The following is a 117,500-nucleotide window of genomic DNA, read 5'->3' as shown; positions in this document are numbered from 1 at the left end:
GTTCTTTTTTAAAATGTTTTATAAATGTCTAATGAAAATGTCAGTGAGGGATTTTTAATCACTGCTATGCTGAAATTATGACTAATGTTGATACTGTTGTTGATAATATTCATTTTTGTTTCATTACTTTGTGTTTGTTCTGTGTCGTGTTTGTGTCTTCTCAATTGCTCTGTTTATTGCAGTTCTAAATGTGTTGCTGGGTCAGGTTTGGTTTGGGAATTGGATTGCATGGTTATGGTATTGCGGTGTAGTGGTTTGTTGGATTGATTAAAAAAATTAAAAAAAACATTTTACATTAAAAAAAATAAAAAAATTTTTTTTTTTTAATGAGAATCGATTCTGAATAGCACAACGTAAACGATTCGATTCGTATTCGAATTGATTTTTTCCCACACCCCTAATATATATATATATATATATATATATATATATATATATATATATATATATATATATATATATATATATATATATATACACGCATGGATCTACATCACACACACACATACAGACGCATGGTGTGTTGTCGCCATGCGTCTATATGTATGTATGTATATACAGGTACATACTATATATACATACATATAGACGCATGGCGACAACACACACACTAATTATTAATTACTGGTCGACTTAAAAAGTGCTGCACTTTCCGGTACAATTTCTTAAATTTTGATTCGCGGAAAGTATTATCGATCACAAATACTGCAATTTCCGATATCAGGACTCCCGGGTGTTATAGTTTTGGTCATGGCGAGCAATAAACCCAAGAAGCGAAGCTTCATTGGAAGGTGGCTTTAAGAGCCACTTTTCAGCAAATATCTCACTTATAAAGATGGAAAGATGTTTTGCTCGCCATGTAAACGGACTAAGAAAAAAAACACCTTTACGACCGGGTGCACGGATTTTCAAAGATCCAGCCTCAACAGGCACCAATAAACACCCTCCAATTTGGGTCCCTAAAGTTCCGATCTATGACGAGGCCTTTCATTTGTTACAACTCATTTTTTGTTTTGCACAAAGCCAAGCAGACATCCACCATGCTAGTAACACCCCTTAACATGATAGCACCTCACTCACCCCACATTCCGCCATTCTTAAAGGGGAACACACAGCTTATGGCCAATGGCAAAACAAAGATGAAGTGCAAAAGGCATTGAGTGCCACTCTATTAAATGACATTGAAACTAACTTGCCAAAGTTTACGTTTGTTGGCATTATTTGCCATGAAAGTGGAGATGTGGCGTTTTTTAGACAACTGATGATCCACATACAAGTGAGAATAATCAATTAAATTTGTCATATGCATGTATACCCTGGCACACCCTCATTCCATCCATTTTCTACTGCTTGTCCCCATTATCATCATTTCATGATGAAGCAAAAAAATCTACACTTTTATGCTGAAATAAATACTTATTTACATCCATCTAAAGTGTTCGTGAGCCCATGTGGTGATATCCTCTAAAGATTGATGTCGGTTTTTAATATAGTGCCGTCTGAGGGATCGAATGTCACGGTCACATAGAGTGATTTCTCCAGATTCTCTGAACCTTTTGATGATATTATGGACCGCAGATGTTGAAATCCCTAATTTTCTTGCAGTTGCACTTTGAGACACGTTTTTCTTAAACTGTTTGACTATTTGCTCACGCAGTTGTGGACAAAGGGGTGTACCTCGCTTCATCCTTTCTTGTGAAAAACTGAGCCTTCTATGGGAAGCTGTTTTTATACCCGATCATGGCACCCACCTGTTCCCAATTAGCCTGCACACCTGTGGGATGTTCCAAATAAGTGTTTGATGAGCAATCCTCAACTTTATCAGTATTTATTGCCACCTTTCCCAACTTCTTTGTCACGTGTTGCTGGCATCAAATTCTAAAGTTAATGATTAAATTTGCAAAAGAAAAAGTTTATCAGTTTGAACATCAAATATGTTGTCTATATAGCATATTCAACTGAATATGGGTTGAAAATGATTTGCAAATCATTGTATTCCATTTATATTTATATCTAAGACAATTTCCCAACTCATTTGTAAACAGGGTTTGTATATATATATATATATATACATATATATATATATATATATATATAGACACATGGGGACTAGACACACACACACACATATATATATATATATATATATATATATATATATATATATATATATATATAGACACATGGGACAACACACACATATACGTTCATATAAAAACACACACACATATACATACATATAGGCACATAGGGACAACATACATACATACACACACACACACACACACACACACACACACACACATATATATATATATATATATATATATATATATATATATATAGACTCAAGGGGACAAAATACACATGTATATACACATTCATATTGACACATGGGGATAACACACACACACACACATATAGATACATACATACATACACATTATATATATATATATATATATATATATATATATACATATATATACATACATACATACATACATACATACATATATATATATAGACACATGGGGACTAGACACACACACACACACACATATACATATATATATATATATATATATATATATATATATATATATATATATATAGACACATGGGACAACACACACATATACGTTCATATAAAAACACACACACATATACATACATATAGGCACATAGGGACAACATACATACATACACACACACACACACACACACACATATATATATATATATATATATATATAGACTCAAGGGGACACAATACACATGTATATACACATTCATATTGACACATGGGGATAACACACACACACACACATATAGATACATACATACATACACATTATATATATATATATATATATATATATATATATATATATATATATATATATATATATATATACATACATACATACATACATACATACATACATACATACATACATACATACATACATACATACATACATATATATATATATATATACATACATACATACATACATACATATAAACACATGGGGAAAACACACACACATATAAACACATATAAACACATGGGGACAACCCACACACACACATGTATACATATGGACACATGGGGACAACATACACACATATATACATACATATAAACACATTAGGACAACAACACATATACATACATACATACAGACACATGGGGACAACACACACATATATACATACATACATAGACGCATGGATGTACATCACACATATATACATACATATAGACACATGGCAAAAACACACATACACACATGTACATACACAAAAGCATGGCTGTACATCTCACACACACACACATATATATACATACATATAGACACATAACACACACACACACACACACACACACACACACACACACACACACACACACACATCACACACTGCGGCGGAGATCTAAGTAATTCAGCAGAGAGTGACACTTTCACGGTCTAATTAGCCCCACTGCTGCAGTCAACACGTCCCAATGACCCTCCAGTCCTACTTGCTCGTTAAGTATGGATGATGCCTGTGGCCGGGCGCCGCTCCTGCATCAGGACCCAACTCGTCACAGGAGAAAGTCTCCCGAAATGTTACGAGTGGTCGCCACAGTTCGAAGAAAACAAACCTCTCTCCCCTTGGGGACGACCTGGGACCCTTTTGGGTCTTTTTATTGCCTCTGAGGATGACATCATACAAAATAATTTTCCTCTCAAAATGTGCACTGTGCGTTCTTTGCCACGTTATTTTTAGCCTGAGCTATTGAGTAAGTATACACTGGAGTTCCCTGGGACCCTTTTGTCCCCCATTGACTCCCTTTTACAATGGCCATGTTTCCATGTGCTGTAAACATGTTATTTTATAATACTTTTTCTATGAAAACCAAATGAATACAAGAATTTCCCTTTGAAATATGTGCAAATCCTATTAGAGGTGTAATCTGACCCTTCAACGCCTGGCACTGTAAAGTACCATACATTCATATTAGACCAGAGTCCCCAAATGGTTCCCACTGAGGGCCACAGACTGATAAATAAAAGGATGTGGTGGCCATTTTGGTAGTTTTCCTCTCAAAAACAGTACAATATTTAGAATTTGTTTTCCAAAGAACTGGACAATGCAATTTCGGTAGAAATAGTCTGTGTAGAGCCAAAGCCAAAGGAAAATCCTAACAGTTAGAATGCTGGGCAGGTAGTAACAGAGTAACAAAAAATATGACTCATAGGCTCCAGCATCCCCCACCATGTCAAAAAGGGACAAACAGTAGAAAAAGGATGGATGCATGTGTTTACTTGCTCACACAGGGTTTCTGCAAGTATCAGCAAATCTAGTTTAATGATTTTCTAATGCCGTTTTAACGCTGTTCAAGCCAAGACGGCATTTCTTAATAGTGGTAGCAGCAGCTGTCATCAGAAGTTGCATTGTTGTCAAATAAATTTGCCACCATTAGCTGTAGCCTGCCTTTAATGGCCAAATTGTGATTAGCTAATAGCAAGTGAGAAATAACATTGCATTGTTTTTGTAGTGCATTTGGACATCAAATGTAAGGGTTTTTGATGCAAGTTAAGTATGACTCAGGTGAGCACCTACAAATTTTGCTAAAAAAAACAAAAAAACAGCTTACTGATGTTAGCATGCTAACAGGTAACATTTATCAAGTAACAAAATATTTAATGCTAATGACTGTGATCGTGCCGCATGAAGCACCAAAATATATTTGTATTTACTAAATTTGTAAAAAAAAAAAAAGCCAGGCTAATAACATTAGCATGCTAACAAGTAGCATTAGCCAAGTAACAAAATAGTTGACGCTGAGGTGTGCAACAGCAAAATTTGTAAAAAAAAATAAAATAAAAACAAAAAGCTAGCATGCTATTACAATGCTAATGATTGTACCGCATCAAGCACCAAAATATATTTACATTTACAAAATTTGTGGAAAAAGCCAGCCTAATAACACTAGCATGCTAACAGGTGACATTCGTCAGGTTACAAAATAATTGACACTGAAGTGCGGCACTGCAAAATTTGTGAAAAAAAAAAAAAAAAAAAAAAGCTTGCATTCTAATAATAGAATGCTAATTATTGTGTTGCATCAAGTACCAAAATATATTTATATTTACAAAATTGGTGAAAAAAAACAGCCTAATTACATTAGCATGCTAACAGGTAATATTTGTCAAGTTACAAAATAGTTGACGCTGAGGAGTGGAACTGCAAAATTTGTAAAAAAAAATTAATACAATTAATAAAAGCTAGGATGCTAATATTAGAATGCTAATGATTGTCGCACCAAGCACCAAAAAATATTTCTATTTACAAAATTCATGAGAAAAGCCAGCCTAATGACATAAACATGCTAACAGGTAACATTCGCAAAGTAGCAAATAGTTGACACTGAGGTGTGTCACTGCAAAATTATATTTTAAAAAAATGCTAGCGTGCTATTATTACAATGCTAATGATCGTACCGCATCAAGCACCAAAAATATTTAGATTTACAAAATAAAATATAAAAAAGCCAGTCTAATAGCATAGCATGCTAACAAGTAACATTCGCCAGGTAACAAAATAGTTGACGCGTAGATGTGTAACTGCAAAATTTGTAGAAAAAAATAAAATACAAAAAATAATAAGCTAACAAGTAACATTCGCAAAGTAACAAATAGCTGACACTGAGCTGTGTCACTGCAAAATTTGATTTAAAAAAAATGCTAGCGTGCTATTATTACAATGCTAATGATTGTACCGCATCAAGCACCAAAAATATTTCCATCCATCCATTTTCTACCGCTTATTCCCTTTTGGGGTCGCGGGGGGCGCTGGCGGCTATCTCAGCTACAATCGGGCGGAATGCGGGGTACACCCTGGACAAGTCGCCACCTCATCGCAAAATATTTATATTTACAAAATTAAAAAAAATAAAAAGTCGGCATAATACCATTAGCATGCTAACAAGTAACATTTGCCAGGTAACAAAATAGTTGACGCGTAGGTGTGTAATTTGTAGAAAAAATAAATAAAAAATAAGCTAGCATGCTAATATTACAATGCTAATGATTGTACCGCATCAAGCACCAAAATATATTTATATTCACAAAATTCATGAAAAAAGCCATTCTTTTAACATTAGCATGCTAACAAGTAACATTCGTCGAGTTACAAAACAGTTGACGCTGAGGTGTGTAACTGAAAAATGTGTTTAAAAAAAATAAAAGCTAGCATGCTAATATTACAATGCTAATGCTGGTGCCGCAGTCCGTTAAAAAAATGAGCGAAGGGCCGCACATTGGACATCCATTTTAGACGATTAATTGCTTTGAATCTGCCAACAACTTAAAATAAAAACGACGTTGGTAATGACATAAGATTTCAAAATATTGTGCGTGGATGCAGGAATATGGCATAGTTAGTTTTTGGCGTAAAAAAAAAGGCTTTCTTTGACAAAAAGGGCAGAAAACAAAGAAAAAAAACGTCATATCGGCAGATAAATCTGAAGGTAATCTAGAGATTTAAGCCATGAAATAAAAAAAAAAAAATGACATATGACTAACTTTTAAGACTTTCAGGTCCCCGCGACATTTACCACAACCAAAGGGTTAAGGTGTTTTTTGAAGGCGATAAAGACTGAAGGAATGCTGTGAAGAGATGCTGCATAGCTGGGGAAGAGAAGGCAGCCTTTGATGGCTTGATGGAGACTTTCCTCTCCCTCTCTCCTGCAGCAAGCTGTGATCAAGCCAGGCCTTCAATCCCTCCCTTCTCTCTCTCTCAGCAGCTGGAAGGCTCCCACAGCAGGGTGCCCCAGATTCAAAGGCCACCTACCCGCTCCCATTGCTTGCAGCATCTCCACGCTGGAGCTCTGCCGACATCTTGTGGACACAAGTTGTACTGCAGCAAAAGTAGCCTACAGTGAGGCACTGGCTATGGATGTGGATTTATGTCTTTATTACACGTTTTTTTTTTGTTGAAAAATGCATTTATCTAACTGTTTTTTTTCCATAACAAATTATGTTGAGAATGTTATTAAATAAAACGTATTGTATATAAATTTAGTGCAGAAATATTTGTTGCTTCTAAACTCAAGACCCACTTCCAGAAAATTAAGACGGAAGCAATCCATCTTGAGTAAAAACCAGCCAATAAGGGGAGTTTCAAAGCAACAAATATTTCTGCACAATTTTTTTACACCACATTTTTACACATTATTCTTTTCTGCACTGAATTTTTTTTTTTAGTTTTTTTATACACTTAATTTTTTACAAACATTTGTGCATTAAATTTTGTACACTGTATTTTAATTTATACACTAACTTTTTTGCACTTAGTATTTTTGTTATGGATTTTATTTTACACTGAATTTTCAATCGACTACATGTTTTAACATTTTTTATACACAAAAATGTTTGCACACAATTTTTGGCAGTGCATTTTTATACACTGAATATTTCTGCACTGAATTTGTTTGTTTTTAATACACCAAACTTTTTGCACTTTTTTTTTCTGCACTGAATTTTTTTTTAGTTTTTTGTATACCAATTTTTTACACTTTTTTTTGCACGGAATTTTTTACACTTTTTTACACTTTTTCTGAACTGATTATTTTTTATTTTTTTCATACACTTAATTTTTACACAGTTATACCCTGATTTTTTTTACAATGTATATTTATGCATACACTAGCTTTTTTGCACAGAATATTTCGCAATGTTTTGTTTTTTTTACACCGCATTTTCAATCGACTGCGATGAGGTATCGATTTGTCCAGGGTGTAAACTGCCTTCCGCCCGATTGTAGCTGAGATAGGCACCAGCGCCCTCCGCGACCCTAAAGGGAATAAGCGGTAGAAATGGATGGATGGATGGATTTTCAATCGACTACACGATTTAACAATTTTTATATACAACAATTTGTGCACTGAATTCTTTTGCATGGCATTTTATACACAGAATATTTCTGCACAGAATTATTTTACAATGTTTTTTATACACCAAATTTTTACACACTTTTTTTTCTGCATTGAATTTATTTTTAGTTTTTTTATCCACTTAATTTTTACACATATTTCTGCACAGATTTTTTTTACACTGTATTTTTTTTTTATACACTAACTTTTATACACTGAATATTTCTGCACAGAATTATTTTACAATGTTTTTTATACCCCAAATTTTTACACTATTATTTTTCTGCACTGAATTTTTTTTTTTACAGTTCTTTTATACACTTAATTTTTACAAACATTTCTGCACTGAATTTGTTTATGTTTTTAATACACCAAATTATACAAACTATTTATTTTTGCACAGATTTTTTTCCAATGTTTTTTATACAACAAATTTTTACAAACTATTTTTCTTATGCTCTGATTTTTTTTTCTCACATTTTTTTTATACACATTTCTACACTTAATTTTTTACACTGTATATTTATTCATACACTGACTTTTTTGCACTGAATATTTCTGCAATGGATTATTTTCACACTGAATTTTTAATCGGACACATTTTAACACTTTTTATATACAAACATTTTTCCAATGATTTTTTTTGCATTGCACTTTTATACACTGAATATTTCTGCACTGAAGTTATTTTTTATACACCAAATTTTTACACACTATTTTTTTCTGCAGTCATTTTTTTTACAGTTCAATACACTTAATTCTTACACACATTTCTGCAGTGTATATTTATTTATACAGTAACTTTTTTTCCACTGAATATTTCTGCAATGGATTTCTTATAATGAAATTTCAATCGACAACATGTTTTAACACTTTTTGTACACAAACATTTTTCACTGAATTATTCTGCAATTATTTATTTACTCTTTTGCACTGAATTTTTAAACTATTTTTCATAAACTGAATATTTCTGCAGTGATTTTTTTTATATGGAATATTTCCGCACTAAATTAAAAAATGTACATTAGCAAACTAATTTTCTAAACATATTTTGCTCCTTGCACATTTTTTCAATGAAATTGTCAGCATAATTTAATGTATAAAAATTATGTTACATAAAATCAAATGTAAAAAAAAAAAAAAAAGAAGTTAGCGCCCCCCCCCCCCCAAAAAAAAGGGAATAAGCGGTAGTAAATGGATGGATGGATTTTTTACACTGAATTTTCAATCGACAACATGTTCTAACACTTTTTGTACACAAACATTTTTCACTGAATTTTCCTGCAATAATTTTTTTAGTCTTTTGCATTGAATTTTTAAACTATTTTTCATAAACTGAATATTTCTGCAGTGATTTTTTTTATATGGAATATTTCCGCACTAAATTAAAAAATGTACATTAGCAAACTAATTTTCTAAACATATTTTGCTCCTTGCACATTTTTTCAATGAAATTGTCAGCATAATTTAATGTATAAAAATTATGTTACATAAAATCAAATGTAAAAAAAAAAAAAAAAGAAGTTAGCGCCCCCCCCCCCCAAAAAAAAGGGAATAAGCGGTAGTAAATGGATGGATGGATTTTTTACACTGAATTTTCAATCGACAACATGTTCTAACACTTTTTGTACACAAACATTTTTCACTGAATTTTCCTGCAATAATTTTTTTAGTCTTTTGCATTGAATTTTTAAACTATTTTTCATAAACTGAATATTTCTGCAGTGATTTTTATATTGAATATTTCCGCACTGAATTAAAAAATGTACATTAGCAAACAAATTTTCTAAACATATTTTGCTCCTTGCACATTTTTTCAATGAAATTGTCAGCATAATTTAATGTATAAAAATTATGTTACATAAAATCAAATGTAAAAAAAAAAAAAGGAAGTTAGCAGCAACCCCCCCTCCCAAAAGGGAATAAGCGGTAGAAAATGGATGGATGGACGGATTAATTTTTTACATGGGCGGCATAGCTCGGTTGGTAGAGTGGCCGTGCCAGCAACTTGAGGGTTGCGGGTTCGATTCCCGCTTGTGCCATCGTAGTTACTGCCGTTGTGTCCTTGGGCAAGACACTTGACCCACCTGCTCCCAGTGCCACCCACACTGGTTTAAATGCAACTTAGATATAGGGTGTCACTATGTAAAGCGCTTTGAGTCACTTGAGAAAAGCGCTATATAAATATAATTCACTTCACTTCACACTGAATTTTCATTCGACAACATATTTTAACACTTTTTGTACACAAACATTTTTCACTGAATTTTTCTGCAATTATTTTTTTTTGTCTTTTGCACTGAATTTTTAAACTATTTTTCATAAACTGAATATTTCTGCAGTGATTCTTTTTATATTGAATATTTCCGCACTAAATTAAAAAATGTAGATTAGCAAACTAATTTTCTAAACATATTTTGCTCTTTGCACATTTTTTCAATGAAATTGTCAGCATAATTTAATCTATAAAAATTATGTTACATAAAATCAAATGTAAAAAAAAAAAATAAAGTTAGAACCAGCCCCCCCCCCCCCCCATTTTAGGGGGCTAAAATGGAATAAGCGGTAGAAATGGATGGAGGGATGGATTAATTTTTTACACTGAATTTTCAATCGACAACATGTTTTAACACTTTTTGTACACAAACATTTTTCTGCAATTATTTTTCTAGTCTTTTGCACTGAATTTTTAAACTATTTTTAAACTGAATATTTCTGCAGTGATTTTTTTTTATATTGAATATTTCCGCACTAAATTAAAAAATGTAGTTTAGCAAACTAATTTTCTAAACATATTTTGCTCTTTGCACATTTTTTCAATGAAATTGTCAGCATAATTTAATGTATAAAAATTATAATACATAAAATCAAATGTAAAAAAAAAAAGGAAGTTAGCACCAGTGTGTGAATGTTGTCTATCTGTGTTGGCCCTGCGATGAGATGGCGACTTGTCCAGCGCCCTCCGCGAACCCAAAAGGGAATAAGCGGTTGATAAATGGATGGATGGATATATAATATATATTTGAAGCGAAATAACGAGAACTACAACACGGCTCAGTTTCATTTTATATTTTACAAACAAAATTGAAAATCATCAGTTCACAGAAATAAAAAGATTTATCATAAACACACGTTTTTCATATTCTGACACCGGAACCGGAAGTTGACATCTCAAGACTAAACCGCGGGCTGAATTGCATTTATGTTACGTTAATATAAAAGTTTTTGTGTCAAACTTTAATGTTGTTTATATAGGTGTTCGACACCAAAAAAAAACAACGCGTTGTTTTCCTATTTTATTGTGTTTTAAAAAATAAAATAAAATAAATCAATCGGTTGTTTTAATTCAATGATCAAAACATACATTGACCCAGACTTAACACTACGGTTACTTTTCACAAAAACAAAATAAGAGCTATTGGTGCATATTATCAGAAAAATATCATGAATTTAACTAAATAACATCATTTAAATAAGTAGCTAATTGCTATTGGGATACAATGTCACTTCAGTCTCGCCATGGCGACTTTAAAGCCAAGAGCTCGACTTCCGGAGCTTTTTTTGTATTAACATGTTTTTAAATTAGGATATTCGACACTTGTTGACACATTAGAATTGTAAAATTGATTCAAACATTGCCTTCAGTGACGAAAATGAAAAGAGCTAACTTACCTGACACGCCGCCTGTGGGGAGGCCATATCCTGGGCAAGTCACGTGACTCACGACAACCAATCGTCTTAGTCACGTGGTTTATGACAGCCGGTCCAAAATGTTTGATGTGCCGCCTTCATTTGAAATGACTTAATTAGTACGCATAAAGTTCCATTTTTACCCAAACTTTTTCCACTGAGGGCCGCCTACTGAAAAAGTAAAACATTCCGGGGCCATTTTGATATTAAAAGCTTTTATAACTTCGACAACATAATAGATTATTTTCCTTGAGGGCTCCCCTTACAATTGGTGGCAATGAGTGGGAAAGGTCTCGATCTTAAAAATGTTAAAAATAATTCTTATTTATTTAGTTGTATTATTAATATTATTTAATGCTTACATCTCTGGATTAATTTCAGGTATATCAGTCAATATGACTTAACAAAAACTATTTTATGCCCTTTTTGTAAAAAAAAACAACAAAAAACATGACAAAAACACGAAATATGGAATATTTTACCCCCAAAACAATTTGAAAATAGAATATTTGATGTGAAGTAACTAGAGCCTTAAAAACACCAGTGATTTCCATCCATCCATCCATCTTCTTCCGCTTATCCGAGGTCGGGTCGCGGGGGCAGCAGCCTAAACAGGGAAGCCCAGACTTCCCTCTTCTCAGCCACTTCGTCTAGCTCTTCCCGGGGGATCCCGAGACATTCCCAGGCCAGCCGGGAGACATAGTCTTCCCAATATGTTCTGGGTCTTCCTCGATGTGGAGGAGCAGCGGCTTTACTTTGAGTTCCTCCCGGATGGCAGAGCTTCTCACTCTATCTCTAAGGGAGAGCCCCGCCACACGGCGGAGGAAACTCATTTCGGCAGCTTGTATGTGATCTTAACCTTTCGGTCATGACCCGAAGCTCATGACCATAGGTGAAGATGGGGACGTAGATCGACCGGTAAGTTGAGAGCTTTGCCCTCCGGCTCAGCTCCTTCTTTACCACAACGGATCGGTACAACGTCCGCATTACTGAAGACGCCGCACCGATCCGCCTGTCGATCTCACGATCCACTCTTCCCTCACTCGTGAACAAGACTCCTAGGTACTTGAACTCCTCCACTTGGGGCAGGGTCTCTTCCCCAACCCGGAGATGGCACTCCACCCTTTTCCGGGTGAAAACCATGGACTCGAACTTGGAGGTGCTGATTCTCATTCCGGTCGCTTCACACTCGGCTGCGAACCGATCCAGTGAGAGCCGAGGATCCCGGCCAGATGAAGCCATCAGGACCACATCATCTGCAAAAAGCAGAGACATGATCCCGCGGACACCAAACCGGAACCCCTCAACGCCTTGATTGCGCCTAGAAATTCTGTCCATAAAAGTTATGAACAGAATCAGTGACAAAGGACAGCCTTGGTGGAGTCCAACCCTCACTGGAAATGTGTCCGACTTACTGCCGGTAATGCGGACCAAGCTCTGACACTGATCATACAGGGAGCGGACTGCCACAATAAGACAGTCCGATACCCCGTACTCTCTGAGCATTCCCCACAGGACTTCCCGAGGGACACGGTCGAATGCCTTCTCCAAATCCACAAAGCACATGTAGACTGGTTAGAGAAACTCCCATGCACCCTCAAGAACCATTGCCGAGAGTACAGAGCTGGTCCACAGTTCCACGACCAGGACGAAAACCACACTGTTCCTCCTGATTTGTATTTCATTATTATTATTTGAGCAATGTGTTAAAAAAAAAAAAAAAAACACAAAATCATTGGGGACCCACTCATACAAAGTGTTAAAAATAAGTTTTACATTTAATTTTTTTTACTCTCAATGCTAAAAATCTCCAGGTAAGTTATTCTTAAAAAAATCACCTAATTAAATATTTAAACACAGTCTTACTGTTCAAACTGTGTGTAATGTTACAGTGGCCAAAAAAAAAAAAGATATATTCCTGTTAAATAAAACCTCTGCCTTGTTTTTAATGAATACTTAGGCCTCTACGTTACTGTATTTTAGTGTTGGTCATCAATGTGGTACTTGAATAGCCAAGTTGTATCTGAGGTTTCGCTTAGTGAAAAAAGTTTGAGGACCACTGCTCGAGATCAACTTCAGATCTATCCGTTGATGTTTTTAAAAAAATATTTTTTATGGCCTTTTTGTCAAAGAAAACTTTCATTTTGTATAACACAACCACACTAAATATGCAATAGTCCCCCCTAAAAATTGTTCACTGTGGCATATTTGATGTGACATAATTGGAGCGTTGAATAGGTCAAAAATGTGTAACAATGATTTTGATTACATATTTTCGATTGATGCCTGTTTAAAAAAACAACAACCTGCATGGCAGCTGTGTTATAAGAGTTTACGTATCATTTTTTTCTTGTTACATTACACCCGTTTGATCTTATATACCACAATTTATAATTTTTATTATTTTTCAAAGTATTTTTAGAATGTGCCGCGAGTCGTTAAGAAATTACTTGCGGGCCGCAGATGGCCTTCCGGCCACACATTTGGGCACCTCTGGTTTAAATCATGCTTCACATTTCTGCTTTTATTAGACATGCTTTGATGTTTGTAATGTTATACATTGGTTAACTTATAGAGTTGAGACTCAACCATACTGTACACATTTTTTTTAATGTTTGCACTAGAGTCACTAATCACACAAAATCACATGATAGCTAGAAACATGTTTTATTGGCTGTACATGTCACGTTTTTCTTTTGACCTGTAATGTAGAAAATGATTTAGTATATATATATATATAGTTTTAATTTTCCTGAAGGAACTCTCCTGAAGGAATCAATAAAGTACTATCTATCTATATATAGTAAATATATATGTATATACAGTGTATATATATATATATATATATATATATATATATACACACACACACATATACATACATAAAATGTTTTCACAAGTGTATGTAATTATATATATTATATACATATAAACACACATATACACACACATTTATACACATGTATGTGTATGTATATATATATATATATATATATATATATATATACACACACATTTACACTATGTATAACTTTATATGTCCATCCATCCATCCATTTTCTACTGCTTATTCCCTTTGGAGTCGCGGGGTGCGCTGGTGCCAAGCTCAGCTACAATTAGGCAGAAGGCGGGGTACACCCTGGACAAGTCGCCACCTCATCAAAGGGCAGAATATATATGTGTGTATACTAATGTATACAGGTATAAACATTGTATATACAGTATATATATATACATATTATAATACATAACATACATATATATGTATGTAAATATATATTATATACACACGTATATATAGACAATGTATAAATTGATATACATATAAAGACGTGCATGTGTATATATATATATATATATATATATACACATATGTATGCACACATTTAATGGGAAATATGTGTATATTTGTATGTATGTATATATATATATATACATATAAAAACGTATGTATATATATATATAAACTTATGTGTATATATATATATATGTATATATATATCCACACACATTATATATTTATATACATACACACAATATATATATATCCATCCATCCATCCATTACCTACCGCTTATTCCCTGTCGGGGTCGCGGGGGGCGCTGGCGCCTATCTCATCCATCCATCCATCCATTTTCTACCGCTTATTCCCTTTCGGGGTCGCGGGGGGCGCTGGCGCCTATCTCAGCTACAATCGGGCGGAAGGCAGGGTACACCCTGGACAAGTCGCCACCTCATCGCAGGGCCAACACAGATAGACAGACAACATTCATATATATATATATATATATATACACACACACACAGATATATATGTATATGTATACTTATATATACACACACATATATATATATATATATATATATATATATATACACACACATATTAGTATTAAAATGATTTGGCAAAAAGATGTGAATTTTCTGCATCAGAATCGCTGGTTTGTTTGCTCTTGTTACGTTGCAAGCACATTCATGGGTAATATTTGTGGAGACAAAGCAAAAAGAAAGAATATGTTTTACAAGACAGCAGGATCAGGACAATTCATTCCGTATTTGTTTGCATCTCAGGTCTATTTGTAGCGACAGAAAGGAGGTCAACAAACATATACATGGACACAATTCATTTAACGCCGCCCACCAGTTGAAGCCTCGATGTCGCCACAGATGTTCCACCTTGGACAGCATCAGGCACACCAACACAAAACACAAAATCTTCTTTCTCCAGGGAGCATCCCAAAACGTCATGCCCAGTGCTGGCATTTAAAATTCAGTGCTGTAAAAAAACAGGTCAAGACTACTCGAGATCCTTTAGTGGCTCCCCTAATCAAAACCTCCTGTCTTATGACATTAAGGTTCTTCACTTTAATCTTAATTCAGGGGTGTCCAAAGTGCGGCACGGGGGCCATTTGTGGCTCACGGCCCATTTTAAAAATACTACTACAAAAAACAAAACAAAACAAAAAACATAAAAAATGGAATTAAAGAGCATAACAGTCTAACGTACCGATAAAATGTTGCTATATTGAAAATAATAACACCATATTGTTTACTTTAAAACTGCCATTACTTAATAAACAAAGACTTATTGTTGAAAGTAAAAAAATATATATATTAATTTATGAGTTATTTTAATACATTTATGAGTGGTGGCTGTTTGGATTCCAGACATCTTTGGTGTGTTTTTTTTAACGGTCATTGTTCAAAAAAGAAAAATGAACCAAAAGCAATATTGTTATATATTACTTACCAATTTAAAGCTCCAATTACTTCACCTAAATATTAAATTTTTAACAAATGGTTTTGAGAAAAATATTGCATACATTTGTGTTTTTGAAATAAATGGGTTACAATAAATAAATGGGTTGTACTTGTATAGCGCTTTTCTACCTTCAAGGTACTCAAAGCGCTTTGACACTACATGAAATGAAATTTTTCTTTGAAAAATAGGGCACACAACAGAAATAAATAAAAAATACTGAAATAAAGAAATAATAAATTATATATGTATTATGTATGTTATGACAACGGCTATATCTGAAGTTGATCTAAAGCTATTTAAGAGTTGAAAGTAAAATAATATTACAGAACTTTTTTAAAAACACTTTTAATGACTGAGACCCTTTGGTACTCTTTGGGTACCCGGGACCTTTAACGCTCACCAAAATTGAGGTGGAGGCATAATGATTTTGAAAATAAAAAATATCAAAATGGCACCCGCCCGTTTTAAAATATATTATGACAAAAAAAAGTACAATTAAAAAGCAAACAGGTGAAATGTAACAATGGACGGATAGATCTGAAGTTGATCTAGAGATGTAAGCATTGAAAGTAAGATATATGACATATTTTTATATTTTTGAATGGGGCTCCTTTTGGATCCCTGAGACCTTTAGTCAGATTGTTGTTTAAAAAAATTTAATCAAAAGCAATGGTGTTACAAATATTGACCTATTTCGGCTCAAATTGCTTCACATTAAATATTTTACTTTGAAAAATATTTTGGGGAAAATATTGCACATTTAGTTTTCTCCCCCCCAAAAAAAACACAAACAAAAAAACGTTTTTTTTTTTTAAGGCAAACACAGGGTTTGCTGGGGGAGAGGAGGGAAAGACTTAATGGCAATTGATGTATGAATATTTAAGTGTTAAAAGTAAAACAAATATTGATAAACAACTTTGTTGACTGAGACCATTTAGGGTCCCCGGGACCTTTAACGTTCACCAAAATTGTTCAATGAAAATATCAAAATGGCAGTTGCCCTTTTTTTTAAATACATTTACAAAAAACAAAATATAAAAGTGGAATAAAATATCATACACGTGAACTGTAAAGTACAAAATCTTGCAATATTGCAACAAACAAAAAAATTGCCATGCAGGCTGGTTTTCACTTTAATAACACTGTTGCTAATGAAAATATAATGAAACCTTATAGTAGACGGATATATCTGAAGTTGATCTACATATGTAAGCCTTGAAAGTAAAAATGATATACATTGATATAGCCTTTTTTTTTAACACATTCATGAGGATTTTTTGAGACGAGATAATGATTTTTTGTTCAAACAATAACGAATCAAAAGCAATGATTCTATGAATTATTCATCTATTGCAGGCTTCAATTACTTCACATCAAACATTCCATTATGGAAATTGCTCGGGGGAAAACATTGCATATTTTGTGTTTTTCTGAAGTTGATCTTTACATATCTAAATGTTGAAAGTAAAAAAAAAACACACACACATATATACATATATATGTATACATATATATCTATATATATATATATATATATATAAAAATACTTATACACACATATATATGTGTGTGTATGTAATAAAGTAAATAAAGTACTATCTCTGTATGTACACATATATACATATATATACACACACACATATATATATTATATATATATACATATATACACACATACATACATATGTACATACATATACATATACACATATATATATGTGTGTGTGTGTGTGTGTATATATATATACACACATATATGTGTGTGTATGTAACAAATATATATATATATGTATGTAATAAAGTACATATATACACATATTTATATTTATATATATATATATATTTATATATACACACACATATGTGTGTGTATGTAACAAATATATATATATATATATATATATATATATATATATATATATATATGTGTGTATGTAATAAAGTAAATCAAGTACTATCTATGTATGTATCCATACACACATACACATATAAATATACAGTTCTGATCAATATTATTCAACCCCCACACAATTTTGGTGTTTTAGCAAGTTGGACATTTATTCCATATTTTGTTTATAGTCATATGAAATAAAGATGTGTCAAATAGACAAATGCAACTTAAATTCTAACACTGTATTTTACAAAAAAACAAAAAAGGACATTTTTCTTAATCTCATCGAAAAAATGATTCAACCCCCTAGTTCCATGCATCTTTAGTATTTAGTAGAACACCCTATGGCAGTAATTACATCCTTCAAACATGATACATAACCGGACACAAGCTTCTTGCAACCATCTACAGGTATTTTAGCCCATTCCTCTTGGGCAAAAGCCTCCAGTTCATTCATATTCTTGGGCTTTCGTGCTGCAACTGCCTTCTTCAAGTCCCACCACAGGTTTTCTATAGGATTTAGGTCTGGCGACTGTGAAGGCCACTCCAGAGTCTTCCAGCCCTTCTTCTGCAACCACGCTGATGTTGATTTGGAGGTATGCTTGGGATCGCTGTCCTGTTGGAAGGTCCAAGGTCTCCCAAGCCTCAGCTTCGTCACGGACTTCATGACATTTGCAGCTAATATATCCTGCTAGGAAATAGAATTCATAATGCCTTGAACGCGCTGGAGATTCCCGCTACCTGAGGCAGAGAAACAGCCCCAGAGCATGATTGAGCCCCCACTATGCTTAACAGTAGGCAAGATGTTCTTCTCTTTGTAAACTTAATTTTTTCTCCTCCAGACATAACGTTGATTCATAGGCCCAAAGAGTTCCAGTTTTGTCTCATCACTCCATAAAACAGTTTCCCAAAACCTTTGGGGTTTGTCCAGATGATTTTTGGCATACTGGAGTCTATTTTTCTTGTGCCTGGTAGTCAGAAGTGGGGTGCGCCTGGGAGTTCTGGCATGGAGGCCTTCATCTCGTAGTGCGCACCTTATTGTCTGGGACGAAACCTGCGTTCCCCCCTCTGCAATGTCCTGTTGTAGTTCCTCAGCTGTTACCCAGGGGTTTTTCACCACTGTACGCTTCAAATACCGGACAGCAGTTGCACACAGCATCCTCTTTCTACCACGCCCAGGTAGTGTTTCCACTGTGCCTTTAGCTTTAAACTTGCGAATTATGCTCGCAACTGTGTCTCTTGGAATGTGTAATGTCTTTGCTATTTTCTTATATCCATATCCTTTCTTATGAAGAGAAATTACCTCCTCTCTTGACTTATGTGACCACTCCCTGGACTTCACAATGTTCTACAAGAAGCTGAGCGTCACAGTCTTTTTCAATCAGTTTAATTGTTGCTCGTTATGGTTCTAATCACATCTACAGGTGTTTTCAACAGCTGATTGAAAAGACCTTATTCAAATTCTGTTCTTAAGAGTTATGATCTTCAAGGGGTTGAATAATTTTGTCAATGAGATATTAAGAGAAATGACACTGTTTGGTATGTTACAAAATATAATGTTGTAATTTAAGTTGCATTTGTCTATTTAATGCATCTTTATTTGATCTGACTATAAACAAAATACGGAATAAATGTCCAACTTGCTAAAACACCAAAATTGTGTGGGGGTTGAATAATTTTGATCATAACTATATATATATATATATATATATACAGACACACATATATACATATAAATATATATATATACATATATATATAAACATATATATGTGTCATGTGTTTAATATAACACATGACTTATTTTTAACACTTTAATGACTAAGACACTTTTGGGTCTGCGGGACCTTTAGTGTTCTGTGAAATTGAAGGGAGCCGTAACGGTTTTAAAAATGAAAAACGTCTAAATGGCCCCTGGGTGCTGTCAATAGAAAAAGTTTGGACACCCCTGTCTTAATTGATCTACAATCTCCCCTCCTCATCTTGTGCAATATTTGACCCCACACACACACACACACACACGCACACACACACACACACACCCACACACTCGTATCAGGCAGGATTGTAGGGAGCAGCAAAAACGAACTGACCCGTTTGAACCCACTCGCAGTCTTTTGATTGCTTTCTGCACAGGTGTTGTAATTCAGCCAAGGTCTGGTCTCAGAAAGGCACAGGACTAAGCTCCAGGGATCATTGCGCCGCTTTATCGCCCTCCGTCTTAGCAGCAATCTTGACTTAGTGCAGACGTGACACTTTGTGACTTTGCCCTATCAACATAAATACATATGTACAGAGGACCACATCCCTCGATGGTGAACAGGTGGTCCCATTGCGTGCAAATAAAGGTGAGGTGCATGGTGCGATGGCGCACACCACACTTTGGCTGTTTCAAGAGTGTTTGATGGTGTATTTGCCTTTCTGCAGCTGGGAGATGTACAGCTTGGACTTGGTGCCGTCCAGTCGTTTGAACCACACCTCGTCATTGTTGATGGTGGTGATGACGGCGCTGTGAAAGAAGACACCATGGTGATGAGGCAAACATGGCCGCACCATCCCTCCTCTCATCCATGGAAACTGCACCCTTAGACGGGTCCACATCTAGTCCAAGGTCTAGCACACAGGTGTCAAACTCAAGGCCCGGGGGCCAGACTTGCCATGTCATTTCATGTGGCCCGCCAAGTCAATTCATGTGTTCCGCCATACTAAAGTCATTTAAGGCTGCCCACCACATCATTTAAAATGGTCTACCACATCATTTTATGTGGTCCGCCAAGTATTTTAAAGTGGTTCACCACATCACTTTTAAGTGTCCCGCCACATCACTTTTAAATGGCCTGCCACATCATTTTTAATTGGCCTGCCTCATTTTTCCCGATACTTCATCTTATGCAGACAGCCACATTATTTTACAGTATGTGGTTTGCTACATCATTTTATGCGGTCCGCCATGTGATTTTATGTGGCCCGTCACTTCATTGTATGTGGCCTGTTATATTATTTAATGTGACACGCTACTTCATTTGATGCAAAAGGCCACGATTTTACAGTATACGGTTTGTTACATTATTTTTTGCGGCCCGCCACGTTAATTAATGTGACCCCGCCACTTCATTTTATGTGAAAGACCACATCATTTTACGATATGTGGTTCGCTACATTATTTTATGTGGCCCTCCACATTATCTAATGTTACCCACAACATTTATTTTTGTGGCTCGGAACTTAATTTTATGCGAAAGGCCACTTCATTTTACAGTATATGGTTTGCTACATTATTTCATGTGACCCATCACTTCATTTTATGTGAAGACCACATCATTTTGCAGGATGTGGTTCGCTACATTATTTTAGGTGGCTTGCCACATTATCTAATATGGCCAACCACATTTATTTTTCGTGGCCCAGAACTTAATTTTATGCGGAAGGCCACTTCATTTTACAGTATGTGATTTGCTACATTATTTTATGTGGCCCGCCACATTATCTAATGTGTCCCGGAACTTATAACTTTATGCGAAAGGCCACCTCATTTTACAGTATATGGTTTGCTACATTTTTTTACGCGGCCTGCCATGTGATTTTACGTGGCCCCCGACATTATTTAACGTGACCCGCCACTTCATTTTATGTGGAAGGCCACATCATTTTACAGTATGTGGTTCACCACATGGCCCTGTGATGTGGTGGCAACTTGTCCAGGGTGTACCCTGTTTTCCGCCCGAATGCAGCTGAGATAGGCTCCAGCACCCCCCGCAAACCGAAAAAAGGGACAAGCGGTAGAACATGGATGGATGGAACGGTTCGCCATATTATTTTATGTGGCCCAAAACTTAATTTTATGCGAAAGACCAAATCATTTTACAGTATACGGTTTGCTACATTATTGTATGCCGCCCGCCATCTGATTTTATGTGGCCCCGCTCACATCATTGTATGTGGCCCGCTACATTATTTAATGTGACCCGCTACTTTATCTTATGCGTAAGGCCACGTCTTTTTACAGTAGGTGGTTTGCTACATTATTTGATATGGGCCGCCACATTATCTAATGTTACCCGCCACATTAATTTTTTCGTGGCCCGACACATTTAATTCGACACTTCATTTTATGTGGAAGACCACATAATTTTACAGTATGTGGCTCGATACATTATTTTATGCAGCCCTTGTGATTTTATGTGGCCGCCACATTATTTAATGTGACACGCCACATCATTTTATGTGGAAGGCCACATCATTTCACAGCATGTGGTTTGACACATAATTTATGTGGACCGTGTGATTTTATATGGCCCGCCACATTATTTAATGTGACTGCCACTTGATGCTGCATGATTTTACAGTATGTGGTTTGCCACATTATTTTTGTGAGAATCTGTTTGAGTGGAGAATCGATTCTGAATCGAATCGTCACCCCAGGAATCGTATTGAATTGTCAGGTGTGCTAAGATTTCCAACACTTTTCCTTTCCTTTTGGACCAATCAACATTTTGTTTGGCCTTTTCATGAGAACTTTGGACATTATCTGCCCTATATAGCCCGGAGCGCGTTAAACGGGTATAATCAAGATCCAAATGGGGCCACAAACAAGATCTTGTTTGGGGCCACAAGAAGCCTAGCTAGGTTAAAAAGGTGAGGTCCATAGCCACGAGAGCCGTGATTCTTAAAGGCCTACTGAAACCCACTACTACCCTCCACACAGTCTGATAGTTTATATATCAATGATGAAATATTAACATTGCAACACGTGCCAATATGGCCTTTTTAGTTTACTAAATTGCAATTTTAAATTTCCCGGGAGTTTCTTCTTGAAAACGTCGCGTAATGATGACGTGTACGCAAGACGTCACAGGTTTTTAGGAAATATGAGCGCTGCTGCCCACACACACAGCTAAAAATCGGCTTCTTTAACCGCAGAATTACACAGTATTTTGGAGATCTGTGTTGCTGAATCTTTTGCAATTTGTTCAATTAATATTGGAGAAGTCAAAGTAAAAAGATGGAGTTGGGAAGCTTTAGCCTTTAGCCACACAAACACACGGTGATTCCTTGTTTAAAATTCACGGGGGTGAAACTTTACTATGGATCACAGCGAACATGGATCCCGACCGAATGTCAACCAGCAGGTTTCGGTGAGAAAATTGTGGTAAAAAGTCTCTTCTTACCGGAGATCAGCTGAGCTTGTGCCGCCTATACAGCTGCCGTCGACTTCCCTGAGACACTGCGCGTCAACACACCCGTGGACACACCCCTCCGACTATCAGGTACTGTTAAACACACTAAAACACTAGCAACACAATAGAAAGATAAGGGATTTCCCAGAATTATCCTAGCAAATGTGTCTAAAAACATCTGAATCCGTCCCAATGCAATCGCGTTTTTTTTTTTTTTTTTCCTAGTCTGTCGCTATCAATATACTCAAACACGAATCTTTCATCCTCGCTCAAATTAATGGGGAAATTGTCGTTTTCTCGGTCCGAATAGCAGTTTTTGTTGGAGGCTCCCATTAAAAACAATGTGAAGATGTGAGGAGCCATCAACGTGTGATGTCATCATCTGCGACTTCCTATAGAGGCAGGGCTTTTCTGTTAGCAAGCAAAAGTTGCAAACTTTATCGTGGATGTTCTCTACTAAATCCTTTCAGCAAAAATATGGCAATATCGCAAAATGATCAAGTATGACACATAGAATGGACCTGCTATCCCCGTTTGAATAAGAAAATCTAATTTCAGTAGGCCTTTAAACCGTATTGGTACGTGGGCTACAAAATCCCTTGGTTACAGTACAGTGTTTTATGTTCCTATATTCAAACACATTGTTATTGTTCCAACTGTGTGTAATATTACAATGGCCAAAAATGTTAAATATATTTTTTTAATGAATACTTGGGCCTAGTACGCTACTGTATTTTAATGGCGGTGGTGTTTTCTGAGGTGGTACTTGGTGACAAAAGTGTAAGAAGCACTGTGCTAAGGCAAGTATAGATTCAAGGACTTGCATTGAAAACCGTATGATTGTTGAGCCCAGTTGATGTGACGCAAGTGCAGTTTTGGCAGGTTACTGCCATGATATAGTTGCTGGAGCTGTGATCCTGTCATGTTCTGACACTTGGTGGTAACAAGGACAGGCTGTGACCGATGTTAACACATTCTCATGTGACACACACTGTAAATAACCAGAGGCCAGCATGAAGCAGTCTCTTTATTTTGTAAACCTGTCGTTGGCCTCAAGTTGACCACGGTTCGATCCAGTGATCCCTGGTGCAGATTAAAGACTTCACTGTGCTTTGAAGTCCTCACCTATTGCTCCAATGATATGTGTCCAGTTATCCAATGTGGGTGAAACAGTAGGCCATGCACGTGAAGAAGATCATGTTATTCAAATACACATTTAGGTATACAGACAAGAAGAGAAGAGTTATATTTAATGTGGCCCACTATGCCATTTAGAATTGCCCGTCACGTAATACATCATTAGTCGGATATGTTTTTTAAAGTGGCCTGCCACTTCATTTTGTGTATTTTTATGTATTTTACCCTCCACATTATTTTATTTGGCCCACCACTTTATTTTAAGTGCCCCGATACATCTTTTCATGTTACCCATCACGCCACTTAATTTAACGTGGCTCGCTACGTTATGTGTCCAGACGCAATTGATAATGGCCCACTATGCCATTTAGAATGGCCCGTCACATACTTTAAGTGGCCATAAATCATTAGTCGGATCTGCTACATCATTTAAGTGACCGCCACATCATTTTGTGCATTTCAATGTGGCCTGCCACTTCATTTTGTGCATTTTTATATGGCCTGCTCCACCATCCACATTGTTTTATGTGGCCTGCAACTTTATTTTAAGTGCCACGCTACATCTTTTTATGTTACCCATCACACCACACAATTTGATGTGGCCCGCCACATTGTGTGTCCAGACGCCATTTAATGTGGCCCACTATGCCATTGAGAATTGCCCGTCACGTAAATTAAATGTGGCCATGCATCATTAATCGGCTCTGCTACATCATTAATGTGGCCCACCACGTCATTTTATGTGACCTGCCACTTCATTTTGTGTTTTTTTACGTGGCCTGCTTCACCCTCCACATTACTTTATGTGGCCTGCCAAATATTTTGAGTGCCTCGCTACATATTTTTATGTCACCCATCACGCCAAGTTATGTGTCCAGACTCCGTTTAATGGTGGCCAACTATGCCATTGAGAATTGCCCGTCACGTAGTTTAATGTGGCCATACATCATTAGTAAGATCTGCTACATCATTAAATGTGGCCCACCACGTCATTTTATGTGACCTGCCACATAATTTTGTGTATTTTTTCGTGGCCTGCTCCACCCTCCACATTATTTTATGTGGCCCGCCACTTATTTTGAGTGCCTCGCTACATCTTTTTATGTCACCCATCCCGCCACGTTATGTGTCCAGACTCCGTTTAATGTGGCCCACTATGCCATTGAGACTGGCCCGTCACGTAGTTTAATGTGGCCATACATCATTAGTCAGATCTGCTACATCATTAAATGTGGCCCACCACATCATTTTACGTGGCCTGAAACTTAATTATGTGTATTTTTACGTGGCCTGCTCCACCCTCCACATTATTTTATGTGGCCCGCCAATTATTTTGAGTGCCTCGCTACATCTTTTTATGTCACCCATCACACCACGTAATTAAATGTAGCCCGCCACGTTATGTGTCCAGACTCCGTTTAATGTGGCTAACTATGCCATTGAGAATTGCCCGTCACGTAGTTTAATGTAGCCATATATCATTAGTAAGATCTGCTACATCATTAAATGTGGCCCACCACATCATTTTATGTGACCTGCCACATAATTTTGTGTATTTTTTCGTGGCCTGCTCCACCCTCCACATTATTTTATGTGGCCCGCCAATTATTTTGAGTGCCTCGCTACATCTTTTTATGTCACCCATCACACCACGTAATTAAATGTAGCCCGCCACGTTATGTGTCCAGACTCCGTTTAATGTGGCTAACTATGCCATTGAGAATGGCCCGTCACGTAGTTTAATGTGGCCATACCTCATTAGTCGGATCTGCTACTTCATTAAATGTGGCCCACCACATCATTTTATGTGGCCTGTCACTTCATTTTGTGTATTTTTATATGGCCTACCACGTCATTTTGTGTATTTTCATGTGGCCTGCTCCACCCTCCACATTATTTTACGTGGCCCGCCACATTATTTTAAGTGCCCCACTACATCTTTTTATGTTACCAATCCCGCCACATAATTTAAAGGGTCCTGCCACTTTATGTGTCCAGACGCCAATTAATGTGAGCCGCCACATCAATTTATGTGGCACACCACATATTGTTTTGTGATCTGGTATGTCATTTAGGAAGGACCGCCGCGTCATTTAATGAAGTCCGCCACATTATTGTAAGTGCCCTGCTACATCTTTTTATGTTACCCATCAAGCCACATAATTTGAAATGGCCCGCCCTGCCACATTATGTGTCCAGACGCCATTTATTGCGGTGCATCACATTATTTAGAATGGACCAATATATGTGTCCCCCTCGGCCGCATTATTCTATGTGTTCTGCAGTCTGCCACATCATTTCATGTGTCTGGAAGCCATTTATTGTGAATTGCCACATCAAACTGTGCTTCACTACATCATTTTAAGTGGCATGCCACATCATTTTGTATGGGCTGGCATGTCATTTCATGTGGCCCACCTTATCATTTCATGTATCCAGACAGCATTTAATGTGATCTGCCACATCAATTTATGTGGTCCACTACATTATTTTATGCAGCATGTCACATTATTTTGTGTGGTCTGGCAAGTCATTTGGAACGGACCGTCACATTATCTTATGTGGCCCGCTTCACCCGCCACTTCATTTCATGTTGCCCGCCACCTCATGTCATGTGTCCAGACATCATTTAATGTAAACCGCCATATTATTCTAAGTGGCCATTATTGTGTGCGGTCTTGCACGTCATTTCGAACGCCCCGCCACAATAATTTGCGTGGCCCACTACGCCACGTCATTTTATGTGGCCCATCCTGCCACATTATTATAGGTGGTCCGTGACATCATTTTACATGGTCTGCCACATTTTAAGTGGCACGCCACATCATTTTAAGTGGTCAGCTACATTTTAAGTGCCACGCCACATTATTGAGTGTCCAATCCAATCCCCTTTATTTATATAGCACATTTGACAACAAACCGTCTCCAGAGTGCTGCACATAAAAAACAATAAAAGTAATCAAATTACAAGAATATAAAATAATTAGACATCAATAAAATTGAATAAAACAATAAAAGACAGAGGACTAAAAGACTCACGATTTAAAAGCCAGAGAATAAAAGTGGGTTTTAAAGGCCTACTGAAACCCACTACTACCGACCACGCAGTCTGATAGTTTATATATCAATGATGAAATATTAACCATTGCAACACATGCCAATACGGCCGGTTTAGTTGACTAAATTGCAATTTTAAAATGTGTCTAACTCTGAAATGCTCACACTGCCGCCGCCCGGAGTCGTCGCTTTTTATTTAATTTTGTTATTTTTATTTTTTTCTAGTCCTTCGCTATCAATGTCATCATCCACGAATCTTTCATCCTCGCTCAAATTAATTGGGAAATTGTCGTTTTCTCGGTCCGAATAGCTCTTGCTGCTGGAGGCTCCCATTAAAAACAATGCGAGGACGTGAGGAGCCCTCACCCTTGTGACGTCATCGTCTGCGACTTCCGGTAAAGGCGATGCTTTTTTATCAGCACCAAAAGTTGTAAACTTTATCGTCGATGATCTCTACAAAATCCTTCCAGCAAAAATATGGCAATATCGCAAAATGATCAAGGATGACACATACAATGGACATGCTATCCCAGTTTAAATAAGAAAATCTCATTTCAATAGGCCTTTAAGACGAGACTTAAAACATTCAAAAGTGGGGGCCATTCTGACATGATAGGGCAGAACATTTCAAAGTTTAGGGCCAACAACAGAAAAGGCCCAGTCCCCTCTAGTTTTAAGCCTCGTTTGACTCTGACCCTCTACATCATTTTTATGTGGCCACATGTAGTTCGGTCTGCCACGTTATTTTATGTACAATACCATACCAACTTTATTTATAAAGCCCTTTAAAAACAACTCCAGTTGAAAAACAAAGGGCTGTACACCACAAAGAAATAGAGGCAAAGGACAGACTAAAAAATAAATGTTTAAACAAAAGTAAAATACACATTGAAAAAGCAAATACAAATTACCCGAAGAACAATGTGATGGTTGTGTCTTTTATGGACACACTCTTGTAGCTGAATCTACCTCTGGTCACCAAGAGAGCTTGGCCGTGGTAGTTAAATGTCCGCCAAGAAGGAATTATGAATTATATATTGAATATTTTCATAGCAAGAGCACCGGTTCTTTTTTTCACCAAGTACCACCTCGGAAAACACTTGGCTCTCTAAGTACCACCATAATGACTAACATTAGAATACAGTAACGTAGTTGGGCTAAGTATTCATTAATAGCTAGGTTTTGTTTAACAAGTATATCTAATATTTTTGGCCACTGTAACAGTACACAGTTTGAAAAACTAACACAGTGATGGAATATAGGAAAATAAAACACTGTACTTTAATCAAGTGATTCTTTGGCGTACCACTAGATGAATCCCGTGTACAACAGTTTTGAGAATCACTGCGCTAGAGCAGGGGTCGGGAACCTTTTTGGCTGAGACAGCCATACAAGCCAAATATTTTAAAAAGTATTTCCGTGAGAGCCATATAATTTTTTTTTTTTACACTGAATTCAACTATATGCGTGCATTTTTAAGAAAGACCAACATTTTTAGAGTACAATAAGTCTCTTATTATTTTTGATAACATTGTTATTCTGAGGCTAGCCAACAATAAATAAAACACTTCTTACCATTAATGCGACTTCTTGAACAGGTGCGGTACAAACCGGATGGATGGATGAAAATGCATGAGAATGTTTATATTTTGAACGTTATTTTTGACACTGTGATTACCGGCGGAATTATTCATTACTTATCGTGTTAAGCAATATCAGCTAAGATTTATCTGAGAGCCAGATGCAGTCATCAAAAGAGCCACATCTGGCTCTAGAGCCATAGGTTCCCTACCCCTGCGCTAGAGCATAAAAATCTATATATTTTAGAAAATATATACATATTTATATATAGAGTTACTTTACATGCAGTCAGACACATTTTTTATATCTCAAAGTGACCCCCAAGTCAAAAGGTTTGGACACGCCTGCACTAGTGCGTACTATAAATGCAAAAATAAGGGGAAATCATGGAAGAACCCTAATTTCCCGCACACAAACCTTGCGGGGCACTCGTCCTTCCTGTTGATACAGATGGCCTGGCCCCTGCAGTACCACTGGTTGTCATAGAACAGTCTTCCGTCTTCAGAGCGGGCCACGTGGTGCTGTCGCTCCGTTTTGGCTGATACAACTAAGAGGGGAAAGACATGGAAAGAACGGAGCACTTAAAAACTGCACCTCCTCTAAGGCCATCCATCTTTGTATTCCGGGCTAATATTGATAGCAGCCGAGAAGAAGTGAGATTCTTACCATCAACTTTCGCCCTGGCCGGTCCTAGAGATGCCATGGCCTGAGAAGACGACACAGGTAAACAATCACGCCCTATCATTACTCGCTTCCCTAAAATGTTACCTTGCGTATCGCGGTCCAGTCTTCAAGAATATCCAGATCTTGCAGCATGTAAACAATATAAGGCCGTGCGAGAGCGGTCAAAGAAGACAGTCGGACATGGTTGTAGGAAACTAGGCGGCGGTGCTTGGATAGAGAAGGATATCAGAAACCACGACTGGCTTCTTCTTCTTAATTGGACAGAATGGATCCTTCTTCTTATTTTTCCTGGCATGCATTCCATCATTCCACAGCTCTGGGAAGTCAGAAAGGACGGATTAGAAAGGAAAATCCATGAGAGACTATCAAAAAAAACAACGTAATGTTGATGCAGTCATTATGGACTACATTCTTTCCGAGATACAAAACTATGGACATAACTGGAAATAATCCTCAACACTCATACCACTTCATTTTTTACACTACGGCCTTTTTGCCAAGACTTTATATTTATTTTGTCAAGACCACAATATGGTATCATGAAATTTTAGTATCGTTACGTGCCTTTGGATTTCAATCATTCATCTTCCCAAGAAATGTGTTTGCTTCCAACTTTTTGAAAACAACACATGACCTCATTAAGCCACTTTTGATCTGCCGCAATAATGTCATGAATTTCAATGAAAATACACTTTACTTTTACAGCATATTTTTGGTCAAATTGAAGAAAAAATTAGTAAGATTAATTCATCCATCCATTTTCTACCGCTTATTCCCATTAAAGATCGTAATTAAGGATGGGTACAGTTCACATTTGAACCGATATGTTAACAACTCCTGATATCTGGGAATCGACATTGGTACGTCATCCTTTTTTTTACCACTTGTCCCTTTGTTTTGATACTAAAATGTCATTATTTATTGCAATATCTAAAAATGTACCAATTATTATATTAAAACTGCTGTCCAGTTGTTATATATTGTTTATTATTACATTTTTGAGCCTTAATTACAAGTGGAAGTCCAAGACGTTACACCAGGGGTGTCCAAAGTACCGCCCGCCCGCTGACTGTCTTCAATTGGGCCCCCAGGCAATCTGGCCAGGCACAGTGTTTACATATTAAATTTAGATAGCTGGCGGATTAATAGGTGCTTATTTGTCACCATCTTGTGGACGACATGAGTAACACGAGTCAGTGACCATGGAGTGTACCTTCGAGATATAACATGCACAGCATTTACTTTTTACATGCAATCCAAACAACCTTCCCTAGTCATGGCGCAGGAAAAACTCAATTCAACCAGCCCAAAAAGTCAACACACATGCCACACTTAATAAACATGCTCACTGAACTTATAAAAAACAGCCAACCACCATAAACATTTTTAAATTACACCTATCCATTTGAAAACATGGTAAAAATGCTAAAAAAAAACAAAAAACTCCACATTATTCCATGTTTGGCACATTTTAGTTGCTTGGTATTTTTTGATTCATTACAAAACTTTAAGGAAGCCCTCACTAAGGTAAGAGTTAAACTTTCACATGGTCTTAATATTAAATTCTAATATATACCTATGTACATACATATGTATGTACATATATACACACACGTATATACATACACATGTACATAGATACATACACATGTATATACAGACATGTGTATACATACACATGTATATACATATATACATAAACATGTACAGTATATACATGCACATGTACTGTATATACATATGTAAACACATACTATATATGTATACATATGTGTATATGTATATGCATACATATAATAAAACATAAGTATATACATATATGTATATACACATAAGTATATACATATATGTATATACACATATGTATACACATATACACATACACATGTATACACATACACATGTATATACATATACACATACACATGTATATACATATATACATAAACATGTATATACATATATACATAAACATGTATATACATATGTACATAAACATGTATATACATATATACATAAACATGTATATACATATATACATAAACATGTATATACATATGTATACACACACTATATATGTATACATATGTGTATATGTATATGCATACATATAATACATAAGTATATACACACATGTATATACATACATATGTATATACTTATATACATATGTATACATATACAATTACACAAATAAGTACACACACATACGTATCTATATATATATATATATATATATACACATACGATATATACACATATGTTATATGTATAGTTCTGTCTAGTCTGTTGTTGTGCCCTAGAAAGTGTTAATACTGTAAGTATTGTACTTATTACAAACCAGCTGTTTGATTGCAACGTGCATCGCAGTCGTAGTTTTCATTAACACATTTTGAGGCGTTGAAATTGCCATGTAAAATCGTTAATGCTAATCAGTAGCATGTCAATAGCAAAGCCAAAGTATATTAGCATCAAGCATAGCGCATTGTTGGAAACATTTTTGAGTCTATTGCTTTATTGGCATTGAAAATTGCAACATTACCTAGAGGTAGTTTGGCGGAGTCCGCTCTTAGTGCTGCTGGAGAGACAATAAATGACTTTATAAAGCCACTTTTTATCTGCCAAAACAATGTCATAAATTCAAACAAAAATACCTCAGATTCTTGATCATGTTTTTAGGTCAGATTTAAAAATAAGATGAATTACATTAATTCATTCAAGACCATACTTAATTGATCTCTCAATTTTCATACTGACTATAGAGCACTGATATTATTTTGACAATAAAGTGGATATAAGTGAAAAATAATGACCACTGCCCACAACTATAGACTAGGACAAGATACAAACAGGGGCATATCTTCTTGGTACCTGAGGTGATGTCGATGCTGTGTCTATCTTCCTCCAGCCGTCTTATCTTCTCCTCCAGCTCACTTTGCACAGTGTCAAAAAGCAGCAGCTTCTCACTCTGAGAAAACATGCGTGGGTCAAACACGTGTGGGGGAGCATATCCTCTATCGCGTCATCAGACACTCAATCCGGAATTGTGAAGTGACAGAAACACTGCTAGGTCTCCATTTTCTTTTTTAAGCGATCACCTCCCAGTGCTGGCAGGCCGCCTGGATCTCGCAGTCGTACTTGTTCTTCACCGACTCCAAGCACAACTCCTTGTAGATGCCTGCAACACATCAAAGAAAACGTAATTTTTCACATCCATGACAAGTAGCAGGAAGCCTGAAGTCTAATGTAGATTTATTGAGGTTGTGCTTACCGGCTTCGAAGCAATTTTATTTGCTACATTGTGTAATAAGTGTGACCAGTAGATAGCAGTCACACATAAGGATACGTGTGGACTGCAGGTTGATGCGCCATGTTTGATAAATGACACTAGCAAGTACCTGTAAGCAAGCAACACCAAAACTTTGGTGTTTCATTGAGAATATAAAACATTACACACGGCGGTCAAAAATCTGTCAAAATGTTTTAGTACGACTTTGGTACCACGAAGCCGCACCGCTTGATAGAACACGGAGCATTACGGCTAACGTAGTCAGACGTACTGAGCTTCAACATGCAGGTATTATTATAGTGTGTGTATAAGGACCGCACAATGGCACCAACTAGGAGACATTGTCTGGCGTTTTGTTTCGCAGTATTATGCAAAACCAACTTTTCTTGCCTTCTGGTACCTGCTGATGTGCATTTGGGATTTGCATTAGTCCTAAAAATTTGGCCTTATCCGTCATTGTAGCCAATAAGCTCCTTATTTTTCTCTATGTTCTTGTTGTGGGGCATTCAACCTCCGCTGTTGCCATTTCAAATATAAAGTACGCTATGGAAGCGCTATAAAATACCGGTACAGCAAAGATGGCGGGGAGAAGCGGCTGTCAAAGTGGAGGCACGTAAACAAGACTGCCCACAAAATGGCGCATCCCGAAAACACGGTCAGAAAGCGTCTTGAAAACGGTAAAACTTAATATATTCAACATTTTGACCAAAGAACCACCATGACATGTTATGTAGACCAGTGGTCTCCAACCACTGGATTGGTACTTGGCCGCAGAATATTTTATAACTGTTTTTTTTTTTTTTTTTTTTTTTGAATTTTTTTTATTAAATCAACATAAAAAACACAAGATACACTTACAATTAGTGAACAAACCCAAAAAAATCCCTTTTTCATAACAAAAAATAAAAATCCCCACCCCAGGGACAAATTATCAAGCGTTGAATGGTCCGCAGCTACAAAAAGGTTGGGGAACACTGATGTAGACCACAAGTCTTTTAAATGTAGAACAAAAAAAATATGACCCCTTTCATGCGCCTTATAATCCAATGCGCCCTATGGTCCGAAAAACACGGCATGTTTTTAGACTTTTATATGCTCTTAGAATACAGAGAGATCCGAGGTGATACCTGCCACTTTGGTTCTGATTTGCATGTTCTCCTGCAGGTTGGCTAAAGGTTCCAGGTACTCCTGGGCACATCCGGCCATCACCTCCTGTAGCTTGACGTCTACCTGGCTCAGACGTTCTTTATACAATCTGTGGAAGAAACAAAATATATGATAATTCTAGACGACAAGATGGAGAAAGTGACAGTTTCAACCAAGCAGTTGAAAAGCAGTGTCAGCACACACGTGGTAAAATATGTCATCAGAATGAGCTTTCTTGGCCAGGTGTGTCTAACACACAAGGAATTTGAATTGGTAGACTATGTTTTCTTGTCTATATAATAAATGAATATTTATACAAACAATAGATATTAACGATTACTTGTAAATATAAACAAGTACTTAAATAACTAATATGTGGAAGGCTGATAAATAATAGTGCAGTGGTAAATAGAGTAAAAAAGATGACGACGTGAACATGAGTCAGTACTTTCAGATTAGTTCCGTGCATGAGAGTAACATATTTTTCTAAACATAAGGCGCACTTAAAATCCTTTCATTTTCTCAAAAAGCAACAGTGCACTTTATAACCCGGTGCGCCTAAAGTACTGAATAATTCTGGAGGGCTTACCGACCTTGAAGCTATTTTATTTTGTACATGTGTAATGATAAGTGTGACCAGTAGATGGCAGTCACACATAAGAGATACGTGAAGACTGCAAGATGACGCCAAGAAGCAACACCTCAACTTAAAATGTTCCCTTGAGAATATAGAATATTACACACGGCACTCAAAAATCTGTCAAAATATTTTAGTACAACTTTGGTTAGCTATAAAGACGCACCGCTTGTTGGATTCTTGGAGCATTACAGCTAACGTAGTCAGACGTACTGTGCTTCAACATTCATACATCCATCTTCTACCGCTTGTCCCTTTTTGGGGTTGCTGGAGCCTATCTCAGCTGCATTCGGGCAGAAGGTGTTGTACACCCTGGACAAGTCGCCACCTCATCACAGGGCCAACACAGATAGACGGACAACATTCACACTCACATTCACACACCAGGGACCATTTAGTGTTGCCAATCAACCTATCCCCAGGTGCATGTCTTTGGAGGTGGGAGGAAGCCGGAGTACCCGGAGGGAACCCACGCATTCACGGGGAGAACATGCAAACTCCACACAGAAAGAGCCCGAGCCTGGAATTAAACACAGGACCACTCAGGACCTTTGTATTGTGAGTATTATTTTTGTGTGTGTAGAAGGATCCCAAAATGGTACCTATTAGCAGTCATATTATCTGGCATTTTGTTTCGCAGTATTATGCAAAAAACAATTTTTCTTACCTTCTGGTACCTGCTGATGTATATTTAGGATCCGCATAAGTCCCGAAAATATGTGCGCATCCGCCATTGTAGCCAATAAGCTCCTTCTTTTCTCTATCTTCTTGTTGTGGGGTATTCATCCTCCGCTGTAACCATTTCTAATATAGAGGAGTGTAAACTTCATACACATACAGTGGGGCAAAAAAGTATTTAGTCAGCCACCGATTGTGCAAGTTCTCCCTCTTAAAATGATGACAGAGGTCTGTAATTTTCATCATAGGTACACTTCAACTGTGAGAGACAGAATGTGAAAAGAAAAATCCAGGAATTCACATTGTAGGAATTTTAAAGAATTTATTTGTAAATTATGGTGGAAAATAAGTATTTGGTCAACCATTCAAAGCTCTCACTGATGGAAGGTGGTTTTGGCTCAAAATCTCACAAAACATGGCCCCATTCATTCTTTACTTAACACGGATCAATCGTCCTGTCCTCTTAGCAGAAAAACAGCCCCAAAGCATGATGTTTCCACCCCCATGCTTCACAGGTATAGTGTTCTTGGGATGCAACTCAGTATTCTTCTTCCTCCAAACACGACGAGTTGAGTTTATAACAAAACGGATACATGGATGATACAGCAAAAGATTGGGAGAATGTCATGTGGTCAGATGAAACCAAAATAGAACTTTTTGGTATAAACTCAACTCGTCGCAGACCTGTAACTTCTTTAAGAAGCTCTTCCGTCCTCCACTCGTTACCTGTATTAATGGAACCTGTTTGAACTCGTTATCTGTATAAAAGACACCTGTCCACAGCCTCAAACAGTCAGACTCCAAACTCCACTATGGCCAAGACCAAAGAGCTGTCGAAGGACACCAGGAAAAAAATTGTAGACCTGCACCAGACTGGGAAGAGTGAATCTACAAAAGGCAAGCAGCTTGGTGTGAAAAAAAATCAACTGTGGGAGCAATTATCGGAAAATGGAAGACATACAAGACCACTGATATTCTCTCTCGATCTGGGGCTCCACGCAAGATCTCATCCCGTGGGGTCAAAATGATCATGAGAACGGTGAGTAAAAATTCCAGAACCACACGGGGGTACCTGGTGAATGACCTGCAGAGAGCTGGGACCAAAATAACAAAGGTTACCATCAGTAACACATTACGCTGACAGGGAATAAAATCCTGGAGTGCCAGACGTGTCCCCCTGCTTAAGCCAGTGCATGTCCAGGCCCGTCTGAAGTTTGCCAAAGAGCACATGGGAGAATATCATGTGGTCAGATGAAACCAAAATAGAACTTTTTGGTATAAACTCAACTCGTCGTGTTTGGAGGAAGAAGAATACTGAGTTGCCTCCCAAGAACACCATACCTACTGTGAAGCATGGGAGTGGAAACATCATGCTTTGGGGCTGTTTTTCTGCTAAGGGGATAGGACGATTGATTCGTGTTAAGGAAAGAATGAATGGGGCCATGTATCGTGAGATTATGAGCCAAAACCTCCTTCCATCAGTGAGAGCGTTGAATGGTTGACCAAATACTTATTTTCCACCATAATTTACAACTAAATTCTTAAAAATTTGTACAATGTGAATTCCTGGATTTGTTTTTCACATTCTGTCTCTCACAGTTGAAGTGTACCTATGATGAAAATTACAGACCTCTGTCATCATTTTAAGTGGGAGAACTTGCACAATCGGTGGCTGACTAAATACTTTTTTGCCCCACTACTGCCAGTAGACTCGCTATGGAAGCGCTACAAACTACCGGTGTAGTGGGTTTACAATATTCACCACAGAAAATTAGTTATCAGAGCGTTTCGGTCGGACGCTTTTCATGGGACACATTTCCGGCGTTGCAGTTGCACTAGTCTGAATGTCATTAAAACAGTTCGCTCCATCTTTTGGCAGTTCTTCAACTCCCGTAATTGCACGCTACACCGGTACAACAAAGATGGCGGGGAGAAGGCGCTGTTGAAGTGGAGTTATGTAAATTTGACCGCCTACAAAACGGCGCATCCTGAAGTGATGGTCAGAAAGCGACTTGAAAATGGTCTGTAAAACATAATTTATGCAACATTTTGACCAAAGAACCACCGTTACATGTTATGTAGACCAAAAGGAAGTGTTTTAAATTTAGAAACTAATCATAATATGACCCCTTTAATGCACCTTACAATCCGGTGTGCCCTATGGTCCAAAAATAGGGGATGTTGTCATTTCTGTCATGTAAACGGGGGACTTACTGCTCCTTCAGGTCTGTGAATTGTTTCTCCAGCGTGGTCATCTCGTCCAAACACTCCATCCTCCTCCTCTCGCAGTCTTCGTCATCCATATCTGTTCACAAGTTATAATAGCTTTGTTATTGTCGTACGAACTTACACGGTCAAAATATACCTGTATGTACCTTGTCAAAATATCCCAAAACTAGTACCAAAACATTTTTTGCTTCATTTTTTTGTTTTGACTATTACAGTTTTCATGTTGTAAACGTTTTATTATTCATAACCATCCTCCCACACCTTGTCAAAATCTCCCCAACTTGTACCAAACGCTGCAAAAAAATGTTGTCGAACTGTAATAGTTGTGATGCTATTAACGTTTTGTGATTTATTACCAGCCCTGTAAAACGGTAAAAACATAAAAACTACAACAGAACAAATGTAGCAAACGTATGATTCATAAATAGCCCCATAATCAGCACAAACTGTTTTTTTTATTGTTTTTTTTTTTGACAAGGTGGTTATGAATGGTTATGAATAATAACATAAAAACTACAAAACGTTAACTATAAAAGTTAGACAAAAAATGTTTGCAACACAAACCAGCACATACGCAGCACAAATGTTTGGGACAAGTTTGGGGAGATTTTGACAAATGGTTATAAATTAAAAAAAAAAAACATTCATTACATAAAAACTGTAATTAATTACGTAAAAACTATAATAGACAAATTGCATAATTGGAACACATTTGGGGAGGTTTTGATAAGGAGGGGCGGGGTGGGATATGTATAATAACATTTTAATAACATTAAAACTAAAAAAAATTGCAACACAAACATAGCACTATTTTTTTGAACAAGGTGGGTTGGTTTGTTATGATTAATAAAACAAAGTAATAACTTTAAAACTATGATAAACAAAACAATTTAATCACAAACGTAGCACATTTTTTACATAAAAAGGTGGGGGCTGCTTATGAAAAATCAAACTATAATATACAAAAACAATGCACAATTTGTACAAGTTTGGGGAGGATTTGACAAGGAGGAGCGGGCAGATTATGACAATTTTAATAACATCCATCCATCCATTTTATACCGCTTGTCCCTTTCATAAAAACTAAAATCAAGGTTTCTCATTGTATTCCTATGGGTCGAGTTTTTTCTTGCCCTGATGTGGAATCTGAGGGATGTCGTTGTGGCCTGTGCAGCCCTTTTAGACACTTGTAATTAATGAACTTTAATTGATTGAGAAAAAAAAATGCAGCACAAACTTTTTTTTTTGACAATGTGGGGTCTGGTCAGGGGTGGTTCTAGGCATGCTTTTATGAGGGGGCAGTCAGAAATAAGAAGGGGGCATCATGTGTACACATCATGCTCCAGCACTTTTTTTTCTGTGCTTATAGTAACGATGCTTTCTTCATTGAAATGGGTCTTTAGCTATGTGTCCAACCCCAACCTGGAGTAGTGGATTGCACTTTGTCAGGCCTCTACCTTCAGACCTGTCCAACTTGGGTGTCCCACCTGAAGACTAAGCTCCTGCTGGTATAGCTCTTACGGTCACTGAGGCACGCAAACCCCCTGACCACAATAAGGTGGCAATCCCTCAGGGGGGGAAACATTAACAGCGCTGCCATATTTCCGACAGGGGAAACAGAAGCAGGCGTCTCGCACCACAGAATACTCTAGACATGGTCGTGTGCAGTACCAGGCAGGATTGAATAATCTTAATGTTGTACCAAATGCACGCTTTGGGTAGCCACCCAGTATTGGCTGAGATGGTGCGTTGCCATTTAAGTCACTGGGTAGCTGGGCAGGCTGCTTTGGGGGAGCGCTTGTTGGGGGGACGGAGGGAGCTGGTGCAGGAGAAACAGTGCTTGCTGGTGCTAAAGGTGCAGTATTGCAAGCTGCTGTCCCTGATGTACTAGCAGTAGCATCATTGCTACTACTACATGCAGGAGCAGGACTAGACTTTTTAAATGCTCTGAAAAATGGATGCATTACAGAGCATTAACTTTCTCTTTGTGAGCTGCTGGAAGCTGGAGCAGAAAATAAGTAGGCTTGAACAACAACAGAAAAAACCTGCTGTGATTACATGAAAAAAAACAACAGTACAGGACTACAGCCTGGGGCGGGGCTTTATGTAGGGGTCTGGCAGACACAGGTCACGTGTCTTCAGTTTGTCACATGCAGTGGACGTGGGCACAAAATTAATTCACTCCAATGTATGTGTGTTGCCCACTTGCTTGTAAATTGATTAAAATGGCAGTGTTTTTGTTTTTATGTGTCTTGGTCATATCAAATGAAACTTATAATTTGTTTATTACAAAATGTAGATCGAAACATTAAATGTTGACTATGTAGAATTACAAGAAAAACAACAGAAAAAGAATTCCAGCAGTCGATTGCCAGACCGTTGCAAAGCAAAACGGGCCGTTGCTAGGGACTCCGCTCTGAACAGAGGACAGCAGAGGAGGACTGCTAAGCAGGATATATACCTTATGTTTCATTTTTACCCTCATTAACAGCATCATAAATGACTTGTAGCTTTTTACAGGGACAGTGGAGGCTCTCTGCCTTCCAAACCACTGCTGCTCAGAGCCTCCGCTGTCACTGCTCTCATCAAGTTGTAAAAAAAAAAAAAAAAAAAAAAAGGAACTCCGTAGCACCGAAAGTCCGCGACGATAAACGTGTTTATGATAGATAAGACTACACAAATACACCCATCCTAACAAGTATATGATAAATGTAGACAACTTTTCCTTTTCTTTTACTTTCATACTGCAACAGTGATTGTATGTTGAGGGGTGTGTGCGGGTGTGTGTCTGCTGCGCAGCCTGTGGAATGATGAATACACGCACAGCAGAGGGGGGGAGGAGAGGGAAGCCGACACTACTATATCGTGTGTGTCCCTTTTTCTGCGGATTTTTCCGCTATTGCAGATAATTTTGTCAACTTGTAATGTAGTAATTTTGTGAGTTTATTAAAATTTGCTTTCTCAAATTTTGATTTGAGGGGGCAAGACATTTATTTAAGGGGGCTCTGCCCCCTCTTGCCCCTGCGTAGAGCCGGCCATGGGTCTGGTTATGAATAATAACACAAAATCACTTTAAAACTATGATAAACAAAACAATTTCATCTAGTTAACATAAAAACTATAGTAATTAATGACATAGAATCTATTACACCCCAAAAAAAATTTGCACAATTGTTACAAGTTATCTGGGGTTTTGACAAGGACGGACAGGCAGGTTATGTATAATAAAATTTGAATAACATAAAAACCAAAAAAAAAATGCAATACAAACATAGCACTGTTTTTTAACAAGGTGGGTTGGCTTGTTATGAATAATAACACAATAATAACATACAATTTATAATAAACAAAAACATTTCATCACAAAACATAACACTTTTTTTGACAAGGTGGAAATGGGGAGCTGGTTATAAATATTAACACAAATATCATAAAGAACAAAAAAAATATTTTTTCACATAAAAACAGCAAAAACATTTGGGACAATATTGGGGAGGTTTTGGCAAGGTAAGGCAACTGGTTATGAATCACAAAACATTGCAAACATTTTATGATTCATAACCAGCCTCATTAAATGAAAAATAACATACAAACTAAAATAGTTAGACAAAAAAAAAAATTACAGCACAAACAAAAAAGTTTGGTGAAGTTTTGACAATGTGGGGGATTAGTTATTAATAATAAAATGTGGATAACATAAAAACTATAATAGACAAACATTTGAAGCACAAACAGGTCTGGGTTGGTTTTGGTCCACGTATTGTCTTTTAGTCGTCCATGTTCCTCGTCCTGTAGTTTCCATCATAGAAAACGCATGTCGGTTATTAGCACACCCACTTACTTGTAGCATTTTTGTCAAAATCAATGGTCAAAAGGCATTATCAGTAAGCGTGGCAGAGTGTCATGTGATTCTGCAGGGCTTTGTGATTTTAGGATATAAACTCATGCTATACATTGTGTTTATGGAGTCATCAATGGACTTTTGCTGATTAGGGATCAATATGTGCATGTTAAAGTCACCTATGTATACACAGCTATCAATACACATTGGTTTTAATGACATCATGTAGCAGCCTAGTTTTGAATGGAAGAAAATATAACATTTACATAATAAAAATCAACTAAAGGCTTCCCAAATGCTGTAATAAATTAGGCATGATGAGTTGAAAATATGTCAGCATGTGGCCCCACTTTTAACTCTTTTTTTCAAACGCTTATTTACAGTAATTCATTAATTTGCCAGTCATCATTTTGACTTAGTAAATATTGACTTACTAAGACAAAATAATGACTATGTCAAATTAATGAATATTTTTCCGTAAGGTAAAAACAAAACACAAAACAGTCCTATTTACCTGAGATAGTATGTATGTCATTATTTGGACTTAGTAAATACTGACTTAGTAAGACAAAATAATGACATACATAGTATCTCAGGTAAATAGGACTGTTTTTTGTTTTGTTTTTACCTTATGGAAAATATATCGATATATATATATCGTATATCGCCATTCAGCATCCGGAGCGGAAAACACAAAACACCAAAAATTGTAGGCTTCTTCACGCGACGAAGCCGGCCTACTTCACCACAGTGTATAGTCTATTGCTCCGCCGGTCAGTGATGAGATGGAGACGTGATGGTGGCGACAGGCCAAATAACACTGTTCCTTACACCCACCCAGCCTCATCCCCGTCCGTCCGCCTGTCCCGGGCGATGACACCCCTCCCCCCTGGAGAGACACCACTTTAACTAACAAATATTCTGGGGTAAACACTGACCAGGTGACATGTTTTTACCACTTTGTAGTTCAGGTTCTTCATTACGTGCACCACTACTCCTCCTCCGTTCTTCTTGGTTCTGTCAATGCAATTGAGTTCCTATTCTTCCAGATCCTAATCTATTCCTTTTTTATCATCAATCCGTGTTTCTGGGACAGTGTATTTTGTATACAAGCTTTTTGCTGTTTAAATGAATGATTGACAATTATAATATTTGTCTGTATAATAAAAATTATTATTACTGATATAGGAGTGGGGGGATTTCTGAATCTATGTCATTCTCCAAATGCTGGCTTTTGTGGTCTTTGTTGCACAAGTTTTTTTAGTTTCATATTTTCTTGTACCCCGCCTTCCGCCCGAATGTAGCTGAGATAGGCTCCAGCACCTCCCGCAACCCCAAAAGGGACGAGTGGTAGAAAATGGATGGATTGTTCAACAATCTTATTTGTTGTTTCAGTAATATCTCTGAGTTGGATGATGTGCTCTTGAATCCAGCTCTTCTTGGTCAGTTGTCCCTTAGAACAATGGTCCCCAACCACCGGGCCCGATTGGTCCCGGGCCGCAGAATCATTTTTTATTCATTTTTATTTGAAAAAATAAATAAATAAATTTAAAAAAATAATATATTTTTTTAAAATCAACATAAAAAACAATATACAATTACAATTAGTGCACCGACCACAAAAACCTCCCTTTTTCATTACAGAAACGTCCCTTTTTCATAAGGAAAAAAAAAAAAAAAAAAATCTTTTGGAAAATCTTTTTATTTTTTTATTTTTATTAAATCAACATAAAAAACAATATACACTTACAATTAGTGCACCGACCACAAAAACCTCCCTTTTTCATTACAAAAACGTCCCTTTTTCATGACGAAGAAAAAAAAAAAAAAAAAAAAAAGGATCCCAACCCCCCACCCTGGGCCACGGGACAAATTATTAAGCGTTGACTGGTCCGCGGATACAAAAAGGTTGGGGACCACTGCCTTAGAACAATGGTCCCCAACCACCGGTCCGGGCACCAGTACCGGTCCGTGATGGATTTGCTACCCGGCCGCATGAAAACATGAAATAATTTGGTAACACTTTAGTATGGGGAATATATTCTTTGTAAGAAAGACTTAATTAAGAGTTATTTGGACACTGCGGGAACATATTTTAAGTAACAAAGACTTAACTTAGTTATTTGTTTAGGGGTAGGGGTAGAGGTTAGGGATAGGGGGTTACTGGTTGTACAATAAGGCCATGCAGAATATGGCATTAATAAGTACTTAATAATTACTAATCAAGGGGCCAATATGTTACTAATTTACATGTTAATAAGCAACAAATTAATGGTGAATATGTCCCCCATACTAAAGTGTTATCAATAATTTATAAACGAATGCATTGTCTTCGACTTAACTTTGGCCCGTCCCACTAGACACAGCAATAATCTTGTTTATAAATGTACAATAAAACTCCTCTTTGGAAGTTGCTATTTGTTATAACTTTGTGCACATTAACGAACACAGAAAATATAAATGTCACAGATTGTAGCCAAAGACTGATTTCCATCTGCATCTCATTGCAAAGAAACAAGTCCAATCAATCAATCAATCAATCAATGTTTATTTATATAGCCCCAAATCACAAATGTCTCAAAGGACTGCACAAATCATTACGACTACGACATCCTCGGAAGAACCGACAAAAGGGCAAGGAAAACTCACACCCAGTGGGCAGGGAGAATTCCCATCCAGTGGGACGCCAGTGACAATGCTGACTATGAGAAACCTTGGAGAGGACCTCAGATGTGGGCAACCCCTCCCCCCCTCTAGGGGACCGAAAGCAATGGATGTCGAGCGGGTCTAACATGATACTGTGAAAGTTCAATCCATAGTGGCTCCAACACAGCCGCGAGAGTCCACAGAGCTCTCACTAATTCAGCGTTATAGTAAGTTGGTGAGTTGTATTTTTCACACACTTATCTTTACTGTATTCATCTGGCACAAGTGGAAAGTCGGTCCATGAAACAAATGCCTTTACTAAAACGGTCCGTGGTGCAAAAAAGGTTGGGAACCACTGCCTTAGGACATAGTCGTTTTGGTGTTGAATGAAGATGTTTGTTTTCTGTCAAGACGCCATTGTCATTGTCGAACAATGTCAACGTTACTATTTGTCCAGGTTCTGGATGTCTTTTGACAACAAGTACTCCTGCTTCTGGACCTCCATTCAGCATGATATAGATTTTACAGTTGGCGCACAGAGTTCCCTGTATTTTTCCCTGCTTTTTCAAGTCGTGTGCTTTCTTGGCGATTCCTGCATTACGTTTGGTAAAGGTGATCATTCATGTACACCTTTGTACCCTTCAGCTTATTTTCCTGTTTCAGCAGGGCTATTTTCAGGGCTCGAATTTAACCACGGCAACCGCGGAAAAATGCTGCGACCGCCCTCGTCATTCGCTGTAATGAATTGACCAGAATTGGCGACAAGAACAAGCCATGACCGCCTTTGACTTTTTACTTGTTAATGGACTAGGAGTGCAACGGTAAACGGTATCATGATAATTTGCGATAAAATTCCAGATGGTTGGTAATACTCAGGGTTTCCCACACATTCATTTATTTGTGGCGGCCCGCCACGAAAGAATTACGGCCGCAACAAATAAAAAAAAATAAAATAAAAATTTGTTTAAAAAAATTTTTTTTTTTTTTTTTTTTCCAAGGCTTTTGACTCGCTCGATCGCTCATAAAAGCAATATGACTCTGTCTGTGAATGGAGCTTGTAGTTACATATTATATAAATATGTAAATATTATATAAATATGTATATAAATATGTACATAAAGTGTTGTAATTATATTCCAACTCCGCGTTCTTCCTGGTCATCGCCGCCGCCCAACCCACCAAACACCCCCCCCCCCCCCGACCACACCACCACAAATAAATGCCTGACCTGTGGGAAACACTGTAATACCGACTAATATTTCAACTACCAAAAAACCGGCATGTTAGGAAACACGAAGTCAGGTGCATGAGCACTAGCGTCGTTGGGCCTGATAATCATGGCGGACTAACTACACGGACTTTGCTCCGGAGATTTCCCCTTGGAGTAAAAGGAGCCAAGCGCTTGGTTTAACGTCATTTCCCTCGCTTCCCGGTGGGCGCTTAAGAGCGCACTGCGGGAGGGAGACAGGTGTGGACAATATTGGAGACGGACGCACTTGTCCCCACACTTAAAAGTATACAGCAAAGGAGAAAAAACTATTTTATGTTGCTTTTATTGTCTCAATACAGCGTTCATCAGCTGCTGTGAGTGAGAGTTAATGAGGTGAGGAAACATCCATCCATCCATCCATCCATCTTCTTCCGCTTATCCGAGGCCGGGTCGCGGGGGCAGCAGCCTAAGCAGGGAAGCCCAGACTTCCCTCTCCCCAGCCACTTCATCGAGCTCTTTCCGGGGGATCCCGAGGCGTTCCCAGGCCAGCTGGGAGACATAGTCTTTCCAACGTGTCCTGGGTCTTCCCCGTGTCCTCCTACCGGTTGGACGTGCCCTAAACACCTCCCTAGGGAGGCGTTCGGGTAGCATCCTGACCAGACGCTCGAACCACCTCATCTGGCTCCTCTCGATGTGGAGGAGCAGCGGCTTTACTTTGAGTTTCTCCCGGATGACAGAGCTTCTCACCCTATCTCTAAGGGAGAGCCCCGCCACACGGCGGAGGAAACTCATTTCGGCCGCCGAGGAAACATGCAGCAGGTTTTCACAACTTGTTTATAAAGTATTTAGTTTTTTTACTAGGATGATCACTTGTTCTTTATTTAACTGCAAACTGTATCAGTGTTCCAAAAACATCAATAGTAGCTCAAATGTTTTGTTATCTCATAGACCTGAAAGAAGAAGATTGTGTATTCGATGTGAGAGGTATCACTGCTCTTTATTTTTGTTGGTCAAACTGTTGTACTGAACCACAATGAGGCGTTGGAGAAGAACAAAGCTTGTTTATTAGACTTCATCTTCATTAGCCAAACTGCTTTGTGTCTTATTTTACTATCAAAAAGTAAACACTGTTTTTTCATGTCACAAAGGTAATGCTTCAAAAACCATTCGTGTGACACATCATTTTGTTAATGTCTTATTGTGTGTAGTTATATTCTATGACATATTTTTGTTTAAACTCTAAATGGATCCGTCCCGATACAGCATCTACATGTACATACAAATGTACATAACTTTGAAAAAAATTAATAATAATTAAAAAAACCCTCTTCTATCAGAATGTAAAAATGGAAATAGAGGCATCATGTAATGACAAAAAGCTGACAATTTTATATTATTAAAGAATTTAAAAAAAATAATATTTGTCCATATATATGGATAACGTTTATTTTTAGCCTTTTTATTAGATATTACAAATTACATCGTGGACTGTACCTCTGGATTGGCAGACCGGGGTGGTGGTTCCTCTCTTTAAGAAGGGGAACCGGAGTATGTGTTCCAACTATCGTGGGATCACACTCCTCAGCCTTCCCGGTAAGGTCTATTCAGGTGTACTGGAGAGGAGGCTACGACGGATAGTTGAACCTCGGATTCAGGAGGAACAGTGTGGTTTTCGTCCTGGTCGTGGAACTGTGGACCAGCTCTATACTCTCGGCAGGGTCCTTCAGGGTGCATGGGAGTTTGCCCAACCAGTCTACATGTGCTTTGTGGACTTGGAGAAGGCATTCAACCATGTCCCTCGGGAAGTCCTGTGGGGAGTGCTCAGAGAGTAGGCGGTATCGGACTGTCTGATTGTGGCGGTCCGCTCCCTGTACGATCAGCATCAGAGCTTGGTCCACATTTCCACCAGTAAGTCAGACGCGTTTCCAGTGAGGGTTGAACTCCGCCAAGGCTCCCCTTTGTCACCGATTCTGCTCATAACTTTTATGGTCAACATTTCCAGACGCAGTCAAGGCGTTGAAGGGATCTGGTTTGGTGGCTGCAGAATTAGGTCTCTGCTTTTTGCAGATGATGTGGTCCTGATGGCTTCATGTGGCCAGGGTCTTCAGCTCTCACTGGATCGGTTCGCAGTAGAGTGTGAAGCGACTGGGATGAGAATCAGCACCTCCAAGTCCGAGTGCATGGTTTTCACCCGGAAAAGGGTGGAGTGCCATCTCCGGGTTGGGGAGGAGACCCTTCCCCAAGTGGAGGAGTTCAAGTACCTAGGAGTCTTGTTCACGAGGGAGGGAGGAGTGGATCGTGAGATCGACAGGGGGGTCGGTGCGGAGTCTTCAGTAATGCGGACGCTGTTATCGATCTGTTGTGGTGAAGAAGGAGCTGAGCCGGAAGGCAAAGCTCTCAATTTACCGGTCAATCTACGTTCCCATCCTCACCTAGGGTCATGAGCTTTGGGTCATGACCGAAAGGACAAGATCACGGATACAAGCTGCGGAAATGAGTTTCCTCCGCCGGGTGGCAGGGCTCTCCCTTAGAGATAAGGTGAGAAGCTCTGCCATCCGGGAGGAGCTCAAAGTAAAGCCGCTGATCCTCCACATCAACAGGAGCCAGATGAGGTGGTTGGGGCATCTGGTCAGGATGCCACCCGAACGCCTCCCTAGGGAGGTGTTTAGGGCACGTCCGACCGGTAAGAGGCCACGGGGAAGACCCAGGACAAGTTGGGTAGACTATGTCTTCCGGCTGGCCTGGAAACGCCTTGGGATTCCCCGGGAAGAGCTGGACGAAGTGGCTGGGGAGAGAGAAGTCTGGGCTTCCCTGCTTAGGCTGCTGCCCCCACGACCCAATCTCAGATAAGAAGAAGATGGATGGATGGATATATCGAGATACATATCAAATATTGAGTTTAAGTAAGGATATATCGGAATATACTTTTTGTTCATAACGCCCCACCCAAAACCCACAATGCAAAGCGTAAACACGTGTGTTTATCGAGCTTTACGTTTGAACAAGTTCGTACCTTGCGCCATGCAGGGTTCAACCGGAGGGATTCAGTTGAGATCCCTCGGTGTGATCAGAAAAACCACTGAACTCTCGCGGTGCAATCTCAGTGTCGCTTCTGGTCGCTTGGCAACCGCTTTGAATCATAGTGGGGCTTGAGGCTAACTAACGGGTCCTCCAATTCTCTTTTTCTTTGGCGAATCTGCGCCTCGGTTTGAAGACGGCAACAGTCTTTACCGGAGCTGTGATCCCGAACCAGTGGTCAAAAAAAATTCTAAATTATCACAAAAATAAAAAAAAATTTAAAAAATTAAAAAGCCTTTTTTGTTGTTCTATGCGTCATTTCCTGTTTGACAGGAAAGCTCCGGAAGTGACGCAATAGACAATAAATTGTCCAGTAAAAACGTAACAAACGTTTAGTGTTTCATAAGCAGCCCCAAACAAACGTGATAAACATCAAAAACTATAAAAGCTGGACAACAAATGACGTCATTAGTCCAAAAATATATTTTAAGAAAACCTTAATGTAAGGGCACAAATGTAGCACAAATGGGGACAAGTTTGGGGAGATTCTGACAAGGTGGGGGGGTGTAACCTCACACTGGTACAAATAAAAGTCCCCGCAGTTTTTGAATATATTTCGAATAACATATAATTTTGCACGTCCTAATGAGTAAATAAGTGGCATAAAAGTAAGATTTGTCCCACCTGAGCTGTCTCCATCTTCAGACACGGACGTGCTAACCGTGTCCTCCTCGTCCGTGCTGCTAGCGTCTTGCTCCGGGAAATCCACCTCCATTTCTTCGTGGTTGTTTTCCTTCTTCTCCCGGGAATGGACCGGCATCACGACTGGCGAGCCACGCACCGTTAATGCCGCCGTCGATGTGTACCGTGAGTGTAAACGACGTTGTCGCTGAGGCGGATAACCGGTTAGCGACACCGCGTCAAGACAGCTGGGGACGCAAAACATGGCCCCGCTGGACCAATCAGGAAAGGTTTTACTCAGGCGGCCCAATCAAATAAGAGTGTGTAGAAGTGGCGCTGACGTGCGGGATTGTGGGATTTGTAGTTATATTCATTCAAGGAAGTTCGTGTTGTTTTCTGAAATGATTTACTTTGTGTAATCGATATTCAGTATTACATTCCAAAATAATCAATAATAAACATAAAATATGGCAAATATTTGGGATCAGGAATGCAACTTTTTCTTTCTTTTGTCTTATTTCTGTCAGTACTTTTCCAAAATTACAGCATCACCACACATACTGTGTCGACTAATGTGATTGTTGTATATTATATATAAAATATATATATATAATCTCATAATTTGGATTATTTAACTCTGATTTGCCATTTTCTTATTTTCATAATTTCGATTCTCAATTATATAATTTAGATTTTTTAAATCTCACAATTTAGAATTTAAAAAAAAATACATAAGCATTTTTATTTCATAATGTTGACTGTAGAATCGCATCTAATAATTTCAACTTGTTTTATCTCAGTTTGATTTTGGACCTCGTAATTCACTTGTTATCTAATAATTTCGACTTTTTATCTCATAGTTAGTGCTTTTCATCTCATATTGTTTATCTACATTTTTCTTTTTATCTCATATTTCGATTCCGATTTTTTTTATTTCATTATCCCACCCTCTTAATTTCGGCCTTTTTATATAATTGACTTTTTATCAAATCATTTACACTTTCTAATCTTTTATCTCAAAGTTATTACTCCTCCCCACAATAAGTTTTTTATAACAATTTCTTCATCACATTGTTTTGACAGAATTGTGTCTTTTTATCTCATTAATAATCAAATTGTGAATGTTTTCATGTCATACATCTGACTTTATTTTCAAACAAAATCTATTTGAGTTTTTTTTCACAGCTATGGCATTTAATCTCATCATTTCTATTTTTGACCTCATCATTTCAACATTTTTATGTCATAATTTAATCTTATCATTTTGACTTTGTTACCTCATAATTTCGACTCTCAAAATTAAGATTTTTTTATCTCATAATTTTCATCTTTTATCTCATCATTTTGACTTTTTATCTTAAAAAATTGACTTTACGATTTTTAAAACAATTTTTTAAAATCTAATAAATGTGACTTTTACCTCATAATTAAATTTTGTTCCAAGCCCGCATGCAGCTGAGATAGCTCCCCCGCGACATCAAAAGGGACAATCGGTAGAAAATGGATGGATGGATGGATGGATGGATGGATAAATCAAAGTATTTAAAAAAAATTCTGACTTTCTAATCTTTTATCAAATAAGTAACTTTACAGGCTTTCATACACACATTTGCTTAGTTGAAGGTAAATCATTAATTAGCATGACTTTGGAATTTGACATCAAAGGTAACAAAAAAGGGTAATGTTTGCTTAGACATAAACACAAAATAAATACCACAAACGGACGATTATCAGTAAGTATGAATTGTGGTATGCCGATTAAAAACATTAAATAAATGACAGGAACAGACCCAACAAAGCAACCAAGAGAGCTGACTCCGTCCTAGGCTGCCCACTAGCTCTCGGCCAATGTTAAACCCACGGGCATGAGCAATAATACGTCCAGGGAGACCGAAGGGAGACCATCCTGTCGCTCAATGTTAGCTCCGGTCTCTCCACGCAGTCCAAATAGTCATGGCCAAAAAACTTCCCCAGGCAGATCAAACGTTTAAGCAAAACGCACCAAAAAGCAGTTTAGAAGTCAGGGAAGTGCCACCCCTTGTTGAATAGTCTTGAAGGGGCCCGAACAAAAAGGCAAAAAACACACCAAAGCAAAAATCAAGAATACAAAGTAGGACAGCGGCGCCATCTTGAAGAAAAAAGTAATACAAAATAAGTTGGAACAGATGAATATAATATCCATTATTATTTACTATGTTTGTTTTAATTTAAAGCAGAATTGTAGGTCAACCAAAATGAGTAAAAAAAAAACTTGAGTTCATGAGTCACCGAAAAAACTGAATGGATATTGGACAACTATGATGTCATCAATAATTATAATTAGAAAGCATACTCATGCTGAACTCAATGACATCAAATCTTGAAAAAGAATAATGTAATAAAAGTGATAACGATTACTCAGATTGATCCAGATGATACACACACATATATGTATATGTATATATATATATATATATATATATATATATATATATATATATACACACACATATATATATATATATATATATACACACACACACATATATACATATACATAAATACACATATATAATGTATGTATGTATATACATATGGATATACATATATATACATATACATAATATATATATACATACATACATATGCACATACATACATATACACACACACATATATATATATATATATATATATATATATATATATATGACTGAATACTTTTTTGTCCCACTGTGTGTCTGTGTGTGTGTGTATATATATATATATATATATATATACATTTATAGTATTGTCAGCCATCAATTGTGCAATTTCTCCAACCTAAAATGATGACAGAGGTCTGTAATTTTCATCATAGGTACACTTCAACTGTGAGAGACAGAATGTGAAAAAAAAAATCCAGGAATTCACATTGTAGGAATTTTAAAGAATTTATTTGTAGATTATGGTGGAAAATAAGTATTTGGTCACTTCAAACAACGAAGATATCTGGCTCTCACAGACCTGTAACGTCTTCTTTAAGAAGCTCTTCTGTCCTCCACTCATTACCTGTATCAATGGCAACTGCTTGTACTCGTTATCTGTATAAAAGACACCTGTCCACAGCCTCAAACAGTCAGACTCCAAACTCCACTATGGCCAAGACCAAAGAGCTGTCGAAGGACACCAGGAAAATAATTGTAGACCTGCACCAGACTGGTGTGAAATAATCAGCTGTGGGAGCAATTATCAGAAAATGGAAGACATACAAGACCACTGATAATCTCCCTCTATCTGGGGCTCCACGCAAGATCTCATCCCGTGGGGTCAAAATGATCATGAGAACGGTGAGCAAAAATCTCAGAACCACACGGGGGGACCTGGTGAATGACCTGCAGAGAGCTGGGACCAAAGTAACAAAGGTTACCATCAGTAACACACTACGCCGACAGGGAATGAAATCCTGCAGTGGCAGACGTGTCCCCCTGCTTAAGCCAGTGCATGTCCAGGCCCGTCTGAAGTTTGTCAGAGAGCACATGGATGATACAGCAGAGGATTGGGAGAATGTCATGTGGTCAGATGAAACCAAAATAGAACTTTTTGGTATAAACTCAACTCGTCGTGTTTGGAGGAAGAAGAATACTGAGTTGCATCCCAAGAACACCACACCTACTGTGAAGCATGGGGGTGGAAACATCATGCTTTGGGGCTGTTTTTCTGTTAAGGGGACAGGACGATTGATCAATGTTAAGGAAAGAATGAATGGGGCCATGTATCGTGAGATTTTGAGCCATAACCTCCTTCCATCAGTGAGAGCTTTGAAGATGAAACCTGGCTGGGTCTTCCAGCATGACAATGATCCCTAACACACCACCCGGGCGACAAAGGAGTGGCTCCGTAAGAAGCATTTGAAAGTCCTGGAGTGGCCGAACCAGTCTCCAGACCTCAACCCCATAGAAAATCTGTGGAAGGAGTTGAAAGTCGTGTCGCTCGGCGACAGCCCCAAAAAACATCACTGCTCTCGAGTAGATCTGCATAGAGGAATGGGCCAAAATACCAGCTACTGTGTGTGCAAACCTGGTAAAGACCTATAGTAATTGTTTGACCTCTGTTATTGCCAACAAAGGTTATATTACAAAGTATTGAGTTGAATTTTTGTTATTTACCAAACACTTATTTTCCACCATAATTTAAAAATACATTTTTTAAAATCCCTAAAATGTGAATTCCTAGATTTTTTTTCACATTCTGTCTCTCACAGTTGAAGTGTACCTGTGATGAAAATTACAGACCTCTGTCATCATTTTAAGTGGGAGAACTTGCACAATCGGTGGCTGACTAAATACTTTTTTGCCCCACTGTATATATATATATATATATATATATATATAAAAATAAGATTACATAATATACATATAATTAATATAATTAGATATTAAGTGTTTTGAAGGTTTGCCTCCTACCCTTTTGACTTCCGTGACAACCTCCTTAAAGTTTTTAGTAATCAATCAGAAATATATGCAGTGTTTCCCTGCATGTACAGTTAATGGTTGAGGTACTATCGTTGGCCATCAGATGGCGACAAAATGGGAGCTATCAGTCCACTGGTGCTTTTAAATTAAATGAATACATTATATATACACACACACACACACACACACACACACACACAGATATATATATATATATATACACATACATATATATGTAAATACATATATACATACATATATACACATTATGTATATACATACATATATATATATATACATACATATATATGTATACATACATACATATGTATACATACATACATATATATGTATACATACATACATATACATGCATACATACATACATATACATGTATACATACATATATATACATGTATACATACATATATATGTGTATATATATATACATACATACATATATATGTATATATATACATACATATATATGTATATATATATATATACATACATATATGTATATATATATATACATACATATATATGTATATATATATACATATTATATATATATATATACATATACATACATACATACATATATATATGTACAAACCCTGTTTCCATATGAGTTAGGATATATATATAAACGGAATAAGATGATTTGCCAATCCTTTTCAACCCATATTCAATTGAATGCACTACAAAGACAAGACATTTGATGTTCAAACTCGTACATTTTTAAAAAATTCTTTTGCAAATAATAATTAACTTAGAATTTAATGGCTGCAACACGTGCTAAAGTAGTTGGGAAAGGGCATGTTCACCACTGTGTTACGTCACCTTTTCTTTTAACAACACTCAATAAACGTTTGGGAACTGAGGAAACTAATTGTTGAAGCTTTGAAAGTGGAATTCCTTCCCATTCTTTTTTTATGTAGAGTTTCAGTCACTCAACAGTCCGGGGTCTCCGCTGTCATATTTTACGCCTCATTTTCGATGGGAGACAGGTCTGGACTCCAGGCGGGCCAGGAACGTACCCGCACTATTTTTTTTACAAAGCCACGCTGTTGTAACACGTGCTGAATGTGGCTTGGCATTGTCTTGCTGAAATAAGCAAGGGCGTCCATGAAAAAGACGGCGCTTTGATGGCTGCATATGTTGTTCCAAAACTTGTATGTACCTTTCAGCATTAATGGTGCCTTCACAGATGTGTAAGTTACCCATGCTTTGGGCACTAATTCACCCACATACCATCACAGATGCTGGTTTTTGAACTTTGCGTCGATAACAGTCTAGATGTTTCGCTTCCCCTTTGGTCCGGATGACACAATGTCAAATATTTCCAAAACAATTTGAAATGTGGACTCGTCCGACCACAGAACACTTTTCCACTTTGCATCAGTCCATCTTAGATGATCTTGGGCGGCGTTTCTGGATGTTGTTGATAAATGGCTTTCGCTTTGCAAAATAGAGCTTTAACTTGCACATACAGATGTAGCGACAAACTGTATTTAGTGACAGTGGTTTTCTGAAATGTTCCTGAGCCCATGTGGTGAAATCCTTTAGAGATTGATGTCGGTTTTTGATACCGGGATCGAAGGTCACGGTCATTCAATGTTGGTTTCTGGCCATGCCGCTTACGTGGAGTGGTTTCTCCAGATTCTCCGAACCTTTTGATGATATTATGGACCGTAGATGTTGAAATCCCTAAATTTCTTCCAATTGCACTTTGAGAAACGTTGTTCTTAAACTGTTTGACTATTTGCTCATACAGTTGTGGACAAAGGGGTGTACCTCACCCCATCCTTTCTTGTCAAAGAAAACTGTGTTTGTATATGACAAAAACACAAATTATGCAATATTTTCCTCTAAAAAAAAATTATAGATGTAATATTTAATGTGAAATAATCTGTGCCAAAAATAGGTTAATTATTCAAAGCAACATTCATTTTGATGTATGAATGATTTTTGAGTAATGGTGTTTAGAATTTTTTATTTTTTTTTAAATGCTTAGGGATGCAAATGGGTCCCACTCATAAAAGTGTAAAACATATGTTTTACATTTTTTTCCCACTTTCAACTCTTAAATCTCTAGATCAACTTCAGATCTGTCTATCAATTATAAGTTTTTTTTATTTAAAAAAATATTGTATGCACTTTTTGTCGTAAAAACAGATTTTGTTAACGGCAAACACACATACTATGCATTATTTTTCCCAGCAAAAATTTGAAAGTGGAATATTTCATGAGCCAAAAAATAGGTTAATAGCAACATTAATTTTGATATAGTATTATAAACATTTTTTTTTATCAGAGATCGAAAAGGGCCCCACTCATAGAAGTGTTAAAAGTAAGTCATGCATTATTATTTTTTTATTTTAACTTTCAACGCTTAAATCTCTAGATCAGGGGTGTAAAACTCATTTTAGATGGGGGGCCACATGGAGAAAAATCTACCCCTAAGTGGGCTGGACTGGTGAAATCACGGCATGATAACTTAAAAATAAAAAAAAATCAGATTGTTTTCTTTGTTTAAAAATAGAACAAGCACATTTCTGAAATTGTACAAATCATTGTTTTTTTTGTACAAATAACTGTTGCAATTAATAGTACATACACTCCAGTTTTCGTTATTTATATTTTCTGAATAGATGATGTGATAATGTTCATCAATATAAAAATATATCAAAATCAAATTACAGTATGTTATTTGAATTGGGTTAAAATCACCAAAAATTATTCCCGGGCGCAGCCACCGCTGCTGCTCACTGCTCCCCTCACCTCTCGGGGTGTGATCAACGGGGATGGCTGAAATGCAGAGAATAATTTTGCCACACTTAGTGTGTGTGTGACAATCATTGGTACTTTAACTTTTTAATGTAGTTTGTTCATTTTCCTTGGTATGAACATCATGCGGTTTATTTTCTACATATGTTGCATAATCTACAAAGATACAAATAATTGTTATTGTGACATTTAGTGGATTCCTTTTAGAACATCAGTTTCCGTCATTCAAAAATTTTAGGTTAATTTTTATACTTAGCAAACTCATCCAGCGGGCCGGATAAAACTTGCTCGCGGGCTTGATCCGGCCCGAGGGCCGTACATTTGACACCCCTGCTCTAGATCAACTTCCGAACTGTTGATTGTGAATTTTTTTAACATTTTTTTTGTTTGTTTAATGCCTTACTTGACATGGAAAACCTTTTTTTTAAAATGGCAAACACACAAAATATGCAACAAAACCCCAAGTGGAATATTTAAGTAACTGCAATCCAGCTATCCATCCATTTTCTACAACTTATTCCCTTTAAGTAACTGCAATAAAACTGTCAATAATCCATAACAACATTGATGCTGATTCATTATTATTTTTTGGGCAATGAAAGTTTTAAAGGAAAAAACCTTGCCTACATTAAAGTTCATTTGACTTAATAGCTGGTGAAATTTCTTGCGAGTATATTTAAGCGAATGTTGAACTCAACTCTTCCATGACGTCAACAGCAAGCTAGGTAATGTTTGCTGTGGTCCGGAACAAGATGGCACACAAACAACTATCTGAAATGCAGCCAATATTACACACAGATTATCAATCAATCAATCAATCAATTAATGTTTATCTATATAGCTCTAAATCACAAGTGTCTCAAAGGGCTGCACAAACCACAACCACATCCTTGGTAAAGAGCCCACGTAAGGGCAAGGAAAAACTCACACCCAGTGAGACGTCGGTGACAGTGACAATGATGAGTATGAGAAACCTTGGAGAGGACTGCATATGTGGGCAACCCACACCTACGGCAGTGGTTCTCAACCTTTTTTCAGTGATGGACCATCCATTCATTTTCTACCGCTTATTCCCTTTGGGGTCGCTGGTGCCTATCTCAGCTACAATCGGGCGGAAGGCAGGATACACCCTGGACAATTCGCCACCTCATCGCAGCATTTTTTAAAGGTTATTTTTAACTTTACCTCGACAAATAGACCTTCAGTTGATCTAAATATTTACAGTAAGCGTTGAATTAGAGAATAAAATGTCTCATTTAAACATTTTTATGACATCAAACTTAAAGGCCTACTGAACTGAGATTTTCTTATTTAAACGGGTATAGCAGGTCCATTCTATGTGTCATACTTGATCATTTCGCGATGTTGCCATTTTTTTGCTGAAAGGATTTAGTAAAGAACATCCACGATAAAGTTCGCAACTTTTGGTCGCTGATAAAAAAGCCCTGCCTTTACCGTAAGTCGCAGACAATGACGTCACCCGTGTGAGGGCTCCTCACGTCCTCACATTGTTTGTAATGTGAGCCTCCAGCAACAAGAGCTATTCGGACCGAGAAAGCGACAAATTTCCCCATTAATTTGAGTGAGGATGAAAGATTCGTGGATGAGGAAATTTAGAGTGAAGGACTAGGGAAAAAAAAAAAAAAAAGTTACGAAACAAAAAAGGCGATTGTATTGGGAGCGATTCAGCTGTTTTTAGACACATTTACTAGGATAATTCTGGGAAATCACTTATCTTTCTATTGTGTTGCTAGTGTTTCAGTGAGTTAAATAGTACCTGATAGTCAGAGGGGTGGGGCCAAGGGTGTGTTGACGCCAGTCTCTGAGAGAAATCAGTAAGCAGCAGCAGGACAATGATGAGTATGAGAAACCTTGGAGAGGACTGCATATGTGGGCGACCCCCACCTACGGCAGTGGTTCTCAACCTTTTCTCAGTGATGTACCCCCTGTGAACATTTTTTAAATTCATCCATCCATCCATCCATTTTCTAACGCTTATTCCCTTTCGGGGTCGCGGGGGGCGCTGGCGCCTCTCTCAGCTACAATCGGGCGGAAGGTACCCCCTAATCAGAGCAAAGCATTTTTGGTTGAAAAAAAAGAGATAAAGAAGTAAAATACAGCACTATGTCATCAGTTTCTGATTTATTAAATTGTATAACAGTGCAAAATATTGCTCATTTGTAGTGGTCTTTCTTGAACTATTTGGAAAAAAAGATATAAAAATAACTAAAAACTTGTCGAAAAATAAACAAGAGATTCAGTTATACATAAAGTTTTCTACACATAGAAGTAATCATCAACTTAAAGTGCCCTCTTTGGGGATTGTACTAGAGATCCATCTGGATTCATCAACTTAATTCTATAAAATTTCTTCACAAAGAAAGAAATCTTTAACATCAATATTTATGGAACATGTCCACAAAAAATCTAGCTGTCAACACTGACTATTGCATTGTTGCATTTCTTTTTCACAGTTTATGAACTTACATTCATATTTTGTTGAAGTATTATTCAATAAATATATTTATAAAGGATTTTTGAATTTTTGCTATTTTTAGAATATTTTTGAAAAATCTCACGTGCCCCTTGGCATACCTTCGAGTACCCCCAGGGGTACGCGTACCCCCATTTGAGAACCACTGCCCTACGGGACTGAAAGCAATGGATGTCCAGTGAAAGTCCAGTCCATAGTGGATCCAACACATAATGTGTCATGAGACATGAAAAACTGAATTATATACAAAGGATAAAAGTAAAGGATATTAAAATGAGATCAAATATACCTACAAAGGAGGTAGCTTACCACCACCAGGTGTGAATGAATGTTGACTCCCACTTCTCTGTGAGCGCTTTAAGTGTTTAGAAAAGCGCGATAAAAATCTAAGTTTTTATTTTTATATGTATGGTCACATTTTTTTTGTTTGTCTAATGCCTTACTTGTCATTGAAAATTGTTTTTTAAATGGCAAACACACAAAAATATGCAACATTTCCCCTCACCCCCCAAAAAACCAAGAGGAATATTTAAGTAACTGGAGCCTTAAATATGTCAATAATTCATAACAAAATTGATGTTGATTCATTATTATATTTTGAGCAATGACAGTTTTAAAGGAAAAAAAAAGTTGATTTGACTTAAAAGCTGGTGAAATTTCTTGCATGAATTTTAAGAAAATGTTGCATTTTTTTTTCTTCTACAAAACCCTGAACTCAACTCTAAGCTAGGTAATGTTTGCTGTGGTCTGGAACAAGATGGCACACAAACAACTATCTGAAATGCAGCCAATATTACATACAGATAATGTGTTATGAGACATGCAAAACTGAATTAATATTATTAGGATATTAAAATGAGATCAAATATACCTACAAAGGAGGCATAATGATGCAATTTGTACGGTCAAGTTTTTTGTTTGTTTGTTTAATGCCTTACTTGTCATGGAAAACTGTTTTTTAAATGGCAAACACACAAAAATATGCAACATTTTCCCCCAACCAAAAAAACCCAAGTGGAATATTTAAGTAACTGGAGCCTTAAATATGTCAATAATTCATAACAACATTGATGTCCATTCATTATTATATTTTGAGCAATGACAGTTTTAAAGGACAAAAAAAAAGTTGATTTGACTTAAAAGCTGGTGAAATTTCTTGCAAGAATTTTAAGAAAATGTTGCATTTTTTTTTTTCTACAAAACCCTGAACTCAACTCTAAGCTAGGTAATGTTTGCTGTGGTCCGGAACAAGATGGCACACAAACAACTATCTGAAATGCAGCCAATATTACATACAGATAATGTGTTATGAGACATGCAAAACTGAATTAATATTATTAGGATATTAAAATGAGATGAAATATACCTACAAAGGAGGCATAATGATGCAATTTGTACGGTCAAGTTTTTTGTTTGTTTGTTTAATGCCTTACTTGTCATGGAAAACTGTTTTTTAAATGGCAAATACACAAAAATATGCAACATTTCCCCCCAACCAAAAAAACTAGGAGGAATATTTAAGTAACTGGAGCCTTAAATATGTCAATAATTCATAAGAATAATGTTGATTCGTTATTATTTTTTGAGCAATGACAGTTTTAAAGGACAAAAAAAAAGTTGATTTGACTTAAAAGCTGGTGAAATTTCTTGCATGAATTTTAAGAAAATGTTGCATTTTTTTTTCTTCTACAAAACCCTGAACTCAACTCTAAGCTAGGTAATGTTTGCTGTGGTCCGGAACAAGATGGCACACAAACAACTATCTGAAATGCAGCCAATATTACATACAGATAATGTGTTATGAGACATGCAAAACTGAATTAATATTATTAGGATATTAAAATGAGATGAAATATACCTACAAAGGAGGCATAATGATGCAATTTGTACGGTCAAGTTTTTTGTTTGTTTGTTTAATGCCTTACTTGTCATGGAAAACTGTTTTTTAAATGGCAAATACACAAAAATATGCAACATTTCCCCCCAACCAAAAAAACTAGGAGGAATATTTAAGTAACTGGAGCCTTAAATATGTCAATAATTCATAAGAATAATGTTGATTCGTTATTATTTTTTGAGCAATGACAGTTTTAAATGGAAAAAAAAGTTGATTTGACTTAAAAGCTGGTGAAATTTCTTGCAAGAATTTTAAGAAAATGTTGCATTTTTTTCCCCTACAAAACCCTGAACTCAACTCCAAGCTAGGTAATGTTTGCTGTGGTCCGGATCAAGATGGCACACAAACAAACATCTGAAAAGCAGCCAATATTACATACAGATAATGTGTCATGAGACATGCAAAACTGAATTAATATTATTAGGATATTAAACTGAGATGAAATATACCTACAAAGGAGGCATAAAGATGCAATTTGTATGGTCAAGTTTTTTGTATGTTTAATGCCTTATTTGTCATGGAAAACTGTTTTTTAAATGGCAAACACAAAAATATGCAACATTTCCCCTCACCCCAAAAAACCCAAGTGGAATATTTAAGTAACTGGAGCCTTAAATATGTCAATTATTCATAACAACATTGATATTGATTTATTATTATATTTTGAGCAATGACAGTTTTAGAGGAAAAAAAAGTATATTTGACGTAAAAGCCGGTGAAATTTTTTGCAAGAATTTTAAGAAAATGTTGCATTTTTTTTTTTCTACAAAGCCCTGAACTCAACTCTAAGCTAGGTAATGTTTACTGTGGTCTGGAACAAAATGGCACACAAACAAACATCTGAAAAGCAGCCAATATTACATACAGATAATGTGTCATGAGACATGCAAAACTGAATAAATATTATTAGGATATTAAAATGAGATGAAATATACCTACAAAGGAGGCATAATGATGCAATTTGTATGGTTAAGTTTTTTGTTTGTTTGTTTAATGCCTTATTTGTCATGGAAAACTGTTTTTTAAATGGCAAACAAACAAAAATAGGCAACATTTCCCCTCACCCCCAAAAAAACAAGAGGAATATTTAAGTAACTGGAGCCTTAAATATGTCAATAATTCATAAGAATAATGTTGTTTCGTTATTATTTTTTGAGCAATGACAGTTTTAAAAGGAAAAAAAACAGCCTACGTTAAAGTTAATTTCACTTAAAAGCCGGTGAAATTTCTAAGCAACTGTTGCATCCATCCATTTTCTACCGCTTGTCCTTTTCAGGGTAGCGGGGGTTGCTGGAGCCTATCTCAGTTGCACACGGGCGGAAGGCGGCGTACACCCTGGACAAGTCGCCACTTCCTCGGAGGGTCAACACAAATAGACAGACAACATTCGCACTCACATTATTGTTTTTTTTTTCTTCACACAAAACCCTGAACTAAACTCTTCCATGACGTCAACAGAAGGTGAACGGAACGCTCATCAATACCCGTCTGACGTGCAGACACCAAGTGTTGCACCTGATATTCAACAGCCCGGCGCCGGTCTCCATAGCAACCAGATACAAACACAAACCACAAGTCGCTGCTCTGCGGCAAATAAAGACGGTAGACAGTCTTTATTTCGCACACGACCTTGAGAACAAAGGGAAGGACACCGCGCCCTCGTTCTTTAAATCGCTGCACTTTGTTGAAATGAACGCGGCGCCACTCAAAAGACATCCGGGTGGCGGGTTTTGGCGCCGTTTGTGTTGTGTGCTGTTGCTAGGCGCTCTGACAGACGGGCTCGCATGGGAGTGCCCGAGCAGCAGGCCCGCCGTCCGTGTTGCGCAACTTCATATTTGTGTCCCCGGGGAAACGTGGAAATGAAAACATTCCAGCACGCAAAGGTGTCGAAAACCACTTCTTGAGTTGTGGTGACTCTTTTTTTTTTTTTTTGCAAGAGCGGCAAGTACACAACATCCTCTTTAGCGCGTTGTTGTGAAACACGTGATTTTCATAAGTGGCCTTCAAAATATCCACTCTTGTAGCTCAAGACAGACATATGTTTGCTTATTTTTCCCACGAGCATGCCTGCGAAAAAAATTAATGTTGAGAAGTGGATGATATTCAAGGAATTAAGGAAAGAAATCATCCTAAACAAACTTATTTAATGACGCAGTTACACCAGCCAAGAATGTTAAAGTAATATCCACACGTTAGGGACATTTATCCATGACAATACAGGGAAGCTGCCTAGAACTCCACTGTCTAAGGCAGGGGTCGGGAACCTTTTTGGCTGAGAGAGCCAAGAAGCCCAATATTTTAAAATGTATTTACGTAAGAGCCATACCATATACACTGAAAACAACTAAACACGTGCATTTTTAAGTAGGACCAACATTTTTAGAGTATCTTACTCTTTGTAATAACACTGTTATTCTGAAGCGAACTGTGGAGGGGGCGTGGCCTGCGGACCTGCAGCGAAGTAGGGTGTTGCCAGGATCTGCCTCGAAATCAGCGACAGGTGCGTAGATGGCCCACCTGGGCCTTGTTATCTAATCACCTGTCGCTTTGTTATAAGCAGCAGCCAGGAGGAGAGACGGCGTTGGGGCTGGAGCCAGAGCGGCAGCGAGAACGAAAGAGAAAAAGACAATCGCTGGAAAGCAACTGAAGGACTTATTGAAAAATAAAACAATATTCTAACCTTGAAACAGGCTCTCATGTCGGTGCTTGGTGGTCTGAAGAACCCCCAGGAGGGCAAGCCCCACACTAACCAAAAATAAATAAATAACTTCTTACCATTAACGCGACTTCTTGAACAGGTGCAGTAGAAAAACGGACGGATGGATTAAAAATGCGTGAAAATGTTTTATATTTTGAACGTTATTTTTAACACTGTGATTACAAGTGGAATTATTCATTACTTATTGTGTCAAGCAATGTCAGCTCAGATTTATCCGAGAGCCAGATGCAGTCATCAAAAGAGCCACATCTGGCTCCCGAGCCATAGGTTCCCTACCCCTGGTCTAAGGTGAAAACTGTACATCGGCATACTTGCCAACTTGGAGACCTCCGAATTCGGGAAATGGGGTGTTGAGGTGGGGTAACGGGGGGTGTAAATACAGATGCACAATAAGGAGGCGCTTGAAGAAAAATGGGCTGCATGGTCGAGTCGCCAGAAGAAAGCCATTTCTGCGCAAATGTCACAAAGTATCCCGCCTACATTGCGCCAAACAGCACGGAAACAAGCCTCGAAACTTCTGGAACAAAGTAATTTGGAGTGATGAGACACAGATTAAACTCTTTGGCCACTCGACCATGCAGCCTATTTTTCTTCAAGTGCCTCCTTTATTGTGAATCTGATCTCAAGAAAGTGAAAAAAAAAAAGGATGTATGACTTATTTTAAAACATGAATATGATGAATTTCAGTGGAGGTGTTTAAAAGGCATTGCACAAAATATAATTATAAATAATTGTTATAAATTATTGATCTATTGAGGCCTCCAATTATTTCACAATAAATATTCCACTTTGAAATGATTTTAGAGGAAAATATTGCCTGATTTGTGTGTTTGCCATAAAAAAGATTTTTATGACAAAAAGGCATACAAAAACATTAAAAAAATAACACAAATGAATGGATGGATACATTTGTAGTTGATTTCGAGAAAGTAAAAAAAATTAAAAGAATGTATGACTTATTTTTAACACCTAAATATGATGAAGTTTAGTGTTTTTTTTTAAAAAGTAATTTCTCAAAAATGTATTAAAAATTTGTTATTGAACTATTCAAGCCTCAAATTACAAACATTATACTTAGAAATTATTTTAGGGGAAAATATTGCCAAGTTTGTGTTTGCCATAAAAAGTTTTATTATGACAAAAAAGCATAAAAAAATAATACAAATGTATAGATGGATACATCTGAATTTGATCGTAAGTTCCATCCATCCATCCATTTTTTACCGCTTGTCCCTTCTGGGGTCGCGGGGGGGGGGGGGGGGGACAAGTCGCCAAAAAATAAAAAAAAGAATGTTTGACTTATTTTTACCACATAGATATAATCAATTTTAGTGGGCGGGGTTTCAAAAGTCATTGCTCAAAAAGTAATTAAAAATAATTGTTATAAATTATTGACCAATTCACGCCTCCTATTGCCTCACATCAAATATTCCACTTTAAAATATTTTGCATATTTTGTCTTTTTGCCAATAAAAACATGGTTGTCTTTCACAATAAGGGCTTAAAACATTTTTTTAAATGTTTTTTTTTACTTTACATCGACAAATAGACCTTAAGTTGATCTAAATATTTACAGTAAGCGTTGAATAAAAAATAATAATATATGATTAAAGGCAGCAGGGCGGAACAGGGGTTATGTGCGTGTGCCTCACAATACGAAGGTTCTGGGTTCGACCGCGGGGTCGTAATTTTTCTGTGTGGAGTTTGCATGTTCTCCCCGTGACTGCGTGAGTTCCCTCCGGGTACTCCGGCTTCCTCCCACTTCCAAAGACATGCACCTGGGGATAGGTTGATTGGCAACACTAAATTGGCCCTAGTGTGTGAATGTGAGTGTGAATGTTGTCTGTCTATCTGTGTTGGCCCTGCAATGAGGTGGCGACTTGTCCAGAGTGTACCGCGCCTTCCGCCCGTATGCAGCACCCCCTGCAACCCGAAAAGGGACAAGCAGTAGAAATTGGATGGATGCATATATTTACCGCATATATACCACATAATTATGATGAATTTTAGTGTTTTTCTTTTTTTAAGTCATTGTTCAAAAATTCATTGAAAATAATTGTTGTAAATTATTGACCAATTCTCGCCTCCTATTACCTCACATCAAATATTCCACTTTGAAATAGTTTGCATATTTTGTGTTTTTGCCCAAAAAAAAAACGTGCTTGTCTTTCACAATAAGGGCTAAAAACATTTTTTTAATCCATCCATTTTCTACCGCTTATTCCCTTTGGGGTCGCTGGTGCCTATCTCAGCTATGATCGGGCGGAAGGCGGGATACACCCTGGACAATTTGCCACCTCATCGCAGCATTTTTTTAAAGGTTATTTTTTAACTTTACCTCGACAAATAGACCTTCAGTTGATCTAAATATTTACAGTAAGCGTTGAATTAGAGAATAAAATGTCACATTTAAACATTTTTATGACATCAAACTTAAAGGCCTACTGAACTGAGATTTTCTTATTTAAACAGGGATAGCAGGTCCATTCTATGTGTCATACTTGATCATTTCGCGATATTGCCATATTTTTGCTGAAAGGATTTAGTAAAGAACATCCACGATAAAGTTTGCAACTTTTGGTCGCTAATAAAAAAGCCCTGCCTTTACCGTAAGTCGCAGACAATGACGTCACCCGTGTGAGGGCTCCTCACGTCCTCACATTGTTTGTAATGTGAGTCTCCAGCAACAAGAGCTATTCGGACCGAGAAAGCGACAAATTTCCCCATTAATTTGAGTGAGGATGAAAAATTTGTGGATGAGGAAATTTAGAGTGAAGGACTAGAAAAAAAAATAAAAATAAATAAAGTTACAAAACAAAAAAGGCGATTCCATTGGGAGCGATTCAGATGTTTTTAGACACATTTACTAGGATAATTCTGGGAAATCCCTTATCTTTCTATTGAGTTGCTAGTGTTTTAGTGAGTTAAATAGTACCTGATAGTCAGAGGGGTGGGGCCACGGGTGTGTTGACACCAGTCTCTCTGATGGATTGATTGATTGATTTATACTTTTATTAGTAGATTGCACAGTTCAGTACATATTCCGTACAATTGACCACTAAATGGTAACACCCGAATAGGTTTTTCAACTTGTTTCAACTTGTTTTCAACTTGTTTAAGTCGGTGTCCACGTTAATCAATTCATGGTTTCTCTGAGAGAAATCACTACGCAGCAGCAGGACAGAAGCTCCGCTGATCCCCGGTAAGAGGCGACTTTTTACCACAATTCCCTCACCGAAACCTGCCGGTTGACAAGTAATCGGGAAAAATGTACGTTTGACCACTCTAAACCATAGTAAAGCTTCACCTCCGGGAATTTAAAACAAGGAAACACCGTGCGTTTGTGTGGCTAAAGGATTTAGTAAAGAACATCCACGATAAAGTTCGCAACTTTTGGTCGCTAATAAAAAAGCCCTGCCTTTACCGTAAGTCGCAGACAACGACGTCACCCGTGTGAGGGCTCCTCACGTCCTCACATTGTTTGTAATGTGAGTCTCCAGCAACAAGAGCTATTCGGACCGAGAAAGCGACAAATTTCCCCATTAATTTGAGTGAGGATGAAAGATTCGTGGATGAGGAAATTTAGAGTGAAGGACTAGGAAAAAAAATAAAAAATTAAGTTACGAAACAAAAAAAGGCGATTGCATTGGGAGCGATTCAGATGTTTTTAGACACATTTACTAGGATAATTCTGGGAAATCCCTTATCTTTCTATTGTGTTGCTAGTGTTTTAGTGAGTTAAATAGTACCTGATAGTCAGAGGGGTGGGGCCACGGGTGTGTTGACACCAGTCTCTTTGATGGATTGATTGATTGATTGAAACTTTTATTAGTAGATTGCACAGTTCAGTACATATTCCGTACAATTGACCACTAAATGGTAACACCCGAATAAGTTTTTCAACTTGTTTCAACTTGTTTTCAACTTGTTTAAGTCGGTGTCCACGTTAATCAATTCATGGTTTCTCTGAGAGAAATCACTACGCAGCAGCAGGAAAGAAGCTCCGCTGATCCCCGGTAAGAGGCGACTTTTTACCACAATTCCCTCACCGAAACCTGCCGGTTGACAAGTAATCGGGAAAAATGTTCGCTTGACCACTCTAAACCATAGTAAAGCTTCACCTCCGGGAATTTAAAACAAGGAAACACCGTGCGTTTGTGTGGCTAAAGGATTTAGTAAAGAACATCCACGATAAAGTTCGCAACTTTTGGTCGCTAATAAAAAAGCCCTGCCTTTACCGTAAGTCGCAGACAATGACGTCACCCGTGTGAGGGCTCCTCACGTCCTCACATTGTTTGTAATGTGAGTCTCCAGCAACAAGAGCTATTCGGACCGAGAAAGCGACAAATTTCCCCATTAATTTGAGTGAGGATGAAAGATTCGTGGATGAGGAAATTTAGAGTGAAGGACTAGGAAAAAAAATAAAAAATTAAGTTACGAAACAAAAAAGGCGATTGCATTGGGAGCGATTCAGATGTTTTTAGACACATTTACTAGGATAATTCTGGGAAATCCCTTATCTTTCTATTGTGTTGCTAGTGTTTTAGTGAGTTAAATAGTACCTGATAGTCAGAGGGGTGGGGCCACGGGTGTGTTGACACCAGTCTCTTTGATGGATTGATTGATTGATTGAAACTTTTATTAGTAGATTGCACAGTTCAGTACATATTCCGTACAATTGACCACTAAATGGTAACACCCAAATAAGTTTTTCAACTTGTTTCAACTCGTTTTCAACTTGTTTAAGTCGGTGTCCACGTTAATCAATTCATGGTTTCTCTGAGAGAAATCCCTACGCACTAGCAGGACAGAAGCTCCGCTGATCCCCGGTAAGAGGCGACTTTTTACCACAATTCTCTCACCGAAACCTGCCGGTTGACAAGTAATCGGGAAAAATGTTCGCTTGACCACTCTAAACCATAGTAAAGCTTCAACTGCGGGAATTTTAAACAAGGAATCACCGTGTGTTTGTGTGGCTAAAGGCTAAAGCTTCCCACCTCCATCTTTCTACTTTGACTTCTCCGTTTTTAATTGAACAAATTGCAAAAGATTCAGCAACACAGATGTCCAGAATATTGTGTAATTGCGCGATGAAAAGAGACGACATATGTCCCCTCCAACATATAAAGTCACAAACACGCGTCACCATTCCGCGACGTTTTCAACAGTAAACTCCGCGGGAAATTTTAAATTGTGATTTAGTAAACTAAAAAGGCCATATTGGCATGTGTTGCAATGTTAATATTTCATCATTGATATACAAACTATCAGACTGCATGGTGGGTAGTAGTGGGTTTCAGTAGGCCTTTAAGGGGAGCCCCAAAGAATCCTAAAAATGTTGGTTTTAAAAGCCCCCCCACGTGCTTGGCCCTCAGTGGAAATGTTCCTAAAATAGTTATTTTTCAGTGTAAATGTCACATTAATTGTCAAACATCCCCCTCCCGAGACAGAAGTAAGTGCACGGAAAAGTGGTCATTGTTTCAGGATGTCCCCTCCAGTCATGGCTGCCATGCTCAAACATTCCCTGAGGGCGTCACGCAGGAAACTACAAGTTTTCACGTTGACTTGTCCTTAAAGCAAAAGGGAGTTTTTTTTCTCTCTCTCTCTCTCTCTGCAGTGCGTGTGGTTTCCCTGCTCCTCCCGTCCACAGATAAGTCAAGTGGAAATCCCCAGTCAGGCTCCTCCCAGCCGGGCGCACAAAACCCAGGCGCGCTCCCTCCCGTGTGCTATCGACCCCTCGAACCCCCGCGTGTGTGTATGTGTGCACGCGTAACACTGGCCGACATGGACTTTCGCGGAGTGTTCCGACACCACTTGGAGGATTACAGCGACCGCCTCGACGGTGGCGACGCGGAGCCCGAGCCGGGCAAGGCGCCGTCGGCGTGCCCGGACGAGCGCTTCGACAGCGGCTTGGGGTCGCTGAAGGAAGACGAGCTTGTCCAGGACCTGGAGCTGCTGGCCGTGCACGACGGCGAGGCGCGCGTTCTCGACTACGAGCCGTGGAGGAGCGTCGTGACCGAGGAAGGTGACACGTAAGTGTTTTATTTTTCCAAAGTGTTGCACGTGGAAAAAACGCATGCAAAAAAAACATTTAAATATGCACAAGCTTTTATTTTGGGATACTTTTGAATCCGACTTGAATGTAATGTGATGTATTTTTGTGCAAAAATGGGGAAATAATGTGTGCAATCATTTTTTAAAACGCATTTGCACGCCTAAAGCTTGGCAGGGTTCGATCCCTGGGGGTCTGCAAGCCAACTGCCGCCTTACCACAATAAGAATAACTTGGGACTTTTGCCCTGCTATTTGTATCCGTGACTGAGCAGGAAGGGGTAGGACACAAAAAAAACCCCAGTAAAAATGCTAAAAATATAATACATTTTTAAAAGACTCATTAAGCAGGAGATATTTTCACGTTTTAAAAATGTGACCAATATATCAAAACTTATTGATAGCCATTTTTTAAAAGTGACTTGGTGAGTAGTATCAAAATGTCAGCTGTTTCTCATTACATTACATCTTTTTTCTTGTATTTTCCCCGACAATATACTTTGGACACCCCTGAAATAACTAATAACGGTACATTTTGTGACACCAAATTTTGTCTTTTAACATTTGTAACGTCTGTTCTTAGCATTTTTTTAACAAATAAATTAAAATGTACAAATATATGAATTAAATAAATTATAACCTAGAACATAAATTTGACATTTGTCTGTTTTCAGCCTTTCTTTTTACAAAATATTTTTTTAAATGCAAATTTAACATTGATTATTTTTAATTAATTCAATTTTAACACCAAGCTGACATTTGTAACATCTGTTTTTTATTAAAATGTATTGTTTTAATCAATTAATTCAATAATAACCTATAACATAAAGCTGACATTTGTCTGTTTAGCATTTTTTTTGTATTTCTTTTTTTTTAAAACTTTAATTCAATTATAACCTGTAACACACAGTATTGTCTGTTTTCAGCATTTTTTTTTTACAAAACATATATATCTTTAAGTACAATTGTAACATTTATTATTTTATTAATTCAATTATAACACAAAGCTGACATTTGTAACGTCTGTTTTAGCATTTTTTCAAATTAAAATGTATTGTTTTATTAATTCAATTTTAACACCAAGCTGACATTTGTAACATATATTTTAGCATTTTTTTATTATTTTTTTTATTAAAATGTATTGTTTTGATTAATTAATTCAATAATAACCTATAACATAAAGCTGACATTTGTCTGTTTAGCATTTTTTTTGTATTTTTTTTTAAAACTTTAATTCAATTATAACCTGTAACACACAGCTGACATTTGTATTGTCTGTTTTCAGCATTTTTTTTTACAAAATATATATATTTTTAAATAAAATTGTAACATTTATTATTTTATTAATTCCATTATAACACAAAGCTGACATTTGTAACGTCTGTTTTAGCATTTTTTTTAAAATTTTTTAAATTGAAATGTATTGTTTTATTTAATTCAATTTTAAAACCAAGCTGACATTTGCAACATCTGTTTTAAATTTTTTTTTTATTAAAATGTATTGTTTTAATTAATTCAATAACCTATGACATAAAGCAGAAACGTGTCTGTTTAGCATTTTATTTTTTTAAAACTTTAATCATTTGTAATATCTGTTTTAAGCATTTTTTTTTTACAAAAAAAAAAAAAAAAATTAATTCATTTATCAAATCAAAAATATTAAATTAATTAATCAAATGTTTGTAACCTGGTATTCATAATTGACATGTTGCATGTGCTTTTTCCACATAAAGCTGCATATGAGGCATGAAATATGTTTGTATAAAGTTGGCCTGTCGGGGGCGGAGCGTAGGAAAGTCCCTGGCGCTGTGCCAGGAACTGATAAAGCATCCGATGTGTCAACTGGTGCAAAAAAAAAAAAAAAAACAATACAAAAAAAAAAACTCCACTCTTGCGCAACACTGCGAGCCAGGCGTTTGCTAACTTCTCTCCGGTTCTCGACAGGCTTCTGCACTTGGCTGCCATCCATGAGGCCAGTGAACAGGCCCAGCAGATGATCAAACTGTCCCACGATCACCCCTTCCTCAACGTCCAGAACCACCAAAGACAGGCACGACAAAAAAACGCCCCCTTTTTTTAATCTTACTAACAATGGCGGCTTGATGGCGTATTTAAACAAACAATCTCCCCCGCAGACGGCGCTGCATTTGGCCGTGATCACGGAGCAGCCCCAGCTGGTGGAAAGGCTCCTGAAGGCGGGATGTGACCCGCGACTGGCCGACGATGGCGGCAACACGGCGCTGCACATCGCCTGCAAGCAAGGCTCCCTGGCCTGCTTCGGCGTCATCACGCAACACTGCCAACGTCACCTGGGCTACTTGCTGTCCTTCCCAAACTACGCAGGTAAAATCAGGGGAAAGTCCGACCCCCGCCCCCCAGCCCAAAACACGCACAGCAGCGCATTGAATCGATATTTCTTCTCTTTTCAGGACATTACTGTCTACACCTGGCGTCCATTTACGGCTACATCTCATTGGTGGAGAGTCTCGTTAGGCTGGGAGCGGACATCAACGCACAGGTAGGGGCAGTGTTACAGTCAAATATGTCCCCATTTATGCATGGTTTTATTGTTGATGTTTGTCAAGAATGCAGGGGGGTTAAAATGTTTTTCACAGAGGGGCCACAAAGCATGCAGGGTCTATTTTGATATTTTTCATTATTTATCAATTTATTTATTTTTTTACCATTAGGGCTTCCCTCAAGTTAGGAACCCGGTCATAAACATAATGCTTACATTTGCAGATCAAATTCAGATATATCTGTCCGTATAAAATTTAATTGTTTTGCCCTTTTTATCAATTAGAACTTTTTTTTTTTTTTTTTTACATCAAACACAAAATATGGAACATTTTCCCCCCAAAAATATTTCAAACCAGAATATTTGATGGGTCAATAATAACCTTTGAACAATGGCACCTTTAAAAACAATATCACACTAAAGATCTCAGGGACCTAAAAGGGTCCCACTTATAAAAATGTTAAAAAAACAAGTGATATATTATTACTATTAGCAACGCTTAAATCTCTATATCAACTTCAGATCTATAAGTCAATTATAAATTTAGAATTTATATATATATATACATATGTCTTGATTGGATTATCCAGAGAATAGTGCTCGATACCGTGGTAGAGCGCAATATGTAGGTGTGGGAAAAATCACAAGACTACTTCATCTCTACAGAACTGTTTCATGAGGGGTTCCCTCAATCATCAGGAGATCTCCTGATGATTGAGGGAACCCCTCATGAAACAGTTCTGTAGAGATGAAGTAGTCTTGTAATTTTTCCGACACCTACATATACATATACATATATATATATACACACACACAAACACGTGTTTTTGTGTAGTCATACGCGTGTATGTGTATTTATACACACATTATATATATATACACACACATTATATATGTATATATATATATATATATATAGAAATGTGTATATATATACACACACATCATACGTGTGTATTGTGTATAGTCATACATGTGTATGTGTATATACAAACACACATACTGTATATATACACATATACATACATGCATATATACACACATACAGTGGGGCCAAAAAGTATTTAGTCAGTCACCGATTGTGCAAGTTCTCCCACTTAAAATGATGACAGAGGTCTGTAATTTTCATCATAGGTACACTTCAACTGTGAGAGACAGAATGTGAAAAAAAATTCAAGAATTCACATTGTAGGAATTTTAAAGAATTTATTTGTAAATTATGGTGGAAAATAAGTATTTGGTCAACCAGTCAAAGCTCTCACTGATGGAAGGAGGTTTTGGCTCAAAATCTCACGATACATGGCCCCATTCATTCTTTCCTTAACACGGATAAACCGTCCTGTCCCCTTAGCAGAAAAACAGCCCCAAAGCATGATGTTTCCACCCCCATGCTTCACAGTAGGTATGGTGTTCTTGGGATGCAGCTCAGTATTCTTCTTCCTCCAAACACGACAAGTTGAGTTTATACCAAAATGGATACATGGAGGATACAGCAGAGGATTGGGAGAATGTCATGTGGTCAGATGAAACCAAAATAGAACTTTTTGGTATAAACTCAACTCGTCGTGTTTGGAGGAAGAAGAATACTGAGTTGCATCCCAAGAACACCACACCTACTGTGAAGCATGGGGGTGGAAAAATCATGCTTTTACATTCTGTCTCACAGTTTTAAGTGTACCTATGATGAAAATTACAGACCCCTGTCATAATTTTAAGTGGGAGAACTTGCACAATCGGTGGCTGACTACATACTTTTTTGCCCCACTGTACGTACGTACATACATACATATATATATATATATATATATATATATATATATATATATACACACATACATATATATGAAAACTGTGTATGTTAAATTTATGCCCATTTTGGTAGAGAAAATGTTACCTAAAAATAAGCCATGAAATATTTTTATTTTATTACTTTCTAAATGTATATCTCTCGACAAACTTTTGATCTATTCGTCAGTTATAAGATTGTATTATTTAATTGTGTTTATTTTATGTCTTTTTTTGTCACAGAAAACCTTTTTTTTTAATAGTAAACTCACAAATTTGCAACACATTCCCCCCGCCCAAATAATTGAAAGTGGAATATTTGACGTGAAGTAACGGGTTATGTGTTTGTAGGAACAATGCAGCGGCAGGACGGCGTTACATTTGGCGGTGGACTTCCAGAACCCTGCGCTGGTCCGTCGTCTCCTGGACCTCGGCGCCGACGTCAACTGCTTAAATTACGGCGGCTTCACGCCCTACCACCTCACGTACGGGCGCCAGGATGAGGACATACGCTGCCAGCTGCACGAGAAGACGGCGCTGGAGATGAGGGCTTTGCCCGACTACGAATCGGAGAACAGCGAATCGGACGACAGCGACATGGAGGTGCGTTTACTGAGGGTGTGAATCTTTGGGCACCTAAGCATTCCATCCGATTCGATTCAGAATAGATTCTTGATTGAAACCGATTCTCACAATTTCGTATAATTAATTATATTATAATATAACTTTTTCAAAACAGGTTACAGTTTAAAATAGCTCTTTCTGGTTTATTGAAGATGGTTTACAACAAGTATTTTTTTAAATTGATTCTTAAAAAAAAAGGTTAAACATTTTTTCAACAACATTTTTTGAAAATTATGAATTTGTTTAAAATCAAAATGAATAAAAATGCCAATTCAGATGTGAATAGATTTTTTTAAACGCCTTTTTAAAAAAATCAATTATCGTTAAATAAAACATACAAAAATGTCTTTGAAATAAAAGTTTTTAATTAGTTTATGCATCAATTTAGAATCATAATCAATTAGAATACAGATTTAGATGACCACAGAACTAAAAAAAAGAAGAAAAAAATAATCGATTTCTGAAAATTATGAATAGATTTAGAATCGGGATCAATTAGAATTAAGAGGTGGATGTCAACAGAATTGTTTTAAAATGTCTTTAAACTGTTAAACTTTTTTTTTATTATTGTTTTTAAAACATCTTTAAAAAATTGGTTCTTAAAAAATCATGTTAAAGCTAATTTTTTAATGGATTGTTGAAAATTATGAATCGATTTATAACCAAGTTGAATAAGAATCGCAATTTAGATATAAACACATGATTTAATAAAAAAATATACTTTTAAAAATAGATTTTTGTAAAAAAAAAAATTGAAAAATATTAGAATCGATTTAAAAAAAAATAAATCATGAATAGATTTACAATCAAGATGTGGAATATTTTTTTTATTTTTTAAAATATGTCTTTAAAAACTGATTCTTGTAGAAACATGTTTAAACAAATGTTTTTAGTTGAAAACATTTTTGGAAAATCATTTTAGAATCCAGATGAATACAAATTGCGATTTGAATGTTTTAGTTTTTTAAATAAAAACATTGAAAAATGTATTTTTATAGAATTTTTTGAATATTTTTAGAATTAAAAAAAAAAAATTCTTAAAAAGTATAATTCAATTTAGAATAGAGGTGAATAAAATGATGATTCGGATGTGAATCAAGTTTTTGTGCACCATTAGCATTTACACTAGTGTTGGCATCATGACCGTGGTTTTTAACCCCCTTTCTTCCCCGCAGACGTACGACGACATAAAGTTCGGGCAGTAAAATCTACCGCTTTTGCTGTCGAGAGAGAGAGAGAGATAGAGAGATATCAAAGACCCGCCTGGAAGGTCCAAGCAGTGCTGGCCCTGGCAGTCCCAAGAGGGAAGACGGTGTCCGGTCCGGTCCAGAAGACCCCCAGTTGTCTCGGAAGCCGTATAAGGACGTGAATGGCGTGTATAAAAGTGTAAATACAGAGATATTATTTTTGTACGTGTACATATGTTCAATCAAACACTACCAACTTGCTTCATGATTAAAAAGAAGCCTATAAGAATGAATCACTGGTCTGTGTGAGGCTTTTTTCTCCCTCGACTGGAACACAACCACAATTAGTCACGACACGTCGACTGACAGCATGTCAGAGTTACGAGCCGCACTTGAAATACACGCGGGCCCAAAACGGTTCCTTTGAGACCTCCCGGGATTTCCTGGTGTTGGGCGAGGTCGCCGAGAGGTGAGTCACGGGCGTAAAAAGTCCCGAACTACACCAAACATTCAAGTCATACCTCCGGTCTGGCAAGGAACTTTTTGCTTTGTCACAGTAAGCAGGAAGCTTATATGCAAAGTATATACAAATACTGGAAAATGTTTAAAAGCCTAACTGAAATGCTATCAGTTAGCATGCTGATAGCCCGAGTTACAAAAAATATGACTTAAAATTATTTAAAAAATACTAAAACTATCACGTCAACACCAGCATGCTAGCAAATTGGTATTAGTGAAGTACTAAAAGCTAGATTTTGAGGTGCAGAGCCAATGAATTAGCTTTTAAAAAACTGGCATGTTAATGTTAGTATGCTAAAACGTTAAATTTAGCATGCTAACAGTTAACATGTCAAGTATCAATATATATGACTCATATGTATACCTGTAAAATGAGTGAAATAAAACTAGCATGCTCATGCCTTTAGGTAGCATTAGTGAAGTACAAAAACTGAGATGTATAGCTACTAGATTTCTTAAGAAAAATGCAAGCATGCTGATGTTAACATGTTGAATTACTAGCGCTGGTATGCTAACAGTATAAAAGTACCAAAATGTATGACTGTGGTGTATAGCTGCTAAATTAGCTACATGCTAATGTTTGTATGCTAGAATGCTTAAGTTAACATGTGTCAAGTACCAAAATATATGACTCGTATATATGTACATGCCTGTAAAACAAAGTGAATAAAACTAGCATGCTAACAGTAGCAATAGTGAAATACCAAAACATATGACTCTGAGGTGTATAGCTACTAAATTTTGGATAAAAAAAATGCAATATGCTAATGTTAGCATGTTAAAATGCAAACAGTTACCATGCGTCAAGTCACAAAATGTATGACTGAGGTGTATAGCTGCTAAATTAGCTACATGCTAATGTTTGTATGCTAGAATGCTAAAGTTAACATGTGTCAAGTACCAAAATATATGACTCGTATGTATGTACGTGCCTGTAAAACAAAATGAATAAAACTAGCATGGTAACAGTAGCAATAGTGAAATACCAAAACATATGACTCTGAGGTGTATAGCTACTAAATTTTGGATAAAAAAAAAATGCAATATGCTAATGTTAGCATGTTAAAATGCAAACAGTTACCATGCGTCAAGTCACAAAATGTATGACTGAGGTGTATAGCTGCTAAATTAGCTACATGCTAATGTTTGTATGCTAGAATGCTAAAGTTAACATGTGTCAAGTACCAAAATATATGACTCATATATATGTACATGCCTGTAAAATAAAGTGAATAAAAATAGCATGCTAACAGTTGCAATAGTGAAATACCAAAACATATGACTCTGAGGTGTATAGCTACTAAATTTTGGATAAAAAAAATGCAATCATGCTAATGTAAACATGTTAAAATGCAAACAGTTACCATAAGTCAAGTCACAAAATGTATGACTGAGGTGTATAGCTGCTAAATTAGCTACATGCTAATGTTTTTATGCTAGAATGCTAAAGTTAACATGTGTCAAGTACCAAAATATATGACTCGTATGTATGTACGTGCCTGTAAAATAAAGTGAATAAAACTAGCATGCTAACAGTAGCAAAAGTGAAATACCAAAACATATGACTCTGAGGTGTATAGCTACTACATTTTGGATAAGAAAAATGCAACCATGCTAATGTAAACATGTCAAAATGCAAACAGTTACCATAAGTCAAGTCACAAAATGTATGACTGAGGTGTATAGCTGCTAAATTAGCTACATGCTAATGTTTGTATGCTAGAATGCTAAAGTTAACATGTGTCAAGTACCAAAATATATGACTTGTATGTATGTACATGCCTGTAAAATAAAGTGAATAAAACTAGCATGCTAACAGTAGCAAAAGTGAAATACCAAAACATATGACTCTGAGGTGTATAGCTACTAAATTTTGGATAAAAAAAATGCAATCATGCTAATGTAAACATGTTAAAATGCAAACAGTTACCATGCGTCAAGTCACAAAAATGTATGACTGAGGTGTATAGTTGCTAAATTAGCTACATGCTAATGTTTTTATGCTAGAATGCTAAAGTTGACATGTGTCAAGTACCAAAATATATGACTCGTATATACGTACATGCCTGTAAAACAAAGTGAATAAAACTAGCATGCTAACAGTAGCAATAGTGAAATACCAAAACATATGACTCTGAGGTGTATAGCTACTACATTTTGGATAAAAAAATGCAATATGCTAATGTTAGCATGTTAAAATGCAAACAGTTACCATGCGTCAAGTCGCAAAATGTATGACTAAAGTGTATAGCTGCTAAATTAGCTACATGGTAATGTTTGTATGCTAGAACGCTAAAGTTAACATGTGTCAAGTACCAAAATATATGACTCGTATATATGTACATGCCAGTAAAATAAAGTGAATAAAACTGGCATGCTAACAGTAGCAAAAGTGAAATACCAAAACATATGACTCTGAGGTGTATAGCTACTAAATTTTGGATAAAAAAATGCAATCATGCTAATGTTATCATGTAAAAATGCAAACAGTTACCATGCATCAAGTCACAAAATGTATGACTGAGGTGCATAGCTGCCAAATTAGCTTAAAACAAGCTCGCATGCTAATGTCAACATGTTAAAATACTAGTGCCATGAATTGATTTATGTGGACCCCGACTTAAACAAGTTGAAAAACTTATTCGGGTGTTACCATTTAGTGGTCAATTGTACAGAATATGTACTGTACTGTGCAATCTACTAATAAAAGTTTCAATCAATCAATCAATCAATGCTGGTATGCTAACAGTTACCATGCATCAAGTACCAAAATGTATTACTTAAGTGCATGGCTGCTAAATTAGCTAAAAATAAAAAGCTGGCATGCTACTTTTAGTATGGTAAAATGTTTAATTTAGCATGCTAATAGTTAACATGTGCCAAGTATCAACATATGACTCACATGTACCTGTAAAATGAGTTAAATAAAACTAGCATGCTAACAGCAGCATGGTAGTAATTGCATGCTAACAGTAGTATTAGTGAAGTACCAAAATATATGACTATGAGATGTACAGCTACTAAATTTGGTCAGAAAAATGCTAGGATGCTAATGTTTACATGTTAAAATACTCTAGCGCTGGTATGCTAACAGATATCATGCGTCAAGTACCATCTGACTGAGATGCATAGCTACTAAATTAGCTAAAAAAAAATAAAGCTGGGATGCTAGTGTTTGTATGCTAAAACATTAAATTTAGCATGCTAACATTTAACGTGTCAAGTACCAAAATATGAATCTTATATAGATAGTACCTTATTGATTACTTCAGGAGAGTTCCCTCAGGACAATTTTAATTCCAGTAGCAGTGTACAGAACTGAGATATAATTTAACAAGTAAATAATTAATAATGGGGATTTATGTGTATATGTATAAATGTATGTATATACCTTCAAAATGAGTTGAATAAAACTATCATGCTAACAGCAGCATACTAGGTTTTTGTATCAAAATAAAGGAATATAATGTAGCATATAATATGAATGTTTTGTAATGCATGTATTCGTTTTATTTTAATTTTGTATGCACCTATATGGACCCCAGGAAGAGTAGCAGTCGCTTTGGCGTCAGCTAATGGGGATCCATTTAATAAACAATAAACAATATAAAAACCCATCAGTGCGCTGAACCACAGTGATAAAACATTGTTCTGAAGTCAGATGTGTCATGTGATCAGACCGTGTGCTACAACAGGAAGTTCACGCTCCCAATTTGACACATGAAAGCAGCTGTGATGAAACCGGATGTGCGCGACACGGCCACTTCTTTCGACATAAAACCCGTCGAGTGCTGTAAAAAACCCTTGCAAGCGTGCCGATAAAACACCGTGAAAGATATTTTACTTCAAAATGTGTGTTTTTAATTGTTATTATTGAATTAAACAGTGTGTGTAATGTACAGCAAACCAACATGTGACCTCTCTCCCTGCTGGCTCAGTCCCGCTCTGCCAGGGACATCAGGTGAGTGTCCACTTCTGTCTCCGTCAGAATCCTGGAGAGAGGACACAGGTGAGTGAGTGCGACGATGGAGGACAGGTCTACCCCAACGCTGCTCTTTTTAATGAGCACTGATAGTGGAGTGGTTCAGTCAGCTGACTGTCAATGCCCTGTGATTGGCCGAGGACCAGGCCGGCCATGGTGTTGCAGGACAGGCTCCAGCTCACTTGGGACTTTACAGGGTATAGGCAAGATGGATCACGCATACCCTAAATTACAGAATACAAGTTGGTACTTTTTTCTCACGCATTGAACCCCGCGGCTAATATGCTAATTTGTGGATTTTTCTTCTTCCAAATAATTTCCCCTAAAAAACATGCAAACACACTGAAAATAATTGTTTTTTTGCACTGTAGCGCCGGCTTTCGGATGGGTTTGCTCACTCCAGGTGCTGCTGAGCAAATGTGAATTTCTCCCGTTTAAACCGGAAGAAGAGGTGTTGTTCAGTCTTCTAGTCCAGGGGTGTCAAACTCAAATACAGAGTGGGCCAAAATTTTAAACGGAACAAAGCCGCGGGCCAAGGTTGAATAAATTAACCTTTTAATAGGGACCCAAACAAGTTTTGCATTAAATATTGAACAAGCAAGGCTTATATAACTTTATAGTGACATGCAAAATCCAGTTTCAAATAATAATAATAATAATTAAAAAAATATCAATGGTACATCAAATACAATTTAAACAAAAATGTTATGCCTTTTTTTCTATTTGCAATCTTCTAAGGTAAATATCAATTTATTTCCACAGGCTAATAATACATTTGAAAATAAAATAACAATAATGAATGAACCAAACATTCAAGCCTTGAAGTAGCAAGAGAAAATGCATGAATAAAACGTTAATTATTGCTCAGTTTGCTGGAAGTTTCCCGGAAGAGTTAGTGCTGCAAGGGATTCTGGGTATTTGTTCTGTTGTGTTACGGTGCGGATGTTCACCCGAAATGTGTTTGTCATTCTTGTTTGGTGTGGGTTCACAGTGTGGTGCATATTTGTAACAGTGCTAAAGTTGTTTATACGACCACCCTCAGTGTGACCTGTATGGCTGTTGACCAAGTATGCCTTGCATTCACTTGTGCGTGTGTGTGTAAAAGCCACAAATATTATGTGACATCCTGTTAGTATGGAGGAAAAGCGGACGTGACGACAGGTTGTAGAGAACGCTAAAGGCAGTGCCTTAAATGCACGCCCCCAATATAGTTGTCCAGGTGGAAATCGGTAGAAATTCGGGAGAATGTTTGCCCCGGGAGATTTTCGGGAGGGGCACTGAACTTCGGGAGTCTACCGGGAAAATTAGGAGGGTTGGCAAGTATGAGTATTAGTGGTGAATTCGGTGTTACAGCGGCATCGACGCTGTATAACACCGGCGGGCCAGCTCTAATGCTAAATTGATATTGTCTCAAGGGCCATATTAAATTACATGGCGGGCCCGATTTGGCCCGCGGGCCAGAGTTTGACACCCATGTTCTAGTCGTTCATAGCGTTTTTCCTCTATTGCATTCTTCATTCATCACTCCAAGCAACGTTTGTAAGTTTTCCAATATAACTAAAACAATTCTTACTTATTAAACCGTCCCATGTGAGATGTCTGTAGGAGTATTTTCATGCCAGATTTGTACGTACTATTGTCATCTAATCAAGCTGTCAGGTTCAAACACTGATGACATCTATTAAACAAGACAAGAAGCAAGGAATCAAACAGAGACTAAATTCAATTTGGCTCAATTGAGGAGAAACAAGTAGACATCGTCCTACGTTCTGACGAAAAATTGTACGCCTCCTCTTTTATTTGGATTTTCCCTGATTACAAGGCAACAGCTGTTTCTAAGAGAGGGGGGTCGTAAACAGCCATCGCCTTTGGTTACAAAACAGTTCAAAGAAAAAGTTGTAAAACATTTCAAAGAAAAGGTCAGTAGAGTTTTACAAGCCTTCTGTTTGGTAGGATGAAAGACAGCTTTTGGCTGCTCGCCGGGAACTCATTGAAACACAATGTTTTGTGATAACTTAGATACAATTATTCTGACAAAAGCTAGCGTCGTTAGTATTAGCTAATATGCTAACCCGTTTACAAGTGTCTGTGTTAGGATTTTTAACTTACAATGGCATTCGTTTTTTGTTGTTTCACTTTCACCAATTCCTCATTAAATTCACCAAAAGGTCACCGTGGAGTTAGTTTCTGTTTAGCTGATTGGCGTGGTAGCTTGCGCAGCGAGTGGGTCCATGATGATGACTTGTGTTTTGTTTGATCAGCTGTTTTACTGCCGTGTTACAGACACCGTTTGGAAACAATTATGGTATGTAAATAAACATTTACAAAATATTTGTCTAAATAACTCATTTCATAACTTATATATTTGCAGTTTACAGTCTAGTGCTGCTGATATATGGCTAATTATTATTACAGGGTTTCCCACACATTCATTTATTTGTGGCGGCCCGCCACGAAAGAATTACGGCCGCCACAAATAAAACCCCCCAAAAAAATTTTTATTTTATTTTTTGGGGCTTTTGACTCGCTCGACCGCTTATAAAAGCAATGGGACTCTGTTTGTGAATGGAGCTTGTAGTTACATATTATATAAATATGTAAATATTATATAAATATGTATATAAATATGTACATAAAGTGTTGTAATTATATTCCAACTCCGTGTTCTTCTTGGTCATCGCCACCGCCGCTGCCCCCCCCCCACCCGAACCCTACCCCCCCGCCGCCCGACCACACCACCACAAATAGATGCCTGACCTGTGATAAACACTAATATATATATATATTTTAATTTTGTGGGAGTGGCTTACACACCGTGCGTTCTATTGTCCGCACAATACGGAAAGTACGATTTTTCACACTTTGTTTTTGTGAAACCATTTGTGGGTTATACTTATACTTGTAGAGCGCTTTTCTACCTAATTTTAAAAGGAACTCAAAGCGCTTTGACTCTATTTCCACATTCACCCATTCACACACACATTCACACACTAATGGCAGGAGCTGCCATGCAAGGCGCTAACCAGGACCCATCAGGAGCAAGGGTGAAGAGTCTTGCTCAAGGACACAACGGACGTGACTAGGATGGTAGAAGGTGGGGATTGAACCAGGAACCCTCAGGTTGCTGGCACAGCCATTTTCTCAACTGCACCACACCTTTTTGGACTTTCTTAAATCGGTTTCAATTGAATTTGATAAATTTTTTGTTCTAAAAATACATTTAAATTGAAACAAACTTGTAAACTTTGATGCAGTACTAGTGCTGTAACAACACCAGCCCTAATGCTTCACGCCACGGGGGTCAATGGCAAGATTATGGGAAATTTGCCATGATGCTCTTATCGGTGAAAGAGCAGGAAACGACTCTGAATATGCTTTAATAATATTTTAATAATACATTTCATATATTTAACATGCACTTCTTCATGCAAAAGGAGGCTCCTCACGGACTGCAAGGCCATTATGCAGTTTTTGTTGTTTTTCTTTTCCAGTCAAACATGTATTCAGGAATAACTCTCTACTCCAGTGTACACATGTACTTAATTTTCTTCATTTACACAAATTACTTTTAACCGGCAAACGATTGGTTGAGCATGTCGATGTAATTTTGAAAGGTTAATAATAGGGGTGCCTATAAAAAAATAAAAATAAAAAAAAAATTAAAAAAAAAAAAGGTTCTCACCAAATCGCATTTTTTTTTAGAAAATCTAATTAAGAAAAAAAGAGAATTTTGTTCTGCAAATTTTAAAAATATAATATTTTAAGAATACATTTTGGGATAAAAACATTAAAATATTATTGATGTTATTATATTGATAGTGTTGCTTTTATTATTTTCTATAAATGTAAAATAATATATATATAAATATAAGAGTTGTTAAAAAAAGATAGATTCACGTCCAAAACACAGTTTTTCGAGAATCCATTTAAAAAAATAACATAAAATGTTTTTGTTCTGCAAATTTAAATAAGTATATTTTTTTGAGAATACATTTTTGGACGAAAAACAAACTTTTATTGATATTATTTTTGAAATTGTTGTTTTTAATATTTTTTGGTTGTCCTTTTTTCGTACTGTATTTATTGTACTTGTGAATTGTGAATTATATTTATATAGCGCTTTTCTCTAGTGACTCAAAGCGCTTTACATAGTGAAACCCAATATCTAAGTTACATTTAAACCAGTGTGGGTGGCACTGGGAGCAGGTGGGTAAAGTGTCTTGCCCAAGGACACAACGCCAGTGACTAGGATGGCGGAAGCGGGAATCGAACCTGCAACCCTCAAGTTGCTGGCACGGCCACTCTACCAACCGAGCTATGCCGCCCCAATGTATGTCTTGTTAATTTCTTTTTAATTTTCTATCCTGAGTGTTGTAAATATGGGATTGGGTTGTATAAAAATAAAATATAAATTGTATGGCAGCAGCCAAGAATAACTTTTGTAATCCTGTTTGAAAAGTTTTTTTTTTACTACTGTACAAAAAAAAAAGCGAGTCACATCCTAAAGGCGATTTTTATTTATTCCGATTCTAAAGAGATCCATGGTTTTCAAGAATTGATTTGAAAAGTAAAACATTTTGTCATATCATGTGACCGCCTGGCTCTGTTTGATTGGTGAAACGCAGGCATGCGTAGATCCTACTTTGAAAAAACAAAACAAACATTAACAGATCGATAAACAAAAGTAGCGAGTAGCGAGCCGAATGTAGATAAATGGAACGGAGTAAAAGTAGCGTTTCTTCTCTATAAGTATACTCAAGTAAAAGTAAAAGTATGTCGCATAAAAACTACTCGTAGAAGTACAATTTATCCCAAAAGTTACTCAAGTAAATGTAACGGAGTAAATGTTTTGAAAAGGTGTTATTATCATTGATATTCCAATATATTGCGAGAACCGTGTTGAATCAAGAATTGATTCTGAGTGGAATAGTCAGCCCAAATGTAAATTGTGATGTACCCAAAAGATTGCCAGCTCTATTGTGGAAATGTATTAAGTTTGTGACCTTATGGACTAAAACTGCTTACATCAGCTATAAATGGAATAAAAGAAACAACAATATCTATTTATCATTATGTCACCTCATTGTACATCTAGTTGTTTAACTATTAACCTCAAATTGCAACTCAAGTCTTTTTTTTGTCTTTCATCATTGTTACCTGAACTTGGGGTCCTGTGTTGTGACCATGCCCACCTCCAGCTCAGAGGGCTTGAAGTCGATGGAGAGAACAGTCGACAGACAGGAGATCCCCGTCTGGCACAGGAAAAAGGAAGAGTTACTAATGAATTTGCAATCATTACATGGCATGCAAGCGGTGGTCTTGAGACGTTTACCTCGATGGTTTGTTCGAAGGTCCAGTCCAGTTTCTTCTTCACCTTTTTCTCCAGAAAACTGGTGGCTTCCGTCTGCTTGACTCCTGCGGCGGTGGCTTTGAAGCCGCAATAGTATCCTGCCGGGTCACATTTGTAGACCTGCGGGCCGCTCTCGTCATCTACGCCTATCACGATCATACCTGCGGGAACCACACCACTGAATGCTTCCACACGTTGCAGGCTTTTTTTAAAGCCGGGATCTTCAGTGTCTGCTACAATAAACCTGATCAGTTACTTGCAACTCTTTCTTGGCCTTTTGAAGCTGCTGACTTGTGTTACAACTCAACAGCTTTACAAATGCCGATCTGGCATCTCCTAAGCTCACCTAAGGATTTTTCTTTTTGGGAAAACCTTTAATGCGTTTTAGCCTTAGTCTTCAGTCTTAGTATTTAGTCGATTTTCATGGCTAAGATTTCATTGTTTTAAACATTTTGTTATTGTAGCACTTTGAAATTTATTCAAATGGTGTGTATAAATAAAAGATTTTATTAGTAGTACTACATTGGTACGTCAACTTACAAGTATTTGTAGATACCAGCCGTTTCTCAGCTTTTTTTGGTTTATAGGTTTTGACCACAAATTTGAGGGTTTTTTTTCTTTTTCTGACTTTCTTCACGTCCAAAGTCGGGCTAGCTGGCTTCTCAAAGGTTGGCTCACAGTCCAAAGTCCAATTACTTTGTTAGCGTGGAGCTTGAAACACTTTTTGTTGATTGGTTAATAATTGTTTTTTACTTCCTGTTACAATGGGAATAAAATGTGTCATTGTCCACATTTGTGCATCTTTTATTGTTGATTGTTATCAAGAATGCACTGCAAATAGAGGAGGGGTGTTCAAACTTTTGCCAGTCAGGGCCGCACACTGAAAAATCTAAGCATGCAGGTGCCTTATTGATATTTCTATTTTCAAAACCAAGATAATATGGATTTTTTTTAACGTTTTAAGGCTCTCCTCAAGTTTGGTAGCAAGGACCCAAAAGAGTCTCAGTCACAAAAATGTTAAAAATAAGTCATATAATATATTGTTTTTATAATGCTACAATCTCTAGATCAACTTCAAATGTATCTGTCAATAAAAATAAAAATAAAATATATTTTTATGTCTTTTTTGTTAAGGCAAACCCTGTTTATGGCCAAAAAAGCGGCATTTTCCACCAAAAATAAGTAAAAGTTAATTATTTAATGTGTATTAAATGAAGCCTAAAAGAAGTAAATAATCAATAACATTGATTTTGAACTTACATTTTTTTTTTTTTTTTAAAACAGTGACAGTTTAAAAATAAAATTCTCAGGGATCCACAAGGACTGCACTCATCAAAGTGTTAAAAAAAGAAATACATTATTTTTTTACTTTCATCGCTTAAATCTCTAGATCATGGGTGTCAAACTCTGGCCCGCGGGCCAAAATTGGCCCACCGTTTAATATCAAATTAACATTAGAGCTGGCCCGCTGGTAACACCACATTCACCGCTAATACTCATACTTGCCAACCCTCCCGATTTACCCGGGAGACTCCCGAAGTTTAGTGCCCTTCCCGAAAATCTCCCTGGGCAACCATTCTCCCGATTTCCACCCGGACAACAATATTGGGAGCCTGCCTTAAAGGCACTGTCCTGTATAACATGCTGTCACGTCCTCTTTTCCTCCATATAAACAGCGTGCTGGCCAAGTCACATAATATATGCGGCTTTCACACACACATACTTGGTCAACAGCCATACAGGTCACACTGAGGGTGGCCGTATAAACAACTTTAACATTGTTACAAATATGCGCCACACTGTGAACCCACACCAAACAAGAATGAAAAAACACATTTCGGGAGAACACCCGCACTGTAACACAACATAAACACAACAGAACAAATGCCCAAAACCCCTTGCAGCACTAACTCTTCCGGAATGCTACAATATACACCCCCCGCTACCACCAAACCCCGCCCACCTAATGTTTACTTTATTTTCAAATGTATTAGCCTGTGGAAAAAGTTAATGTTGATATTTAACTCAGAAGCCTGCAAATAGAAAAGAGGCATTCATTTTTTTAATTACATTTAATTTAATATACCACTGATGTTTTTTCGTTTGTTTTTTGAAAGTTGATTTTGCACTACTACGTTATATAAGCTCTGCCTGTTCCATGGGAGGAAGCCCGAGTACCCGGAGGGTAACCCACGCAGTCACGGGGAGAACATGCAAACTCCACGCAAAAAGATCCCGAGCCCGGGATTGAACCCAGGATTACTCCGGACCTTCGTATTGTGAGGCAGATGCACTAACCCCTGTTCCACCGTGCTGCCCTATTTAAGCCTTGCTTGTTCAATATTCATTGCAAAACTTGTTGGGGTCCCTATTAAAAGGTTCATTTGTTCATCCTTGGCCCGCGGCTTTGTTCAGTTTTAAATATTGGCCCACTCTGTATTTGAGTTTGACACCCCTGCTCTAGATCAAACTTCAGATATATCCGTTGATTATTTTATTTTTGTATTATCTTTTTGTGTTTTTGTTTAGTTGTTCAAATCGATTTTTGCTGATCAAAATATAGATTTTGATTATTTCATCATACCTCAAAAGGTGTCCAAAGTGTTGCCCGTAGCTAATTTTTGGACGGGCCGTAGCACATCCATCCTTGCATCCATCCATTTTCTACCGCTTATTCCCTTTGGGGTCGCGGTGGGCGCTGGTGCCTATCTCAGCTACAATCGGGCGGAAGGCGGCGTACACCCTGGACAAGTCGTCACCTCATCGCAGTGCCAACACAGATAGACGGACAACATTCACACTGGGGCCAATTTAGTGTTGCCAATCAACCTATCCCCATCCTCGAAATACTATTTAAAAAAATAAATAAATAGTTTTCAATAAACACGAGCATATAAAAGAAAGGAAAAAAAAAAGAAAAAGAAAAACAGTTTAAATGTTGACACAAAGCTTCCATGCATTCTGCTGTTTTCTGTAAAAGTGTCATTGCTCAAAACATAATAATGAATCAAAAGGAATTTTGTTATGAATTATTGAGCTATCTAAGGCTCCAATTACTTTACATCAAATAACCATCCATCCATCCATTTTCTACCGCTTATTCTCTTTCGGGGTCGCGGGTGACGATGGCGCCTATCTCAGCTACAATCGGGCGGAAGGCGGTGTACACCCTGGACAAGTCGCCACCTCATCGCAGGGCCAACACAGATAGACAGACAACATTCACACTCACATTCACACACTAGGGCCAATTTAGTGTTGCTAATCAACCTATCCCCAGGTGCATGTTTTTACCACTTAGAAATATTATTTGGGTTAAATATTGCATATTTTATGAGTCTCTCATAAAAAAGTTTTATTTGACAAAAACAGCATAAAACAAGCTAAAAAAAAAGTTGATCTTGAGAGCTAAGCGTTGAAGGTACAAAAATAAAAAATAATGTATGGTTTATTCTTAACACTTTGAGCCTTTAAAACTTTAGTGGGAACTTCTTTAACTGTTATTGCTGAATATATATTGAATCAAAACGAATGTTATTGACCTATTTAAGGCTCCAATTATTTATTCTGTGTTTTTTTCCCCCCAAAAATGAATCTCCTTTAATAAAAAGTGCATAAAACATAAAATAATTAATACAACAGTGAAAGATAGATCTGAAGTTTATCTAAAAAAGTACAAGTGTTGAAAATAAAAAAATAATCTATGACTTATTTTTAACAATAATATATTGTTTTGGTTTTGAACATGAAAACTATCAAAATGTCCCTTGCATGCTTTGATTATTCAGTGTGTGGCCCTCAGTGAATGAAGTTTGGACGTACCAGACCATGCTGAGGCCTGTTTTATTCTGGTGTTTTTATTCAAATAGTTGTCCTTAACAGACTTTTGTCAATAGAATAAAACCTTGCGAGTCAGAGGACAATATGTCAGAATACTCACAGCAGCCCAGTGGTCGCATCTCGGCGTTCTGTGTGTAGACTTGGGAGATGTCTGCGATGCGTTTACACAGCATGTCCACCGGGATCTCGTAACCGTACTTGTACTGCCAATTCGCCGCCTCGTAGCGAGCGCGCTGGACCTGGGAGCGGCTGTCGGCTGCCGAAGGTGTTGGAAAGAAGATGGGCATTAGTTGGAATCCTTTGGATAACGTCACACGCTGTGATGAACTGAAACAATATCGAGACGCTTAGTTCAGGGTGGAGTTTATCAGCCTCTGGGTTGAGGAAGCTACAATTAAATACCAATATGGAGTGCAGAAAAGTATACAAAGAAAGAAGAAGGTATAAACAAGTATTTATTTGGCAAATTTTCAAACGTTTTGTTTCCTTCATCATCAAAGTGTATAAGACTTTTATAATAAGATGCGTGACGACCTACAGTAAATGCTCTGTATGGGTGTTAGGGTAGAAAATGTTTTGCTAACAGACATTTGTTTGTCAGCATCTTCTAGTTTACCTGTCATTCCAGACATGACACATCCAATATTGTCTGTGATTCTGAAAAGGTGGGATACTGTGTTGGAATCCAGGAGCTTGTCCTGTTGGCAAAAGAACATTAGCCTATGAAACATGGGCTTTTTTCCAGGTTAAAACATGTTATACATACATTTAAAGACACATCTGTGTTAGGCCCCTTCTACACTAAGCCGGCTAAGGTTATCCAGGCTATCTCTCTCTCTCTCTCTCTCTCTCTCTCTCACACACACACACACACACGCCTCCATTTAAGACCCCCCCCCACGCTGTCTTCCGGCACAAAAAAATGCGCGCATCAGAGTTACCTCTGACCTGGAAGTGTATTCTTACCCTGTTTCACTGTAGGCCATTGCCACATTTCTCTTAACAGTAAACCTTGCTTGCCTCACCATCAGCAGCTGTTAGACTATTGTAGCGTATCACACCTGAGCCATCACACATGAATCATATCTTTAATAGACGTGTGAAAGTAAACAATGTGATAAATAACCTTTTACAACAATCAATCTAGGGATCTAGATATCTGGTCAGGACACTGTGCTTGTAGGCTGAAATTGGCGGTCGTACTTGACGGCCTCAACCACTTCATGGCTTCAAAATAATCATGGAGTACAGAACTAGACGTTGAGTAATTGCTCGACATACAACGCAGGCAAATCTCCTTTGCCAGTCCAAATGCATTCGCTGTTTTCTACAGTACTCCTTCGCCCACGGGAGCCTGCATTCTCGTTGTCTCCCCTTCGACAAATGGACAAAGTTTTTCGCTAAATAAAATCAGAGCTGAACTGGACATTTGAAAACTGCCTTGGCACAACACACTCGTTGACAAACATATCCCACCAGGCTTCTGTTCTTCCAGGTCTTATCCAAAACCGTTACTCAACATTGCTATGTTGCCGTCTGAGATGTGTTGTGTCCGAAATAGCTGCAATCGCGAGTTTCCTTCTTTAAAAAGGTATTCCACAAGCGTCTGGCTGCGGCGCATTCTTTCTTTCGTCACTTCCTGTGTGCGGTGCGGTCTTTCTGGCGTCACTTACTCTCCGAACTCAGTTTGTAAGAGCCGGAGATTCAAGAAATACACGGCGCACGTACCCGTTTAAAAAAATTATCCGAGGAGGGGGACCTTAAACAATGGGTTAGTGTGGCTGACACAGGGCTCAGGTTAAATAATTATTAGTTGAAGGAGTTATCCGGCTTAATGTAGAGAGGCCCTGCATTAAACCAGTGGTGTCAAACTCAAGGCCTGGGGAGACAAATTTGGCCCACTACATCATTTTGACATGTCACACTTAATGTGGCCAGCCAGAACAATTTAACATGCCCCTGCCACAATATTCAACATGGCCAGCTACATCATTTTAACGTGCTAAACCACAACAATAAACGCAGCCCGCAACTTTTTTAATGTAGCCAAACACATTATTTTAAAGGGACATAATGTGGCACGTCACATCATTTTAACACACAATAACATATAAGTTTGCCCACCACAAGACCTTAAGATGCTCCACCATATCATTTTAACCAACCCAGACACAACATTTTAACGCACCCTGCCACTTCATTCAATGTGGCCTGTCACAACATTTAATCTGGCTTGTAACATAATTTAAACGCACCCCGCAACATTATTTTAACTTGGCCCGCAGCAATATTTTAACGTGCCACGCTACGTCATTTAAGGCCGCATGACATATCGTTTTAACGCACCCTGCCACTTCATTCAATGTGGCCTGTCACAACATTTAATCTGGCTTGTAACATAATTTAAACGCACCCCGCAACATTATTTTAACTTGGCCCGCAGCAATATTTTAACGTGCCACGCTACGCCATTTAAGGCCGCATGACATATCATTTTAACATGCCCTGTCACCTCATTTTATTATGGACTGCCACTTCTTCTAAATGGGGCTTGTTCCATCATTGAAACGCACCCCGCCACATCATGTTATTTTAACGTGCCACGCCACATCATTTATGCAGCCCGCCATATCATTTTAACATGCCCTGTCACCTCATTTTATCAGGGACTGACACTTTCTTTAATTGTGGCCCGTTCCATTATTTTAACGTGCCACACCACATCATTTAAGGCGACCCACCACATCATTTTACCATGCCCTGTCACCTCATTTTATTGTGGACTGCCACTTCCTTTAAACGTGGCCCTTTCCATTGTTTGAACGCACCCCTCCACATAATTGTATTCGAACGTGCCATGCCACATCTTTAATGCGGCCAGCCATATCATTTTAACATGCCGTCACCTCATTTTATCAAGGACTGCCACTTACTCTAAATGTGGCCCATTCCATCATTTAAAACACACCCCGCCACATCATTTTATTTGAACGTGCCACGCCACATCTTTTAAGGCGGCCCGCCATATAATTTTATCATGCCCTGTCACCTCATTTTATTGTGGACTGCCACTTCCTTTAAATGTGGCCCGTTCCATTGTTTGAACGCACCCCGCCACATAATTTTATTTGAACGTGCCATGCCACATCCCTTATAGCGGCCCGCCATATCATTTTAACATGCCCTGTCACCTCATTTTATCGTGGACTGTCAGTTCCATTAAACGTGGCCCGTTCCATCATTTAAATGCACTCCGCCACATCATTTAAAATGGCTTGTCACTTCATTTACTGTGGCCCGCCACATTTTAACGTGCCCCCCCCATTTCATTTTAACATGCCCTGTCACCGCATTTAACGCCACTTTCTTTAAATGTGGCCATTATTTTAATGTGCCCCGCCACAATATTTTAGCGCGCCCCGTCACATTATTCCAATGTGTCCAGCCATATCATTTTATTGTGAACAACCATTTAATTTTAAACGAGGCCTGGCCCCATAATTTTACTGTGGCACCCTACGTAATTTTACACACATCTATGTGGCCTGTTTAAACATCTGCTTGTCTTCCGGATTTAGGATTTCAAAGCAAGTTATCCATCAATCTGTAAAAAAATTCTAACAATCAAAAACAGTAAGCACTGCAAATATGTAACCAGGCTATTGCACATTTATATTCACTGTAACATGTGGCCTTCTGAGGGCGGCCAGAATTGTGACGTGGCTCCCAATAAAAATGAGTTTGTCACCCTTGCTTTTTATACCTTTATGCTGTAATTTCAAATTGTGTTGCTGGCTTTATTACTACAATGTAACACTGGTTTATTTACATGTATTGTACTTTTTGTACAGCAGAATGTTGACGTCCACAAACACGAGGCTGTGAGGCAGACATGCTGACCACAACATCCCGTGTGCAGACTTATTTCATACTCTTATCTAAAAAGTCTGACATGTTTTATTTGCGCAGACTTTCAGGCTGGGAAGTGCACACTAATCTCATCTACTCACCGGTACTTTTTTCTGTGTGACCACAACTGCACAGTCCTTCCCTCGTACGGCGACTGATGTTAGTCCGCCTTGATTTATAGCCTTGAAAGCATACTCTGAAAGGAGGCCAGATGGGGGGAAATTTGTCAGAGTTATTTTTTCCAGGGGTTGGATTTGATTTAGATAATAACAAAAATCAAGTTTATTTAGTCATCACAGACAACACAAATCAACAATGGTTTCAATAGTGTTGCAGGTGGTATTTAATTGTACTTTGGCGGTCGGAACAAACCAGTCACAACATTAAAATGTACATCTGAAACCCACGGCACAAGTGTTAGCATTCTAATATTAAGCAAGATGGCTTTTCTTTGTTAATTTTGCAGGTATACAACTCAGCGTCAAATATTTTGTTTCTTGACGAATGCTATCTGAATGCTAACTTTTTTTAAGCAAGTTTTGTCGGTATACACCTCAATCACTTGTTGGTGTATGCTAACATTAGCATACCAGCATTTTAAACACATTTTTCAACCTCAAAAGTATTATATGTTGGTACTTAATGCATGCTAACATTAACAGGCTGTTTTTTAAAACTGATTTAACAGGTATACAGCTGAGAGGTATATATTTGGGGATTTAACTAATGTTACATGTTAGCATGTTAACATTGTAATTGTAATTGTATCCGTCAGTCTACCCCAGGGTAACTGTGGCTACTGATGTAGCTTACCACCACCAGGTGTGAATGAATGATGAGTCCCACTTCTCTGTGAGCTCTTTGAGTGTTTGGAAAAGCATGATATAAATCTAAGTTATATAATGCTAGCTTTTTTAAAGCTAATTTTGTACATATAGACCTTAGTGATACTTTGGTACTTGGGGTATTAGCATGCTAGCATTTTTTACGTTTTTTCAACCACAACATATTTTAGTACTTATCGCATGTGACAGTTAGCACTTTAGCGTGCTTGCTATTTTTTTTTGTGCTAATTTTGCTTATATTTTTTGTTACTTTATGCTATCTGGCCAGCATGCTAATGTTTAGCATGTTAATGTTAGTATGTTAGCTTTGTTTGAAAAAAATAATGTTGTAGTTTTAAACCCAAGTCATATTTTGGTACTTGGTGCATGCTAACATGAGTATACCAGCATTTCAAAAACATTTTTTTTAGATACACATCTCAAAAGTAATATAGTTTGGTAGTTTGGACGCATGTTACAGTTAGCACTTTAACAAGCAAACATGAGTATGCCAGCATTACCCAAAACATTTTTTTAGATACGCATCTCAAAAGTAATATAGTTTGGTAGTTTGGACGCATTTTACAGTTAGCACTTTAACAAGCTAACATGAGTAGATAGTACTTTATTGATTCCTTCAGGAGAGTTCCTTCAGGAAAATGATGTATGCCAGCATTTCTCCCCAAAGTTTTTTAGATACGGATCTCAAAAGTAATATAGTTTGGTAGTTTGGACGCATGTTACAGTTAGCACTTTAACAAGCTAACCTTAGCATGCAAGCTTTTTCAGCTCATTTTGCTGATAGTTTGCTTACTTAAAGCTATCTGGCCAGCGTGCTAACTGTTAGAATTCTTAGCTTTATTTTTTATAGTAATTTTGTATGTATAGTTCTTACTTGGTGCATATTCACATTAGCATGCTAGCACTTTAAACTCATTTTTCCCCAGATACGCATCTCAAGAGTAGTATATTTTGGTACTTTGAACACATTACAGTTAGCACTTTAACAGACTAAAATTAGCATGCCAGTTTATTTTGCAGGTATATATCCTAGCGTCAGATATTGTGTTACTTGACAAATGCTACCTGTTAGCATGTTATGGTAATATATGGAAACTTTTCAGGCTAATTTTGTATGTATAGACCTCAGTCATATTTTGGTTCTATGTGCATGCTAACATTAAAGTGCTTGCATTTTTAACACATTTTTCAAACTCAAGGGTGTACAATTTATTACTTTAACACGTTACACTTATCACTTTAGCATGCTGTTTTTAGCTGATTTAACAGGTATACATACACCTGAGTATCATATTAATTAGTATTTTACTAATGCTAACTGTAAGCATGTTATTGTTAGCATAGTACTGTTAACATGCTAGCTTTTTTTCTTTTTTAGCTCATTTTGCTTATATATATTATATATATAATATTTTGTTACTTAATGAAAGCTACCTGTTGGCATGTTAACAGAAATACGATAGCTTTTTTAAAGCTAATTTTGTAGGTAAAAATCTTGGTCATATTTTGGTACTCGGTGCATACTAAAATTAGCATGCCAGCATTTTAAACTATTTTATTTCAGCTACACATCTCCAGAGTTAAATCGTTTGTTACTTTAGACAAATTATACAGTTAGCGCTTTAACATTATAACACGGGGGTCGGCAACCCGCGGCTCCGGAGCCGCATGCGGCTCTTTAGCGCCGCCCTAGTGGCTCTCTGGAACGTTTTTAAAAATATATGTAAAATGGAAAAAGATGAGGGGGGGAAACATTTTTCTTTTGTTTTAATATGGTTTATGTAGGAGGACAAACATGACACAAACCTCCCTAATTGTTATAAAGCAAACTTGTTTATATTAAACATGCTTCATTGATTCAAGTATTTGCTGAGCACCGTTTTGTCCTACTAATTTTGCCGGTCCTTGAACTCACCCTAGTTTGTTTACATGTACAACTTTCTTTGACTTTATAGGACTTGTTTTATGCCACTTCTTTTTCTGTCTCATTTTGTCCACCAAACTTTTAACGTTGTGCATGAATGCACAAAGGTGAGTTTTGTTGATGTTATTGACTTATGTGGAGTGCTAATCAGACATATTTGGTCACTGCATGACTGCAAGCTAATCGATGCTAACATGCTATTTAGGCTAGCTGTATGTACATATTGCATCATTATGCCTCATTTGTAGCTATATTTAAGCTGTTAGTTTCCTTTAAGTCCTCATAATTCAATTTATATCTCATGACATACTATCTGTATATAATATGGCTTTTATTTTTTTGCTGCTCCAGACGGATTTGTTTTTGTATTTTTGGTCCAACATGGCTCTTTCAACATTTAGGGCTGCCGACCCCTGGGCTAACAGTAGCATGATAGCTTGTTTAACTAACTTAACAGGTATACACCTGAGTGTCATATATTTTGGTATTTCACTAATGCTGTCTGTAAGTCGAATTGTTAGCATAGTACTGTTAGCATGCCGGCTTTATTTGCCCATATTTTTTGTTAATCGATGCTATCAAGCCAGAGTGCTAATTGTTAGCATTTCAATTCGGCTTTGGCTTTTCAATAGTCACACAACATTTACTAGTTATTTAAAAGGAAAAAAAATCCATATACTTTTGAAGTGGGCGGTATAGCTCGGTTGGTAGAGCGGCTGTCACGCCAAATTTCTTCCCCCCGGAAGATATTTGGCGTGACAGCCCCTCCACTGCCTGAAGGACCCCAATGAGGGCGTGATAATAAAAACAAAACAAAAAAAACTTAGATTTATATCGCGCTTTTCTAAACACTCAAAGCGCTCACAGAGAAGTGGGACTCAACATTCATTCACACCTGGTGGTGGTAAGCTACATCAGTAGCCACAGCTGCCCGGGGGTAGACTGACGGAGGCGAGGCTGCCAGTTTGCGCCTACGGCCCCTCCGACCACCACCTGTCATTCATTCATCATTCATTCACCAGTGTGAGCGGCACCGGGGGCAAAGGGTGAACTGTCTTGCCCAAGGACACAACGGCAGCGTTTTTTTGGATGTCAATAGGTGGGAAGCGAACCTGCAACCCTCAGGTTTCTGGCAGGCCGCTCTACCCACTACGCCATGCCGCCCCGATTCATAGGACTCTTAAGGGTTGCAGTTGCAAAATTAGCGAAGCAAAAATAGCTTGAAAGGTTAGCATGCTGGAATGCTAATATTTTTTCCTCACTGTTATTTTTCACCAATGACAATCAGCCAATTATAATGCTTTTAAAACAGGAGGCTGTGTGGGCAGCTTTAAGGTAGCTGTGTGGGCAGCTTTAAGGTCCTTCCACCCTCATTGGGGTCCTTCAGGCATTAGAGGGGCTGTCACGCCAAATGTCTTCCGGGGGGGAAGGTTTTTGTAGGGGGGAAGAAATTTGGCGTGACACTGCCATACGAGCAACTTGAGAGTTGCAGGTTCGATCCCCGCTTCCGCCATCCTAGTCACTGCCGTCGTGTCCTTGGGCAAGACTCTTTACCCACCTGCTCCCAGTGCCACCCACACTGGTTTGAAAGTAACTTAGATATTGGGTTTCACTATGTAAAGCGCTTTGAGTCACTAGAGAAAAAGCGCTATATAAATATAATTCACTTCACTTCACAAACATCTCAAATGGCCTTGGCATGCTTGCATTTGTCAGTCTATGCCTGTCAGCGGAAAAAGTTTGGGCACCCCTGCATTACAACCCTCCATCCACTTTCACTTTCACTTTCTTCCAAAACGCCTGTAACATTTATCATGCAACTCAAAACTGAATGGAAAGTGTGTTCATTGACTGATATTAGAGCAGCATGTTTATATACACCAGGAGAGAGCAATTAATTAGACCCCAAAGGGGATAGGCGGTAGAAAATGGATGGATGGCAGGCATGCTAAAGTGCTAACTAAACTCACTAGCTTATGAAACTGGTTGACTTTTAATTACATTAGGAGCTGCTAAGTTGTCCAAACATAACCGTGATAGCACAAGCAGTCTTTATATGCACATTTAACAATAATATATTTGTTATTTAGCAGCTGTTAGTGGAGTAAAGCACCAGGCGTGACATAGCATTTAGCTGGCTAGCAAACATGACAGCCTCTGAGCCGGCTTTTTGTCAAAAACAATGCAAATACTAACCGACTTGATAGAGCCTTCCCTCGGGGGAGAAGATGGTAATGTGCCGGTCAAACCCCGCACTTGAGCCCCGGGACATTTTATCACTGAATACGTGTCCGAGATGTTCGGTGAAATGAAACTGTCAGCGACTATTATTAGCTTTGTAGGCTAACTGTTCAAACCGGAAGTTGTGCCGCTTGGTCGGAAACTACATCCGGTGTGAGAGGGCTTCGCGGTATCCATGGTAACAGCGCCGGCTTTTACCACTAAAGGGACGGAATACGAAATTACTCCGCATTGTAAAAATGACACATATAATTTTATAATAATTATCCAAAATTGTGGCTGATCATACAAACATTAATTCGTACATTAAAAAATGAAAACAAAAACATTTTGGACAAATTATTTTCAAGCAATAAGGTTAAAGATTTTTAAATAAAAAATATTCCCAAATAACAAAATAGAAAATTAAAATATATATAACAGTCTAAATAACAGTTGTACCATTTGGGAAAGTGGCCGTGCGCAACCCGAGGGTCCCGGGTTCAATCCCCACCTAGTACCAACCTCACCACATCCGTTGTGTCCTTGAGCAAGACACTTCACCCTTGTGTGAATGTGTGTGTGAATGGGTGAATGTGGAAGTAGAGTCAAAGCGTTTTGAGTACCTTGAAGGTAGGAAAGCGCTATACAAGTACAACCCATTTATCCTTTATTATTTATTTTTAATTTACAGTAAATCACCTTAAAAACAATAACCGTCGATTATAAAAATAGATACATCGGCTCAGTTACCAGATGTTTAAGAAAAAAATATATATTTTTTTGTTTTTTCAATTTACGATAATTGACTGTAAAAATATTCATATATTTTACTGTAAAAAAAACTTGCCTCAGTTGCCCGAATTTTACTGCAAAAATAAAAATGTGTTACCGTTATTGGAGTTTACAGTATTGCACTGTAAAAATAACTGTAAGTTTGTACAGTAAAAATCTAGTAAGTAATTTTACCGTAAAAATAACAGTGGTAGCGCTTTCCCATTAACAGTACACTTTAAAAACAACAACAGCAGAATTTACTGTAAAAAAAACTTGCGAGCTTAATCGCCAGAATTTTACAGTCCTAAAGACAGTGCTAACGTTTTACAGTAATGCACTGTAAAAACCCCAACCTCAGATATACGCTCAAAAAAGGGCAGCGTAGTCACTAGACTTTTAACCTAAAATTAAAATTGGTACATCTTTTTTATTTACAGTAATGCCACTGTAAAAACAAAAAGAGTATATTTATCGTAAAAATAAAAGTGGTACTGTTTTTTAAATTTACAATCATGCACTGTAAAAACAAAAACCTTAGATTTTACGGTGATAAAAAAAAAATAAAAAAATAAAAATGTCAGGGTAATCGCAAGAATTGTAGCCTAGCGGTATGAGTGGTACCGATTTTACATTTACCGTAATGCACTTCAAAAACAACGACCGTAGATGTTACGATAACAAAAGCGGCAGTTTAGTCGCCACAATTTTAACGTAAAAATAAATGTGGTACAGTTTTTTAATTTACAGTAATGCACTGTAAAGATAACAACTGTAGATTTGTATGGATACAAAAGCAAACTGGCATTTTAATCACCAGAATTATATCGTAAAAATAACAGTGGTGCCATTTTTTCAATTTACAGTAATGCACTGTAAAAACAACATAGATTTTGCAGTAAAACTATCAGCTCAGTTGCCCAAATTTTACAGTAAAATAACTTTGCTACCGTTTTGCACTGTAAAGATAACAACTGCAAAGTTGTATGGTAAAAAACAACAACACCAATTGCCAGAATATTCCTGTTAAAATAAAAGTGATAGCGATTTTTTTTCAATTTACAGTATGTTTTATGGTTAAAAAAAAAGAGAAAGATGAGGGGCAGCTATGTGGCAAGAATTTTACCGTAAATGTAAAAATGTACCTTTTTTTCCCTTTTTTTACAGTAATGCACTGTAAAAACAACAACAGTATGTTTTACGGTAAAAAAAAAGAAAATAAAAGAAAATAAAAGTGGCATCTATGTGGCCAGAATTTTACCGTAAATGTAAAAATGTACCGTTTTTTCCCCCTTTTTTTTTACAGTAATGCACTGTAAAAACAACGACAGTATGTTTTACGGTAAAAAAAAGAAAAGAAAAGAAAAGAAAAGTGGCGTCTATGTGGCCAGAATTTTACCGTAAATGTAAAAATGTACCGTTTTTTCCCTTTTTTTTTTAACAGTAATGCACTGTAAAAACAACAACAGTATGTTTTACGGTAAAAAAAAGAAAAGAAAAGTGGCATCTATGTGGCCAGAATTTTACCGTAAATGTAAAAATGTACCGTTTTTTCCCCCTTTTTTTTACAGTAATGCACTGTAAAAACAACGACAGTATGTTTTACGGTAAAAAAAAGAAAAGAAAATAAAAGCGGCATCTATGTGGCCAGAATTTTACCGTAAATGTAAAAATGTACCATTTTTTTCCTTTTTTTTTTACAGTAATGCACTGTAAAAACAACGACAGTATGTTTTACGGTAAAAAAAGGAAAAGAAAAGAAAAGTGGCATCAATGTGGCCAGAATTTTACCGTAAATGTAAAAATTACAGTTTTTTTCCCTTTTTTTACAGTAATGTACTTTAAAAACAACAACAGTATGTTTTACGGTAAAAAAAAGAAAAGAAAAGTGGCATCTATGTGGCCAGAATTTTACCGTAAATGTAAAAATGTACCGTTTTTTTTCCTTTTTTTTAACAATAATGCACTGTAAAAACAACAACAGTATGTTTTACGGTAAAAAAGGAAAAGAAAAGAAAAGTGGCATCTATGTGGCCACAATTTTACCGTAAATGTAAAAATGTACAGTATTTTTCCTTTTTTTTAACAGTAATGCACTGTAAAAACAACAACAGTATGTTTTACGGTAAAAAAAGGAAAAGAAAAGAAAAGTGGCATCTATGTGGCCAGAATTTTACCGTAAATGTAAAAATGTACAGTTTTTTTCCTTTTTTTTAACAGTAATGCACTGTAAAAACAACAACAGTATGTTTTACGGTAAAAAAAGGAAAATAAAAGAAAAGTGGCATCTATGTGGCCAGAATTTTACCATAAATGTACAAATGTAATGTTTTTTTCCCTTTTTTTACAGTAATGCACTGTAAAAACAACAACAGTATGTTTTATGGTAAAAAAAGGAAAAGAAAAGAAAAGTGGCATCTATGTGACCAGAGTTTTACCGTAAATGTAAAAATGTACGTCTTTTTTCCCTTTTTACTGTAATGCACTGTAAAAACAACAACAGTATGTTTTACGAAAAAAAAGAAAAGAAAAGAAAAGTGGCATCTATGTGGCCAGAATTTTACCGTAAATGTAAAAAAGTACCGTTTTTTTCCCCTTTTTTTTACAGTAATGCACTGTAAAAACAACAACAGTATGTTTTATGGTAAAAAAAAGAAAAGAAAAGAAAAGTGGCATCTATGTGGCCAGAGTTTTACCGTAAATGTAAAAATGTACCGTTTTTTTCCCTTTTTTTTACAGTAATGCACTTTAAAAACAACAACAGTACGTTTTACGGTAAACAAAAGAAGAGAAAAGTGGCATCTATGTGGCCAGAATTTTACCGTAAATGTAAAAATATACGTTTTTTTTCCCCCTTTTTTTTTACAGTAATGCACTGTAAAAACAACAACAGTATGTTTTACGGTAAAAAAGAAAAGAAAAGAAAAGAAAAGTGGCATCTATGTGGCCAGAATTTTACCGTATATGTAAAAATGTACCGTTTTTTCCCCCTTTTTTTTACAGTAATGCACTGTAAAAACAACAACAGTATGTTTTATGGTAAAAAAAAGAAAAGAAAAGAAAAGAAAAGAAAAGAAAAGTGGCATCTACGTGGCCAAAATTTTACCGTAAATGTAAAAATGTACCGTTTTTTTCCCCTTTTTTTTTACAGTAATGCACTGTAAAAACAACAACAGTATGTTTTACGGTAAGAAAAAGTAAAGAAAAGAAAAGTGGCATCAATGTGGCCAGAATTATACCGTAAATGTAAAAATGTACCGTTTTTTCCCCTTTTTATTTTTTACAGTAATGCACTGTAAAAACAACAACAGTATGTTTTACGGTAAAAAAAGAAAAAAAAAAAAAGAAAAGTGGCATCTATGTGGCCAGAATTTTACCACAAAAATAAAAATGGTACCGTTTTATTATTTTACAGTAATGCACTGTAAAAACAACAATCATAATTTTAACGATAACACTGTTAGCTAAGTCGCCCCAATTTTAGAGTTAAACAAAATGGCTTCCATTTTTCCATTTACAGCAATGCACTGTAAAAACCAGTATAGCGTTTACGGTTTAAAAACAAGAACTTGCAGCTCAGTTGCCAGAATTTTACTGTAAAAATAACAATTCTACGGTTTTTCTGTGACAATAATGAACTTTAAATTTTACTATAAAATCCTGCCAGTTTTTTTTTTTATGGGGCGGTATAGCTCGGTTGGTAGAGTGGCCGTGCCAGCAACTTTAGGGTTGCAGGTTCGATCCCCGCTTTCGCCATCCTAGTCACTGCCATTGTGTCCATGAGCAAGATACTTTACCCACCTGCTCCCAATGCCACCCACACTGGTTTAAACGTAACTTAGATATTGGGTTTCACTATGTAAAAAGCGCTTTGAGTCACTAGAGAAAAGTGCTATATAAATACAATTCACTTCACTTCACTATGCCAAAACTGCTATACTTGTTTCAAAACATTCCACTTCCTCCTTCAAGTAAACTATTCAGTCGACTAAAAAGCTTGTTTCTCGGTTGACGGACAGTTGGCTCTCTCAAAGTCTGTTTGATTAGCATTGGTGTTGATGGGGAAGGGATCTGTGGTCTCTCCTCTACGTCTACCTCTACCATGAATTGATTAACGTGGACCCCGACTTAAACAAGTTGAACAACTTATTCGGGTGTTACCATTTAGTGGTCAATTGTACAGAATATGTACTGAACTGTGCAATCTACTAATAAAAGTATCAATCAATCAATCAAAAAAAACGGATCACGTGACTGGCTTCTTAATCGTCACTCAAAATGGCTTCGGAATCTCTGTGAGATTGAAACTATTTTGATCATATATATTTACTCGCAAACTTTGGAAGTCTTTTGGTGTCATGAATCAAATCTACTGTATATGATAATTGCTTCAATGTGGAGGCAACTTGCTTTTCTACTTTACTGCTGCTTCAAACAATTTTGGCAGGAAGTAAATCAATGCATCAAATATGTCCGAATTGTTACTGAGAGTTTTGTTTTGTTTGGGGTTTCCTTTGTGTTGGTGTTTATTTCCTGTCAGCGCTCTTAATTTAGTACCACTTCCTGCATGTCTCCCTGGGTGCGCGTTTCCCTCACCTGTTCCTGATTGGCAGCCTGGCACACCTGGTTGCAATTGCCAAACCGGCTGCTATTCATGCCTGCCTCGCCCTCCAGTCAGGGCTCAATGATTGTTTCCCGTTTTCCCTGCATGTACACTTACCAGTCATGTTTTCCTGGGCTACGCCTGCCATCTCTGCATCTTGGGGTTCGAGACGGACAGTACCTGACAGAATCATCGAGCCACATACGAACCCGCAGGGATTTCAATGGTCGAGAGGCTTGACAAGATTTTGACACTGAGGGAAAAAAACAAAAAATGATTTTCCTCTTTTCAAGCTCCCTCCTACCCATCTCTGGCGTCTGTTGGCCTCTTTGGGGACGTCTGGGATCCTTCCCTTGAGGCGGGGCTAAGGTCAGCTGTGCGACAGGGGAAGCACAGCTCTCACCTCTCCTAGAGAGGCCACCTCAGACGCCGACAGCCCAGCCGCCTGTTGCTCTAGGTCAGGGGTCACCAAGGCGGTGCCCGCGGGCACCAGGTAGCCCGTAAGGACCGGATGAGTCAGGCTCTGGCCTGTTCTAAAAATAGCAGCACTTACCAGTGAGCTGCCTCTATTTTTCACATTTTATTTATTTACTAGCAAGCTGGTCTCGCTTTGCTCGACATTTTTAATTCAAAGAGAGACAAAACTCAAATAGAATTTGAAAATCCAAGAAAATATTTTAAAAACTTGGTCTTCACTTGTTTAAATAAATACATTTATTTCTTTAATTAGCTTCTTATAACTTTGAGAAAAACAATTTTAGAGAAAAAATACAACCTTAAAAATGATTTTAGGATTTTTAAACACATATACCTTTTTAACTTTTAAATTCCTTCCCCTTCTTTCCTAACAATTTAAATCAATGTTGAAGTTTTTATTTTTATTATTGTAAAGAATAATAAATACATTTTAATTTAATTCTTCATTTTAGCTTCTGTTTTTTCAACGAAGAATATTTGTGAAATATTTCTTCAAAGTTATTATGATTAAAATTAAAAAAATATATTCTGGCAAATCTAGAAAATCTGTAGAATCAAATTTAAATCTTATTTCAAAGTATTTTGAATTTCTTTTAAAATTTTTGCTCTGGAAAATCTAGAAGAAATTATTATTTGTTTTTGTTAGAAATATAGTTTGGTCCAATTTGTTATATATTCTAACAAAGTGGGGCTTCACGGTGGCAAAGGGGTTAGTGCGTCTGCCTCACAATACGAAGGTCCTGCAGTCCTGGGTTCAAATCCAGGCTCGGGATCTTTCTGTGTGGAGTTTGCATGTTCTCCCCGTGAATGCGTGGGTTCCCTCCGGGTACTCCGGCTTCCTCCCACTTCCAAAGACATGCACCTGGGGATAGGTTGATTGGCAACACTAAATTGGCCCTAGTGTGTGAATGTGAGTGTGAATGTTGTCTGTCTATCTGTGTTGGCCCTGCGATGAGGTGGCGACTTGTCCAGGGTGTACCCCGCCTTCCGCCCGATTGTAGCTGAGATAGGCGCCAGCGCCCCCTGCGACCCCAAAAGGGAATAAGCGGTAGAAAATGGATGAAAAATGGATGGATTCTAACGAAGTGCAGATTGGATTTTAACCAATTTAAAACATGTTTTAAAAATTCTAAAATTAATCTTAATCAGGAAAAATTACTAATGATGTTCCATAAATTCTTTTTGTAACTTTTTCAAAAAGATTCAAATTTGCTAGTTGTTGTCTTTATTTTTTTTAAATTTAACTTTAAATTTTAAAGACTCAAAATTGAAGGTGTTGTACACCCTGGACAAGTTGCCACCTCATCACAGGGCCAACACAGATAGACAGACAACATTCACACTCACATTCACACACCAGGGACCATTCAGTGTTGCCAATCAACCTATCCCCAGGTGCATGGGAGGAAGCCGGAGTACCCGGAGGGAACCCACGCATTCACAAGGAGAACATGCAAACACTACACCAGTGGTTCTTAACCTGGTTGGAGGTTCCGAACCCCACCAGTTTCATACGCACATTCACCGAACCCTTCTTTTCTTAATTTTTAAATTTTTTTTCAAATTCAAGACAAAGTTGTATATTTTTTTTTTCCTGGTGTACAAAATGAACCGAGCATGAACTCACAATAAATTACACACCTGCAAATCAGTGTGACTTCTGCAATTGCCATATCCACGATACGCCGATATGGAGAGGTTTTTATTTACACGATGAGTCCATAGTTGCCAACCCTCCCGATTTTTCCGGGAGAATCCCGAATTCCAGTGCCCCTACCGAAATTCTCCGGGGCAACCATTCTCCTTTAGCGTCCTCTACAGCGTGTCGTCACGTCCGATTTTCTTCCATACAAAGGGCATGTTGGCGCATTCACATTATTTATGTGGCTTTTACACACACATAAGTGAATGCAACCCATACTTAGTCAACAGCCATACAGGTCACACTGAGGGTGGCCGTATAAACAACTTTAACACTGTTACAAATACGCACCACACTGTGAACCCATACCAAACAAGAATGACGAACACATTTGGGGAGAACATTTGCACCGTAAAATAACGTAACAAATACCCAGAATCCTTTGCAGCACTAACTCTTTCAGGACCTACAATATATACCCCTGCTACCCCTAAACCCCGCCCACCTCAACCACGCCTGCCCCCCCTCCACCTCAACCACCACTACCCCCATCTCCCGAATTCTGAGGTCTCAAGGCTGGCAAGTATGGATGAGTAGGGTGTGTCTTGACTGTCTCCGCTGAACCCCTGAGGCCGACTCACCGAACCCCTAGGGTTCGATCGAACCCAGGTTAAGAACCACTGCACTACACAGAAAGAGCCCCAGCCCGGGATTGAACCCAGGACAATTAAGGACCTTCGGATTGTGAGGCACATGCACTAATCCCTGTTCTACTGTGCAAATCGTAAAAACAAAAAATGTTGGCAAAAAAAAAAACAACTTCTGACAGTTTTTAAACAGTAAAATCTACGGATTTCATTCACACACACACACACACACACACACACACACACACACACACACACACACACACACACACACACACACACACACACACACACACACACACACACACACACACACATGCACACACACACACACGGCTGGAGTGGCACCAAAAGGGCAGCAGTTTTTCCCCTGCATTAGCACCGCCGGTAAATAGCATGTTAGCATCGATTAGCGTAGCATGTTAGCATCGATTAGCTGGCAGTCATGCCGTGACCAAATATTTCTGATTAGCATATAAGTCACCAACATCAACAAAACTCACCTTTGTGATTTCGTTGACTTTATCGTTGCAAATGCATCTGCAGGTTATCCATACATCTCTGTGCCATGTCTGTCATCGCTGGTAAAATGTGGAGACACTCCGGCACATTCGATGGGGGTCTGGCGGCAGATTTCTTGCCAGTGGTGCAACTTGAATCCCTCCCTGTGAGTGTTGTTACACCCTCCGACAACACACCGTCGAGGCATGATGTCTGCAAGGTTCCAAAAAATAGTCGAAAAAACGGAAAATAACAGAGCTGAGACCCGGTGTTTGTAATGTGTTTGAAAAAATTAAAATGGCGGCTTTCTTACCTAGGTAACGTCACGTACTGACGTCATCGCTACAAGAGCCATAAACAGAAAGGCGTTTAATTCGCCAAAATTCCCCCATTTATAGAGTTCGGAAATCGGTTCAAAAAATATATGGTCTTTTTTCTGCAACATCAAGGTATATATTGACGCTTACATAGGTTTGGTGATAATGTTCTCCTTTAACAACATTGTTATTCTGAAGTTAACCAATAATAAATGACATACTTCTTACCGTTAATGCAACTTCTTGAAATGCATGAGAATGTTTTATATTTTAAACGTTATTTTTAACACTGTAATAATTCATTACTTATCGTTTATAAAACAATGTCGGATAAAATTTATCTGAGAGCCAGATGCAGTTATCAAAAGAGCCACATCTAGCTCGAGAGCCATAGGTTCCCTACCCCTGCTTTAAAGACCTACTGAAACCCACTACTACCCACCACGCAGTCTGATAGTTTATATATCAATGATGAAATATTAACATTGCAACACATGCCAATACGGCCTTTTTAGTTTACTAAATTACAATTTTAAATTTCCCGGGAGTTTCCTGTAGAAAACGTCGTGTAATGATGACGTGTACGCAAGACGTCACTGGTTTTTAGGAAATATGAGCGCTGCACACACACACAGCTAAAAGTCGTCTGCTTTAACGGCATAATTACACAGTATTTTGGACATCTGTGTTGCTGAATCTTTTGCAATTTGTTCAATTAATATTGGAGAAGTCACAGCAGAAAGATGGAATTGGGAAGCTTAGCCTTTAGCCACACAAACACACGGGGATTCCTTTTTTTAAATTCCTGGAGGTGAAACTTTACCATGGATCAGAGCGAACATGGATCCCGACCGAATGTCAACCAGCAGGTTTCGGTGAGAAAATTGTGGTTAAAAAGTCAGTTCTTACCGGAGAAAAGCTGAGCTTGTGCCGTCCATAGCTGCCTTCGACTCCCCTGAGACACTGCGCGTCAAGACACCCGTGGAGACACCCTTCCGACTATCAGGTACTATTTAACTCACTAAAACACTAGCAACACAATAGAAATATAAGGGATTTCCCAGAATCAAACTAGTAAATGTCTCTAAAACAGTGGTTCCCAAAGTGGGCGGTACCTGGAAAGATCCGGGGTGGCGGTGAGGAAGAAGGGGGCGGTAGGGGGGCGGCAGTCCGAAGTCGAAGTCAGAAGTTCGAACGTTTGTTTGACGATTTGTACACAACACGTGCAGCAGGACGAGTCAGTGGACGACGCATCAGGGTCCGGTTACCACACGCCGCTCTGGCCCAGTCAGATCCGACAGCATAGACTACAAAAGCAAAAGCTCAGGTTTGTAATTTCAAGCTTGTAATGTTCAGAATTTTCAAAAAGTCATATCAAGATTTTTGGTTACAAAGAAAAATCTCTGACTGCTATCAAGTGCTGTGGAACAAGGTCAAGATGTACTTTATTGCCTTCCCAACATCATATTTAGTAGAACGGGGCTTCAGTGCAGTCGCCTTGCTTCTTTCCAAGCAAAGAAACCGACTGAAAATTACTGACCGCGGGGATCTACGACTTCTTCTTAGTGAGTTCCAGCCTGATATTGAGAAGCCTTTGTCCCTGCACCAAGCACATCCATCCCATTAATATTAAGTGTGAGACAATGAAGGTTACTGGTGGAATGTTTATTTACCATTCTATGTTGCTGAAACAGTTAAAACTGCTAAAAAATAAATTGGTTTACTAAATTGGGTTTTATTTGTGAAATACACATTTGTGTTTAACCTTTCTCTTTTCAAATTGCAGCATACCAAATATCAAGAAAGATGTGTTTGTTTCCATATGTGTCTGTGGGGGGGGGGGCGCTAGGAATTCACTGGGGAGCCAAGGGGGCGCCAGCCTGCAAAAGTTTTGGGAACCATTGCTCTAAAACATCGGAATCCGTCCCAATGCAAATGCGTTTTTTATTTATTTAACTTATTTAACTTTTTATTTATTTAACTTTTTATTTAACTGTCGCTATCAATATCCTCAAACACAAATCTTTCATCCTCGCTCAAATTAATGGGGAAATTGTCGTTTTCTCGGTCCGAATAGCACTTTTTGTTGGAGGCTCCCATTAAAATCAATGTGCATATGTGAGAAGCCATCAACATGTGACGTCATCGTCTGCGACTTCCGGTAGAGGCAGGGCTTTTCTCTTAGCACCGAAAGTTGCGAACTTTATCGTGGATGTTCTCTACTAAATCCTTTCAGTAAAAATATGGCAATATCGCGAAATGATCAAGTATGACACATAGAATGGACCTGCTATCCCCGTTTCAATAAGAAAATCTCTTTTCAGTAGGCCTTTAAAGGCTCCGTAGCTGCAAATGTAAAAATCGTTACAAAAAATAAAAAATAAAAAAATTTGGGCAAAAAAAAAAAAGATTCTGCCAGTTTTCAAACAGTAAAATCTACAGATTTCATTCACATACATACACACACACATTCACGGCTGGAGTGGCGCCAAAAGGGCAGCAGTTTCACCTAAAGCATTTTTTGTGTCCTTTTGTGCTGCTGCAAATGGAAAAATCAATTAATAAAACTTCAGCCAGTTTCCAAATACTCTTCTATCATATCCAGCAGTGTACTTTCATTCATGAACAGAATATTTCCCCTGCTGTTGACCTTAGTCTACGAAAGCGTCTCATTCATAAAGTTTTTCCACTCTGTGGGAGAAAGAACCCCCTTCGGCGCGTGTGGGACACATTTGCGTTTTCACAGGTGTTTTCCGAGCCAGAACCTTTAGATGCCACTCAGTCTTTCCGTGTACAGTAATGTCATTTTCAGCACAGTGGCAAAAAAGCTTTGAAGGACTAATTGTCGCGGCGTCTGTAGCTGTGTGGAACGAGGAAGCCGCTGAGTTTGCAGCCGACTCAGTTAAAAAGCGCCGACTTCCTTGAACTTTGACACACATAAGGGGAGGAAACCAAGTTCCTTATAAGCGAGCTGCTGGCACACCAGGCGCGTGCTAAGTCAACGTGCTGCAACTCTCACCGCATGCCACTTTTTTCTCCTTTTTTTTTCCCTAAACCGCGCAAAACTAACAATCCCTCGTTCAAAACCTCGGAAAGAAAATAGAACGTTAGACGCTAAACTGGCCCTAGTGTGTGAATGTGAGCGTGCCTTCCGCCCGAATGCAGCTGAGATAGGCAGCAGCGCCTCAAACCCCAAAAGGGAATAAGCAGTAGAACATATACATATATATATATATATATATATATATATTGGCACTAGTGTGTGAATGTGAGTGTGAATGTTGTCTGTCTATCTGTGTTGGCCCTGCGATGAGGTGGCGACTTGTCCAGGGTGTACCCCGCCTTCTGCCCGATTGTAGCTGAGATAGGCGCCAGCGCCCCCCGCGACCCCGATAGGGAATAAGCGGTAGAAAATGGATGGATGGATATATATATATATATATATATATATATATATATATATATATATATATAAATAAAGTGGGGCAAAAAAGTATTTAGTCAGCCACCGATTGTGCAAGTTCGCCCACTTAAAATGATGACAGAGGTCTGTAATTTTCATCATAGGTACACTTCAACTGTGAGAGACAGAATGTGAAAAAAAAATCCAGGAATTCACATTGTAGGAATTTTAAAGAATTTATATGTAAATTATGGTGGAAAATAAGTATTTGGTCAACCATTCAAAGCTCTCACTGATGGAAGGAGGTTTTGGCTCAAAATCTCACGATACATGGCCCCATTCATTCTTTCCTTAACACGGATCAATCGTCCTGTCCCCTTAGCAGAAAAACAGCCCCAAAGGATGATGATTCCACCCCCATGTTTCACAGTAGGTATGGTGTTCTTGGGATGCAACTCAGTATTCTTCTTCCTCCAAACACGACGAGTTGAGTTTATACCAAAATGGATACATGGATGATACAGCAGAGGATTGGGAGAATGTCATGTGGTCAGATGAAACCAAAATAGAACTTTTTGGTATAAACTCAACTCGTCGTGTTTGGAGGAAGAAGAATACTGAGTTGCATTCCAAGAACACCACACCTACTGTGAAGCATGGAGGTGGAAACATCCTGCTTTGGGGCTGTTTTTCTGCTAAGGGGACAGGACGATTGATCCATCCATCCATCCATTTTCTACCGCTTATTCCCTTTAGGGGTTGCGGGGGGCGCTGGCGCCTATCCCAGCTACAATCGGGCGGAAGACGGGGTACACCCTGGACAAGTCGCCACCTCATCACAGGGCAAACACAGATAGACAGACAACATTCACACTCACATTCACACACTAGGGCCAATTTTAGTGTTGCCAATCAACCTATCCCCAGGTGCATGTCTTTGGAGGTGGGAGGAAGCCAGAGTACCCGGAGGGAACCCACGCATTCACGGGGAGAACATGCAAACTCCACACAGAAAGATCCCAAGCCTGGATTTGAACCCAGGACTGCAGGAACTTCGTATTGTGAGGCAGACGCACTAACCCCTCTGCCACCGTGAAGCCACGATTGATCCGTGTTAAGGAAAGAATGAATGGGGCCATGTATCGTGATATTTTGAGGCAAAACCTCCTTCCATCAGTGAGAGCTTTGAATGGTTGACCAAATACTTATTTTCCACCATAATTTACAAATAAATTCTTTAAATTTACTACATTCTGTCTCCCACAGTTGAAGTGTACCTATGATGAAAATTACAGACCTCTGTCATCATTTTAAGTGGGAAAACTTGCACAATTGGTGGCTAACTAAATACTTTTTTGCGCATATATATATATCAAATCGTACTCTTATTCATACAGTTTTGTTGCCATGTTTTTATTCACATTTGTGGTTTTTTGTACTTCGTCTTACCCAATTGTGTGTACATGACCATAAAAACGAGGGTAGCTTTAATACATGTCATACCAATACATTGGTACGATTTAATTTAGTTATATATCATAGTCATAATCCACTCTACTGTATTCAGTGGTCACGACATGTGTTTGTGGCGCTGTCATGTGACTTCGGGCATGAGTCGGCAGGAAGTGGAACTCGGGGGGTGGGGTGGGGGGAAGGGGGGTTGAACACAACAACAAGGTCAACACTTAAACTTACGAAACAAAAATTAATGGAACAATTTGCACGGACTAAATATCTACAGCAAGTAGTTATGTAGTGCACATGATACTGATAAACTGCTCTAAAGTAACATCACCCCTACATTTCTTCTCGAGGAAATGAAAAGAGTTTGAGTCTGCCAGCGGGTGTTGTTGAAGTCATGCGCTGCAAACATGCACCAGTAGTGGCAGTCACGATGAGTGTGCACTTTCGCACACGCCGCCGCCACACGCCTTCCAACCGCGTGACCACCTATTCTGCTCACCTGTCTCTGCTCCAACAGTCTAAAATGATTCAGGTGTGATTTTTTTTTTAGTCAAGAAGAATATCCTCCAACTGCGTGAGCGGATTACAAAAGAGACACCAGAAAAACAAGTTGACCTAATTTTGTTTCATTGTATCCATTAAAGGGGAACATTATCACCAGACCTATGTAAGCGTCAATATATACCTTGATGTTGCAGAAAAAAGCAGTGTTTGGTTTATTATGGTTAGTTTGTCTGTTTAGCAACTAGCAATGCTGCTGATGCTACATTGTTGCAATAAAACTACATCCATATAGCGCTCAGCTTGTAAAACTTATTGCTCGTCCTCTTTGTGTTCGGGCTCAAAAATACGAGGTTGTGGATCATAAATTTTCCCAAAGTAATCGTTGTTAGTTCTCACAAAGTCTGCTTCATAAGCATTGTTGTTGATGGGGAAGGGATCTATTGTTCCTCCTCTAAGTCACGTGCATTGTTCTTAACGGCGTTAAATAGTAACGCTGTTTCTTTCACTAGTAACCAGTAAACTAATAATTACTTTTAGGTCCGACACCACACCGTTAACGATAACTTGATATGACTTGGCACGCTACTTTTGATGTGGTTTTATGTCAACAACAAGACTTTCACATCCCCCGCTCACATAGAATCTTCTATTTTTTTCTCCCGCCCTCTCCCCCTTGTTTACCTGTATCTCATATTTTTTATAAGGGGCGCTGGAAGCCGGCAGACCCGTCGGCGATCCTGTTCTGTCTCCCTGTAATGTTTGTCTGATCTTGAATGGGATTGTGCTGAAAATTTAAATTTTCCTAAAGACGGAATAAATAAAGTACTATCTAATCTGATCTAAGACAGCGTCATAAATCCAGTAAATTATATACAGGAAATATCTTTTTTCCTGGTGAAAGCGATAAGCAGCGCCGCACTAAAATGAACTTGATATCAAGCAGGAAGAGGCAACGTCACAATGTGACACAGCAGACAACAACATATACGTACACCATGGGATTAATGCACAACAAACATGCCATCCAAACAATACCCCGTTTGTTGACAAGATGACAGCCATGGAAGCACATTCAATCTCTTTATTAAGCGTAGAAAAGATTGCAAAAAGCTGGCGTCAGAGCCGACAAACTCCCGCTGCTAACTGCTAATAAACACAGCTCCGTTGGAAACTCCCTCGATGTCACACTTCACGAGGCAACAGACCCCGCCTTTTAAGAGCACACGCACACTTCTCCAACTGCATATGAAAGATATTTGAATGTTTTTTTTTTTTTAAGTACCATATTGACTACTTTCCCTCGTGACTAATTACATTTATTAAAGGGGAACATTATCACAATTTCAGAAGGGTTAAAACCAATAAAAATCAGTTCCCAGTGGCTTATTTTTTTTCCCGAAGTTTTTTTCAAAATTTTACCCATCCCGTAATATCCCTAAAAAAGTGTTTGATTTTCGCTATTTGCTTAAGCCACTGTCCATTTCCCCTGTGACGTCACATAGCGATCCCAATACAAACAATGGCGAATAACACAGCAAGATATAGCGACATTAGCTCGGATTCAGACTCGGATTTCAGCGGCTTAAGCGATTCGACAGATTACGCATGTATTGAAATGGATGGTTGGAGTGTGGAGGCAGATAGCGAAAACGAAATTGAAGAAGAAACTGAAGCCATTGAGCAAATAGCTATTGACGCTATTCGGCCATGCATGTCTGCGTTAGCATCGCCGGTAAAATGTGCAGACCAACCAATCAGGACTTTTGCATTGACACTGGATCAACTTAAATCAGTCGATTGGTAAGTGTTTGTTTGACATTAAATGTGGGTGGAAGGAAACACTGGATGTAAATATAGTTTCAAATGTACATACAGATAGCCTAAATAGCATGTTAGCATCGATTAGCTGGCAGTCATGCCGCGACCAAATATGTCTGATTAGCACATAACTCAATAACATCAACAAATCTCACCTTTGTGATTTCGTTGACTTTATCGTTGGAAATGCATCTGCTTTGAGTTTCGCAGGATATCCAGACATTCTTGTCATCTCTGTGCCATCTCTGTCGTAGCATCGCCGGTAAAAACCAAACGAGGGACTTTCGCATCTCTTGACACTGGAGCAACTTAAATCCGTCGATTGCTAAGTGTTTGTTTGGCATTAAATGTGGATGGAGGGAAAGGCTAGATGTAAACATAGCTACAAATGAGGCGTAAAGCTGCAATATGTACACACCGCTAGCCTAAATAGCATGTTAGCATGCCGTGCTAATCGATGCACATTCTACGTAAATCAACTAGAATCCGTCCCTGATCGTGTTATTACACCCTTTGACAACACACCGACGAGGCATGATGTCTCCAAGGTATCGGAAAACAGTCGAAAAAACGGAAAATAACAGAGCTGATTTGACTCGATGCATGTGATGTGGTGGAGAAAAATGGCGTTGAGTACCGATGTGACGTCACGTTCTGACGTCGTCGCTCAGAGAGGCATAAACAGAAAGGCATTTAATTAGCCAAAATTCACCCATTTAGAGTTCGGAAATCGGTTAAAATAATATATGGTCTTTTTTCTGCAACATCAAGGTGTATATTGACGCTTACATAGGTCTGGTGATAATGTTCCCCTTTAAAGAGTAATTCCGTTCGTAATTCATTTACATTTTGGTAAAGTAGCCAGTAACTAAAATTGATTACTAGTGATGTCCGATACTGGCCTTTTTTGTCGATATCCGATATTGTCCGATTCTTAATTACCGATACCGATATATACAATCGTGGAATTAACTCATTATTATGCCTAATTTTGTTGTGATGCCCCGCTGGATGCACGAAAAAATGTAACAAAGTTTTCCAAAATAAATCGACTCAAGTTATGGGAAAAAAATGGCAACATGGCACTGCCATATTTATTATTGAAGTCACAAAGTGCATTATTTTTTGTTAACATGCCTCAAAACAGCAGCTTGGAATTTGGGACATGCTTTCTCTGAGAGAGCATGTGGAGGTTGAGGTGGGCAGGGTTTGGTAGGGGTTAGCGGGCGGGGGTGTATATTGTAGCGACTTGGAAGAGTTAGTGCTACAAGGGGGTCTTGGTATTCGTTCTGTTGTGTTGTGTTTATGCTGTGTTACGGTGCGGATGTTCTCCTGAAAATGTTTTTGTTATTCTTGTTTGGTGTGGGTTCACAGTGCGGCACATATTTGTAACAGTGTTAAAGTTGTTTATACGGCCACCCTCAGTGTGACCAGTATGGCTGTTGACCAAGTCTGCCTTGCATTCACTTGTGTGTGTGAAAAGCCGTAGATATTATGTGGTTGGGCCCGGTGGCTTTAAGGTTTATTGGCATCTGTACTTCTCTCTAAGTCATACATGTTACTTTTTAAAACTGATACCAATAATTTCCGAAATCACATTTTAAAGCATTTATCAGCCGATAATATCGGCAGTTTGATATTATTAGACATCTCTATTAATTAATTATTAAAAGCAATTTTCAGAACACTGGTCACGGATCATGTGACCTCTGTAACCCCTCCCCAGGGGCCCAGGCTCAGACTGATTTTATTTTCTCCCCCCTCCCATCAAGGATTAATAAAGTACTTCCAATTCTAATTCTGACTCTGATTATCTCATAAAATGGCTCGAGAATCTCCATGAGATTGAAACTATTTCGATAATTTTCATCACCTGTTTGTTCGCAATCTTTGGAAGTCTTTTGGGCGTCATATATCAGATATAAATGATAATGATCAACAGAGAGGCACCTAGTTTTTCCCACTCTACTGCTACTTTTAAATGAACAGATGCTTAACACACTGGATTAAAAATAGACACACTTCTTGTATGCGAACTAAAACCGCTCATAAGGATGTCCGAGTGGTGAATGACATCACCGGCTGGTCTACGCTTCCTCTCATTCTTGCATCGACCTCACGACCTTGTCATAAGACTGACCATTGTGGTTCGTGCAGTTCACCTCATTAAACAGGTCTCTTTCTTCCGGGTTCTCTGGATCACCCACCACGGACATCACAGCTGCGTTCAGGGCTTGGAACAGTCTTTTATTTTTCAATATAATGTCCTTTTTGTCCATCTCAGCACTCTCCATGTCATCGCTCGCTCTTTCACCACCTGAGCACACGAATGGTTTTTCTTCTGCTTTCCAGCAAATGTCTTTTGGCTCTGTCTGTTAAATGTCGCTCTCTTTCTCTCGGCCTGCTCTGCCATCCACCATACACCCCTTCTGCTTCCCGACTGCTGCCTTTAACAGAGCGACAGGTGATTAGACAAACACTTCCAGCTGTGTCGCCAATCTCGAAGCCGGTCCTGCCACACCCCGCTTCGCCGCAGTTGCGCAGGCCACGCCCACCACAGTGTCTTTTATATGTTTGACGTGTCACTTAACACTTGACTTTTTTGCAGTTTGACGTGGGGGGGGGGGGCCTCTATCAGTATCGAAAAGCTGTGCACCACAAAAGATGCTCTTTATAGCCATTTTATCAGTGCAAAAGGTTTAATTCATTTTTGTATTGTAGGTTAAAAAATGTTTTATATGTTGTTCTCCTGAGTTAATGCTGCTGATCAATTTGAATTTATGATTATTCATTGACTTTATTTTTTTTTTTTTCATTATCAAATGGGTCAAGTCAGTCATAAAATGTTTGTATTTTAAATGAGGGTTTTTAAAAAAATGTTTTTACAGACTGCAAACAATGTTAATAAAGTTAATCTTAATAATAAATCGGCCTATATTTTGTTCTCTTTCATAATAATATTATTGTTAGGTTCAAACATT

The 117,500-nt window shown here is 37.8% G+C and overlaps 3 protein-coding genes and 2 long non-coding RNA genes across 12 annotated transcripts in view; 1 reads left to right on the top strand and 4 right to left on the bottom strand.

Moving 5' to 3' along the window:
- The window catches only part of LOC133542218 (uncharacterized), a 114,787-nt gene extending 102,827 nt beyond the window's left edge, over positions 1–11,960 (bottom strand). For all 3 annotated transcript variants that reach the window (XR_009804094.1, XR_009804096.1, XR_009804095.1), the window contains exon 1: positions 11,600–11,960. This is a non-coding gene — a long non-coding RNA (uncharacterized LOC133542218). The remainder of the gene's footprint in view (positions 1–11,599) is intronic.
- Positions 11,961–15,619: 3,659 nt separating this feature from the next.
- Positions 15,620–49,551, bottom strand: brms1lb (BRMS1 like transcriptional repressor b). Of its 5 annotated transcripts, XR_009804022.1 has the most exons (13): positions 49,285–49,551; positions 37,871–37,961; positions 34,323–34,450; positions 33,005–33,084; positions 32,778–32,874; positions 32,449–32,484; positions 30,133–30,222; positions 29,991–30,055; positions 29,889–29,928; positions 29,640–29,769; positions 20,688–20,779; positions 20,364–20,540; positions 15,620–15,893 (listed from the first exon to the last, which is right to left on the bottom strand). XR_009804022.1 is itself a non-coding variant. In XM_061885705.1 (12 exons), exons 1-12 carry the CDS (start codon positions 49,544–49,546, stop codon positions 20,509–20,511), a joined length of 1,140 nt encoding a protein of 379 aa, XP_061741689.1. In that variant the 5' UTR covers positions 49,547–49,551; the 3' UTR covers positions 20,032–20,508. The 5 variants fall into 5 exon arrangements, 4 of the variants coding, with proteins under 4 accessions (XP_061741689.1, XP_061741688.1, XP_061741690.1 ...); XM_061885705.1 differs by lacking the exon at positions 15,620–15,893 and having other exon boundaries at positions 20,032–20,540; positions 32,449–32,481; XM_061885704.1 differs by lacking the exon at positions 15,620–15,893 and having other exon boundaries at positions 20,033–20,540.
- Positions 49,552–69,300: 19,749 nt separating this feature from the next.
- Positions 69,301–76,073, top strand: LOC133542418 (NF-kappa-B inhibitor alpha-like). Its single transcript, XM_061886509.1, has 6 exons — positions 69,301–69,647; positions 71,611–71,716; positions 71,802–72,009; positions 72,096–72,184; positions 74,321–74,572; positions 75,769–76,073. The coding sequence occupies exons 1-6, from the start codon at positions 69,373–69,375 to the stop codon at positions 75,796–75,798; spliced, it is 960 nt and encodes a 319-aa protein (XP_061742493.1). The 5' UTR covers positions 69,301–69,372; the 3' UTR covers positions 75,799–76,073.
- Positions 76,074–80,137: 4,064 nt separating this feature from the next.
- On the bottom strand, positions 80,138–98,524 carry LOC133542419 (proteasome subunit alpha type-6). Its single transcript, XM_061886510.1, has 7 exons — positions 98,346–98,524; positions 93,482–93,576; positions 90,088–90,169; positions 89,572–89,727; positions 85,614–85,792; positions 85,439–85,533; positions 80,138–80,291 (listed from the first exon to the last, which is right to left on the bottom strand). Exons 1-7 carry the CDS (start codon positions 98,419–98,421, stop codon positions 80,234–80,236), a joined length of 741 nt encoding a protein of 246 aa, XP_061742494.1. The 5' UTR covers positions 98,422–98,524; the 3' UTR covers positions 80,138–80,233.
- A 5,216-nt stretch (positions 98,525–103,740) lies between these two features.
- Positions 103,741–116,988, bottom strand: LOC133542078 (uncharacterized). Of its 2 annotated transcripts, XR_009804043.1 has the most exons (4): positions 116,682–116,988; positions 108,240–108,637; positions 107,016–107,226; positions 103,741–103,999 (listed from the first exon to the last, which is right to left on the bottom strand). It is a non-coding gene; the product is annotated as an uncharacterized LOC133542078 (long non-coding RNA). The 2 variants fall into 2 exon arrangements; XR_009804042.1 differs by having other exon boundaries at positions 107,016–108,637.
- Between the last annotated feature and the right edge of the window lie 512 nt (positions 116,989–117,500).

This window comes from Nerophis ophidion, linkage group LG24 (genome assembly GCF_033978795.1).
Source record: "Nerophis ophidion isolate RoL-2023_Sa linkage group LG24, RoL_Noph_v1.0, whole genome shotgun sequence".
NCBI lineage: Eukaryota > Metazoa > Chordata > Actinopteri > Syngnathiformes > Syngnathidae > Nerophis > Nerophis ophidion.
The sequence above is the reverse complement of the archived record's forward strand: the minus strand, read 5'-3'. Positions and strand labels throughout refer to the sequence as shown.

What these genes read in the sequence shown, in the direction of transcription:
- brms1lb (XM_061885704.1), bottom strand. Translation starts at nt 49,546, where the DNA reads ATGTTTTGCGTCCCCAGCTGTCTTGACGCGGTGTCGCTAACCGGTTAT. An exon ending in CAGCATCGACATCACCTCAG is followed by an intron (nt 32,485 to 32,777) that starts GTACCAAGAAGA and finishes TTGTCTCTCCAG; the next exon opens with CAGCACTAAGAGCGGACTCC. An exon ending in CATCTCCCAGCTGCAGAAAG is followed by an intron (nt 20,541 to 20,687) that starts GCAAATACACCA and finishes TTATGTTGATAG; the next exon opens with GGCAAAGTCACAAAGTGTCA.
- LOC133542418 (XM_061886509.1), top strand. Translation starts at nt 69,373, where the DNA reads ATGTGTGCACGCGTAACACTGGCCGACATGGACTTTCGCGGAGTGTTC. An exon ending in TCCAGAACCACCAAAGACAG is followed by an intron (nt 71,717 to 71,801) that starts GCACGACAAAAA and finishes TCTCCCCCGCAG; the next exon opens with ACGGCGCTGCATTTGGCCGT. An exon ending in CGGACGACAGCGACATGGAG is followed by an intron (nt 74,573 to 75,768) that starts GTGCGTTTACTG and finishes TCTTCCCCGCAG; the next exon opens with ACGTACGACGACATAAAGTT.
- LOC133542419 (XM_061886510.1), bottom strand. Translation starts at nt 98,421, where the DNA reads ATGTCCCGGGGCTCAAGTGCGGGGTTTGACCGGCACATTACCATCTTC. An exon ending in GGGAAGGCTCTATCAAGTCG is followed by an intron (nt 93,577 to 98,345) that starts GTTAGTATTTGC and finishes GCCTCCTTTCAG; the next exon opens with AGTATGCTTTCAAGGCTATA. An exon ending in TCACACAGAAAAAAGTACCG is followed by an intron (nt 90,170 to 93,481) that starts GTGAGTAGATGA and finishes TTTTGCCAACAG; the next exon opens with GACAAGCTCCTGGATTCCAA.